The sequence below is a fragment of the Macaca fascicularis genome, chromosome X (assembly GCF_037993035.2).
Source record: "Macaca fascicularis isolate 582-1 chromosome X, T2T-MFA8v1.1".
NCBI classification, from domain to species: Eukaryota; Metazoa; Chordata; class Mammalia; order Primates; family Cercopithecidae; genus Macaca; species Macaca fascicularis.
In genome coordinates, this window is record NC_088395.1 from 137,476,495 (window position 1) to 137,620,673 (window position 144,179).

General features: G+C 39.2%; 2 protein-coding genes across 10 annotated transcripts; one reads left to right on the plus strand and one right to left on the minus strand.

Annotated features, from left to right (window-relative positions):
- The first annotated feature begins 18,598 nt into the window (after window positions 1-18,598).
- On the plus strand, window positions 18,599-72,505 carry LOC123570861 (uncharacterized). Its single transcript, XM_065537916.2, has 4 exons — window positions 18,599-18,859; window positions 25,689-25,802; window positions 26,780-26,860; window positions 70,820-72,505. The coding sequence occupies exons 1-4, from the start codon at window positions 18,599-18,601 to the stop codon at window positions 71,318-71,320; spliced, it is 957 nt and encodes a 318-aa protein (XP_065393988.1). The 3' UTR covers window positions 71,321-72,505.
- Window positions 55,065-71,059, minus strand: IGSF1 (immunoglobulin superfamily member 1). 9 transcript variants are annotated; one of them, XM_045383262.3, is made up of 21 exons: window positions 71,024-71,059; window positions 70,828-70,889; window positions 68,213-68,349; window positions 68,045-68,071; window positions 67,376-67,657; window positions 66,788-67,075; window positions 64,583-64,867; window positions 64,047-64,340; window positions 63,269-63,547; window positions 62,821-62,941; window positions 60,871-60,941; window positions 60,744-60,776; window positions 60,062-60,352; window positions 59,457-59,735; window positions 58,497-58,784; window positions 57,520-57,807; window positions 57,037-57,324; window positions 56,558-56,845; window positions 56,158-56,436; window positions 55,642-55,765; window positions 55,065-55,490 (listed from the first exon to the last, which is right to left on the minus strand). In XM_045383262.3, exons 3-21 carry the CDS (start codon window positions 68,280-68,282, stop codon window positions 55,355-55,357), a joined length of 4,011 nt encoding a protein of 1,336 aa, XP_045239197.2. In that variant the 5' UTR covers window positions 68,283-68,349; window positions 70,828-70,889; window positions 71,024-71,059; the 3' UTR covers window positions 55,065-55,354. The 9 variants fall into 9 exon arrangements, with proteins under 9 accessions (XP_045239197.2, XP_045239196.2, XP_065394701.1 ...); XM_045383261.3 differs by having other exon boundaries at window positions 71,020-71,059; XM_065538629.2 differs by lacking the exon at window positions 71,024-71,059 and having other exon boundaries at window positions 56,558-56,596; window positions 56,693-56,845; window positions 70,828-70,900.
- Window positions 72,506-144,179: the final 71,674 nt, after the last annotated feature.

Sequence of the window (144,179 nt, forward strand, 5' to 3'; positions counted from 1 at the left end):
ACTTCATTAGAAACCCAGAAAAAGAACTTTTATTTGCCAATATCTTACTTTCTTACTGGAACACATTTCTTCTGGAGGGTGCTATGGCAAAATGGCCTGGCCCAAGCATACTTTTTGTCTAAAGGGAGCTGTAATAAACTCCCTGGAGCTTCAGGGCTCATCCTAGACAATACTTCCGCCGCTCCCCGCCTCCACACTCACACACGGCAAAACAGCCACCTCTCTAATTCAAAGTTGGAAGTAACTCAGACACCACCAAACTGCTTGTATTCACGTGTGCACCACCTCAGGGAGGGGAAAAGAAAAGTTTCACAAACACTTGACTAGTATCTATTTTATGTACATACAAACAATGTGCTCATCAAAATTCTTTATCTGTTCACTGAGCCAGGCTGGCAGAACCCAGTGCAACATGCCTTGGTTGGCAGATACTGTAACACCCGATCTGTTTGGCATTGGTCAGGAAGGAGATGTTTGTAAGTGTATGTCCCAAATAATAGTAGTGTCCCTTGTAGTAGCTAATTATTTCAAATAGGTCTCTGTCTTTTCATGCCAAGTGAACCTGACACAATTTGCCTTCTTCAGGTTGATTGCAGGCCATCTTTAAGGGCATTAATCATTGGGTGGGGCTGAGATGTGTAGTGTCTTTAGGAGCTATCGTGAGGTATATCAGACTGTTTAATTATCCAGTAAATGGCCGCAGGCTGTCTGTTTTTGTTTTTGTTTTTGTTTAAGAACGATTCTGTCTTATATCTAAAGTTTTTACTTACTGATAACATTGTTTATGCCTCCAGTAGCCCATTGACATTTTCTCTTCTACCCTAGGCTCAGAAAATAAGCTGAGTTACAAAATTGTGTATAAAGTAGAACTTTGAACCTTAGGGGGTTTTTCTGTAAGTACTCTGGATGAAGTTTGGGGCATAGATTTTGTATCGTTTCTTTTGGCTGTCCTAAGGTCTTTAAAGGTTAATTCTTAGTTTTAGCTCTGTGAGTACGAGATAATTGTGATTTCCAGGAAAGGGACCTTTAGATAAATAATTTATCAGTGTAGTTAGGGTTAGTATAGATAAAGTAAACCTTATTAATTTGGACTTCACTAGTTCATGACATGGGACTGCTTTATTTATAGACTAGGCTTTGAAGTTTACCATTCCACCAGCTACAAAAAGAAAGGATATGCTTGGTAAACTAATACCTTAAACAAAATTACAGGTTAATATAAGTTTCATTTACATGTGAAACATTGATTATATTTATCTATTTATTAATATTGATGCCATTAAGCCATCTACTTGATAATACAAGTCATTGTTTATATTTGGAGGTAACAATAGCAAACAACATCTCAATTAATCAATCCATTAAGTAGGAAGTTCATTTGAATAACATTAGCCTGAGTACACAGAGACATAGAAGACTAATGGAAGCTCTCAGTCCTTGACTAGCAGCAGTGGCAGTTGAATAAATTAGACAGCCTAGCTAGTTTCTTTTGGTGGAGGAAGCTAAAGGTCTGTAGTGTCTTCAGCTCAGCAATAACCAGTGTAGGGTCAAATCCCAAGGAAACAGAAGTACACTTGCAAACTTGAGTGAGACACAACCTCCCCTTGGAGTATGACTGGAACTGAAAATTGTTTCTGACATTACTCTGTGAAGGAAGTTTCTGAATAAGAAGAGTCAATATTAATAGAGGTGTTGCTTTATAACTTTGAAAGATATCCTGACTTTTCAGTAAGTCAGGCTGGTCTTCCCACTGATTAATAATAGATAGGCTGGTACCATGCTAGGTGTGTTTTATATATATTATTTCATTTAATCTCTGTGAACTTTGCAGGTGGATATTATTTCTATCACGCAGGTAAGGATTCGCTTGACTACATTAGTGAATGATCATTAAGTTTCAAGCCCAATTCTAACTTCAGAGCCTGCTTTCTTAACCACTACCATAAACTGTAATTACTCAAGAGATAGGATAACACAGTCTAGGGTGCCATAATAGGTACGTGTCAGCAACTAAGCTGAGACTTGGGGTGAGGGGCTCTCCCAAACCCTACTTACTTGCCTTCGAAGCCCATATGGAAATGACCTCCAACTAGCTCAGGCTGAGATAATGATGATGACAAGATATATGAAAGAGAAAGAACAATATAAGCGTCTTAATTTCTAAAATAATTATCCTTGGGATCACATATACATTGAGTTGTTACTCAATGTTGGAAACTGTGACCGAGGCCAAACTGGCAACACGCTTTAACTTTCAGGAACAAAACTGTCAAACTCAGTTAATCAGTCATGCACTAGCTAGTATTGGTGCTGAAATGCATGCTAGTTTCATATCACTGCAAAAATCAGTGGCCATTGTTTAGAGCAAAATGTCAATATAAAATATTGTGTAAAATGAATTTGCAAGTGAGATACTTCATGTATTAAGAGATGCTTATGAGGGCATGAATAATATCAAGAGCAAACATTGGGACTGCTGTGAAAGGTTTAGGGAAGGTGTCCATGATGATGCATGACTGGATCATCTAGTCATCCACAGGACAGATGGAAATATTGAAAAGGTCAGAGATTTGCTTCATTAAATGTTTTTATGTCTTGCAACTGTGAGAATGATGTCTGAAGAATCCAATTTGGATGAAGAAGCTGACTTGTTCTGGAAGAAACCCTAAACACAAACAAAGTTTCTATAAAGATGTCAATTCATTTTAAGTGATGAATGAAAACAGAAGATTTGACATTTGTTTTGAACTTTCCAGGGAAGCTCAACAGAACAAGATGTTCTTGAGTAAAATAGTGACCAGGGAGGAAAATGGTTTTTCTAATGTGATTAAGAAACGAAAGTGTTAGAATCTTCAGAGGCAAACTTCGGTCTGCCAGAGACACCAAGATAGGTGCAGAATCCAACTAAGATGAGGATAATGGAGTTGTGCTATTTTTCCAACAACCATGGCATTGTCATGTAGAATTCACCTCTCAAAGGTAGTCAATCAGACTAATAAGACATTCTGAAGCACTGGCAGAATTATGTGGTTGACTTCTTCAGCACCACAGTGTTATGAATGACACATCACTTGTGTAATTTTCATTGTGCCTCGGCCATTCAATAATTCTTGTGGGGTCGGCTCTGTCCTAGGTTCTTGGAACAATCGTAGTTTGGCACAGAAGAAATATTAGAAATTCAGGCTTACTCTGACCTTGTCATCTCATGACTTTACTTGGGATCCTACTTAATTTCCTGAAACTCTTCTAGCACCCAAATCTCGCATTTGGTCCCCCAATTAACACTCAAGATCCCCGAGAGTAGGATTCTGGTTTGCCTCTCTGCAAGTCTTTTTAATCCTTACTTTAATACTATATTTCTATCTGCTCTTGGGTTTCCTGTACTCCCTCTGCCTATTTTTTGCCTTAACCTCTATTATTGCCACTGCCATGTTACTCTGACAATTTGTCACCTGCTTGAGCTTGCTCCATAATACTTAGACCCATCTTAGAGTTTATGTCACACTGACTTGTCTGTTTAACCTTCAGATCCTGGCCTTCTCTGATTTGGCCCAAGGGCCTGAACTGCACTTAACAAATTGTAACTAAAATTGATAGTTAAAGAATCTAACTTATTTGAATGGTATGACTCAACCTAGTCTCCAAAGTTATTTATTATAGCAATCTCAGAAAGACTCTTGGCTATTTGTAGCATGCAAATCTATTCTCAAAAGATGAAAGTTAACCTCAGCTAAGGAGGACCAAAAGTCTGTATCTAAGGATCTAAAAAATGTACTCGAAAAAAGTCCCAGTGCTTTTTTTAAAGCATCAGTGGAAAAAGTGTGTAGTTTCCCAGGGAACTTCTGTGAGAGGAAAACTCTCATTTGGATTATAAATTCTGATGGGTTTGTCACACAATTATTCCTGTCACTTTGCTATTACTGTGAAACAGAGTTTGATATCAGCTTTGTTAAACTCCAATCTTGACCATCCAAAGAGTACTGAGACCTTATAGTCCCCACGCTCTATTTGTGTCTTCATTCGTATTTATGCCAGCAATAATCTTGCACTACAGATGAAGTTGGGGATGGAAGGTAAACTTAAGGAGCCTGTAGAGCTTGAGAAGAGGAAGAAACAGATTATGGGTCAAAATTTAGAAATCTTGGAGACCCTGCCAGGATATTCTGAATATAGTTTGCCTCTATTTTTGGTTTGTACTACAGTTGACCTATGCACCCCACTCTGAATCCCAATTCGTTTGGCTGGACTCCTGATACCTGCCTAACTCTTGGAAGTTCCTTCTTCCTCAGGTCCTGGACTCTATCTCTAGGTCCTTTCTCTGGAGTTCTACTTCCAGGCACACTGCTCTGCAATTTAATTCTAGCTTTGCACCTGAAAGTGATTAACCCTACTGCTGGGAGAGCCACTTTGCCTTCCTCCTTCTTAGCCTGGCCCTTTTATATAGCAATGCTAATACAGACAGTTCCCTGATGTTGTTGAGGCAGGTACTGTTGGCAACTTTCTTTTAGACCAGGCCCAAAGCTCACTTTGCCTTTTCTTGTCTCAGACTTGCCCGTTCCAGGTTTCCTCTCCCTCTTTCCTGAACAGCTGCTGAGGTACCAGCAAGCCATCTGGCCGAAACAGCAGGGTTAAAGTACAAATTGAAACTGGAGTTCTTCTAATCTAGTATGACAGTTTGTACTGATCAGGTTAATGGGGATAATTTCTCTTTGGCTTGTACAGAGACATGAAAATTTAATCTGATCTGCTATTAATTACTCTGTTCAATCATTAACGTAGTGTTTCACTAAATAAAGAAAAATCTATTCACACGGCAGAGGCAAGCGTATCAACCAATGCACGATAATAGAAAAGTATTGCCTTTTGTGTCCAGCAGGGAAGCTGTGCTACCACTGTAAGTAGGACATGTACTTTGACATGTTTCTCACCATTAGGGATGGACTGTCCTAAGCCAAACAATGTCTTCCAGTTCCCTCTGGGGAATTACACACATTTGTGAGATGATCGGCAGGGGATACTAAGGTACACTGTGGTTTTGGGAACAGAGTGAAACTAATTGGCTCACAGGAAGATTAAATAACCACATCTCGAGTGAGAGCAACAAAATGCCCTATCAAATAAATGAAATGACTCTAGATGGCTCTTTTCCTTTCTTTTATTAACAAGTATTTATTAAACAATTATTCAGTGTTAAGTGGCTGTGCCGGGTGCTGAGGATGTAATATTCAAACAAAACTGACACACTCCTGCCTTTGTGGAGTTTCTAGTGCAAGTAGAGGAGAATTATATATATATATATATATAAAATATATATTATATGTATATATTATATATACACATATATTATATATATTACATATATAAACACATGTGTAATATATACATGTGTGTATATATGTATATATATAGTCAGAAAATTATTTGATTGCAGTTGTGAGAAATTTATAATGAAAGAGAATCAGAGTGCTCTAAAAGTATATCATAAAGGGACTAGATATACCCCAAAAATTAGCCAGATGAAAAGTAGGGTGAGGAAAAAGAAAAAATAGCATGTGTGAAGGTACTGACGAGGCAAGTGGGTCAGGAACTTAAAGCCAGAGGGGGAGAAGTTTAGAGAGCAAGACAAAGGCAAAAGATGAGACTAGAGATTTAGGCAAGGGTTTACATCTGTGTAGGCCATGAATGGATTATAGATGGACTACATATCTTTAGAGCTTGTGACAGGTAGTGATGGCCACTTCCATGGAGCATTTGGTCTTTATTTTAAGGACAATGGGAAGTCATTGAAGGTTTCTAGGTTAGTTGATCTTGGGCTAGTAGATATTTTTTTAAGTTTCCCAATGGCCAACACACTAAACACACCCCTGGACCTGTTTCAGAAACCTGGACTCAAAACAAAACAAAATACATGTATGGAAGGAGCAGGTAAGGCATTTCCACTCTGCATCTGCACAGAAGTCTAAGCAGAATCCCTGAGAGGCTGAAGAGTAATTACATTTCTACTCTGGATCTGTGTCTTAACCACAAGGAGTGTGTTCTGCAGGCTCTATTTCATAATTGAAGGTAATTACAGAAGTTAAAACTAGATTAGAGACAATTAGACCCTATACAACAGGGAACTCTGTGGGTGGTCAGGAAGGGAGTAGGGAGAACCAGCTGGGAAAGTGTTTCCCCAAGTACTTGGCATCCTTTGACTCGTTGTAAGCAGAGGTTTTTGAGGTGTGTGTCTATGCTCCTGGTGTCTTTTTACAACTGGAGAGTGTTGGCAGGTGAAATGAAGTAAACACATGCACACACACATATACACACACACACACACATCACTGACAACCAGTCAAGATTACCTTTTTCCTCAAGCCAAAGGGCTTCATAGGCCAAGAGCCAATAAATAGAAGCAAAGGGAAAAACAACGTAAGGATTGCATACAATTAACTTATTTGAACAACTATTTTTTGTCCCGTTCTGGATCTAAAGACTATGGGGGAGGCATGGTAAGCATATGATCTTGACTTTAAGGTGCTTCCATGTGTATTTGAGAAGTTTGATATGGCTGGAGAATATATCAAAGTGGGAGAAGGGGAATGGTGAGGTGTGAGCTCAAGAGATGTCCAGAGGCCAGGCTGAGGAGCTCCGACTCCATCCAGGAGCACTGGGGAACCAAGGAGGATGAGAAATAGGGAAAGTATAGGATCGTGTTTGGACTCTAGAAAGATCCATCTGGCCACTGTGGGGTAGGTAGATGGGGAGCGTGGCAAGGAGCAACGTCGGGGGCTTGGTTGAAGCTGCTTATGAAGGGAACTGGGAGTGTCTATGATCATGAGGAGGATGGTGGGGAGGAGAGGCCAGCGCAGAGAGAAAAAGGTTACTTATTTTAGTCTCTTTATTCAGTACACACCCATTGCTTTGATTAGTCATTGATTCATTTAATCACCAAATAATTATTTTGCATCTACTCTGTGTAGAGCACCATGCTAGGGAAAGTTAAAAGAAATTTTATTTCAGTCTGTGATGGGCCTGATTAAGTGTTCAAGTGAGTGGAATAGTCAATAACCACTCTAGGATGTTAGAGACAGTTCTGATCAGTGATGAAAGTGGATGATCTCAGAAACAACAGAAGGTGAAGTGTAGCAGTTGGAATGCACATGAACACTGAGGAGAAGTACAGTGAAGGGTGCTGCTAGACAGAAGCTAAGAGGGTGTAATAGGAAGGACTGGAAGATAAGGGATGGGTAGGGTATAGCAACTATGTGTGTATGTAGGTATGTTTGGAGAGTGTGTGTGTATACACATGGACACAAATATATAATGCAACCAGAAAACCTTAGGATCAACAAATATTTCTGTAACGTGCGTACCCACACACACATGCATGCACGGAGGTGGAAAGAGCGAGAGAGAGAGAGAGAGAATTTTGTGCTATGTAGCTGTTGCTACAAGCTTGAGTCTTTCTAATTTCCCCTTAAAAGGCATCTATACATGGTGGTGTAGCCTGATGGAGTCACGTTTGTTTTGGTAAACTTACTCTTTCCATGCAGGGTTAAACTTTAAGATCCCAAGAGCATTCGGCTGTAGAACCTGAAAGAGGGCCCTGCTCTGGTCATTTACCCTGGAATGAGGGAGCAGCAGTGATTTGAACCCCCAAGTACTCAACCTACTACCTGGCCTCCTTCAGAGAAGCACAGGCTGCTGGGAACAGGGACTCCCTGGGGATGACGAGGCCCCACTGACTCATGAGCCTCTTCGCAACCTTTTAAATGTCCTTGCTTCTCAAGCTGTACACGATGGGATTGATCATGGGGTTGAGCACAATGGAAGCTCAAGGAAGGAGACACTAAACAGAAAGAAGTATATGGGGGTTTGGAGACTTCAGTCAATGAAAATGACTCTAAAGATGAGAATGTTCCCCAGCAAAGTCACTATATAGATTACCAGAAATATCCTCAAAATGAAAAGCTGTAACCCATGGAGACTCCCAAATCCCAGAAGGAGAAATCCTCCTTTAGGTCCTAAAGTGTAATGCTCTTGGGATCTTCAGGTTTATCCCTGTGTGGTAAGATTGTTTTCTTTGATCATGGTCAGATTAGTCATATCTGTGAGATTCAGGCATCAGATGTGAGAAAAGAAAACAAATCTAGCTAATTAGAAAAAGGGTCATGCTACCAAAGGAGAACAATGGCACCAGAAATGCCATCTAGCACATACCTCAAAGGCTCTGTTTTTTCTCCCCTGGAATACATTTTCTGTTTTGTTCTACTAGGTGTATTTACCTAATAGTCACAGAGGAATCCAAAAGTATGCCCTGGGGACTGAACAGAAAGGGCATTTCCTCTGCTCTTTTCTACTATTTCCCTTGACATAACCGGTGATGAATCTACCTTTAGGAGTTTCACAGTGGGAGGCAAGCACTACTTAATGGGGACATAGTGCAGAAGCTTCTCTGAACTTAATATTGCCTGAATTTCTGAAACTCAGCTTTTAAGACTCAATAGAAATGTGAGTACAAATCCCAAAATAATGTCAGAATTCAGACCACCCTATCTCCCACTGAACCCTTGAACCAGGGTGGGTTTCACCAGGAGCATAATTGGAGGGAGGAGGGGGATTCAGAACTATTGATCTTAAAGTATCTGTAAGAAAAACAAGAGTTTCTGCCAGGCTCTGGGGATATGTGGCTGATTGCTTCCAAGGCATCAAATTCCTATGGAAATTGGGGGGAAATGTATGTAAAGTTATTCGCTTGAAATGTTAGAGAAAAATAATGTTCCATCCTTCATAAATGAAAATGACATTCCTGACTCACAAGCAGTAGGATGTGCATTTAGAGTTATTTTTCTTTTCTAGCAGTGATGATGGGTTAGAGTGAGTCATGGATGTAGCCTCCCCTTCCCCACATGCCCCCCCGTGGTGCCCAAAGACCCATACTTGTTAAATGACTGTCTGGTCATAGTGGCTGGGCTGTGATAGGATTTGAGATCAGTCTGCCCCGTGACCTAAATTAGAGGTAAGTGTGAGGCCTGAGTTAGCGGCTTAGGTCAATTGATGTTCTAGGCTGACAGCTCAGTCTGTAGCCAGGGAATACAGCCAAGTCATCTTTGTTGCTTTGTTTTGGGTAATGGCAAAGTGTCCCTAAAAGCTTACAGAGAAATCATATTTTAGTAAATGAAATCCTATTTTAAATCCACTTAGGGAACTGGCTATTCAAAGGAATGTTATTAAGAATGCTTCTGTGATGTGAAATAATTTCTTCATAATTTACCCTCTTCATCAATCTGGATTGTTAATACACTGCACATGTGTAAGGGCAAGTCCACCTATAGTTGGGGGATCTTGGCTGCCTAAGGTAGTACTGATTATGATTACAGTGTATAAAGGAAATCAATCAGCATTCAGGGTTATCCCTGGGGGTAACAGTTGCTTTCTAATTGGGGGATTAAACTGCAGCGTCCTCTTACCATTTTACCTTGTCTTCAGAGACTGCCAGCCAGTATTCAGAACTGACATTAAAATTGTTAGATTTGTATCATTCAATCCCAAGTCTCCTTAATTAGTAATGGAATAAACTTCATTTTCCCTTTTGGCTTATAGACATGCTCCTTGGTACCTCCAAAGTCAAAGGCACATCAACCTCCCTCAATCCCTTCCCATCTTCTCTTTTCTTGAAGTGAGGAGAAGTTAATGTAGACGCAAAAGAAAGGCTTCAGCTCAGGGCTCTATTCATTCTTTCATTCCTTCATTTATTCACTCACCACACCTTTGGACATATACTTTGTATCATCCGTTGGGCTAAGTAGGCACTGGGGGAATAAAACCATGAACAAGGAAAGCATGGCCCCAACGTTCCTAGAGTTTACATTCTAGTGGTAGAGGGAGATATTTAACACATGATTTTACAAATAATGGTGACATTTCTATTGTGACAATGCTATGAGGGAGAAATATAGGGTCCTGATGCAAAGAATAATATGCATGGAGAGGTGACCTAGCTTCTGTGAGTTGGTCTGAAAAGGAAGTCATATTAAAATACAGTAGTCCAGGTAAGAGATGATGGCTTAAATCAATCTGGGATGCAGTAAGATGGATTAATTTTAGGTCTTTTTACATAGTAGCATTGATAAGTCTTTGTGCATTTTTCCGTATGTATATTATACATTAATTAAAAGTTTACTCTAACAAAATAACATAGAATGTTGATGAATTGCATTAGGAGAGCGCATGAGGCACAAGAAGGAATTAAGGATGAATCCCAGGATTTGGTTTAACGAACTGCACAGATGATTATGTCTGTTCCTGAGGTGGGAAGACCAAGTGGGTAATTTAGTTGGCAGTGTGGAAGGGGGAGATTTTTTTTCTTTTCCTTTCCTTCTTTTCTTCCCTTTTATCAGATCTAGTGGGTTATGATCCATATCTGGGATGACAGTTTCGATCCTCATATGGATCAGTAAACTGTTGAGAGACACAGCTGTGGCCCTGAGAGGCAGAGCTCTCACTGTGGCCACAAAACAAGCTCTTAAAAAAGTCTCACAAATTCTTGCCCTTGGTCTCAAAAGGGAAGAGAGTGAATAGGTCAATGTACCCTTTGCTTGCTCAAAGCCCAGGGTTAGTGATTCATGTCAGGGACATCTTTTCGCATGTGAATCATGGGAGATCATATTTCAATGGGGACTGTTAGACCCCCTTTGACATGAGTCTCCAGAAAACCTTCATTAATGGCAGTGCAACTACCCAACAATTTCCATTATCGGAGGCCTAAAAAAATTGTTTTATTTCATTTTGCTTTTGCGTGAGACAGATGACAAAAAAAAAGAGCTCAGTCAAGAAAACAATTTTCAGAAGATGTGCCGGGGTCAGAATACATTCAGTCCTACTCTTTCTCTCTCTTCCATCTTCATTTATAGTTCTGGCCAATCAGAATTAATGGTCAAAATGATGGCTCGAGGCTCTAAAAGATCCTCAATCAGTAAAGAGTGATTCAAGTACATCATTATACTCGATGTACTAAGTAGGGACAGTAGACTCCGATATCTTAATGGAATTTTTAAAAGCAAAGATAATGGAAAACAGCTTTGTTCTTAACCTCCAGTTACCCAGAAAACCTAATCAACCATATCCCCTTTACCTCTTTCTTCTGATATTCCCTTAATCAGAGTTTGCCTCAGTACTAATTCTCTTACCTCGTTATGATCACCAGAAGCTATGCATTAGCATGAAAAGCTGTTTGGTGAACATATAAAGTAACCCTCCTCCAGAATTCATACCCCCACCCCCAAGATGTTAATAATTACAGAAATATCATAAAATGGAAAGTGTAACAGCCTAAGTAGGGAGTGAGAGACTGGCTATAGAAGCCGAAATTGATTACCTTTTCTAAAGTCAATCCAGGAAAACCTCTTGGGAAGAAAAGCAGTGAGGAGGAATCCAAAGAACAGCTGAAAGTTGGATGCTGGAAGGGAGAAAAGTACGGCTAGACAAGGAGAGTGATGATCTGGCTGTACCAGTCAGATACCCAGTGATCTCCCTCCCAAGTTCCACCTCTATCCATTAAAAAAAAAGATAAGTAACAAATACATAACACTCAGGTATGCTCTTGGATCTTTATCTTCCCCAAAGTGCAAATGACTGATATCAGGGGCAATTGTTTAATAATAAAGATCAGGGGTAGCTGGTAAATACAGAAGATCATCTTGATAGCCCAAGCCTCACTATTTAGTTCAACTATTGGTCCAAATATGTATTGCCCTGTTTCTGAAAGTGCTAACTGAGAGAAATTAAGCTGGCGAGCAGGCAAACTACCCAGAGATAGAGACTTGGAAAGGGCAGAGAAGAGAAGACATCTTTGACTGGTACTATAGTAGTGCTCCTAAAAAAGAGGAAGTTGATTTTGTTGGTCAACTCTCTCTAAAAGTAGTGCTTTTCCTGAATAATTCAATTTTGTGCCATGCAGCAGGAAAATTTGGTGGAAAGTTTCTTTTTTTCCTGTGAAAACAACTTGTGGAAGATAATAGACAGCTCACTTTTTAAAGGAATTGTACATTAATGCGAGAAGCCCCCTGGTGTCCAGGGGAATGATTCTGTTATTTGTGTGTTTGCACCTTGAGACCTGGAGACAGGCATTATTGAGACCTGGAGACAGGCATTTCTGAGATGCCTCAGACAAATATTATTGAGACCCAGAAATAGACCGGAAGATAGGCATTATTGAGACTTGGTGACAGATATTTCTAATTCAACTATATTCTTTTGTGCCAAATACTTTTTTTCCTGTTCTGTTCCATTTGTCAACACGACAGACAATGAAACAGGCCAGGAAATGTCTTGGGCCAAATGATTTGTGATGTGTCATTATGTGACATACCTAGCCTAAATGTGAAGAATGACAACAATTATCCAGGTAAGTTGTGCAAAGAATAACGAGCTCATACTTTTGGTCCCAACTTTTGGGTTATTTAACATAAAAATTTTGGGAGTCTAAATAACCTAGATAAACACCTAAAGTTTGTCATTTAACCTACAAATATAGACCAATTATGGCTGTTATGTTATAGCAAAACATCTGAAATCGATGGAATTCAAAGAACGTTCAGTCAATAGAAATTCTAGAAAAAAAACACTTGGCCTTTACAATGCCTCATACTCAGCTTGAATGAGTTTACTTTCTAATCAGTTATATTTTTCTAAGTGGCTTCTTCTGTTCATCTTGCTCTCTGGGGAAGAAATTGCATTTGTGAGATTTTCTATGCCTGCTCCATTCCCTTATAGCTAGGAGAACTGGAACATCCTGAGATTTTCTATGCCTGCTCCATTCTCTTATAGCTAGGAGAACTGGAACATCCTGATCTATCATTCTAATACTTACCTACTCATATCCTCATGGTGCTAGCCCTCTGAATAGTGGGGACATTTATTTGCTTGCATCCTTCACTCTTTGTCCTCGTGTTGGATGATAGAAAAGAATCTCAGTACCCCTCTCACTTGCTGCTCTCTAGTCTCTACCCCATAGAATTCAAAGACTCTATCTATCACCACTCATCATTTCTTTTTGAAGCTCCCTGCTCCTATACTCCTATTCTCTGATGATGACAAATTTTACCGTTGTTAGCAAGCTGCCATAGCCATAGGAACATGATAACTTCAGTCTGTACTAGAGAATTTATCATATCATGGGGAAGTAGTATATTGTAGTAGTTAAGAGCATGGGCTTTCATGCCAGACAGACCTGAGTTCAAGTTCTGACTCTGCCACGTACCATGTGACTCTGGACAAGGAACTAAACCTCTTGGTGTTTCAATTCTCTCAGTTGTAACATACAGAATACTTACAATAACAAAACTACTGCATATCTCATAGTGTTTTATTTAGGATTGAATGAGATAATCTATAAAATGTGTTGGCAAGGTACCAGCACTCCATAAGTGGTCAATTTCATTCTCATTTCACAATGTGTGCGCATATGTATACTATTACTTTTAAGTTGTTTCTTGTGTCGTTGCCCTCAAAAAATTGTAAGTGCCTCAAAAGTAAGTGCAATCTCACAATTTTTCTATTGTTTTCCCCTGATTTTCTCCACATGTCTAACACAAGAGGCGAGTGCCCAGTAGGATCTTAGTAAATGTTTATTGGTATCACTTTTTCCCCATCCCAGCTAAAATCTGCAAGCTCTATTTTGGTCACTGCTGACAGAAATCCAGAGAGATTTTTCTTACCTCTCATTTTCCTTTTCTTCCCTAGAAGGACTGGCCACCATGTTCTCATGATCTGGCTGTTTCGTTCATCCTGACAGAGAGTCAGGACACACCTTCCAGAGCATTCTCAGTCTAGCTGCTTCTCTAACTTCCCAACTTAATATCCTGCCTTAACTTCTTCCCGTTAGGGAGTCAGGTCCTGCCTGTTTGCTCAATATGTTTTTCTCATGAAAATCAATTTCCCTGAAGCCTGTTTCCCAAGGGTAATATTTCCCCCTCCCCTGGGAAAGTTAAACAAAATAGTTGAGTATACAAGAGCATCCAGACTGTCCTGTGCCAACAAATTTCTCACCAAACCCTGAGTTCTGAAGTTTGTGGGTTCAGAGGAGCCAATTACTACTCTGAAAGCCAAACTTCTCTGCCGTGGTAATGAACAGGGCCAACCCTCAGCAACACTGGGATATGGGGAAAGATTTTTCTGCAGCTACATTTCCTCTCTCTTGCTTTAGCACATTGCACCTTAGCTAATACTCATTTCATACTGTCTCTGAACTCTTTTGCCATCTCTCCACCTCTAGGTCAGTACTCCTAGTAGTTCCTTTCAAAATATTATTTCCTCTTTAAAACTACGCATTGCAGTTAAATACACATTGGTTTTTCAGGAACTCACTTAATATAAAACCGAATATAGGCCTGTGGTGGAAATTTTGCACAGAGTAGGCACTGAATAGTTGCTGACTAAACAAAATAAAGATCTAGAAATACAATTAGTTCCTCCTGAGTATGTTCAGTAATGAATCAATAGCAAACAGAAAGTGTTTTCAAACTTATACCTACTCGCCCTCAGCTCAATACTCTTAGGAGGCCCCTTCAAAATATCAGCCTACAATCAGGCTTTGATTTGTAGTTGTTTCTTGAACCCATAATGAATTTGGAATTTTTTGAATGAGGAGGTACAGAGCCTCGTTACTGAACTAGCTATGAGGGAAGAGTTTATTGAACAAATTCATGTTGTAAACAAAAATGCAAGGTGTCATTCTTAACCTCCATAAGAGAACTGAACACACCTAGTATAAACCAATGTTGCTGATTACAAATTGCTTATGTCTATTCCATAAAGCAAATATCTCAGTTCTTTGATAATGTTTTAAAGCTGTTAATTTAAGTTACTGAATATACTCAAGAGGAAAATAATTGCATTTTAGATACCAAACATATTATTCGGTCAGAAAATATTTACTGAATGTCTACTACATGGATAATATCTCACTAAGGATATATCTTGAATTATATAATGAGTGTGCTCCCTAAAAACTATATATCTTTAAACTTTTGTAAAACTGCTTCAATTTCAAATGCATCAGAGGTGATTTCTAATAAAAGACGTCCTGTAGGAAATTGTGAAAGAGTGAGGAATGTTTTATAACCACTTGTCTGATGGCTCTGTTTTACAAATGTAAATTTTTAAGATTTTCTCAAAGTGAGTCATTCCTGTAATTTACATTGGCCTTTATACCAATTACTTTAATCTGGTAATGTGGGACCCTCCGTTTGTCTGGATTTCAGATAGCATCAGGGAAACATACACTTCTACACCTCTAAAATCTCTGTGGTAAGACAAGTTCAGAAAGTACACTTCCATCTTTTCTAGTACAGTGTGACCTTTTCCTCTAAGGAAGGCCTTAGAAGCAAAAGCTGGCTTCATTCTTCTTAGAACGCATCTTTAGGTAGTTCACTAGATGTATTTTTAGGCCTTTCTCATATATTTGTTTATTAGGGTAAAAGCAAGGGATTTCAATCTGGGGGGTGATCACACAGTAGAAAAGACAGGCTGTAAGGTTCCCAGTGATGCTTCCCCCACAGAAGACCCAATTTAGAGGTGGCTGAGCAGGTAGAGAAAGCAATATGACTTCCATTGGTATGGGGGATCACAGAATGAGGATAGCAGTGTAGATATTTGATACCAGAGACTATAGCAGAGGGCTCACATCCACTGTGCAAGTGCTAAGAAAAAGGGACTCCTCTGGATTACAGGTATTGATTTAAACAGGAGTAGTAGTGGAGTGGAGTGGAGTGGAGAGAGCACATGCTTTAAAGTCAGAAGGAATTCATGAAATCATAACTTGGCCTCTTATAGTTGGACGACCTTGGGCAAAATTGCTTAAGTTCAGTGGACTTCAGCTACCACATTTGTAAAATGGGAACAATACCTACCTCATTGGATTGTTGTGTGGTTTAAATGCAAGTGCCTTGTGTGCAAAGTGTCTGCTAAAATAGATGCTCAATAGATATTAGTTCCCTCTCTCCTCTCCTCTTTTGTTTTTTTTTAATGAAAGAAAATGATGATCGCTTCATTCACTGCAGAGAATGGCAGCTGGAATGCCAGCGTGATGTTGTGATTAGGACATAGGAACTGAGAGAATCAAGACTTCTTGTCAAGTGACATGTAAAATTCAAAGTTCATAGAAATCTTATTTACTAGGCTATACATTTCTTGGGGGCAAAGGGCTGAGTCTATCTCATTTCTCTCTGTATTCACACAGTTTGCTGAATGGTAGAAAATCCAGAGGACACCAATCAAGCTTACAGGTGATCTCACATGGGGATAGCTCTGCGCTTAGCAGAACTTATTTAGGAGAAGCCAAGGAAAGAAACTTTGAAAACTGGACCACTAGTTCTCAAAGTTTAGTTGTATGCTAAAAGCAAAGTTCAGGCTAGGCAATCTTCAAGAGCTAAAGAATGTTATTGATAGAGAGTGGTGATTGGTATCTGAGCAGGCTAGTAAGTGCCACTACATAAAGGAGTCTAATTTCCTGCTCTGTATTTTTATCACAGGTTCCAGATGGAGAATTGAATCATAAGTTTAATGAACCCCTCTTATAAGAATTTGTAGTAGATAGGAGGGTGGTTTTCATCAGAGCTTAAGTGGTAACGACAAAGGGACAAGATCTGAGGTTGTCATAGGAACCTCTTTCCCCTCAAGGGCCATCAGCAGGATTAAATAATGACCATGGTTCACACTGGCAAGACTAACAACCAGGCAGTCGGGTGAGGAAGAAGATGGCAAAGAAAATGAGTGGGAGTAGGAGATGGGGGAAGAAAGAAAGGAAAGAAAAAGGTTTTAATGCTATGACTAGCACCTTTAATCACTCCATAGTCATGCTTTATCAATCTCAGAACCCTCTATATTTTCTCTTTTTACCATTTAGGCATGTAACCTCCAGTCAGGCAATGGATATTTACTGAGTGTCTATTCCATACCACGTACTGTGATAGGTGCTGTGAGTGATACAGACATGATCAGAACATGGTTAGAGTGCAAAGGAGCTTTAGGTCTGGCACAGAAGGTGATCACTTTATGCCAGAGTGGGATGAAAAATGCCAAGAGAGGGATTCAAGCAAAGTGCTAGAATTAGAAGTAGAGAAGGCGTCCTTGAGAAGGTAACACTTGAGGTGTTCCTTGAAGGGTGCAAAGGACTTTAGTAGGTATGATTGGAAGAAGATATTCAAGGCAGAAAGAATGACTAAGCAAAGAGATGGAAGAGTAGGATAAAATGATAGTAAACTTCTTTTTCTGTTTTTTTGTGCACCAGGCACAGCGGTAAGCACTCTAGATGCAATACCTCATTTCATCCTTATAATAAACCTATGAGGTTAATAATATTCTATTATTATCCCCATTTTATTTTATTTTATTTTTTATTTTTGAGATGGAGTCTCGCTCTGTCGCCCAGGCTGGAGTGCAGTGGCCAGATCTCAGCTCACTGCAAGCTCCGCCTCTCGGGTTTACGCCATTCTCCTGCCTCAGCCTCCTGAGTAGCTGGGACTACAGGCGCCCGCCACCTCACCTGGCTAGCTTTTTATAATTTTTAGTAGAGACGGGGTTTCACCATGTTAGCCAGGATGGTCTCGATCTGACCTTGTGATCCGCCCTTCTCGGCCTCCCAAAGTGCTGGGATTACAGGCTTGAGCCACCGCGCCCAGCCGTATTATCCCCATTTTATAGATGAGGAAACTGAGGCCAGAGAGGTTATATAAATTTCCAACGTCACACAATTATAAAGTGACAGAGCCAGGTTTTTAACTTGAGCCTATCTGAGCTCAGAGCCTATGCATGCACTTAACCAATACACTATTTGCAAATCAGGTTATGGAAATTAGTGAAAGCATAGTGTGTCTACAGAACAGAGCCCATGGAAAGGAGGAGTGGGAGAAGACATTAGAAAGGTAGCTTCAGTCAAACTGTGGGGCCTCTTTCCTGGCAGCCTAAGGAGTACGGGCTGGATCTTTTAAACAATGGAAAATCATAGGAAGTTTTAAAGTAGTGGAATGACAGTAAGAGTGGTGCTTTAGGAAGATTAATCTGTTAGCAGTGCAGAGGATAGATGGGAGAGGGGAGTGATTGGAGGCAGTTAAGAGACTATTACAATACAATAGTCCAAGTGTAAGGTAGGGTACACCGTTTTCTTGAGCTAAGAAATCCAAAGTGGAGAACGGACAGAGGAGAGACATTGTGAAGGAAAAAGAAAAAGAAGTCCATGACTAACTAGATGGGGAGAGGGGAGTGATGGTGAGGGATTGGGAGAGACAAAAATTAAATAAGGAAACTGAGGTTTGGAGCCTTTGTGACTAGAAGAACAGTGGTGCCAGTCAAAACATTGAGGAATGGCTACCCTGGAGAGAAGTTTCGACTTAAGAATGAAACTGGGATAAATCTCTAAAGGTGATCTTTGCAGTAATAGAAATGAATGAGATCTGCTTGAGAAGAGAAAACAGCCAAGGGCAAAAGCTTGGGGGATGCGTCCACTGAAGTGGTATGGCTAGGAGGGATAGTTAGTAATGGGGATAGGCAAAAGAGGTCATGGGGTAAGGGGAAGAAACAGGAAATCATGAGAAAGAGATTTCTAGAAGGTTGAGTGATGAACATTGTTAATATAGTAAAAGGGTCAGAGAGAAAGAAGGATGCAAAGATACTGTTGAATTTGGTAATTAGAAGATCTTTCCTGAATTGCCAGGAGCAGTTTCAGGATAGAGCCAGATTACAGGGAGTGAAGAAGGAAGAGAGTAGGGGTGACAAGTTGGAGACAGTGACTCTAAAAAATTCTCAGAATTTTTGTGGTGAAATTAAGGAGCAAAACAGACACTTAAAGTGTGCTCAAGTATTGAAAGATCATCTCAGGGTAAGGATGACCTTAGCACATTTGTTAGCTAAAGGAAAATATTTGTTAACTAACATTTGTTAGTGAAGATGTCGAGATTACAGATGTGTGGTGAGGTCAGAGGTGACTGTTGTTGGAATAAGATTCTGATGAAGGCGAGAAGGGATAGGGTCATGTGTCGGGTGGAATGTTTGTTTTGACAAGTATGGTGGTGGTATCTTCCTTGGAAAATAAAAAGAGAGAAAAGAGGCCAACTAAAGATACAGAAATATTTGGAGATGGAGAGAGGGCATTAAACTAGAAGCATTCTGCATTTTCAAAGAAGTTTGTGCCCCGTGCACTGGCTGGTCTTGGTGTTACCAGCAGACTATCTGTAGAAGGGAAGGCAAGTGGACATGGGACTGAGAACTTCAGAAGTGTGTGTCTCCCTCAATTGATACAGTACCTGGCACATAAAAGGTGTTTAATAAGTATTATTTGGAATAAATAAACAAACAAGATCTACAAAAGCCACTATGAGACACAAACTATGACGTCATAGAAAGTGAATTCAAAAATTGCAGAGCAACATTCACTGGAATGCTTAAGATGAGAAAGAAATGATACCATGGTTGGTGAAGATGTGCCACAACTGGAATGTTTGTACACTGCTAGTGGGAGAGTAAATGGATATAGTCACTTTGAAAAACTTTGACAAGCCTTATCTACTAAAGCTAAACATATGCATGCTTCATGATCTAGCAATTCCACTCCTAGATATATATCCAAGATGAATGAGTGTGCTAGTTCACCAAAAGACATGAGCAAGAATGTCCATACCAGGACATAGAAACTAATGCATCATAAAGGTTAAATGGCCTGCTTGAGCCCACTCAGGTTATAAATGGTAAGGCTGATACTTGAACTCTGGGCTTTCTTGCCAGAAAGGTTTTTTTTTGTTGTTTTTCTTTTTCTTTTTCTTTTTTTTTTTTTTTTTTTTTTTTGAGACAGAGTCTTGCTCTGTTGCCCAGTCTGGAGTGCAGTGGCGTGATCTCGGCTCACTGCAAGCTCCGCCTCCCGAGTTCATGCCATTCTCCCGGCTCAGCCTCCCCAGTAGCTGGGACTACAGGCACCTGCCACCGTGCCTGGCTAATTTTTTAGTAGAGATGGGGTTTCACCGTGGTCTTGATCTCCTGACCTCGTGATCTGCCCGCCTCGGCCTCCCAAAGTGCTGGGATTACAGGCGCGAGCCACCGGGCCTGGCCACCACAAAGTTTTTATTCAAATACCTCCAAAGGCTACTGGATACTGTATATAGAGTCAGAACTTTACACACATTGTTGCTAATCTGCACAGTCTTGCAGTACGTATATTATTGCTCTCATTTTACAGATTAATAAACTGAGGGCCAGAGACTGCTTACTCAAAGTCACTTACCCCAAATGCTGAGTATATATATTTTTTGAGAACTGAGATGTGAACTTAGTTTTACCTGGCTCCAAAAGCTATGCATTTTCTCTCCCATCAAGGAGTGGAGGCTTTTCTCAAATTTTGGCAAGTTGGAAGAAGGAAGTATGGTGGGCCGATGTAGTTGAAATCATAAGAAGAGTTCAGTGAAAGAATCCTGTCTTGCCTTGTCTTCACTGCCCATAAAACCAAAGCCACAGCCAGGTAATGTCCTACCCCATTTTTCCTCTGTGACCCACTGACTTTAGTGTAAGGGCCTGGGAGACAAGGATGACTCTAGGCATAGTGATGAAGTAGTAACCACTCATCTTCTTTATCACTCATCTCACTTATTGTAGGCAACCTATTAACACGTATATTTAACAGACACATTCATACACATATTTGCATGCACACATGCACACACCTATAAAGCTATTTCCTTAACAATCTAACTTTTCTAACTCCAGAAGAATTATTAAATACTCAAAGAAGTGTTCATGTTGGAGGTGACTTAAGCTATCCATTGCAGGAATACAGATCAAGAACACTCCCCATTCACTTGGGTTCCTGTTCTAATTCCCTTCTCACAGCGGGTGTTCTGAGGTGTGTGGCAATCATCTCAGGCTCTAGTTTTTCCTCATACTAAGAGTATCAGAACACCCCTAATTCCTCCACATCCTAATGTTTTCTTCCTAAAGAGCCCTCTGCCTGACCTTGAATCATTCATCTTTAATAAAAGCAATTCTGGGGTGAGAGATCCTAGCCAAGGTGGACTGAGCCCTAGAACACAAGTTTTGAGGACACCAAGTTGGGTGTAGAAGCTCTGACCTTTGCCAGGTCTTGCCTTACTCCCAAACCAGAACCTTGCAGTACAAGTCCAATTGCTCTCTCTGTCCCTTCCCTCCCTGAAGTCAGGTGTCGCAGGCCTAGAATATGACAATTAGTTGTTATAGTAACCTGTGACTGTGCCTGATAGCTTCTTCTCTTCTCTCAGCCAGTTCTAGGACCTGGACATCTGTTCTCAGTTCACCTCTTCTAATGTTCCCAAATCTAAGCCCAGGACCATATGCTAAGTTACACGCTTTCTGTATGAGGTGATGAAGAGGCCTTCCCCTGCATCCAAGGCAAGAGAAGCAAGAAAGAGAGAATGGAGTAATAGGAAACAGTGCTTTAAAGAAGCTGTCAGGGAACATGGAGGCCAGGGCTACTAGTTAAAGTTAATATATACACCTACTATGTACTCACAAAAATTTAAAATTAAACAATTTTTTAAAAAGTTAATTAAGCACTTACTATCTGCCAGCCACGGTAATGTCTTGTCCATTGTTTCATTGAATTCTCTCAAATGACCTTATGAAATAAGTATTATTATCCCCACTATACAGATGAAGGAAATGGAAACTTAGAAAGGCAAATGGACTTGCCTAACATTGCACAGCTATGATTTTCACTTGGTCCTCATCCAAGTTTCTTTGGATTATACCAGTTTATGGTTTGTCATTTCTTGGAAGGAAAATAAGAGCTGCAGACAAGTCTTTCCTCAGCCCCTGTGCCTGTGAATCCCTCACAGCCTTTCCCCAGGGATAGATCCCCTGCTTCAAATGCAGCCCCTCCTCAGACACCTTCTCCTCCATAGACTCCTTCCTTCCTCTTCAGTAACCTCTTTCTATTCTCCTGAGGCTCTCTACAATTGCCCTCTGGCCAAATCCTTGCTTTTCCCACTTTCTTAGGTAGATCCCTGACCTTTTCTTTCCTAAGGTATATCTTTAATGGCATGTCAAGGAGAGTAGGGTAGGCTAATTTCCTGACACAGGCAGAACAGAGGACACCTGTATTAGTTTCCTGTTGCTGCTGCAACAAATTACCAAAAATTTAGTAGTTGAAAGCAATACAGATTTGTTCTCTTCCAGTTCTGCAGGCCAGAAGTCTGAAATCAGTTTCACTGGGCTGAAGTCCAAGTGTTGGCATGGCTGTTCTCCCTCCAGAGGCTCTGGAGCCACCTTTTTCAGCTTCTGGAGCTGCATTCCTTATATTCCTTGGCTCACAGCCCTTTCCTTTATCTTCAAAGACAGCAGCATAGCATCTTCAAGTACTTCTTTGCTTCTTTCAAGCCTTTTCCTCTGTTCTCAAATTTCCCTTTGTCTCCCTCTTTAAGGTCTCTTGTGATTACATTTATGGCCCACCCAAATAATCCAGGGTAATCTCCCCATTGCAAAATCGTTAACATAATCACATCTGCAAAGTCTCTTTTGCCATATAAGGTAAGATTAAGAGGTTCCAGGGATTAGAACCCAGAGGTCTTTGGGGACATTGTTCAGCCTACACAGCATCCAAGAAACACAATTTTAGTCTTGCAGTGGGGACCAGTTGTCCTTCATTTCTGGAATGGATGAGCCAGAAGTTCGGGAGTTAGAGTAAACGGAATAAGCATGGATGAAGTTAAGAGAGTTATATAAACTTGAATGTTGCTGAAATGAATTCAGGTAGGTCAGGTGATTTCTGAGAGAGGGCTCTTTACTTACACAGTGCCCCTACAGAGAGAGGTGGAAAGGAAGGTAGGACTGCGAGGTGAAAGATTCTTATCTTCTCCTTTCCAAAACAGTTGCCTTATTTGTCTTTCTCTTTCCTGGGTGGTTTTACTGGGCAGAGAGCAGTTGAGAAAAGGGTGACCCTCTGGTTCCAGAGACAAAATGAAGAAGCAAGAACATCTCTGTAGCTGACCTCTGTTCTCCCTTTCCACCTCCATGTTTAGTCTCCTCTTTCCCCATCCTTCTTGTCAGTCAGATGCTTCCTGCTTGTTGGGAAGTGAGGCTACAATGAAGTGAAGCCTGGAGTAATGAATAGTGAATGAACAAGAGGAGGAAGTTTCCTTAGGAGCAGCCCTCATGACAGCCCACTTCAGGCCAGAGAAAAGCCTTCTCCAGCAGGCAGTCTTAGGGAGGTGTGGAATTTGGAATAGCTGCCAAGTAGAGTGACCAAGAGTTACAGGGTCACCCCTTGATAACCATTCAGTTCTCTTCCTTGGCACTGAACATTGCTCTCTAGTATATGGGGATCTGCAAAAGCCCCTTTCCACAAGTTTCTCTGCATGATGATTACCTTAAGGAACAATTTTAATCACACCTGGCAGATCTGGGCTAAAGCCCGGCAAAATGAGTGGAGAATGGGAATTTGGGGAGCTCAGATTTTGAAAACCATAGAAAGACTGGTTGGGATGGAAGTGTGGGGGCATGCCTGATCCGGGACTAAATTTTCATGGTCTTGGAGTGTCAACAGCAGCATCACAAACTCAGTGAGGTTTTGATTTATGAGCACCAGATGCAGAGTTGTGAACTGACGTTTTTTGTAGAGCTAGCAGCTGGCTCCCCATATTTTGTTTCTGTTCCAGGACATCATCTATTATGTTGCTCAATGCTCCTCCTTATATAAAAATTCATAACAAATTCTTCTCCAAGTTTGGGGCCAGGAAAGAGTTTGTTTCTCCTAGTGAATATGTCTGCTTTCTTCTGCCAGACAATGAAAGTAATAAAAAGGCACCCCCCGCCACACCCCAGCCAGAGGGTTGACATAAACTCTTCAGCTGTATGAATTTTGAGTCTGCCAAGGGAAGGAGTATCACAGGTGATGGGGAAGCCAGAGGGAGCACTCAGAACTCACTCAAAATTGGGTAAGCAGGGTAAGCCACAGTTTCAGAATGGAAGGACTGGTCATCCACATACCAAGACCAAATGTGGAATCCAGAGAATTTCCAGGCAATGATGATGGCACCAACAAATTCCAGGCGGAACCACGTTAGGGAGTTTTCTAGCAGAAAATTAGGAACAAGGCCTGGCTTCTAGGGCTAGGAAAAGCCATGAACATGTGGGAAACAGATCTCAGACAGATCTTCCTCTCAAGGAGGGTGAAGAAACTCTGGGAACTGGTGGTACTCAGGCAGAAAAAAAGCCTAGTTGTCCATGGGATGTCCAGAAAAGCCTCTGGATCTGATAGATCTACAGAAGTACACTGATCCTTCTGCAACAGGGTTCAGGAAGTATTTGGCTTTCTAAATCCCACTAACTTCCTTGACTAGTTCAATTATACATTCCTGTAACCCTTTTTAATTGACCATGAGACCAATCGGTCACATCTTACAGAAATCTGTATGAAGACCAGCATGAATGCTATTATCACAAGACAAATGTAAACATCATGTTTTGATTTTCATCTTTGTTTCTAGGAAACTCACCTCTAAACTGTGTGCTTTATTGAGCAGTCTAGTAGCATCACGGGGTGAGGGTGGGGTCAATATATTTTGTCACCATCTCCTTCCATTTGCACCGCTTTTATTCTTTGTTAACAGAGTTTAGTCTAATTGCACCAAGAATTAACCAGTTGTAAGCCCCCTCAAGTTCTTTTTGAAAGTAGACAGGCAGTAAATAAGCATACAGATATATGATATTTTCTTTGTAGGCTTGCCAAATTTTTCATATGCCCTTTCTTGGGTTTAATGTGAGAGGACTATTGATCTTGACAGGCTATGCTCACCTTTGTTCTTCAGATTTGTTGCTATTGGCCACAAGGGGGTCTGGGCCAATGTATGCCCTACTAGCAGTCGATGGAGTCATTGCTGCAAAGTAAAGAAAGTACCTCATTTTCCTAGATGCTTTTATTACCCTTGGCATCGCAATAACAGTTTCCTCAGGTTTCTTGTCTTGGGAACACCTAATGGCAAGATACTCTTGATACTTCAGTAACTAAAGCTCCTTTAATGGGATCCATGATGGACCTGCCTTGTTTTGTTTTATAGTGAAAAATGTTTTAAGGAAGTTGCAGTATATATTTTGTTGGTAATGATGCCTTAAGCTATTAAGGCCATTTGTTATTTTCTGAAAGCAAGAGAGATAATGCTACCTAATAAAATTCACTGCTCTGCAGGTAGCTCTACATTTGTTTCCTACAAAGTGTTCCATAGCTCTTGTGGGCCTGTTTCTCTCTTTCGTCTTTCTTACATCCTTATAAGATGGGATGGGGGCACAGCTTTTTTAGTGCTGAGCAATTGGACTCTGAATCCCAAATAAGTCATGATTAGGAGCAGGCTTAATGCAAATGACACTCCCTCTTTGTAGTCCTCTCCTCTGGCCCTGGCTCCCCTGTTTGCTTCTACTTGTTTCCAGAGTCCAGTCTCCTTGGGCCACTGATTTTGGCATCTCCTTGAAGACCCTCCCCTTTATTCCTACTCCTTGTCCACGATTCAGGCATTGAAGTTCCTCTTAACCCAATTTCTCCCCGAATTGAAAATGCAAATGTGCCTGCTTTATTGTCTGTATGTGTTAAGCTTCTACAAGAGGTTTTGTGCTAAGCACAATGATCTGTATGGGGAAGTACAAGAAGGTGGGGGTGAAGGGAGCAGAATGGTCTCTGAACTGCCACTGGTCAGCAGCTAGAGTGCTTTGCACCCTTCAGGCCTGCAATTGGAGTGAGGACAGCAGAAGAGGTGGATTGGGGCAGACAGATCCAGGAAGAAGTACTGTGGGTATTTTATCATGGAGCCAGGGTAAGTTGAACTGGAGAACTGACAGACAGCCATCTCAGGGAGAGGAAACAGAAATTTCTATCTCATTCCAAATCTCTGGGCACAAAACTGACTTTACAATTATACTGTTAAAAGGACTTCAGCTCCCAGGAATGGGAGAAAAGCACAAAATGGTGTGGCAAGGGAGAAAGGCTGTGGGTTTCCCATCTCCCTTCCAGATCAAATCCAAGACATCAGAAAAATGTACTTTTCTCTTTTCCCCAAATGTAATGCTATACGATGTTATACACAAAGATCCGAGGACCGTTCTACATGAGCAGAATTCACAGAAACTCTGTGTGCTAATAGTTCTCCTATAATACTAATTGAAGATGTTTATTTTTCTAGCTTCTATTTTTAAAAGCCACTGAAAGTTTAATAATATAAAGGTTTCAACTTTGACATCTAATGGATTAAACCCACGTTAGAGGGCTGAAATTTTATAATCACCATCTGATGGGACTCAAGCATATTAAAAACAGAGGTTTATATGGGGGCAGGCAGGGATGGTGGCGGTATGCAGTCCATGGATCAACAACTGGCTTCTTTTAACAAAAACATAAAAGCTATTTCCAGCTGAAATTCTCAGAAACACTATAGGAAATTAATATAACTGATTGATGTGATCTCATCTAACAGAACTGGGAGTTGAAGCTTTATCCCTCTAGAACAGGTGATTAGAGGCAAATGAGGGGCAGGTTCCCATGGCAACCATTTGGCTATCTCAGACCCGAAGGAGGCCTCTGAAACGGAAGCTTTGAGAAGGAATATGGATTTTCAAAGGGAAAAAATATTAGACTTTTGCCTTTTAGGGCTATGCTGGAGTGCATAGGGGATTAAGGTGGTGTGAGGGCATATCTAGAATTGTTCTGTGAGTACTGGGGACAGATTTTAAATACTGTTTCAGTCCCTTGAAGCTGAAGAATCACTGCTTTGTTTGGTTACTTCTCTCTCTACAGCCTTCTGTGAAGGGAGACAGTACAGAAAAGGATCAGAGTGTCCATGGACGTTCTTGTGAGCCTGCTTTGGCCATGTTGGGTGTGAGTATCAGGTGAATCCAGCATGCCCTACCCTTCTCAAATATCCTCTCTCCTCCTTGAACTATTTCAATCAAACATTCTAGCCTGTGACGGGACTAAATGAATCTTTAGGGTGGCAGTGCTGTGCTAAGGGAGGAGTAACAGAATATCAGGCCTCTTTGCATGAAGGGGTGTGGCTGAAGCTTTCTGTTCACTCTGTGTTAGGAGATTAAGGTTCTGTTTTATGGCAGCCACCAGTGGTTAGGGGTACAAGTCAAAACCAAGGGTCGTTGATTGCTCTTTTTTTTCTGAGGACTTTTCCAGCTTCCTCTAATTACTGCTAAGCCACAACCACTACCTTACCAGCCTCACTCTTCTTTCCTCTCCTTCTCCCTAGAAGTATATTACAAGGTCTCCTGTTATTTTCTTTCCCCAGCTATTTGCACTTTTCTGTGTTTCCACCTCCTGCTTCTATCTGCGCCCCACCTCCTCCTCCCACACACGCTCCCTAGGCCTTTGCTGACATCTGAGATGTCAGATTTGATGAAATATCTGTTTGCCTGCCCCTGGAATCTCAGAGGCCCTACAGGATTCCTAATCTAGGCCAACAGTGCCACTGAAGGATAAGGATCAGGTATAGATACAACATTTTCTAAATTCCTACTATGTGTTTTCACATATGCTGACCCACCAAATCTACAAAATAGCCCAGCAGAGTAAACATTTTGTTATTCCTATTCTACAGATGATGAAACTGATACAAGATTCACATGACTTGCCTAAGGGATTAGAACTTGTAGGTGGCAGAGTCAGGATTTGAACCCTGGTCTTCTGGCAACCAATTCTGGTTTTTCTTCCACTCCGTGAGGAGAATGTTAGGGGTTGACATGTTCCCAGGGACAGATGTTACTGTAGTGTCCTAAAGGCTGATGGAGAATGGGAGGGGGATCTTGGAAGACTCATTCTGTTTAACTGTTGTAACCCCAGGGGTTTTACCTTGGTTCTCACTCAACCAGAGAATAATTGCAAGTAATTCATTCTCAGTCTCTCACTGGAGAATACCCAGTTCTCACCATAGGCTCTTGAATTACCTGAATCAAGAGTTCTCTCCACCCTGGCATTTTGATTTCCATTCAGGCATTCATGTCTTCATTCACCCATTCATACATTCACTCATTCATTCACGTGATCAACTTAATTGAGTATCTCTTAGGTGCCAGACGCTATGCAAAGGGTTGAAGATCCATTGATGATGAAGCCATAGTCCCTACTTTTCTGAAGGATTCAGAGACATCGATAGGTAATGATAATAAAACATAGTAAGAGTAGTGATAAATTTATGAACTGATTTGCAGCATGGACACTTTGACCAAAGTTGGGGGTGAGCCAGTTGTGAGGGTTTATCTTTGTAGGAATCAATCTCTCCTGGCTCCCAGGTATACCCCCAATCCCCCACATTCCTTCTCCAGGTTCCTATGACTAGTAATACTCAAAGTCACTATTTTTTAAAAAATTGGGTTGTTGTACAGGAACAGAAAACCAAACACCACATGTTCTCACTCATAAGTGAGAGTTGAGCAATGAGAACACGTGATCACAGGGAGGAGAACAACACACACCGGGGCCTGTTGGGGGGTTGGGAAAGGGAAGGGAGAGCATTAGGACAAATACCTAATTCATGCAGGGCTTAAAACCTAGATTGCGAGTTGATAGGTGCAGCAAACCACCATGGCACATATATACCTGTGTAACAAACCTACATATTCAGCATGTGTATCCCAGAACTTAGAGTAAAAAAAAAAAAAAAAAATTAATTGGGTTGTTGTTTTTGGTGGAAGATGGGGAGATATGTTCATCATATGAATCATCAATTGGAGTGGAGTTTTTCAAGAAAAATATAATGCACAAATACTCTTTACTGAATTTCTGGGAAATATTCTAGGAAATTAGCCCACAACCAACTAATGCAATTCCCTCTAACAGGAATATGTCCATTGAGTCTAGAGAGCCTAGATTGCCTTGGTACATAAAGAAGTAAGTAGAATGCATTTTTTTATTAATCTGCTTTGTAAATAAACGTCCTGGTATGAGAACATGATCTCTGAGTGCTGTCTTCTACACAACCGTCTTCCTGTGTCCTTCTCTCTAGGGGTGGGTGCCCATGTGCACTGCGGTGACCTTTTCTTCTCTCTAGTCGTCTTCTTTGAAAGCTTGTTTTCTCTGGTTGTTTTTCTTGGAACAGACTTGATATACAAATTCACACTGTGGTGTGAATGGATAAAAACAACTTAATGCTATACCCCTTATGAGGTATTTGCATTTTAACGAAGACCAGCCACTCAATTTGGAGACATACATTCTTCTTTTTAAATTTCCATTCCAATAATCAATCTATTTTTCAGAAACTTATGCACAAAGCCCCAGACTACAGGTCTTCTAGACTTAAATTCTAATGGGAAAATTTTAGGCATTGTAAATTTGACCCTTCAGGAAATATTTTAGATAGTGGTAGCTCTTTCTCTTCCTTAATGAATTCCAACTCTGGCACAGCTGCTCAAGGTGAGGTTTGTAATTTCTCCTAACTTCCCAGAAGTACTTTGGATCAGCTTATCTATTACGCCTTTGCAGTCAGCCATTGAATGCCTCTAGTCCATGCAGAGTGGAATTGAGAACTGAAGTTGGACTTCCATCATCCTTGGGGTATGAAGATAGGATGGGAATTGACCTGATTCTGGTTGGTTGTTGAGACAAGAATAACGTGGCCTCTCCTCATGCCTGAGTTCTGTGGGCGGACAAGCTCACATGTGCATGTGACCGCATGTGGTCTCACACATATTTGAGGCTAAGGAGATTGTAGGGGGATTGCTGAAAGATGGGTAATAATAAAGACTCAGTATGTTTCAGACACTGTGCTAAAGGAGCTATGCATCCTCAAAACCTTTGTATGAGATGGGTATTATTATTACCATTTTAAAGATGAAGAAACAGAATCTCAGATATGTTAAATAAATTGCTTAAAATCAGAAAGAAAATTTAAGAGACTGGGATTTGAACCCCAGTCTTGATCCACAGTCTATGCTTTAAAAAATAATCACTACAATATACTACTTTGCATAAGAGTAGGTGGATAGATGAGGTACAGTATTCCAAGCTGGAGAGAGATACAAGCTTGAACAATGTCCTAGAAATAAGAATGGACAAAATGTGCTTTAGGGACACTAAGTAACCCAGTCCAGTGTAACCAGAGGCAAGAGTTCTTATAGGGCAGTAGAGGAAAGAATTCCTGCAATGGTTGTCTGGGGTCATGTTGATCCAAAGAATGGATTCTCTCTCCTTTATCTAGTATTTCAATTATTAAAGACCAAGTTTAAGGAGCTAAAAAGGTTTTCAGAAAGTATAAATGAAAATATTTTCAGAATTATACAGAGGACTTGGAGATAAGTGAAAGACTAAAGTCCTAACAGAAACATATTTAATAAAAGTAATCATTCAGCACCATAAAGCATTAGATGAGGTCTATTGTGAATTGTTTTCCCTATGCACACACAGAGAAAACATCCAGTATTGTGATTACCAAGGTAATTTGTCTTAAGGTTAATAGGTGGTTGGAGAAAATGATGTTTTGTTGTGTTCCATTCTACAGGGGCCAAAAAGTTCTGTTTGGCCTGTATAGCATTTACAAAGAAGATACTGGTCTAATAATCCCAAAATGACAATCCCGGTAACATCACAAATGACTTCTATTGTTGGATGGAACAAGTGGGAATCTAGGTAATAATGGAAATGGCTTCCTAGGTGGCACTCCCTGGCGTGGGAGACCACAGGCCTGGACTCCAATTCCAGTTCTGCCACTGATTAACCATGTGACCTTGAAACAGTCACTCAGTTGCTCTTGAGCTCAGTTTTCTCACTTACAAAATGTGGGAGTTGCAGGAGAGTACCTGCCTGCCCTGCTTGTCACTTTTTCTTTTGTGTTTTTAAAATGTATTTTTAAAAATTTCACAAGTAATACGTGGATCTTTTCTCATTGTAAAAATGTTAAAGAATACCAAAATCCCCATTCAGCTCCCACTTCATCTCTCTTCTGAGACACAAATTATATTTGTAGTGTCATTTTCCAGACAATTGTTATGTATCTATAGTCATATAGATACGTGTAGTTTCTGGGGTTATTTTAAAAATATATGATATCATACTGTGTGTATTGTTCCACAAGTCAGTTTTTTTTTTTCTATTGAACAGCATGTTCATGGGGATATTTTCATGTCAGTACATACAAATCTATTTCATTCTTTTTAACTGCTACATAGTATGCATATACAGTACTATCATTTGTTTAGCTATTTTTCACTGGTAAGTATTTGTTTACAAATAATTATAGCTACAGTTCTGCAGTGGACAGCCTTGGGCATCTCTTTGTATGCATGTGCAAGTGTTTCTTTAGGGTATATTCTTTGATGTGGAATTGCTAGGCTTTAACATTTCAGGTTTTTTTATTTATTTTTTATTTTTTATTATTATACTTTAAGTTCTAGGGTACATGTGCATAACGTGCAGGTTTGTTACATATGTATACTTGTGCCATGTTGCTGTGCTGCACCCATCAACTCGTCAGCACCCATCAACTCGTCATTTACATCAGGTATAACTCCCAATGCAATCCCTCCCCCCTCCCCCTCCCCATGATAGGCCCCGGTGTGTGATGTTCCCCTTCCTGAGTCCAAGTGATCTCATTGTTCAGTTCCCACCTATGAGTGAGAACATGCGGTGTTTGGTTTTCTGTTCTTCTGATAGTTTGCTAAGAATGATGGTTTCCAGCTGCATCCATGTCCCTACAAAGGACACAAACTCATCCTTTTTTATGGCTGCATAGTATTCCATGGTGTATATGTAAAGACTTGGAATCAACCCAAATGTCCATCAGTGACAGACTGGATTAAGAAAATGTGGCACATATACAACATTTCAGTTTTATTCCACACTGTCAAACTGCTCTCTAAACTACTAGTGCCAATTTACACACCTGCTGGCAGTTTCATTACAACTTGATCAACACTTGATATGGTCAGACATTTTCATTTCCCAGTCTTATGGATGAAGAAAGTTATCTCTGGTTACTTGGAAGGTTAAACGTTTTTTCCTATGTTTCTTATCCATTTGCATTTCCTGTTTGCTGGTCATTTGCTCATTCATATCCCTTGTCCATTCATTAGAATGGATTGTTTATGTTTTTGGTATTGATATGAAGGATTATACTTTTTATATTCATGTAAATGCATATGTCGATAACTATAAAATCATATATAAATTATAATAATGTTACAGAATACAATTTCATTTAACTTTGCTTGTGGTGAATACCAAGCAGAACTTAAAAATTCTCAATTCTGTCAAATTTATCTATTTTTTATGATTTCTGCATTTTGAGTCTTGCTTAAAAAGTCTTTTTCCTCTCTGAAATTATTTCTGCTATATTTTTTTCTGATAACTTATAGTTTTGCTTTTTTATAGAACTCCTTAATCCATTGAGAATTTATTTTTGTTTATGTTGTGAGGTAGGGATCTCTATCTCCATCTGACTCTATGTGTCTTTACGTGTGTGTATATACATATATATGTTTATATATACATGTATATTTACATATAATACATATTTATTCACACATATTCTTACCAATCATGAAATGTCCTAACATTTACTGAAGAGTTCATCGTCTCCCCACTAATTAGAGACACTTCTTTATTAATCATATAATGAATTTCCTTTTATTTACATGGATCTGGTTTAGGATTCTATGTTCTGTTTCACTGACCTCTTTGACTATTCCTGTGTCAATACTATATTGTCTGAATAAACTGTAAGTTTCTAACATATTTTGATATCTGATAGAATAAATCATTTTTTGGTTTCCTTTTCCAAAATTGTCTTGACTATTTTCATACAATTTCTTTTCTTGGTGAGTTTTAGAATCAGCTTCAAATTCTGTAAACATTCCTACCTAGGTTTTGATTGTAATTGAATTTAATATAAAGAATAATTTGGATAGAAATGACATTTCTATAACAGTGATTCATCCCATCCAGGAACATTATAAGTCTCTTGATTTATTAAGTTCTTCTTTTAAGACCTTCAGTAAAGTTTAGGATTTCCTTAGATAGGTCTTGAATATGCCTTCTTAGGTTTATTCAGGCTTCAATGTATTTTATTACATTTCTTCCTAAGTATTTCATTACATTTTTCCTATTGCAATTTTTTTCCTGTTACGTTTTCAGATCTGTTGCTTCATTTATTTTATTTTTTCAAGAAATATTACTTGGGTGCCCACAATATGCCAGACATTGTGTTTGGTCCTGGGGATTAAAATGCAACAAAACAGACTTTTAAAAATTTCTAGTGAGTTTTTTTTGTTTTTTTGTTTTTTTGGCCTTTTCAAGGTAAACAGTTATATTGTCTCTTCCTTCCCAATATTTGTGTTTCTTACTTTTTGTCTCACTGAATTGGCTTGAACCTCCAGTATAATGCTGAATAAAAACAAAGATTAGTGGGAATCCTTTTTCATTTCTGTAGTTTAGGGGAATTTTTCTGTTCCATCATTAAATATGATTTTTTTGCTGTAGGTTTATGGTAGATGCCATTCACGAATTAAGAATATGTTATTCTTTTCCAACTTTACCTAACATTAAGAAGATGCTGTTAATTAGGTCTATGTAAAACACTCATGTATATTCCTGAAGATTCAGCTGAATCTAAAGTTTCATGGAATCACTCTAGCCAATGAATTTCCAATCATTCAGCGATTGTGATTATATTAACACTTACGCAAACTGTTTTTAAGAAGTGATTTTTTTAGCATGATTCTACTCATTCATGATTATTTGCATTTGTTAATCAGAGATTCAAAAGTTCTAAGAATGAAAACATGCTTGAATTGTATATATGAACTCTGAGGGACCACAGAATAAGTGTTAATAAAACTTTAGTGGCGAGATCAAATAAACTAAAATATAGAAACTAAACTTCAAATCAGTAAATAAGCAAAACATTGGAGAAATAACAGAGTGAAAATCCTTAAGATTAATTAATGGGAAGTATCAGATTCAAATTTGTCAGTGAGGTGTAATCAACAACGAAGAGCATAACTTGGGAAAAATGTGTTACAACTGTAAGCTCAGTCTGCTGACTGAAAACAGCAATGTTTTTTCAATACTAAAATAAGATCTGCTAGAATGGCATATGTTATGTTGAGAATAGCTAGTTTCATGAAATAATTTGAGGCATCTATTTAGGTGATTATATAATTTCTATATTTTAGTATGTTAATGTAGTGAATTACATTAATAAATCCTCTCATATTAGGTCATATTTATTTCATGGAAAAAGCCTCATTGGTCATGGCTCATGATGTATTTTTTAATACACTGCTGGGTTCGAATTGCTAATATTCTATTTAGCATTCTGAGTCTATCTTCCTAAGTGAGATTGGTCCCATAGTTTTCTTTTTTCTGCTGTTTACCCAAATTTTTGGCATCACAATTGTGCTAGACTTGCAAAATGAGTTGAAAATATTTCATTGTTTTTCTGTGCTTCAGAATACTTCTGAGAGCATAAGAGTGATTTGTTCCTTGAGGATTTGATAGAATTTGTCTATTTCAATTTTTGGGCCCTTGTTTTAAGGGTAAATCTATGACTACTTTTCTGATTATTGGTCAGTTCAGATGTTCTACCCCTTCTTGGGTAAATTTTAGCAATTTGTGTTCTCCTATAAAGTAATTCATTAAGTATTGATTTAAAAAATTTTATTGTTATAAAATTATACATAATTACATTTAATGGAATATTAAATATCTTCCACATATGTAGTTATTTTAACTACTGTTTTAAACATTGTTGGCTTATATCTTCTATCTGTTCTCCTTGATCAGACATCCCCAAAAGTTTAGTTATTTTAGTAGTCTTTTCAAATCAATTGTTTCAGGTTTTATCCATCAGCACTACCCATTTTTGTTTGTTTTGTTTTGTACTTGTCAAAATTTGTTTAATTCATGCTTTTATATTTGTGTTCACTTTTACTTTCTCTGAGTTAACCTTGTTGTTTTTCTAACATCTTGAGCTTTCTCATAAATTTATTTAGGCTATGTTTTCTTTGAGTGCCATTTTGGCCATGCTCCATAGGTTTTGCTATACAGTGCTATCACTCTTGCTCATTTCTAAATAGTTTGCTATGTTAACCTTAATGTTTTTCTTTGACCTGGAACCATTGAGAAGGAATTGTTTAATAATTATGTAGAAATTCTTTATAATTTTTTTGGTTAACCATTATTGCTAATTTCTAGTTGTGTTAATACGTGTTCAATGTATGCAGCCTTAATGTTTTATGCTTCTCTGAATTTGTTGAGATTTCCTTTGTAATTTTATACCTACTTATGTATAGTCAAATTCTGTGCGTGTCCCATATATGTTTATAGGCTAACTATTCTCTGCTTGTTGGATGCATTCACTTACATAGCTATTCTATGAAACTCATGAATTTTGTTCTCCAAATTCTCTTCATCTTTATTCTTGTTTCTACTTGACCTGTTGTCAGTTTTCTGAGAGAGAGGTGTGGAAAATTTTTCATTAATGTTGTGGGTTGCCATTTCTTCTTGTTTTTTAAATTCATATTTATTTTCTTTATTTCAAAACTGTGTTCTTATGAATAGTCTAATGACTGGTATATCTTCTTAATGGAGTGTACCAATTTGAAATATCCCTCTTGTGCCTTTAAATTTTTGTCTTTGCTTTATTTTGCCCCACATTAATATCGCTACATCTATTTTATTTTTGTTGGCATTGTCATCTGTTTTTTCTCAGTTCATTTATTTTCAAGTTTCACGTGTCATTTTGTTTAAAATGTGTCTCTTTTAAACAGGATGTTGTTATTTGTTCAATCTGAGATTATCTTTTAGTAAGGGGATTCAACCCATTCTGGTTTAATATGATTGTTGATACTTGTGATTATCCCTGCCATCTTATTTTACCTTTTCTATTATTATGATTCTTGTTGGTTTTCTCTTTTCAGTAATTCACGAGATTGGTGGTGTTTCTGTATTTTATTTTTTGTTCTCTGGTAATATTTTGGAAGGTTTACGTTATATTTCATATTCCAGTGGCAATGCTTAATTTCTTCAAATTTACTCACAGATGAATTCTCCATACATTTCTAGAATTTATGATTATTTATATACTTATCTGAAAAACATAACAACCACAGCAATATTTTACCTTCCTTTTTTCTTTTCTCTTAAACCTCACAAGTTTTCATGTTGAGATCATCTAGGATTTGGTCCATATTGTTACTATTTTTTACAATAATAATTATTTAGATTTAGTTATGGTTTTTTACTGGTTTCCTTGTTCACCATTGCTTCTTTTACTCCACACAATCCCCTCGGATTCAGTTTTTATTTTGCTACAGTATATTCTCTAATAATTCACTCAAAGATGAATAATGGTTGGTGAAATATTTGTTCTTGCATGTCTGAAAAATATTTTCCTTTTGCAACAACCTTCAGCCCTCCAACTTAAATTTTAGTCTTTCTTAGTATGATATTCTTGCTTCCAAATTATTTTTTCTCATAAATTTGAAGCTAATCCATTACTATTTCCTAATATGAGTATTGCTAATGAGCAATCTGATACTAGCCTGGTTCTCTTTCCTGTGCAGGTAGCCTGCTCATTGCTTTGGAAACTTTCACAAATTTTGTTTTCTTTATCCTTAGAGTTCTCAAATTTCGCCATGATGTGTCTTAGGTACAGATATCTTTGTATTAAAATATCTTTTTCAGTGACTGGTATGTGATTTTTATTTGAAGAGTTTGTCTTTCTTCAACTTTGAGAAATGGTTTACTATTATCAGTGTTTTAGATCAATTTCCCTTTCAATTTTTCTTTGTTCTTCTTTAATTCCTAGTTACTCTGCTTCCTTGGGTATTAGTCCTGATTCGTGAGTTTGGTGACTCCATTTTATGGTGCTGGTTTTCCCCAAATGTTTGTGAATTTTATGTTAGTGCTTACCATGGGTTTTGAGAACCTCTCTTTGCTTCTAGATGACATTTCTGTTTCTCACAGCCTGAACACTCATCAAGATTTTGAGAAAGGACAGGCCATACTGCTGAGTGGAGTGTATAAGTAGTTCATCTTCTGGGTATGAAGGCTTCCTGTTTCTCCTAGGTGTGGCCAACCACTTGGTCTTGCTTCTGCAACCTGCCTTGCTTTTCCAGCCCAAGCATCCAAAATATTTTTTCTAGTCTGAGAAACCATCTATGCTGCCCAGTACCTGACACAGTTAGGCAGAGGAGAATGAATAAAACCACTCAGCTGCTCAAAATGGGGTACCTTAACAAATAATGATTTTCCTGTGACTTCCATATACCACCTTTTTCTCCTGTCTCTGGGCTGGGAGATCATATGGAGTCATAGCCACCTTATTCAGTCATCCTCTACTGCGAATGTTTTAGGCTGTGTTCCTCCATTAATTTTATTCCCTTTACCTTTTGACTCAAAAGGATTCCTCAAAATGTATGACAGGCAAATATATTTCTTATTTTTAATTTCTGTTGTGAATATATTAATTTTGAATATATATTTTCTGTCATTTATAGAGATTAGGGGCTGGAGAGGAAAGCAGCCATGTGAGCCTAGTCTACCTTTAGTCACTTTCTACAGGGATAGGTCTGCTATAGTCATGCTTGCTTTCTCCTTAATTAGGGAAAAACCTGCAATACACGCCAGACATGGTAGCTCACGCCTGTAATCCCAGCACTTTAGGAGGCCAAGGTGGGTTGATCACGAGGTCAGGAGTTCGAGACCAGCCTGACCAACATGGTGAAACCCCGTCTATACTAAAAATACAAAAAAAAAAAAATTTAGCTGGGTGTGGTGGCGCATGCTTGTAATCCCAGCTACTCAGGAGGCTGAGGCAGAAGAATCGCTTGAACCCAGGAGGCAGAGGTTGCAGTGAGCCGAGATCACGCCACTGCACTCCAGCCTGGGTGACGGAGCTAGATTCTGTCTCAAAACAAGCAAACAAACACACACACACACACACAAACGAAAAAACCCACCTCCAATACAGAAACAACTTTATGGGAAGTACTTCATACAAACTATGAAACTGTGAGCAAAGTCTAACATCCCATAAGATGATGGTTTGTGAGGAATGCCCTGGGCTCAAAGGGAGTGATTCTAATAGGCCACAAAAAAAAATGAACTACAATTACTTTTAAAGTTTACTAATGTTAAACCATGAATCCACATAGAGTGAAGAATGTACTAAATTCTTCAACAACATTGTAGGCTGATTGTTTTCATAGAACATTGACTTAAGGTACCTAAGTTTCAAGCTGGGCATGGTGGCACATGCCTGTAGTCCCAGCTACTCGGGTGCCTGAAGAGGGAAGATCACTTGAGAACAGGAGTTTGAGGTTACAGGGCATTGTGATCATGCCTGTGAATAGTCACTGAACTCCAGCTTGGGCAATATACCGAGACCCCATCTCCATTAAAAATAAATAAATATACACACAAATAAATAAATAAATAAATAGGCCTACGTTTAAAGCTTCTGCTTGAAAGAATAAAGAAAAGGTAGTTTTAAAATGGAAAGTCATAAAGATCCAAATCTTAAAAATTCATGAATTTAGATCATATTGGAAGTAGTACTGGTCAGATAGTTTGGTGGAGATGGAGAAAGAGAGTGTTTCGCAATGTCAGAGTGGCTTCATTAAACACAAAGGGAGAAGTGATTTGCAGCTGAAAATTTCAGATTCACTATAAAATTAACATACGTGCCCGATGGGTTCTCATCTAATAAAACTGAGAGAGAGTGCTTTGTATCCTAAAGGCAAAACAACTTAATAAAATTAATCTATCGTGCTCCTAGTGCTTAGGTACTGCAAGGCTTCAATGATGCATTTTTCATTAAGTGACTGGGTAAATATAATTCTCTGTGTTAGAAAGTCTGAATCCTTATTCTAATTTATTGAAATTAGAAATAAAGAACTTACTTAGTGACTCATCAGTGTTGGGAAGACAAAGGAGAGGGCACCGTTTTATGGTGGCCCCTGTGACTAGAAGAGGGGCAGTATGAATTTTTATTGGGCTTGAACCAACAGGACTCTTCCAGGACTCATTTATTCTTCCCAGACACCTTTGTCTCAATTTTAGGGGCTAGACAAACTCCATACTACCCTCCTTTAAATATTCTAATGTGCATTGAACTCTCTGCCTTTATGTAAGGGGCAGACTGAGTCAGGAAAAAGGAGCTCGAGTCTGACCTTTGTATTTCTGTCATGTTTTACAGAGTAATCCCAGCAAGGGAAAGAACTGACTCGGGGCAGGGTCAGCCTAGCTAGTGTTATCTTTGTGTGTGTTGGAAGGACGAGAGAGGGTTAATGAGAAGGCATCTGCTTGGGTTGATGTGAAAAGAACCCTGGGACAAAGATCTCGCATCCCAAAAGTTGTACCTCACCTGCCTGCCCCTTCCACCACAGGTTTCCAACATTAGTTAGTCATTCAGTCCCTTGGAAAAATAGAAGTATCCTTTTAACATGCAAGTGCTCTCAGGAGGTATAAATTGTTCGTGTCTCACAAGTCCTCTCAAGCACTGGAGTCAAATAAGACTTATGCCCCCAATTGTCACTTATCTTAGGTAAATTCTTAACCTGTCTTAGCCTCAGCTAAGCCATCTGCCAAATGGAGATGATAATCTCTACCTCAAAGGTTGTTTTGTTAAATGAAAAGCAAATGTGAAAGTACCCAAGAAAGTGCCTGACATGCATCAGATGTGTCCTTACCTTCTGTCACTTGATCTGTATCAGTCAACTGAGGAGGTAGGTGGCAAAATGGAGTGTAGAAGTGGCTCCCAAAGAATCTAGAGGAGTAGGCCCAGGCAGGAGAAGCAAAATACAGAAAGGCCAACTCTGACTCAGAATTATTTCCAGGGTTGGGATTTCTGTGGGTCAAAGTGCTGAAATAACATGCAGTAACAGTTCAAGCCTGCTGTTAAGTAGCACTAGCACAATGGCTCAAAAGAGGACTTTGTGACTCAGCCTTGGTTCTCAACATAGTGGAGAAGAACTCTGGTTATCAATTATATGACACTGGGCAAGTTACTAATTTGGCTGAGCCTCAATTACCTCCTCTGTAAAATTAAGAGTATAATAGTGCTTTCCTTAGAGTTATTGTTAGGCTTAAATGTGTTACTATGCATACAGTGGCTGGCACAAAGTAAGTGCTCAGTAAATGTAACTTGTCACTAGTATCACCAGTAACTCCACTATTATTATTATTTTATCTTCCATAGTTAATAAATTATTTGTAAGTTCCAGAGCTCTTAGTCCTCGGACCAGATTTCAGATGAATTTGGGAGAAAACTAAAGATTTTTTTCTAGTGTTACCCTACTTCTTATTTCAGAGTCTTTTTAGGACTGGTGGCAGCCCCTCACCCTCAAGGGTTCAGTGTCTTATTTCCCTTTCTATTATTTGTCTTTTCATAAACTCTGCCCTCAGAGTTTCTGGAGGGAAGACTCCAACACGAATTCTTGCTAATATATGAATGGGTGTTAACTCAAATCCTGCACCTTCCATTGAATTTACACTTTTAATAAAGGCAGTCTCTTAATTTCAGAGACCGTTAGTTATTTTATTCCCTTCAACTCCAGGGATAGATTAGCAATAAACAAATGGCTTATGTACAGACTTTTATAGTCAATTTTTCATACAAACTAGTAAATGAAAAACAGCTTGTGATGGGAGAAGCTCAGACGAACTTGACCAGGGCATGTGAGGAATGACTTGGGCCCAGAGAGAGAGATTCTAATAAGCCAGGAAAATGACTTTCTTAACCCCCATTGTTCATTGACGTCAAGTCCAAAACGCACAAGCCTGGGCGCTGAGCAGGCTTGCAAGTTTACTTGTCAAACCAATTTAAGACCCTTGACATTTGGGTTTCTTTTTAGCCAGGCAAAATAGGGGAGAGGGAATTTTACAATATATATTTTAAAACGTCAAATCAGAAGGATGCTGAGATTCATCTTGGCATTTTTATTTTACCATTTGCTTCCCCAAAGTACTTTTAATCAGGTAAATGTTAAGTGTGGGGTCAGTAGAGGACGAGAAGGCATGTTGGGCACCAGAATCAACTATTAGATTTTTTTTTTTTAAAGGAAAACATAATATCCAAATGCTCTTTCAAGCTACAATTCTCGGAGATACTCCAAAGAAATTAGCCCTTAATTGGCTCATGTGATCTTCTCTAAGTAGTTATCTACAAATATATCCAATAGGTCCAGAAAGTTTAGACTGCTGAGGCTGAGAAGAGGTGAGTGGGATGATGTATTTTGTGATTAAGCAGCTTGGTATATTAAAGTGTCATCATTAGAGGATGAGTTGTAAGTGCTCTTCTCCATGTGCCCCTCTCACTCCTTGTTCCTCAGTGATCCCTCTTGTGCCCCTGGATGGTCTTTACTTCTTTCTGGCCTTCCTCTCAAAACTTGTTTTTATAGACGTGTTTGTGTGTGTGTGTGTGTGTTTGTGTGTGTGTGTCTGTGTGTGTGTGTACGCACTTGCATTTGCATTGAATCAGACAACAAAAATTCCCACTGTGATGTGAACGAATAAAAAACCCCAGTTCAACAAGATATTTGCATTTTAATAAAGAATATGAAATCTTAAAGATAGAATTTCAGGCAGTAGTAATTACGGAGTAGGGGGCTTCTTGGCCAGATGGAGCTTTATTATGTTTCTTTTTACCATGTGCCTGCAATATTTAATTAGGCTCTATTCACATCTATCTAGCCTTTTTAATCATCTGGCTAGCATAAGAGGTTATAGGTAGCAGGCAGTAGCTGATGTGAAGAGGTCCCACTGGGTTAGCAGTAGACTTAGCAAAATGTGGCACATACAGGCTATTAATTTTTTTTTAAGTAGGCTTTGTTCACCAACAGAGGAAGTTGAAACAGTACCTGGCATTCATTCCACATTCTGGCATTCTATAATAGCAAGTGCTATCATGTATCAGGCACAGTGTTAAATGTTGAGCTCCAATCATTAATAAGATAATGGTTATTTTCTTGGAAGAACTCAGAGTCCAGTGGGAAAGACAAGTAAACATTAAAAAACACAAAGTGATTGGACAACTGGCTAGCTACCTGAATAAAATATCTGGATCCCAAGTTACTATTCACCGAAATAAATTCTGGATTGATCAACAGTTTCAATATTAAAAGACAGAAAAACTACAAGGTACTAAATGAAAACATGATGATTGCTTTTATAATCTTGCAATAAAAGAAACATTTCTAAGTAAGCATGTTAAAAAAACTGAATATATATATATATATGAAAAATTTGATACAGTTGACTACATAAATACTATCATTTCTGTATGGCAGTAATAAATAATTAAGCAAGTCAAAAGGCAAATGACAAACTAAGAAAAAAATATGTATTACAAAAATGACAGCCGACTACTTTTAAAAATATACCTGAAGCATTTACAGTTCATGAAGGGAAAAGACTCTAGAGATTGGATAAGGAATCTTAACAGAAAAAGAAATATAAATACCCAATGGATATAAAAATTCTGCTCAAACTTGCTTATAATTGTTTAAAGACAAATCAAAACAATGGGTTATAATTTTCCCCTATCACATTTAAAATATGATGAAGTTTTATAGAACAATGTTTCTGAGGCTGTAGGGATGCAGTAACTCTCATGCACAGTCGAAGTAAAACTTGGAGCTATATATTTGGAGGGCAATTTGACATATTTATCAAAGTTGTAAAAGGCCATAATCTTTAACCCAACAATTCTAGTTTTAAGAATTTATCCCTAGGGCACATTTACATAAACAAGCAAATATACATTTGTAAAAAGGATGTTCATTATAACATTGTTTCTAATAGCAAACCAAAGCAAAACAAAACAAGCACAGCAGTATCAAACCAAAACAACAATAGAAAAAAAAAGACAGTCTCCTCAATAGGTAAGTGAATCACGGTACATCCATCCTTTGAATAGTATGTAACAGATTAAATATATATATATATGTGTGTGTGTGTGTGTGTGTGTGTGTATTCTCTGATATGGGAAGTGCTCCTAGATACATTAAATGAAAAACCAAGGTGCAGAATAGTATGATCTGATCTGTGTGACAACAAAGCATATGCAGATATTCTTGCATATGCATTAAACAATTCTGGAAAAATACACAAGAAACTGTTAACAGAGAGCTTACCTCTGGAGATTAAGACTGTGGTGGGAGGCTTTGATACGGACATATTCTACTTTTCATTTCATAATCTAGTGTACTGTTTGCATATTTTAACCATGTGCATTTATTACTATTACCGTTCTTCGTTATCACTAAATATTATTTTATATGTAAGTGAAATATAATGCACACCAACTCCAATTATAACATATGTATAAATATATAGACAGAAAGCTAGACTACTACACAGGCTACTCCAACAGCATAGGAGATGGTCACCTAAGCCGAATTATGTCACCATCATGGTTGCGGGCAGGGGGAGGCTTACTGGAAGAAGGTGATATCTGCACTGCATTGTGATTGATGACTAAGAATTAGGTGAAGAAGAGAGTTGTAGGGGTTACTCCAAGAAAATATACGTTATTCTATATTCTATATGTTATTGTAGAGAACAGTAACATAAAGAAATTACTGGTTGGGAGTTGCAGTATGGTAGGGAATGTTAGGTTGGAGAGTGGGAGCAGTTGAAGTTGGAGATAGAAACAGAGACTAGAGATTTTGAAGGGCTTTGCCTGCCATGCTAACTACATTAGACTAAAGTCTCAGGGACTAGTTTTCTTGAAAATGATGGACTAAAAGATTCACACTGTGGTGTAAATAAATAAAAACAGGTAGGTATTTGCATTTTAATAAAGCACAGAATGTTCCACAGGTCCAATTTCAAGCATTGGTAATTAGGGAAGAAGTATCTCCCTCATGTCTCTCAGTTCACACATTTATGAGAGGATGACACACCTGGTTGTCTGGGTACCAGACTGTTCTACTCAGTAGGGAACTTGCCACCCTTCTGGAGGTCGGGGAGGATTCTATTTTCCAGAAGCCCCCTAGTCCATCACTGGTAATAAGAAGCTAGGGATAGAGGGTGGCTCCCATGGCAACCAGTGCCCACAGCCTTGTAAACACTTATAGCTGAGAGGGACTGGGAGGCAAACAGGTGTTCTAACCAGCTACGTCTGCTGGTTTCTTTCTATTGCTACCACATGGTCCAGGGGAAGGTGCATAGATTCTGGAGTAAGGCAAATCTGGGTTTCATACTGGCTTTGTTACTCACTAGCTCTGTAACTCTGGGCAAGTTACTTAATCTTTCAGAATTGCAAGTCTCTTGTAGAGTTGTGTGAAATAATGTATTTTAAGCACTTAGCACAGTGCCTGATGTGTAGGGAGAAATTGATGAGTGTTAGCTTTTGTAATCATGACTATTCCCACTTCCGCATGAACCTACTAAGGATTGTTACAGTCTTTGTCATATTTATTAAATTATCATTATCCATTCTTGCCCATGAGTCTTCCAAGAACTTTTGTCCTCTTTCTCCAGCAGTCCACCAAATATTACTATTATTATTATTATTCCTTCTTCCCTATAACCCTGTTGACGATTATTGTTCCTGTTGTCATTATTATTATGAAGGTCGCTGATGTTATTATTTACCCTTCCCTGCGAGCCTCCTGACTCCACCTTATGACTCCTGACTCCACCTTGTGACTTCTCCAGGCCCCACCACTGGAGGGAGCAGCAGAGCTAAAGCGCTGTCCTGCCTTCCAGAGCCGCCTGGCTGGCTTTTTAGCATGTGGAGAAGAGGGCCAACAAGGCAGAAATGAATGGATTTCCAAGCTCTGCTTCCCCTCCTACCTTTCCTTCTGTGCTCGCCAAGGTCCCAGTGTCTCCTACAGTTTTGGGTTTGTGTTCTCTCATCTTTTCTTCCTTGTTGGAGTGATTGAAATAAATAAGCTCAACCGATAGGTGGTAGCAAGTCAGCTTGAGTTTCACCAGAAAGTGTAGGAGGACCTAGATATTAAGAGAAGGTGAAAGAATTCTTCAGATGTGGATGGAGTCTATGAGCTGCAGACCCAGAATTTCTGAGAAGATATGAATGCGAGATAATGAAAGTTACTTCTTTTTCCTGAGCTCTTACACTGTGCTAAGCACATAACATCCCTATTGCACTCATAAGAGTTTGACACTCATTATTCTCCTCCTGCAGATGAGGATGCCGAGGCAGGAGAAATTAAGAGATTTGTCTAAGGTCACAGGCTTGTCTGCCTCCTGGGCTAGGGACTTTAATCTCTACCTTAAGCTGCAGTTTAAAGAGAAAGAAAAAGAAAACAAACTTGAAGTTGAGCAAGCCTGGGGCAGAGACAGCTCAAGGTTATTTCTCTTCATGTTTCAGTGATAACCTCAGATTGTGATTTTTAGAATTTTTCTCTTGTATTTTCCTTTTAACTGTGTTATGGCTTTGTAGCCTTTAACTTTTGCTTGCACTTAGTATCCTTTGAACTTCATTATCTGTTTTCTCTATGATTTCTAAGAGAAAAATCTGTAGAAAAAAATAATTATAGCTACCATTTATGGATTACCTTTTGCATGCTAGGCAATTTACAGACATCATAGTGAATCCTCTAACAACTCTCAGGATTGGGTCTATTATTATTCACTTCAACTTTACAAAAAGAGAGGCTGAGACTCAGCAAGTTTTCATGGCTTGTCCAAGGACATGCAGTTGATAAGTGGCTAAGTGGAAGATTCAAACCCTGGGCTCTTTCACTCCAAAGCTCATGTTCTTCCCAACACTATAAAACTGACTGCTTGTGTACCATGCTACCTCAAAAGGGTTTATGGCTTGCTTTTGGTCAGACAAGGAAGAAAGAAAAGAATCACTGTGTGTTAGCCTTGGGAAGAGGATGAGTGGGAGCTGTTTAACAGAGAGCACAGAACAATGCCCAGGGCCTATGGAAGAAAGAGGAAAATGGTGAGCTGTTGGCAGAGTAAGAAGCATCCCCAGAAATTTGTGTCAACAAACCCCTCACCCTGAAGCTGTTGCCTTCAGTAGTGTGACCCTTGAACCACTGGATGGCATCTGGAACTAAGATGTGATACCAGATGGGTTATTTCCCCTCTCTCTCTGACACAACTAGGCAGACAGAAGGTTTAGAATAAAATGTTGGAACAATTTTGCAAGGTTTGAAGGACGTAAGGAGTAGGGACAAGCTCATTTCTGAAGAAGGGGAAGGTAAATGAAATCTCATGTTTTCTTTGTCTTCAGGAGGTCTCCAGGAGGGGATGAGTCACTGGAAAATCTTTTGACAGGGCCTTTAATGAAAAGCACTCAGGAACTTCTAATGCTCCCTACCAGGTCTTCCCTTATTAAGTCTCCTAATGTGTGACCAGCGTGTAAAGCAAAGGGATTTGCCCCAAGTTGACTCTCTGATGTTGTAAAATGGTCAGTAGTGTAATAATGGTGACCCTATTAGCAGACCTCAAAGTGGCCCTTTTCCATGTTGTCCCAAAGGATTGTCAGGCCTGGCGCCAGCAAGAATTGCTGCTGGGGGAGGAATCTCGCCTAGAACTTTTTTGAGACCTGCCACCATCCAGTCTGCTCTTTGTTCCTCTTTGAGCCTGGCCTCATTTGGCTGTTCTCCCTCTGGTAAGCCCCTAGCTAGAGTGCCAGCCAAGCTGTTGCCCTTCACACACCCCACCCGCAGACCGATATGCTTGCTCCCTTTGCTTGGCTGCCAGGGAGAGGATTTATATCAAGATTGCTCAACTAGGAAATGCCGAGTTCCGTACAATTCCAATGCTTGCTTTCTGTTACATTTTTGTTATTTCATAGTCTTGACCTTTAACCTTTATGTCCGGAAATTCTCATGGATGAGTCTACCTTTGAATGATTTGTCTTTCGGTCTCAGGTTTAATATTCTGTGTCTCGAATTATTTTAGATGCCTGGGCTAGCCTGCCTCTGCTCTCATTGACCCGCTATCAATAAACACAGGGTTTGCTTAACAGTAAGGCATATTCTGTTTTATGTGTGTACTCACTCTGATCAAAATAGAGATGTTTATAAATGGAGTTCTCTGTGGAGGTCTAAGCCAAACCACAACCTGGGCATTTCTACAGTACTTTGTAAATTGTTGTGCAAGTGGTAGTGTTAGATAAAATAACACACTGGGGGAAAAGTGAGTTTTTATTGCTATAAAACTACTTTAACCTAACTTTCCTCCCACACATGTCACCCTTCTGGCCCCTCAATTATGGTAGTAGGCAGCAGTAGGAGAGCAAAAGTAACCCTAATATCACCAACATTGAAATACAGTCTCTTAAGGCGATACTCTGAGTCAACAACATTTTAACAAAAAAGATTGTCTTTACGTATAGGCCTGTAGTAGGCAGGTGGGAACCTACACTTAAGCAGTTGTATGAGACAGGATATAATTTCTGAGGTCTAGCTTTAAAAGAGTGTGCTCAATCTTGGTTGTGCATGGGAATAACCTGAGGACTTTAGGAATACTAATTCCTGGGTCCCAACCCCAGAGACTTTGATTTAGGTAATCCGGTGGGGTGGGACACAATCTGGTCATAGGGATTTTAAAGAGCTCTTTTGGTGATTATAGTATGTAGCCAAGGTCTAGAACCATTAATCTAGAGCCTTGTTGCACAAAGTATGATATGTGTGCCAATAGAATGAACATTACCTAGGAGCTTGTGAGAAATGCAGATGATCAGGCCCTGCCCCAGACCTACTGAATCAGAATGTACATTTTAACAGAGTGCCCTGGTGATTCATATGCACATTAAAGTTTGAGAGGCACTGCTCTAGAAGTGTCAGCTCTTGAAAAGCACACCCTGGAAAGAACACTAGCGTAGTCAACCAACATGCCCGCTGGCATTCTGGGTTTTCTAAAATACGACAAATAAACCCTAAGACATCAATTGCAGAGGGAGTATCTACATCAGTCTAAGAAAGATGAACTCTCCCACCACAGAAAAATGAGAGGAAAAGGTAGACAACTTAGCATGTAGCACTGTTTCTTTCTGGTCTATCTTGTAAGCTTGGATTCTTCTGCTGGTAGTCTTCACAGACTCATGGATAAGGAGAGAGGTGCCAAAAGAATAAATAAAACAATGATTTCCCCCACAAAGCAAGGAGAATCTACAAATGGTAGCCTAGTGAGTTTGACGTCGGTCCCCAGCAAACTTCTAGAATAGATTATTAAGAAGATGATTTCTGAGCCCTTAGAAAGAGACTTACTAATCACTAGAAACCAGCGTGGGTTCATTAAGAACAAGTCATGTCAGACTAAGCTCATTTCCTTTTGGATAGGCTTACAAGAGGAAGCTGCAAAAATTGTTTACCTGGGCTTCAGCAAGGATCTTAACAAACATTTCTGTGATGTCCTTTCAGACAAGGTAGAGAAATGAGGACTAGCTGAGAGTATGGATAGTTGAATGTTTAACTCGTTAAATGATCATATACTAAATGTATGGATTTAATGAATTATTGTTAACCCAGAAAGACACTTGGATCAGGTTAAGATGTTGACCAAATTTAGGACTAAGACCAAGCTTGGGGGGATATTTGTATACATTGTATAACAGAAAATAACAATGTTCATTGTTGTATCATCAGGCCTTACATTGGCATAATACTTTTCTAATTATAGAGCACTTTCACATATATTGTTTCATTTGATCTTCCCCACAACCCTGCAAAATTAGAATAGTGATTATGTCCATTTTACAGATAGGAAAACCGAAGTTGAAAGATTCAGTAATTTGTCAAGTGGACAAATACCTATAAAGATACCACATGTTCTCACTCATATGTTGGTGCTAAAAAAAAAAATTGAAGTCATGCGGAGATAGACAGTAGAATGGTGGTTACCAGAGGCTGGGAGGGTAGTTGGGGATGGGGGGAATAAAGTGGAGGTAGCTAATGAATACAGAAATACAGTTAGATAGAAGGAGTAAGATCTAGTGGTTGGTAGCACAATAGGGTGACTATAATTAACAATAATTTACTGTATATTTTAAAATAACTAAAAAGGTGAAATTGGAATGCTCCTAACACAAAGAAAAGTAAGTGCTTAAGGTGATGGATATCCCAATTACTTGGATTTGATGAGTACACATGGTACGCCTGTATCAAAACATCACATGTACCCCATAAATATACACAACTGTTATGTACCCATAATTAAAAATAAAAATGCAAAAAGTTTTTTAAAATGAACATTTAAAAAACTGTATATTTGAGGCAAATATAAAGTTTTATGTGTCAGCTTCAAAGCTAGCTGCATGAAATCAGAGTGAAGGCAAGGTTTAGCAGTAATTCTATATAGGGCATGGCAGTTTTAGTTAACTTCAAACTTAGTACTAGCCCACAGTGTTAAGTGGTTGCTCAATATGCTATTGAGTTCTCAGGGGTATATTAATGAAAGTACAGTGTCCATCACATTGGAGGTGATAGTTTCTTTGCTTCCAAAGTTAATCAGAACATCTCTAAGGTACTGTTTTACTCTGATTGTTGCATTTCCAAAAAAAAAAAAAAAAAAAGATGTTTTATCTGGAAAAATGAAGATTTAAGGAAGAATTTTGTGAAGGCAGCTCTCGGGACACTAAAAAGTTTCCTGACCACTATAGTTACCTGATAATTGAAGGACAACCATTCTTTACAGTTAGTAATGCCCCTACCCCACCCCCTCCCTCTAGAAGAGTTCAAGCAGAGGCTGATCAGCCTCTTGTTTGGTATCTTGTAGAAAGTTTGTGCATTGTATCATCTCTGATGGCTCTTCCAATTCTAACATTTTCCAAGTCTAGAATTCCTTCACTGTGTCTGGATAAATATGGTCAACTCCAACTTTGGGGCATCAGTTGATGAATTCCCCAAGACTGGGGTCAAAAAGGAGCAATGGCTTGAGTAATAATTCTGCAAATTAAGGAATCATTTGCTAGTTTTGACAGGTTTCTTGCCAAGTGCCACTTTTTACAGGATTTGTCTCAAGCTCAGAATTAATTTTTGCCTCTGGTGTACATTCTGCTAGCCTGTGATTCCATGTAGATCATTCTTGGACCTTTTGCATATGGTACCAAAGATGGCCTTCTGAAATAACCAGGGATTTCACCACAAAAACCATCCTTCATAGGCCAATAACTCATGATTGGCTCGAATTTCTCCACAAATTCTTACCACACCCAGTTGAAAACATGACTCTAGCCAGGATCCTGTAGAGTTAATTTACCACATAATATGATCGTTTTGGCTTAGGTTCCATTGTTTGGGGTGGGGAGGGGCTTGAGGGAATATCTTTCTTCTCCAGACCTGTTGCCACTAGTCATGTGGTTTCCTTTTCAGGGATTTCCCCAGAATGGGAGCGTCTCATCACACTGGCTCCCTCCTCAGCTTTGGAATCACTTCATCTCTCTCAGGGAGGGAAGTTGAAAGAATTTGGTCTACAGTAGACCAGAGTGGTGTGGACTTCTGGGAGCGAAGGGGAGAGATCGAGACTAAATTTGGGAATGTATGAGTCTTCCTTCTCAATGATCCTACAGGCCAGCTTCCATGCATAAGTGGGGCCTGGACTAGATTTCCACAGGAGGGCTACAGGTTTTGTTGGACAATGATGATGAGTTAGGCCAAGGCACCTCCTTTCCTTGAGAGTTGCAAGGTCAGGATCTCAGAGAAACCTGAGACAGCATAATTTAGTGGTTATAAACACAATCTTTGAAGCCAGACTGTCTTGGTCCAAATCTTGTCCCTAACACTTCCTAGCTGTGTGACCTAGGCAGTTTACTTAACTTCTATGTGCCTCCATTTCCTCTTTTGTAAGGAATGTGAATGGTGATAGCACCTATCTCATAGATTTGTTGTGAGTATTAAGATAATAAATGTAAAGCACTAGAACAAGGTCTAACAAACATAAGTGTATGTGAGAGTTTGTTCAATAAAATACATAAAAGAGTAGGCTGAGAAGGTGGTCAATTTAGTAAAAATATTTATTGAATATCTACTGAGCCTCTGTTTTTTCATGTGTAATATGGGGATAATAACAGCAAGGAATCTTACACAGGGCTGCTGTTAAGAGAAAATGAGATAGTGCCTATAGATCTGACACATAGAGAGGAGCTCACTAGATGGTAACACATGACTTCTGTAAGCTGGGATCCATAAGATTAAACCCAACAAAAATAAATGTCAAGTCTACATTTTAGTTAAAAACCCAATTTCAAAATAACACATCACTTGCACAAGTAAAGGACAAGAAAGGATTGAATTGGCAAGAGCTTGTGTGAAAAAGAGCTGTGGATTTTAGTTGACCACAAGTTTCCTGTGAGCCAACAGTGTGATCTGGCTGTTCAAGGGCTGATGTAATTTTATATGACATTAATAGAAATGGTGAGTTGAGATTCCGGCCAGTGATGGTTCCCTGTTCTCTTTACTCTGTGCTGGTCAGATTGCGGCGGATGTACAGGACTTTATCCTACTTACAATATTCTTGGATGGACAATGACAAGTTCATTGACAAACTGTCCAGAAGTAGTGACCTGGGTTGGGGGGAATTGGCAAACTCTTTCCTGAGGATGAGATGAAAATAATCTGGGGAGGGAAACACTAAGGCAATATTTGAAACAGTTCTTTCTTCTAGTGAAAATGTTTACAGAACGCACCCCACATCCAATCTGTCAGCAAATTCTGTTGGTTCTTTCCTCAAATTGTAACAATATTCTGACCATTTCTCATTGCCTCTTCTGCTACCATCCTGACCTAAGCCAGCCTGTCTTGCCAGAATTACTACAATAGTCTCCCAGCAGATCTCTCTGCTGTCACTCTGGCCCCCTCTGTCTGCTCTCCAAACAGAAGGCTGGAGGGCCCTATTTAAATATATCTCCAGTGGCTTCCTATTTCATTCAGAGCATAAATCAAAGTCCTCATAAAAGCCTACAAGGGCTTTCTGGGCCTGGTTCCTATTACCTCTGTGACTTCAACTCTTACTCTCTTCCTTGCTTACTATGCTCCAGTCACACTCCTTTACTCACATTCCTCAAACCAGCCAGGCATTCTCCTGTCTCAGGGCTTCTGCATCTGCTGTTCCCTCTGATCAAAACCCACTTTGCCTAGATATTTGCACATCTTGCTCCTTCACGTCCTTCAAATTGTAATTCAAGCATTACCTTCTCAATGAGGTCTTCTCGACCACCCTTTATAAATTGTCACAATCTCCCCCACAAAACACATCTCTGTATCTCCTTTCTCTGCTTCATTTTTCATTACAGCACTTATCATCATCTAATATTCCATGTACTTTATACTTTATTACTGACTATATTAATGGTTTGTTTTCCACACTAGAAGGGCAGGGATTGTTGTTTGTCTTTGTCACTATTGTATCCAATGCCCACAGCAGTGTTTGGCATACAGACAGCAGCCAACAAATATTTGTAGAATAAACAGATATATAAAATATATCAAAGAGGTGCTCTGTTTAAATCTGATAGGGGTGGTAGGCATGAACTCTGCCCTCTCTGGAACCTGAATAATTGAGAGTTAACTACATGAACACATTTGCACACGAATGCTGGCCAAACTCTAGAAGCACCACTGAGTGAGCACTACAGGACATGGCGGAGACAACTCCCATTTTCCAGACTTTGGAGGATTATTATGTATAAGAAGTAGATTTCATTGGGGTTGCAACTTGAATCAGAACTAGAGCCAGTGAGTATGAAGGGAATACATACAGGTAGATACGGGATCAATAGAATGATTTGAGATTCTCAGGTTGTCTGATGAAGTGGTGAACTCTCTAGCTTTGGAAGTGTGCAAGAAGAAGCTATATATCTCTCTGTTAGTCTTGCTATAAAAAAAGATTCTGAACTGGCTCGAGGATTGATTGGTTCATACCACCTTGACAATCTTTGTAGCTCTGAGATGCTGCAGCCAAAAGTCAAAAGTATGTGAGCCCAAGGATGAGGGGTAATATATGTTTGTTTTTTTACAATTTGAGAGAGGTCTTTGGCCTTTCTTCCTGGAATCCCAGAGACGAATTTTCCTTGCAAAAGTTCATTCCATCCTAATTGCAATTCCATTTCCCAGAAATTACCTGATGCTGGGCTGATGATTAGTGGCCAGCCAGGGGTAAAGGGACTGATTCCCATGGCAACCAGGTTGAAAAAACATACCATGTGGAGAATTGTCAGCAACGAGCTACGTTTGCATTATAAATAGATATTTAATTCATTGAGATAGTTTGTGATGACTTCTGCATTATAAATAGGTACTTAATTCATATAGATAGCTCTGACAGCAAGTAGGAAAGTTAAACCCCAAGGCCACTCTTTGTCTTTAAGTATTTCAGAGTTAATTGACAACTATTTTTTTCCTTCTAGAAAACGTAGAACTTGGCTGTGCGAAAGAACAGTATATGTGAGTGTTTTTAGAAAGCCAACTAACAGTCCAGGGTCACAATATTTCTCCCTATTCGTTTCTCACTGAAAAATTTTTCACAATTTTCCCTGAGTGCAAGAGTTTCTCTCTTTGAATCCCTTTGACACAGGAGACCCCAGGTTCAATGTCTCGATTTCACAAGAGTCATTTCCTGTCGTGTTTGTCTCACCGTCACACTGCTTTTCTAACTCAGAGGCATCTCAAAATTTCAGTCCTTGGCCCTCTGCTCTTATCTTCCCTTTTCTCTTTCCCTTGGTGAAAGCTAAAGCAATCAAGTTATCACTTGCTACCTTACACAGCTGTACTAGCCTTGACAATGTACACTTTGGAACACCCAAATGTTGGAAAACAGAATCAGATCTGATCAAAGGACTTTTATCCTAAAACTGAGGACCAACTCTTTCCAGTGTTCAAAATGTACTGCTTGATTGAGGGTTAGAGATGGAGAGTATGAGGGCAAAAAGTGGTGTTCAGCAGCAAGCAACAATTAAGTTTGGCTAAACTAAAATGTAAAAGTGCTTTTGAAATGCAATTTTTACAAATACTATAATAAATTAGTATAAACGACTAACAGAATCTCATCAAATGGAAATCAGAGTGCGACTTTGTACTTCTACATTCCAAAGAGCTTAACACAAATTAGTCTATAATACTCAGAGTGCTTCATTCTGTAAGGATTAAAGGAAATGGGATGCTTTTTTTTTTCATTAACTTGCTGGGTAAATATGCTTCCTAATGCAAGCATATAGAGGAGTTGCTTTCTAAACTTTATTATAACCAGGGTTAAATAACTCACCAGGTGCTGTACCCTTGTACATTGCTCTATTGAACAGTGTTAGCTTAGAATTAAACAGTGCTGGGAGGCAAGTTTAACTTCTTTAGGGTCAGATTTGAAGGGGTCATGACCCCCTCTCAGACCTGTGGGTCAATTTTTCTGAGGTCTTTAACAAGGTTTGAGGAACTAGGTAAGCCACTCACCCCAATCCAAATGGCCTAATGGCCTACTGTGTACTGAATTCCCACTCATGGGGCAAGTGGCCTTTTAATCCAGGGGGAAAGGTCAGGGGCTGAGAATGGGAGCTAGCCCCCACCCCTACCATTTCCCCATTTGGAATCCTGGGAGGCGGCACTAGCAGGTCCCTGTTCCAAATAATCCACCTCATCTGCTTACTGGCTTCTTGAGATCCCACCATTAGATGCACATTCCTTTGGGAAAATGGGACTCTCTTTAGAGAGAGGCAAAGTATCAGATTTGATTAATTGTTCATACTTAAGAGTGAATTCATTTACACCCTGTGATTGCTAGGTAAGGGCCACAAAGCACGCTTTTCCAGTTTCAAAGTTCTGCTGAGGGCCAATCCTGCTGTTTGAAAGTGGATGTACTATGGACCCAAACGTAACATGGTGAAATGCATGTAATGTCTGTGTTTTCCCTTCTCAGGCTCAACCAGGAGAGAGTGTTGCCATTCATTCATTCATCCAATGGAAGAGCAAAATAATACTCTGGTCAGTGAATACGTGTCAAACCAAACTGGGAAGTAGCTATTTTGGAGCCCCCTCCCCACACCCATCCTTGAACAACTTTCTCTTTTCTTGTAGCCCTGCACTCTCTTATTCTGCCATCGAGGTCAGCTCCAATACATCACTTCTAAATTGTTAGTGGAAAACAGACCAATAGAAGACCACAGCTGTAGTTTTTGCAGTTAAATAGTGAATGCTCTTTTTATTCAGAAGAATGCATTTTTAATAGAATTTCATGCGCCAGTAAATCAGTACAGTGAGGAGTTACAGGGGTGGGGAACCTCTCTTCAGGAAACATCTCACCCTGGCAGAGCTGTCAACTCCCAGAATACCCTTTACCCAGCTCAGGTGATTAGAGACCAAGGAACAGCAGATGGGGCTGACTTGCAGGGTAACTAGTTGGATTTACAGGTCTCTGAAAGCAAGATAGAGGAGAGGAAAGCTCTTGTAAAGGAGGAGATTATTATATTGGGACTGGCAGTTCCACAGAGATTCTCCGAGAGGTTGATGAAGGAGAATTGGCGGGGGTGCCTGGTTCTCCTTCTTGGTTACACTCTTCAAGGGCAATGGTCTGGTCTCTTCCGTCTGTCTCTGAGCCTCTATGTAAAGAAAAAGACATGAGTAAGGGAGGATCCAGAACCTGAAAACAGATTGCATGTTGGGGCTCAGATACTAGGGAAGCATTTGTATGATTGCTTTTCTAGCACCACCTGGTTCACAGAAGGGGGCCATAATGAGGCATTTATTTACCTGGTTCGCAGTCGAGGCCACTTCTTCCACTCTATGGCTAGTACTACCCCCAAGGCTACAACAACCACCACGATTAGGCTACTTCGGACAATGTTCCCTACTGTGCACTCCTGAGCCACAGGCCCTGTGGTGATGAAAGAGGAGAAACCAAGGCCATGGAGATTAGTGTGTGTATGTTCCCCTTAATCTGGTATTGCCCCACACTCTGGTCTTCTTTAGGGTTCATGTGGGAGCCATGTGTTAAGACTACAGTGCAGGTGGGCAGTGGCAGAGTTTATGCTGAGGCAGAAGCAGCCCTCCTTTCCTTGGGGCCAAGAGGCCTGGAAAGAAACCCACTCACTATCTTAAAAAACATTTAAGGTCCCACCTCCTCACCATCCTTAGGAGAAAGAGGACACACTATAGGTCCCTGGTTCCAAAGCCCCTCCATTCTCCTCATTTGAGATGTCTCCATGGGGACTGTCCCTGGGATCCCAGGTGTGTCACACCAGGATCATGGAGAGATTATTCTCTTACCTGCTGCCCCCACCAGCTCCAGGGAATCACTAGGTTCTGACCAGATATCAGGGTAGGCCTGGAGGCGGTAGCTGCAGCTGTAGTTTCCAATGCCTTTTCCTTCTACATTGTTGATGACAAAGTCTCCATCCTCTGAAAACTGCTGAGGTGCTTCTTCTCCATCATGTTCTAGGACAAATTCAACACCTGGCAGGGGTCCTCGGCACTGAAGGATGATGTCCTTCCCCAGCTTGAACATGGTGCCGGGCCAGGCTGACAGAGAAGGTTTAGGGGGCTTGTCTGCAACCAACAAGGACACAGAGTTAGGATAAGTGATCCTGAACTTAGCCCTTTACCCGCTTATTGCTGACTGCTAAAAACTACAAAATCATGACTCGTACTGAAGTCTCCAGGACCTTACCAGTCACCCAGATCTCCAGGGAGTCACTGTGATTTGAAGCTGCAAAGGGAGCAGAGTCCAAATAATAAACACAGCTATAGATCCCAGAATCTTCACCTCTCACTGCTGGCATCCAGAAGTCAGCCCTGTACCCACTTGGCCTCTGTTGCTCTAAGGGATCCTGAGTCCCCTCCTTCAACAGGACAAATGTTGAGTCTGGCAGTTCCCCTTGACACTGAAGAGTCATATTTTCGCCAGGGGACACCATGGGACCAGGCTGGGCTAATAGGCTGGGTTTGGGGAGTAAGCCTGGAAGAAATGAACTCCTGGTCAAAGAGAAGAGGTCACTTTCCAGTGCATCACCCCTGGGGTCTCTGCTCAATAAAGAGGAAAGACAATTGGTTGCCTCTCCTCGAGCTCTCCAAAAACTATCTCCCATGAACCAGTCTATTCCCTCTTTTCTCCACTTCCATGCCCACTTGACAGCCTCTTCCCCTTACCTGTGACTATGAGTTCCAGGGTGTTGCTAGGTTGTATCTTGATAGAACTGGTCCAGTCAGGGTGGTAGCAGCAGCTGTAACGCCCCATGCTAGCACCAGATATATTGGTGATGGGGAATGCCCCGTCATTACTGGTGGATCCCCAGAGCTGCATTGAAGTGGCTTCTTCTTCTTTGTGCAGAATGTATCCTACACCATGGACTGGCCCTCGGCACCACAGAGTAACATTCTGCCCCATGGGAACCACAGAACTGGGCTCAGCAAACAACCATGGCTTAGGGAATGTGTCTAGAAAGAGACCAAGGTTGTAAAGTGGTGACTATAGAAACTTATCAGTTCCTGCTTAAATTAACCCTCTATCTTTCTCCTCTTGGACACAATAGTTCCCCTCCGTGGCCTAGCCTAGACTTCTAGGAGGAATTACCCTCCCTAACCCCTACTCCAATGATCTCCATCCCAGTCCCATGTCCGCTCTGTCCTTACCAGTCACCCAGATCATAAGGGGTATACTGAGATATGACCCCCTGTTTGACATGGTTGTCTCATAGTAGATACAGCTATAGTTCCCAGAGTCCTCTGCTCCAACAGTGTGGAGAAGGAAGTCAGCTGAGTTCCCTGAGACACTCTGAAACTGTAAGGGAACCTGGGCTCCCTCTTGCAAGAGGGCGAACCTCATGCCCTGGAAAGTCCCTTGGCAGCGCAGGGTCACACTCTTCCCAGGAAACACCACGGGACCTGGCTGTGCCAGGAGAGTGGGTTTGGGGTAGAATTCTGAAATTAAAGAGACAACAGCGTGAGATAAACCCAGCCCTCACATCCTGCAAATAGCCTTTTAAAGTGTTATTGTAAGACAAAATATATGTTTGTTGTCAAAAATTAGAAAATATAGAACAAAAACTAATGAAGGAAACACAATTCTACCACTCAAAGATAAGTGTTTTTAATATTTCTTTGCCATTTATTCTTTATATACATTTCCATGTCCATGTAGCTATAACTGTTTACATAATTGGGACTCCACTTATGCACAGTTGTATAGTTGTATAGTATGCAGCTGACATTTCAAGGTCTTTTCCCTTTCTCTGAGAGCCGTCCAGCCCACCGATCTCTGACAGCCCAGCTAGAGAAAAAGTGGACATTGAGCCTAAAGCTCAAGGCCAAGCCATAAAAATGTGCAGAAATAGGGCAACTTGAACTGAGCTCTTGGAATTGGACTCCCCCATCTGCCTCATTTATTCCCCCAGAAATGAACTGCTTGCCTCCCCACCGCCTTTGTTTCTTGTTCCTGTAATAATAACATGAACAGCTGTGCATCATGGACTGGTCACTATGGACCAGCCACTGTCCTAAGCACTTTCTCAGTGTTTTTTAGAAGAAACATTTCTTCCTCTCCCACTGACAGCCTTCCACCCACCATCCCAGGGTTGGCACCACCTCTACCTGGAGTCCCCCCTCCTAACCTGTCACCACGAGCTCCACAGGGTCGCTGGGCTCAGACCAGATAGAAAAGTCATAATATCGGCAGCTGTAATTCCCTCCATCACCAATGCCCACCGAAATGATTAGAAAGTGAGCTGCACTGGCCCCTGGACTTGCCCAGGACCTGTCACTGGATGCTATTTCACTTCCATCTTTGTAAAGAATAAAGCTCATATGCTGGTGGGGGGTGGAGCAATTGAAAGTCACTCGGGCACCAGGAGTGACCACGGGGCTGGCCCATGTCTTGAAGAAGGGCTTAGGGTACATTTCTAGAAGGCAAGAAAACAAAACAAAAAACAACAACAACAAAAAACAAAACAAAACAAAACAAAAATAACAAAATACAACACAAAACCAAATTAAGAACAAGAAAGAGAGAAAGCAAATATAGCAAATATTGGTTCTAGGAGGCTTCTCTGCTTTCTATAGTATTTCATTCAGAAGTAAGTGCATTTAAAAAGTAAGGTAAATCCACTCTGCAGATAGACTTCTCATACAGGGACCCTTCAACCCCACCCCTCACTACCTCCACATGAATCCTCAGTGTGAGGCAATGGAGGCTAGTAAAAAGGTAGAATTTTTCTTGGGGCTCTGCTGATTCTCTGAGTCTCACTTTGCCCATTTGGACCAGGGGAAAATGGTACCTGCTTCACTCACCTTGAAGAGTTGCTCTATGGTGAAGTGAGATAATTGATGTGAAAATAATTAGAAAAATTAAATCACACTCCATGAACCAAAGCTATTAATAACGATTATGGCTATTAATATCGTGCAGCCAGAGGCCCTGGCACTCCCAGCGCCACGCCTGCCTGGCTCTAAGATTGGACACAGGCTCCCAGGACCAGCAGCAAAGTTTGCTGCAGGGAGAGGAGTGTCTGACCCAGGGCTTTGCCTTTCCCTCCACCCCGCCCCTCTTCCTCACACATCCTTTTCAGCTCTACCTTTTATGACAAGCTCCAGGGGCTCACTGGGCTCAGACCACTTGAAGGGGCGTTGTTCAGTGTGAGTGCGGCAGCTGTAATTGCCTTCGTCTTTATCCTCCATTCTTTGGATTGTAAAGACGGCTTCCCTTCCAACTGCACCAAGTTGCTGGACAGGTTCTTGCTGTCCCTCCTTATACAGAGCAAACCCCATGCCTGCCAGCCATCCTTTGCACCGGAGTTGTAGTTCCTGGCCCCGGATTGGGAGGGAAGCAGAAATGACAGGTTTGGGGAGGATGTCTGGAAAACAGAATGGGGTGGAAAAGGAGTTAGAAGTTTGCAGTTGCCCAGATGGGATACTCGGGGTCACTTTGTCAGCAAATAAAGACATTCATTCTGGGCTGGCCCTAGGCTCTTCCAGTCAGTCTCCTCACACTCTCTTTCCCATCCCGCCCCTCCCCCTGCCCCGTAACTCCCTACCATTTCAGCACCCCTCCTCTCCTACATGCAGCACAAGCCCCTTGGGTTCCAGGGTCCCTGGGAGTTCGTTCCCTCACTCCCAGGAGCAGTGTTGGAGTCCCAGGGGCACTGGGAATAACTCCGGGAGACCTTCTACCTTTTCTTACCTGTCCCCAGCAGCTCAAGTGCCTCACTGGGCTCCGATACAGCCATCTCCTCCCATGAATGGCAGTGGTAGCTCCCGGTGTGGCTCTGGGTCAGGGCGCCAAGGGGAAAGGCAGCCCGGACCTGCTCTGAGGCCGGGCGAGTTGCAATCCACCCGGTCCCGTCCTTCAGCAGCACAAACTCCTTAGTTGAGCCAGAAGGGCTTCTGCACCAGAGGGTTAAGTTCTTCCACGGGGCCAGAGGAAAGTTGGTCTCTGCCCACAGCTCAGGCTTAGGGGTTGGCATGACTATTTCTAGAAACAGCAGAATTAATGAAGCCATCCTCCCGCCTCCCTTCCCCTCCCTCTTCCTTGCCCTTGAACCCCCTACCCGGATCACACTGCCCACCTCCCCTTGCAACCCAAATCCAAATCCTTTCCTTCTTTCCTTCCTTCCTCAGGTCCTGGGGAAAGGGGAAGCTGGTGTCTTATAGCTGAGCCTCAGAAAAGTGCAGAAGCTTGGAGGAAATTTTGCAGGCAGAAAGGCAAAGTTGGAGGCTGAATTTTGCCAGCAGCTTTAGCAAGTGCCCCTTCCTGGCTGTCCTTCCCTCCCAACCAGTCACTCCCTGGCCAATGACACTGACGCTCTGTAGTTATTTCGGATCTCCAGGGAGGAATGTCCCAGTCTGGAGCAGGAAAAACTCACCAGTCTCTTCTATCAATACCCCATTGCACAGTCCTGCAAAAGAAATTGCTGCCAGGACTCAGCCCCCTCCCCCACTGGGATTTCACCCCGGCCTTCTGCCCGGGCCCCTTCCCCCACTTGTGCTCACCACAGGAGAGAAGGGCCGTGACTATGAAGAGCATGGTGACCCCTTGAGCTGTTCCCAGCAACCAGGCTTCTCTAGTGAGACCAGAAAAGAGATGAGAGGAGTTGCTGGGATTAGGGGGAGGGTGGAGGAAAGGGGGCGGCAATTTATGTCATTGGCTTACTCGCTACCCAATGGGGACTGGATATGGCCAAGATAATGGGATATAATCTTTTCTGACATCAATGACTTTTCTTTTTGAGGGCCTTACCACCTACAAACCTCTTGCTCTTTCGTGACCCACATGTCCCCTCTGCCCCCTCCCCCTCCCCAGCCTATATCATATGTCAGCTCCCCATGGCCCCTGATTAGGCTGTTGCTGGAATTGAGATGTCAGATGTGAAAATGCTTTTATATTATCTGGAGCTCTCAGAATCCCCGGAGCTCAGTGTGATCGGCAGCTCTGGGTGGTGTGTGTAGGGGTGGAGGGAGAAACCATGAGTATTTCTCAGTCATCAAGTTTAAGTTTGGAAGCAGTTGTTATGGCAGTATTGGTCCTCAGACCCACCTGCCTCACCTGCCTTTGTTATGGAAGGGTTGCCTAGGCAGCTGTGGTGAATTACTAGAAGACTGTCAGTGCTGAGCTAAGCTTTTCAGAGACTAGAAACTCTCCCCTCAACCAGATTATAACTAGAAATGTGCAGCAGCTTTGGGTCATGGGTCTTGTAGAATTAGATGATATTAACCCAAAATCCATTGGAAAATTTTTACTTAGAAAACACTGACCATCCTTCCTGGTGAGGAAAACGTGATTTTCAAGCTGCTTTCTCTGAAATCTGGTATCTCATCTTATTCTTTGATGCTGTGTTGCTGGGCTGGGGTGGGGCACATAAAGCTACATTTTTTTTTCTAACCACTGGCTTGGAGATTACTCTAATGAATATGGGATCCAGGTCAGGTTCCAGAAAGAAGTAGAACTTCACCCCTGCTAAAACTTTTTGAAAACTCAAAGGGTGGTGGTTTTTGCAGAAGGCTTAGGTGGCTCGCTTCTGGTTGCCCAAGTATTTTGGCCCTCAGATTCCAGCGGAAAGCACAGACACATATAATCATAATCATAATCATAATCCATTGTGCACTGAATACTCCCAGACACACTGACCACATTTGCAGGGCGGGGGGTGCAACCAGAAGCAGGGAGTAGGGGGAAGTAGACAAGGTATTCAGGAGCTAACATCCCTACTAGGTCAGAAGTGGTCATTACTCTCCTTGTTCCCGGTAGAGTAGCCTGAGCACGAGCCATGGGGATGAGAGAGGCAGATGGCCCAGAGCACACCATAGAATCAAAGGAAATGGCAGGAGAATCTGTTTGGCCTGCGAGTTTGTGAGTCAGAGGAAACAGTCTGATTCTGTTGCCCTGTCCAATGTCACATCAGATGGCCATCCAGATCAAGTCTATATTCCCAGAATGCTCTGCACAGGTGGTTGGAGGCCACAGTGTCAGAGACTGGTTACTAAGGCAACTAGGATGCATCACAAGGTTTAATAGCTCCTGAGAGCTAGGGATAAGGGTGAAAAGTTGGGATAGGAGTTGAATAACAGCCTGGAAGACAGGACAGCATGGCTTCTTACAAGAGGAAAAATCCAGAACAAGTTAATAAGGGAGACATCAATCATCTCTGAGGGCAGGATGGTCTGTGGGAGAGATTTGGGCACCCTCCGGGAGGATGTCAATGAATGAAGTTCTGATTACTCCTCCTGCCTCTGAGAACTATGTATTTCTCCAACCTCTGGCTTGAGTGCTGACCCCTCTGTGAGGCGAAAGAGACAGCTGGGGTGAGAAAGTCTTGTTCCCAAAGCCCAGAAGATGGGGGTTCTATAGGGTGTGCCTCTGTGGCTTGTCTCAACTAGGGTATGACTCATTCTTCAGACTCTATTAGGTTGGGGGGGAACAGGGGGCTGGGACAAGACAGTTACCTGATTCTGAGTCTCCGACACTTCCACCTTATCCACAGCACTACCAACAGCAAGGCAACAAGCTGCACGATTAGAGACAACCTGACAGCTTCATTCAGAACGTAATTCCAGGTGAGATAGCCTGTGGCCAGAGAAGACCAGAATCAGAGGCCTTGATGGGGACAGGGGCAGGTGAATACATTCATGGGGTGAGGACAATCTGGTTACTGAGAGTGCTTATATTGGGAAGGTGAGGCAGAAGTGGCTTTCTTTTTCATGGAGAATGGGAGCCTTGAAATTATCCTGCTAACTGCCTTTGAGGAATTGTGAGACCACCCCAGGGGAAGGGTGCTAAAACCCAAGGGCTCTGATTTTCAGGCCGCTGACTCCCTTTCCCATATCTTTCTGGGCACTGATCTGGGATCCCTGGGGTATGGAGGGGCATTCCTCTGAAGAGTTATCCTCTCACCTGCTGGCCCCATCAGCTTCAGGGGCTCACTGCGATGTGACCAGATGTTAGGATGTGTCTCTACGCGATAGCTGCAACTGTAAGTCCCTGTGCCTTTCCCATCAACATTACTGATGATGAAGTCTCCGTCTACTGAGAATTTTTGGAATGCTTCTCTTTCTTCCCATTCCAGAGAAAATTCCAGTACTGGATGAGATACTCGGCACCGAAGGGTGATGGCCTTTCCTAGCTTGAACACAGTGCTTGGCCAAGCTGACAGGGAGGGTTTGGGGGGCTTATCTGAAACCAATCCAGAGACCAGAGTGAGAAGTGACCTCAAACCCAGTACCTCTCCCCCAGAAAATGTTTCTGAGCTCCCCATTTGATCTTCCCTTCCTTTCCACTTCCACTTGGTCAGTGACTTCAAGATTTGACTGTGCATTAGAATTATTTTGCCCACTCCTTGGTGATCTAAAGATTCCTGGTTCTCTACCAGTCAGGAAGACCTCATACCTGTAAGCTTCCCCTGGCCTAAAGAAAAATAATTTTCCCAGGGGTTACAATGGGGCTGTGCCATACCGAGAGGTGGAGCTTGAGGAACAATCCTGGGAGACAAAGTCCCTAAAGTTTTGGAAGAAAGTTCTACACCACCTTCCGTGTGCATGCGTGCGTGCGTGTGTGTTTGCATGCGTTTTGCCCATAGCTCTCAGAGGATACAAGGCTACTAGCTCCTTCTTACACCACCACAATGATGATAAAAACAAACGGGTTGATAATAAAAACAGTTGTTTACACTTGCCTACAACCATAAGCTCCACAGTGTTGTGTGATGGCATCCTAATGGAGGTCTTCCAGGTGAGAAGATACTGGCAGCTATAGATGCCAGTATCACTGTAGGTTACATTGTTGAGGAAGAATGATGTGTTGTCATCGATGCTGGTGGCATCTAAAAACTGAACTGGTTTGTCTTCTCCTTTCTTATAGAGTGCAAGACCCACTCCATCCACTGGTCCTCGACACCATAGGCTCACATTCTGACCCATTTGGACCACAGGACTGGGCCAAGCAAGTAGCCAGGTCTTGGGGAAAGTGTCTAGGACAAGACCCAGAATAAAAAGCACTAATGATTTCACTTCGTGCTCCCACTCCTTAGGATTCTTTTCCTTCGCTTCCTCCAAACCACCCTTGGAAAAACCTGCCTACACCCAGTTTTACAAATTCTGTTCCCTTCTCTACTGTTAGCCCTGGCCACATGATTAGGTTCTCCAGGGAGCACAGAGGGAGATTTGTATTCTTAGCCCTTAACCTAAGTTTCATGGCATACCCGTCTCTTACCAGTTACCCAGATTTTCAGGACATCACTAAGGAGTGAACCTCTATATGAAATGTCATAGTAAAAGCAGAGGTAATGTCCAGTATCTTGGATCTTCAAAGACCGGAAGAAGAAATATGCCTCGTTTTTTATTGTCTTCTTGTGGTAAAAGGACTTCTCCAAGTCTTCAACCCTCATTAGGGCAAAGGTCATTCCATAGATTGGCCCTTGACACCTGAGATTCAGGCTTTCTCCAGGTGCCATGATGGGCCCAGGATGGGCTGTCAAAGTTGGTTTGGGGTAGAGTCCTACAAAGGGAAGAGACCCTAAAGTTAGAGGCAAGATGATTCTTTCCTGTTGTCTTCTGTTTTCTCTTTCTTAATTTCTTTGAACAAGAAGTGGTAGCTGAAATTTACCTTCTCTTCCCTATCCCTTCCTTGGATCTCTGCCTCTATAACATAATCATGGGTAGATTCACTTATACCCCTGTTCTCTCTCAATAATCTGTCAGCTTCACTGAGCTCTAACCATGTGTAGGGGTGTATCTCAGTGGAAGATCTACATCCACAATTCCCTGTATCTTTAGGTCCCTGAAATGCCAAATGTAGTTCTTTCAACCACCAGAAAAACCAAACCTCTGAAAATAACAATGATTTCATCTTTGCAGAGCATGAATACCACTAAAGTATTAAGGAGAGCTTTTGAATACATTAAGCTCATTTAAGATCCTACTTCCACAACAAGACTGAAAGAAGCCAATAAAGAGGGCTTGGCCAGTAAGTCTGCAACCCAAAGAAATCTCTGTTACAGAGCTACACATTCATGTCCATGGATTGTTTCGCCAAGGAGATTGTACACGAAAGTGAGGGCAAACCTCACCTCCTACCACTCCTTCCTACCCCCACCCCAATGCCAGGCACACTTATCTATTCATTATGGAAGGATCAGCTCTGTCATATGCTCACTGAGCATTTAGTATGCATCAAGCATCATGTAGGTCTAGGTGTATATGAGAAAAGAAGACAAAGTCTCTGCTAGCAAAAAGCCCATGAACTGGTTGGTGGGGGATATTGTTGAACAGGTAACTATGGAAGTGTGTGTTAGTGGAATCTATGCTGAAAGGGCATGAGTACAACAAACATTCATACACTCAGTTCAAACAAGCAGGTTTTTTTTTTGTTCTTTGATCCTCAATAAAAAGCTATACTAACAAAATTAATATCTACCATTTATTGAGAACTTATATGCCAGGCACTGTACATATATATTTAGGCAAATCCTCACAACAACCCTGTGAGGTAGGCATTATTATTAAACCAATTTTGCAGATCAGGAAACTGAGGCATAGAGATAAGCATTACACAGTAGATCAGATAGATACTGTTATCCCATTTTTAGAGTAGAGGAAGCCAAAGCACAGAAAAGTGAAGTGACTTGCTCAAGATCATGCAGGGAGGCAGTGTCAGAGATGGAACTAGAAACCAGTATTACCACTTCTAAGTCTCGGGTACTTTCTGTAGCACCACAGCTTTCCCCAAGCCTATTTAGCTGGATGGAGAGACTAAAGCAAATGTGGCCAATTCCATCTAGAAACCTCCAGGCCATGGGGTGGGGGAGTTGGGACTGGGACATGTCTGGCATTTTACATTTTGGGGAAACTTCTTCTATACTTAGAGATTGGTGCTGCCTTACTAGCTCTACTGATAGGGAACCAAGGCAGTTTATAAAGCCATTTCTAAAATATGAGCTATCACATTCTTTGTCATTTGTTTTCTTTGTTTGTACTCACCAACACTAGCAATTCATTCTGTTTTCCACACATAAAAATAACAATTACAAATAAAATACATTTGCAAATTTAAGACTCAATTTATAAGATTGCAGTGGCAGTGCCTGGCACATATTAGGTGCTCAATAAATACTGGTTGAATTGATGAATGAATGCATGATATTCAACAAGTAGAGAACAACAAAGCTGTGATGAGCTGAAGCTGCTGGCCAGTTGGCTGGGCTCCTTTACTAGTCAAATGATTGGCTCCCACACATCTGCCTTGCAGCACATGCGATTCTAATTTATATCTCAGTAAAACTTCAAACGACTCTAGCTCATTGGGCCTTGCAGGGCCTTAGAAACTGGCTGAGGAAAGTAAAATCAGAAACCCTAGCTCAACCAGCCATGATCCCTGGGACAACAATTGCCAGATGCCAGCAGCCATAGCCACACCCACCTGCTACAACCAGCTTCAGGGGGTTGCTGGGCTCTGACCACAGGGTGGGGAGCATCTGGATATGAGTGCGGCAGATGTAAACCCCTTCATCCTCAGGTGTCAGGTTGTCAATGGAGAATATAGCCATTGTCCCAGTTGGGACTTGGTAATCCACAGGCTCTGCATATCCCTCTTTAAACAGCATGAATACCAAATCCTGCAGCCAGCCATGGCAGAGGATGTTAACATTACATCCAGGAAGAGGGGGGGTCTCAGCCTGAATCCAGAAGATGGGCTTGGGCAGCTGGCCTGGAAGGATAGAATGAACTGTAATTAGGTAAAGCAAGAATAGTACTGTCTAGGGAGCAGCAGAGGAGAGCTCTACTTTAATTGAGGTTTCCCTGTATGATCCTTGTTTGTCACCCCTCCTTCTCCCATCTCTGCTCCAGAGTCTGCATGCCCCCTCTGCATTGCCCAATACAAAGTAGGCCCTTATTTACTATCTGTGGGATGCGTGCTTGCATGCATTTGAGAAACAAACCCTCCCCTGGAAGGCAAGTTTGAATCTCAGGAGCTGGAGTCGATTCTTGAGTATCGCTGTCTTCTTACCTGGTGCCTCCAACTCTAGAACTTTACTGGGCTTTGACCAGCCTGGCTCCTTCCAGTAGCAGCACCGGTAAAGACCTGCATTGGACTCAGTAAGGGCACCTATAAGGAATGAAACTTGGAAGGTCTTGTGGGAAGGGCGGATCCAGGTCATCTGTGTCTTATCCTTCAGCAACAGGAACTTGCTTGATATCCGAGAGGGGCTTCGGCACCAAAGCGTGATGTTCTCCCAAGGGGCCTGGGGGTAGTTGGACTCTATCCACAGCTCCGGTTGAGGGTCCATCACTGTTATTCCCACAGATCAAAAAGATGTGAGCAGTCCAGCCCTCTCCCTCCCATAACATGTCCCACAATGTCCCTTAAAATTAGCCCGGACCCAGATCTCTCATTTTGTCTTCCCTTGGGGACAGGAATGTGCTCCTGTGGGGCATCGTATAAGAACCCCAAGATATTTGGTCAAGGGGTCCAAATGAGTTGGAGAATAAAGTCTGATGGTTTCTTTTCCATCTGAGATAAAGCTTTTCACCATGCCATAGGAAACCAAGTCCTCTGATTCCCAATCAGCCCAATCTATCTCTGGAATGTCAAGGCATTATGTCCAGGGTCATGGAGACACGCCAGCATCTTGGATCCTTTAGGAAGGAGGTGACTGAGAGGGCAGGACTCACTTACCTATCGATGTCATACCCAGACTCATCCCTGAAAAGAGAGATTATGGTAAAGGAGAGCTCCCTTGTTGTCTCCACCCTGTGCTCAAACCTCAATACTTCCCTCTCCCACCCCTAACAAGTGGGTACCTATGACAGGGTCACTTGCCCCTCACCCCTTCCTTGTACTCACGAATGCAAAAGAGCAAAACAGTGAATGTCTTCAGCATGGTGGCTCCCTCCCCTCGTCTGTCCAGGGTCATGGGGCCTCTGGTGCTGGCTGTGTGCTCTGAGTCTTGAAGAATTTTTCTCCTCAGCAGGTGGTGGTATCTAAAAGCAGAATTGTTTTTACTTAGAGGACTTGTCCTGCTCCTTAAAGTTTAGTTTAGATGGCTAAATTGCACTTGACAACCCTACATTGTACTTCCTCACAGGCATGCAGGGTATTACAAGGTCACCTGCTGCTTCCTCTCCTTGCTCCTTTCCCTCACTTCCCTATCCTCCTGCTCAAGGTCTTTGTTGGTATCAAAGATGCCAGATTTGTTGAAATATGAATTTGTCTCTGGGATCTCAGAGGCCCAGAATAGCCTGCAGAAGCTCCACAGGATGGGGGAGATGGGAGGTACAGAGTCACCTTTTCAGTCATACACACACACACACACACACACACACACACACACACACATATGACTCTCTCATATATATATGAGAGAGCGTCATATATATATATATAGAGAGAGTCATATATGTGTGTGTGTGTATATATAGAGAGAGAGAGAGAGAAAGAGATAGAGAGAGAGAGACTTCCAACAACTTAAGAGAGGGGGCATTATTATCATTCCATTTTACTGATGAACAAACTGAGGCTTAGAGAAGATATATAATTTGCCCAAAGTCAAAAGATATTACATATTAGAGCCCAAATTAAAATTCATGTTTAACTCCAAGGCCTATGGATCTAAAACAATGATTTAAACTCCCAGAGGCACCCTTCACTCCCTCTTCACCCTCCCTCACCCCTCTCACTTGATCCCTTGGATATCCTTCCCTTCCATAGAATGCTTTAGATCCAATATTACTCTCATTCTTGTCTCCTACCCCTAAAAGCTCAATACCCCAGTGTCAAGCATGTGTTAGAAAATCAAGCTGCTTGAGTTAATTTACATAAGGTCTAAATGATTCTTTCATTGCCCTTAACTTCTAAACAGTTTTGTTGATTGCCTCTAAGGGAAATGGAATTGTTTGAATCTCAGGAAACACGGCAAAGATATTTGTGTTCAGGGAGGCTTTCCATTCTCCCCGACCAAAGTCATTATTTACCATAGGCCTTGCATATACACAAGGTAGACTCTTGAGCTTTCATGCCTCTCTCCACCTCCCCCAACAGTAACCTTTCACCAAGGGGAGGTATGTCCCAGCCACACAAACTCAAGCTAATTCTCTTCCACTAACTTTCTACTGGGAGTCTGAAGTCCTGGCTGACTCCAGCTGTTATTAAATCTTAGCTCAGAAGAGTGGGGAAGAGGCAGCTCTCAGAATAGAGAAAGGAACTGATTTTGCTTTTCCAGACTGACCTTGGACCTCAGCCTCTAACTTGCCCCAGTGCTAACACTGGGTAGGATGGAGGAACAGGAAGAGGAGGATATTTCGTGTTCAAAGGATCTGGACTGTAGGGAACAAGTGGACAGTGAGAAATTCAAGGAAGCGTAGGTCCATTGTTCATTTTTCACTTTGTATCGAAGGATTTTCAGATTACCCACTCTGAATTTTCCTTATCTGTAAAGTGGGGGAGTAATATCGACCTAACATTATTGTTGTGTTGGGTTACAGATAATACATGTACAGTGCCAGGCACATAGTGAACATTACATTTTAAAAAGGTGCTCATTTTTTCTTCTTTTCAAAAGGGGCATCAAACTGGTGTAGAACCCTGAAGATGCCCTTTCCATCTCAGTTCCTACAGCCGCTTGCTCCCACTCCTCTCAGGGCCAGGCCAAAGCTTGGATGCCACCCTGTTGCTTTGTTACCCTGGGGCTTTGGGCCAGGAGTTTTTGGGGGAAGCCAGGTTCCACTGCCAAGGGAGAGGTTCAACCTGGGATTACACCCAGGAAATGCCATCTGAGGTTTCAGCCTTGCCACTTGAACCCCTAAACCAGGATCTTTGCCTACTGCGGGATTGAGGGGAGTCAGGGAAGCTGGGCTTTTTGGCATGGCTGACCCCTCCTCAATCACTAAGGAAATTGTACCATTTATATTCAGCCCAAATGATGAATCTTATACCGGGGGAATGTGAGAACAGCCCCAAGCCTCAGGTTAGTTGGCCACGCCCATTTTGGCCTTTCACCCCACCTCCACCCCCAACTTTGGCTGCCTAGCCATTTTACCCTTCCCTTCTACTCCACCCCAAGCACTTTCCCCACCCTTAGGCAGCGCCGCAGTGCTTTTGAGGGTGACATATCTGAAATGTCTAATGGCTCGCCCCCTGCATAGCTTTGAGGGCTCCAGGAATCAAAGGGGTTGGGCTCGGCGGGGTGCCGGGTACATGCTCCGCTGAGGGTTTGGAGGGAAGACTGAGAAGGAAAAGGGGAGATATCTACAGTGCCCAGAGATTCTCACCGAGGAGGGTGTGGGATCCGGGGAGGAAAGGAGAAAGGCAGGAATGAAGGGGGTGGGGGGACAGACTGGGGAGCAGTTTGATTTACGGCAATTAATTACAGCAAGGAGACTCTTTCGGGATTTTGTTTAGGATCTGGTGGCCAGTATTTAATCTTCAGCCACTGAACTATGCGCTCATTTGCAGGTACTTACGGTACTTGAAGGCCCGCTCCGATGTTGGAGATTCTCCAGTGAGCTCCTCCAGATGCAGCAAACTGCCCGGCATGAGAAGAGCTGTCTAAGGACAGCCTCTTCGGCTCTGAGCCCCGCCTTCCTCTCTCCCCCGCCCGCCTGCTGGCCCGCCCCAACCTCCTCCGCTCCCTGCGCCGGGCTCTGGGAGCCCACCTACACCAACTCTGCCTGGCACCTGCAGTCCTCTGACGACGGAGATTTCTACGCCCCTCCCAGCTCCCCGCCTCTCTCCGGACTCCCTGCAGAGGTTGCCGGAGCCAAATTCAGGCCCCTGCCCCCTCGCCGGTCGCTCAGAGTTTCACTGGGTCACTGTATTCTGGGGGGGGGGAGAAGGCCAGCTCTCAAGATTTGTAGATCCTTTTCTCCAGCTCCTCAATACCTCTATCGGGATCTCAGATCTTCCCCTGCCCATTCAACGCCCCATTCATGCATAAACATCGCCACCACAGTTTAAGTGCCTACTATGTGCCCCTGGGCTCTGGGATCCTATATTTCTCATCTTCAGAGCAACTCTACAAAATAAGTGTTACTCCCCTCAATTTCACAAATGAGGAAACTGAAACTCAGAGAGGGTTAAGTAACTTGGACAGCCTTCAAAGTCCATCTTGGGGTTTTAAAAGCCCAGGTTTTAGAGACATACAAATGTAGATTTTAGTCCACATTTTACATTCAATAGTTGTGTGACCTCAAGTGAGTAAACTCTCTGCGTCCCAGGTTCCCCATCTGTAAAGTAAAAAACAAACAAACAGCAGAACCTATTTCACAAGGCCTCAATGGGATGATGTAAGTAAAACTCACAGCACAATAGGCCTAGCATATAGTAGGTGCTCAATAAATGGTAGTGGTTGCTGCTGCTACCACTACTACTACTAGTATTAATCTGTAAGCCCTTCCCCAAATGTCTTAGAACAACATGATTTTGATAATATAGACCAACCTTTCACAAATGTTAACCATGAAAGACTTTTTATAATGATAACGTATGAATAAGACACCAATCAAAGCTCCTGATATATAACATATGATGAGATTAAAATATAGCATCCAATGGGCTCACAGACTAATTGATAAGAAATATCAACATGATAGACTAATTGGCTAAAAAATAGCCAAATTTTTCTTTATATACATTTCTTTTTTTTTTTTTTTTTTTTTTTTTTTTTTTAAGAGAGAGTTGCACTCTGTTACCCAGGCTGGAGTGCAGTGGTGTGATCTTGACTCACTGCATCCTCAAACAATCCTCCTGCTTCAGCCTCCTGAGTAGCTAGGATTACAGGCGCGCACCACCACACCCAGCTAATTTTTGTATTTTTTGGTAGAGACGGCGTCCCACCATGTTGGCCAAGCTGGTCTGGAAGCCTTGGCCTCCCAAACTGCTGGGATTATAGACGTGAGCCACCGTGCCCAGCCCTTTATGTACATTTTCTACATGCATAAAAGATTTCAAATTATCTAATGAAAAACACTTTAATTCAAGAACAAACTATGTAAAAATAAAGTAACAGCTCCTTTACTGGCCAAATTATCATATCTTCATGCATCAGGTGATATCAATTGTGGCTTCCATTATAAGCTATAGATTATTGTGTAATGAATAGAATAAGCATATGAATAAAAAGATGTGTTTCTGGGTAAGTTATTTCGCCTCCAAGCCTCAGTTTTCTTATCTGTAAAATGGTGATAATAATTGCACTTACTACAATGAAGGATTTGGGGTAGGACTGAATGGAAACTTTCCTGTAAGCCACCACATAGCGCCTAGGACACAGCAAGCAGTCATTGAATCAACACAAATGTTAAGTACTTCCTTTGTGGCAGGGATTGTTCTGGATGCTGACAGTTCAGAAAGGATGACAGTTTCTCTTCTTAAGGAGTTTGTAGTCTAAGGATAAATCATACTAGAGAAGAAGTAGGAGGCAGCCAGAGAAGGAGGAGCCTTGAGAATCAAAGAGGATTGCAATAGAAAAGATCATCAAGTAAGTCATGGTAGTATGTGTTTGGATAATTGCAAGCACTTTGCTGTTACTGTGTGCCTAAACTAGGGCAGCGGTAGCAGAGAAGGGGGGGAGGGCAAGAGTTCCCGAAATATTGAGAAGGCAACATTAGACAAACTTGATGGTTGTTTGGAAGACAATAGTAACAGTTATTATCTGTCAGAGTGAAAACATCCATGCCAATTTTCAAAACATTTATAGTATAGAAGAGTTTCAAGAAAGTGGAGCTCGAAGGACAGAGGTGAAACACCAAGGTTCACAGGATGTTGTGGGAAGCCTTTCTCCATAAGCAAGTCTAGTGTAAGATGATGATATTTAATTAAACCTAAATCTGTTTTATATATCCCAAACAGGAGAAGCCCAAGGCAAACTTGACCCCTTCCCAGTGTTATACTGATGTTGGCAAGCTCTGTATGGTTCAGGAGAACCCAGTGTTCACATCTTATCTCATCCCAGCATTCAATGACATAATGGTAGTAGCTTGAAAGTGGCCATGGTCAGAGAATTTTCACCACAGTCAGAGAATTTTCACAACCGAAGAAGCAAGTACTACAAATCAGTTTCTCCCAGCAACCTTCACATCTCTGGAGCTGTTTTTAAACATTTACTAGCAAACCACTTTTTTTTTTCCAGTTTTATGTTTTAGGACAGTGATTTTTACTGGGAAACAGGAAGGTTTCCAAACTACTCAAGGATCCTGTTAAGTTTCATACACTCTCAAGAAAGTTATGAGCATTTTGTTCCATTCTCCTGTCCCCAGCCTCACCACTCTGGTAAGCTGTCTGAGGACTGTGTCAGATCTCTGGAGAGGTCTGTACATTCAAAGTTTGATCGTGTGTTTTAGCATCCCACCCCACTCCTCAGCCAGTCCCAGGCCCCATCCCTTTCTGTAAAGGAGAAGCAGTGTGGAGTAGACCAGTGAGGAACTCAGCTGGGACTAAGCAAGTGTAGTTCTGGGGTGGGGAGGAGGCCCAACCAGACAGATTAGATTCCAATAGCAAGACCTGATGAGGAGGGAGGTTAGGCTTTGGAGGTGGGGAGGACAAAGCTGGAAAGGAAAGCTCGGGCCAACTCACAGAGCTTGAATTTCAACTTATCTTTTGTCAAGCACTTTAATTATTAAGGGCACAGTTTGGGGCACTAAGTCATTTCCAGAAGCTATAACTGAGGGCATTTTCAGGAGTGTGCAAGAAGCTTCCTAGAATAAATCAAATGCAAGTGATGAATTAGAACAAAAACTTATTTAATTAAAACACTCATAGTGGAGTATAAGACATTAGATAGAGGCCTGGATGATCAGTCTTCTGGGTGCTTGTCACAAAGCAAACCAACAATGTGAATACCTAGGTGAATTTAACAAGTTTAATGGGTGGAGGGAGAAAATGAGGATTTTTGTGTGTGTGTGTTTCAATGTTAGCAGAATCACAAAGTTCCTTTTGGTTTATGTACCATCTACCAAAAAAGGTGATCTACTAGTCCACCGTCCCCAAATGGCAATTCTCTTAGCATCATAATATGCCTTTCGTTTATAAGAGGAACAGTGTGCATCTGAGTACGTGGTGGGGGAGGGTGTTCAGAGACAGATACCCAAAATGCAGGAGAGCTCCGAAAGTGGGCTTCAAAGTGTTTCAGTATTCCCTTTTCCTGTGTTGGATGAAGTTGGTGGCTCCAGAATGAAAGGAGATAGGCTCAGCCTCACTGCCTAGAGCAGGCAGGCACAGATTCTATGAGCAGTTTAGGCCTGATCCAGGAAGGATGCTTCCAGATACCAGTGCCAGGAAAGCCTTATTCCGTCTCAGAGTCTGACTTGCCCCCAGTATGTCCAAATTGTAGGTATTTGCATGGTGGGGCAGGGGTGGGAGTGGGTGTGTTAGGGGGGCGGGGGAAATGCCACTTGGGAATGCACAACTGGTCTCTCTCTAATATTTATTTACTCATAATCGCTTGTCCAAAGGAAACTATAGAATTCAATAATTTGGTTCTTTTATTCCCATGTATTGTACAATTAAACAATTATATAATTAAAATTAAGTAAAGTTGGCTAAACTACAAGAGCAACACAAATTAGCAATTTAAAAACTCATCATTGCAATATTACCCACTGTTTATAATCTGTTCCTAAAAACATCAGTTTACAGGCAATTATTTAAATATACATGCGTCTCTTCCAATTCTACTTGTTTTGTGATCTACGATCTGGTCAAACTTTCTAAAAGATTCATGTATCCTTGACAAAAGAAGAGAAAATACTTTCTCCATAAAATTCTGCTAATTTCATATAATTGATTACTTTCAGGTCGACAATACAAATTATTTTTTTCTTAATCTATTATATTTCAATGTCTCCCTATCCAACTCACATTTAATTATTAGTTTGCTGTTTTCATTTTGTCCCTACTGTTTATCCCTTCCTCATTCTTTCCCATTTTCCTTTTTGTACTTTCCTTATCCTCCTTTCCCATGCATTCTGTGTGTGTGTGTGTGTGTGTGTGTGTGTGTGTGTGTGTGTGTATGTATACATACAGATAAACAACTTGGTACAACTGTAAATTTTTACTTCCTTTTCTGATAATCACCCTGGCAAAAATGCAATTAATTATAAAAATAAGATCTACACTCTCTTAAGAAATGTGGCTTTGAAAGTGAATTTAGTCACTTATCACCGCAAATATCTTCTCCCAGGGCTGCAGCTGTTTTCAACAAAACCAATAGTTTGGGAGTTTTACTGACAAATGCCTTGAAGTCATCTTGACTGCCAAAGATTTTTCTCTCATCTTGAAATAAGAAAGATAGCTTAGCTGAATGGTTCACGTGGGGCTTCAAGTCCAGGAACTTCAACTAGTAGATTTTACTCCAAATTGGTCTCTCCTCCACTGTTACTAAAGTATACTCAGGTGTCAGCCCTATATTTATCTTGTTGAAAATCACTTCTTTTTTGCGCAGCTTCTGAGATAATTTCTTTATCTTTCAAGTTTAAGAATTGTACAATAATATGTTTTGGACTTTTATTATGAGAGATACATTTGAGTGGGAACTTATAAATTTTTTCTGTATATAAGTCGAGATCTATGTTTAGCTCTGGGAAATTTTTATCAACAGTTTCCTTAATAATGGTTTTAAGGCTAATCTCTTCATTTTCTGCACCTTCAAGGATGCCAGATACATAAATACTGTACCACCTTGATGTGTTTTTGAGATCTATCACGTTTTCTTGCACCATGAAGAACTGTTTTCTTAGATGTTTTATCTTTTAAGACTGAAGCTCGATTTTGTCCTCATTTGTACTGATTCTCTCTTCCATGATATTTATTCAGCAATATTTCTTTCTTGGGGTTTCTTTCAATTCTTTGACCTCACTAGTTGTGCCCCACAGTCTTTGCTGAGCTTTTCCTGTGTGCTTTTAAAAATGTCCACATGGTCTTGCATCAAAGGGCCCTCACTTCGGCCCTTTCTCTGGGTTCTGCCTGCTGCTCCTCCAGGACAGCCATATCTCTTGAACTCTCTGGCTTCCTGGTTCCTCCTTAGCATCACAGTACTTATTGGTTGCTACTAAGCTTGTTTTCATCATTTTTCTCTTTCTAGATCAAGTAGGCTTCGTTTTCTTTTTGTGCTATTCTCATAGCTGAGGCTTCCATTGGCTTTGTTGGTGTTCCCGAAGTCCAGCAATTTGGTTCGGAGCACAGCTGCTCCTTCTGTCCTCTCCCCGAGAAGCTCAGGAGCTGAGGTCTTTTTATTGAAATGTATGACCTATTTTAAGCTGAAATCCTTAGAAATGCTACAGGAAATTAAGATATAATCAACTGATGTTCTCATCTTAACAGGATTAGAAGTAAGAGCTTCATAACCTTACAGATAAGATAAAGAAGTGCATAAGTGTGTAAATACACAAATATAAATATGTAAGTGCACTACCTGAATACATAAATATGCAAACACACAAAAGTAATATAACTGAACACACAAGTGCATACACATAGAAATAAATACGTATGTAAAATGAGTCTCATATGTTCATAATATTTAGCTTCTGCCTGACTGAGAGTTCACGGAATATGTTTGTGATTAAGCAACTAGGTACATCAGAATTATAAAGTAGGGAATGAGAAGAGTTTACCTACATGTTTCAGTGTTTGTGGAAAGGGATTTTGACTTAGTGTCAGGGGGGTTGAATTTCAGTCCTGGCAGAACCACTTACTAGCTGGGTAATAGTGTGACATTTGGCAAGCTACTGAAAGTTATTTGAGTCTCCATCTCCTCATCAGTCAAATGAGTATTCAATAACTGTGAGCTAAATCTGAATATAGGACTTTCTGTTTGCCTCATCCTAATCATTACTTTTTAAATGTATCTTTTTACAGTGGATATCTGGGATTTTGATTGGTTGGAGTGGAAATAAGACTTGATAGGGAGGGGGAACTTGAATAGGTCTCCAATGGATACCATCTCAGTTCCCAGATTCTTTTTGAACAATTAAAGAGTAAATATTCCATTTGACTATACCCAAAGTATTATAGAAAGATGGAAAAATACATTCTGTCTTCAAGATTATGAATTCATTGGAGATATATTCATATTCACAGCTAAGGATGATATAATGCAGAACACAGTAAACTTTGAAAGATGGAGCGTGAAACAAAGCATTGTCATAACATAGAGAGGAAAGCATTTAATTCCAATTTGCAGAGCTTAGAAGTTCTTCATTCAAGTTCCCCAGACTCAAGCATCTCTATCATTGAGTATGGTGAGGTCACCTTTATGGCCTCCTGCTAAAAACCATCTGCTTCACCCACCTGATGTCTCCCTGGCATCCCACCATATGATTCACATCTTTGGGAATACAGAGCAAAGAATCACAAAGTATTGTGGTACATGGTGTGTGGAGATAGTGGCAGAAAATGAGGTTGGAGACCTGGACAGTAGCCAGATCATTACAAACCATGTGTGCCCTAATAGCACTTTTTAGTACAATTTCATATTTGTGCCAAATGAAAGACCAGGTCATGATCTAGGTCCAAACAGAGGGCTTTTAACCAAGCAGAAAATGACCTTGTTTAGCTCCTAATGCTCTCCCTGATGTTAGTTATGCTATCCTGGGCACAGATCCTCAGGGACAGAACTGAGAGGCCACTTTCTGAGCTGACAGTCCACCTGTTCCTCTAATTCAGTCTCCTAGTAGTTCAGGTTTCTGTTTCAAAAGAAAACAAAAACTGGAGATGGGACAGTTTACAATTAGAGTCACATGTATTAGACACCCATGTTTGAAGATGTTGACCCTTTTCAAAGCTCTGATAATTTTTAAATCAGGTTCTGTCTTAAACTTCAATGTATCCAAGCAGATAACGTTTAATGGGGTTTGTAGGAGAACAGTTTAGAGGAGGAGATGGTGTGTAGGGAAAAGAAAATCGAAATTAGGTCTGGTAAATTCAAACACAAAAGGTGATTTGATCTGATTCTCATCTGAGTTCTCAGAAATACTCAGAATTCATATGGAAAATTAGTATAAGCACCTAATAGGATTAACCTACTAAAAATTAGAACAGGTGCTTGGTATTTCTACATTCAAAACAACCGAAAAATACTCTTTAGTGCTCGCAGTGCTTAGGAACTGTGAGATCTTGGGAAAATGGGATTTATGTATTCCTGCATTGATTCAAAAATATTAATTGCACACCTACTTTGTTTTCTAGTTCTGGATATATATCAGCAAAGAAAACAGAAAAAAGCCATATATTCATCAGTAAATATTTGTACTAGGTATCTGAGTAAATACATTTTCTAATGCTTGAATATAAGGGGCTATTTTTATAACTCTACTGTTACTAAAGATACAGAACTGACTTTTGCTCCAAACTATAACAACAGAATTCTTGGATGTCATTTAGCAATGTCTGGGATTGGTTTGGGTGCAGATGACTCTAAAAAGATTTTTGAATGGCCCTATCCGATTTTCTTTCCCTTAAGCCCTTTATTCAGAATCAAATGAGAAAGTAAGGCAGGAATGGTAGGAGTGTAGAAGAAAGTCCTTAGCATGTTTAAAAGGGGGTAGAGGAAAAGGCCATTTGGCATTAAATATCCTTTTGATTAACTATGTGACCTTTACCTACAGAAAATTTCTTCTTAGTGTTTTTAGCAAGATCTTCAGAAACTTAGGATGGCATAATCCAGTTGAGAAATTACAGTGCCAAGGAAATCTACACTACAATTGTTGTTAGGCACCACGATGTTAAAAATACATATTAACTAATGGAAATAGTGCTGGACACTAATTAAAGTATCCAAATGACTTTTCATTATTAATAACCCTGGATTTCAACAAGGAGCACTTGCTGTGGAAGTTCTGTGACTATCCTGGGCACAGCATGACAATATTTTAAAAATATGTACACCATGAAAGAATCCCACTTGAAATAGCTGTAAGATGGCACCAAAAAATTACCAAGTGGAACTTAGCATAGACTTAAAATGAGGTGGAAATTTATTCTTATGACTTCTATCTAAACTAAAAAGTAGTTTAAATTTTATACATTTTGAAAAATATATGGCAGACTTAATACCATACCCTTTCTTGAATTTCAAATGGTTAACTCCAATGCTCATTTATTTAGCCAACTTTTATTAAATGCCCATTATAAACAAGGAACACTTAAATATTTGGTGGAATAAGATGGGCAAAGAATGGATGGAAGAATGGATAAAAGAATGCGAAACCCTCTATGCATACATTAGCAGCTAAAAGATTAACAAAATATTTTCACTGCCCTTCTAGTAACTAAAAGACTAGAAGTGGAGCAAAGACATGTAAGCAGATAAAAATTAAAATGTGCTGAAGTTTGATAAGAAAAGTGGAGAGAAAGTGACATGGAAGTTTAGCAAAGAGCAATATTCTCATCTGAGGGGATCAGCGAAAGCCTTGTGGGTGATGTCACATATGAACATATGATTGGATTCATCTGGCAGCTGTAAATACTACATGGTTAGTTCTCTGACAGTAGAGACTTATTCATCTGTGTATCTCCTGTGCCTAATACAGAAATAATGCTAATAATAGTTAGTACTTATTAAGTGCTCACTGTTTGCCAAGCATCATGTTGAGCATCTTACAAACATTGTCACATTTTCTTTCACAACACTCCAGAGCAGTGCTTATAACAATAGCAATAGCAGCGGCAGGGGCAGCAGCAGCAACAAGAGCAAACAACATTTGTTGAATGCTAACTATGAGCCAGGCACCAGTTTAAGAACTTCCTGTAGCTATTAGCATCCATTTCTTACAGATGAGATAACTGAGGCTCAAAGAGGTTAAGCAACTTGCCCAAGATAATACAGAGGTAGACCAGGGCAGTGGCTCACGACTGTAATCCCAGCAGTTTGGGAGGCCAAGGCAGGAGAATTGCTTGAGTCCAGGAGTTCAAGACCAGCTTGGGCAACATAGGGAAACCCCATCTCTACAAAAAATACAAAAATGAGCCGGGCGTGGTGGTGTGCGCCTATAGTCCCAGCTATTCATGAGGCTGAGGTGGGAGGATGGCTTGAGTAGTGAGCCGTGTTCACATCACTGCACTCCAGCGTGAGAGACAGAGCAAGACCCTGTCTCAGAAAAAGGAAAAAGTTAGTCAGAGGTAGAGCTGTAATTTGAGCCCAGGTCATCTAATTCTAAAACCCATGTTATTGTGGCTCAATACCTGTTACTTAGAATAAGTAAATGAAAATGAAAAGAAGAAGAAATAGAGATAGTGTGAAGATAGAAACTACTGAATCTGCAAACTGTTGGGGGAGAAAGAGTAAGACTAAGAGCAAGACTGAAAGAGAGAGAGAGTGAGAAACTGTCACTGTATTTTCAGTCTAAGCTAAGAAATGTAAAGATTTTTCTCCTGTAAAAGATAAGCTCTCATATACTGGATTTTAAAAATTATTTTATAAAGTATTTGAGAAATGTTAAGATTTTAAAAAATATCTAGAGTAATATCCCATAAAGGTTACCTAGAAAAAACTTCAAAGAAGACACACAAAATGTACATGTTGGTTATTTTCTATGTAGTGAAGAATTATTGGTGATGTTCTTTTTTCTTCATCCCTGTATTTTATATTGTGACAACAAATAACTTATGATTAAAAAGCAAACTTTGAGAAGTTGGGTAACAATTTAGGGCAGAATTTTTAAATAATCAAAATTATTTGTTGTTAAGAAATACACAATAGGCCAGCACAGTGGCTCATGCCTGTAATCCCAGCACTTTGGGAGGCTGAGGCAGGCAGATCTCTTAGGTCCAGGAGTTCAAGACCAGCCTGGCCAACATGGCGAAATTCCATCTGTACTAAAAATACAAAAATTAGCCTGGCATGGTGGCATGCACCTGTAGTCCCAGCTACTCGGAAGGCTAAGGCAGGAGGATCACTTGAACCCAGGAGGCTGAAGCTGCAGTGAGTGGAGATGGCACCAGTACACTCCAGTCTGGGTGACAGAGACAGGCTCTGTCTCAAAAAAAGAAAAACAAAACAAAAAACAAACAACAAACAAACAAAAAAGAAATACACATTTAAATATTTAGAAATTTATGTTAAAATGGGAAAAAAATGCACTGGTTTGAATAGGTAAAGCAAAGCAGCAGAAAGAAAATGTATACCTATACAATGTGTGTAAGTGAAGAGTTTATAGTTCATATGATGAGTTAAATTTCATATATACATAATTTTAGAAATAATTTTTAAAAGTCACCAGAATAATAAAGTCTTTACTCTTCCTGTAGCACTTATTTCTGTTGATTTTCCTTCTTTTAGCACCAATGCTGCCTACCTGTCTTTCCTAAAGTTGCCATTTGCACCAAAAGAAACCTATTCCTAGTTTACATAACTGACCACGTTACTGATAATATCATTTGAAGAGTTCGCTTCTGCCCAACTTCTTAAATATCACCTTGAAATGATCACGTCTTAATGTAATTACACTATTTTTACTGAGCTGACTAGCTGTTTAGTTGAATTGACTTGGATATTTGGTTAAATGGAAAGTTGGTAGGGGACTTTTGAAGAGTCAGGTAAAGAGAATTGGACAAATGGGAGGCTAATTGCCAAAAACGGCTCAATTGTGGGCCTCATATGAAAATACAGATTGCCATGGGAACCAAGGAAAAAGACGAGGAAGAAGATAGTTATGAGGCATTTTTGAAATTGCTTTTAGTTCTGCTGTCCAATTTTCATTAGGTCAGATCTGATGGCTGTTATTATTTTTATTATAATTCTTTGTCTATTTGTCTATTTGCACAATATTATTTTTATTATAATTCTTTGTCTATTTGCACCATTGTTTCTTTTCCCGCAAAGTGCTCATAGATCCATTTTGCTCATTTACTTTCACAACAATGCTATTATATAGAGTCTGGGTACATGGGGCCAATACTTATTTTCTTAGCTAGCTTAGTGTACAGCACCTAATTGCAGAAAAACAATCTGTTCAGAGGTAATAGTGCTTTTGGACTGAATGTTGATACGTCATATATAATATAGCCATTATAATTGGTAATGGACATAACAGCCTTATGATACTTTTGAAAGCTGTTGTGAATAGTATTCTTAGCAGCTATAAAAGACTAGGCATACATTGAGGAGAAATGGAAATATACTACTTATGTATCCAGATTGAGAAAGTTTTCTTTAAATTTGTGTTCCCTCAGAGTTTAGGGAGAGTAATAAAAGCAAACAATAATCTAAATTTTCTTTTAAAATGAGAAGACCATTCTGTGATTTTATAAATCTGTCACCTTATAACTTGAGGCCATCTGCTAGAAATCATTCATATGGAAAACATCAACAGAGAGGTTTTTCTAAGACTCATGTTTATCACAAGGTAATAAGTCTAGATTGAATTTTTAATGTAATTTTAATTTCAGCTCTAAATAATTTGTTTCTTTTTCAACATTAAAAACACAAAAAGTACACATAAACACCAAGTAAGGTCTAAAAATTTCCTGAAATACATTAACCACCCCATTTATATAACGAATATCTTGTTTGTTTGTGATCGTCTCAACATTAAGCTAGATAAGTAGATGCAAAAATGAAGAGAGTTTGATTTGTGACGCTGTCCATTGCCCAGCAACGAGGGATTATGATTGTTTTTGCAGCATTGCACCATTTTAGGAGGCTGGGGACAGTCTAGGCGTATGCCACTTTTTTTCCACCTTGGCTGAAACAAACAGCAAAATGAAAAAATTTAATGTATTATTTATCAACAGGTTAAATTGGAGAGCATTTACATTTTAAAGATGAATTATGAAAATCTAAATGTCCTTGAATGCTTAATTATCTGTGCCTTCATTCTGGAAAATTAATTATCGAAATGAAAACAGAACAAAATGGTACATTTACATGACTACAAAATTGATGAGAGTTATTTTCAAAAATCTCTGAAATAAGCTTAATAATGCATCAAAAATAATGTTTAAATGTTCACAAATATGGAATATAAATGTAAAACCCTGCATTTTGGTCCCCAAATCACCAGATGCACAAGCAGAGGATGAGATGTGACTAAGTAACAATAGGTGTAAAAAAGATTTAGGGGTTTTTAGGGACTGTAAGCCCAATATTATTCAGTTGTGTGTTGTGGTTGCATAGAAAACTAAATCCATCTTCATCTGCATTAGTAGAAAGATAGAGTCGGAAACAAGGGAGTGATAGTGCATCCCAGCTCTGTGCTTGGCAGACCTGTACTTGAAGTATTCAATGAAAACAGCAGGATGGGGGGAACATATGGGTAGCAGCCAGAAGCTACAAGGCATCTAGAAGGGAGAGAGCAGGTTGCCTAAGAGTCTGGAAACCATGCTGGTGAGGGGCTGCTGAGAGATTTGGGCTTATTTACCCTGGAAACGTCTCCACTCCCTAACCTTTTCTTTTCTCTCTCGCCCCTATTTCCCATCTTCTCCATTTCTTTCTCCTATCCCTCCTCCCTAAATAGTTCCCTCTCTAAAGCTATTTACCAAATTTGGCTTTTTGAAACTGGTATTATTTCCATGCATACCCTAAACACCACACTTCCTGCAGCCCTTTTTTCTTTCTCCCTGGTTCTTCTGCCTCGTCAATCACAGCCATCAGGACTGAACCACAGCAAGTCCCTTCCCCCTTTTAGAAAGGGCTTCATATCCCTGGGAAAGGAAATAGAATATGAATTAACTAACACAGACCCTTAAGCTGAGGCCTTGTAAAAAATGGCCTAGGTACAAAAGAAGCAATTCTAATAAAGCAATAAAATGAACTTCTTTAGTCCTGCTAATACTCGCTGGCATTAGACATGGGAATTTGAGCACAGCTCCTCATGGGTGGGCTGAAAGTGCACCTGTAACACTAATCTAGGATGCTTAAATATCAGGTTCCCATTTACCAAGAAAAAAAAGAGGGGAGAGTTTGTTAATACAAAAGCTTGAACATATAACATCACCGCCTGAATGATTAAACCTGTTTCAGAGGACTGAAATCCTAATGACACCAATTTGTCAAAACATAAGAGTTTTAATGGGGGGCAGGAAGGGTAGGCAGTGGTATGCAACGTAGGAATCAACAACTGCGTGCTTTAAAACAAAACATAAAAGCTCTATCTGGTTGAAATTCTCAGAATCACTATGGGAAATTAGGTGTAATTGACTGATGTGATATCATGTAATAGAAATAGGACTGAGTGCTCAGTATCTTCACAGTTAAAACAAATAAATAAAATGAGTTGGCAGTGCATAAAATGCGTATGGTGTGTAACAGTTCATGTAAATTGGCTACATCCTTGATTTAAACATTTTTGTAAATATAAATTTCTATGCTAGAAAGTTACAGATGGAAGGGAAGATGAAACAATAAGATAGAAAGAGCAGTTAAAAAGGGAAGGGAAGGACAGATGGAAAAGAGAGGGAGGGGAGAAGGGGACAAAAGAAAAAGAAAAGGGGAAAGGAGGTACAAAAATAGAGTAAGAATAAATTTAAATGGGAAAATAAGGAAACAGGAGAGAGGGAGGTAAGACGCAAATATTTGAGTGACTACAACATCTCCATTTTCATAAAAATCATCAAAGTGAGAAACTACAGGGTTGTTTTTCGAATTTTGATCACAACAAATCCTTGTAATAGTGCTGATGGATTAAACTGGGTGAAAAGGGAGAGAAGTGTGAGTCCTGGTGAGTTCTTGGTTCAGTCATCTCTTCCAGGACCCATTCATCTTTTGCCAGGTACACTTGCTCTGAAATGCTCACAGCAACTTTATTACAATAGCCTTAAACTGGAAACATCTCAAATGCCCATCAACTGAGGAAAGAATAAATTGTATTACATTCAAACTACAGAATACTACTCAGCAAGAGAGAGAGAGAGAGAGAGAGAGAGAGAGAGAGAGAGAGAGGAAAAGAGAGAGAGAGAGAGAGAACAAACTACTGATACATACAAGGACTTCAATGACCCTGAAAGAAATACTATGTTAAGTGAAGGGAGCCAGATCCAAAAGCTTATATATTGTATAATTCCATGTATATGGCATTCTAAAAACGGGGAACTATAGGTAGGAGAACACACTGATGATTGCCACTGGTCAGGGTTAGAAGTACACAATTTCTGCAAAGGGAAATGAGGAAACTTTTGGAGGAGAAGGAAATATTCTTTTTCTTGATTGTGGTGATGGTTATATGTCTACGTATGTTTGTCACAACTCAGAACTGTATGCTTACAATTAGTGAATTCTAAATTATACATTGATAATGTTAAAAGAAACAAATAAACAAGCAAAAACAAATGTCCTAGGTCAATATACTCCTAGTGGTGTTGCCCTTACTTCTTTCCCCTCTCCAGGGTGTGTGTAGAAAGAAGATATCTAGGGGCCCAAAGCAGAGATTAGAGATTTAAGGATGCTTGTTCACAGAATTCTTCATTGCCTTATCAATCAAGTTGAGATTTCTTACTCTACCATTCGAGGTTCTCCATAATCTACCCCACTCTGCCTCTCCAACCTTGACTGCCAACATTCTTACATATATCTTCTTGACTATTGTCAGGCAGTTCTGCTCATTTCATACAGCATGCCCTTTCTGCCTACTTTCCTAGAATACACATACTATGTTTATTTCAATCCATTTGCCTTGGTCGATGCTGTTTACCCTCCATATTCTGGCATGTCTTAAGCCTTATTCATTCAACAATTTATTGAATGCCTACTATGTGCTAAGTAAAGTGTTAGTAACTGAATATACATTAAAAAATCTGTCTAAACAAATCTGCTAAAGTCTCTGCCTTCACACAACTCACAGGCAATTAAGCAGGTTATTACACTGTAGTTTGGAAAGGGCCATATGATAGCAGAAAATACAGTATATTAATACTATGGAGGAAAAGAAGCCATGCAGACTTGGAAAGATAATCAGGACTTGATTCTCAAAGGAAATAGCATCTAAGAAGAGACTTGAAAGATACTTTGGGATGCTCTGGGCACAATCGGGAGAGTACTCCATGCAGAAAGAGCTACAAGGCAGAAAGTTCTGGAGGTAATTGAGAGTATGGGAAGAAATTTCAACATTTAAGATAATTTAAGTACATCAGGAACATGGAAGATAAAACAAGCAAGAGAATGATGGTGGACAGAGAGACTTGAGCCAGGTTACAAATGGCTTTTAACATCATATCAAGGAGTGTGAAATGGAAGAGTGGTATCCTCATGTTGGAGTTGAGAAAGATTATTCAATCTACAGTGTGGAGAATGGATAGAACAAGGAGAGGCAGGGAGACAAGTCAGTAGATTGGGCATTTTTCTAAGCAACATTGACTGCAGTGGTGGCAGTTGTAATAGAAAATATATATTTAAGATATGGGAGTAAAATTGGCATTATCTATCCACAGATTTGATAGTTTCAGTAGAAGAAATAAGGTGGTATCAAGGATGACTCTCACGCTTCTGTTTGGAAACTTGATGCATAGTGGTGCCATTCACTAAGATGGGGACACGAGAAAGAGAAGCAGATGACAAATACAAATTCACTCTTGGACATATCAGCTCATGTTTTGTACCCTTGACCACTGTTGTTCACATCAACCTCCTCTATGGGAAATCCTAGAGCCCGGTCCATTCCCTTGAGCCTTTGTGTTTGTGTAGACTCCTGAAGGAAAATGGAAATCCTTGGGGACAGGGTTTCTGTCTGAGACTTCTATCACTTCACAGGCCCTATCCAGTGCTAAGCATAGAATGAGTTGTCAAAAACACTTACTAATCAATTGAGCTCTGTCACGGGGCAATAAAATGTGATGGGCTTGTGTCATGCCCACTATTGAAGATGGTTAGTGATAAACAATAGTTTCAGTACAAAAACCAAAGAAACATAGCAGGGAAGGTTTAAGAACTGCCTCAGTTTACCCAATTAGAACACTGAATTTCATATTAAATCCAACAGAATTACTTAATATTTAAATAAGAACTGTTGATAGATTATTTTGTAAAAGAGACAATCCTCTAGTGATCTTAAGAATCAGACCCTTTGAGAATCTTCAAATTGGAAGAATTCTGCAAGGTTTTCTAGTCCAACCCCCAGTTGTTACTAGAATTCCTTCTATAACATACTTGCCTGTGGTCATCTAGCTGGTACTTATATACCATTAATGAAAGAGAACCCATTATGTTCAAACTCAGCCCATTCCATCTTCAGATAGCTCTGAGTGTTCTTGTTTATAATTAACCTAATTATGTCTCCAAAATGAAAATGTTTGATTTATGTATTATTCACATGTTTCAATGCAGAGCTTATAGCCCTTTTAGTTTTCCATTCTTTAGATCAACTCTTACCAGTTTCTTCAACCATTCCTTATATGGTATAGTTTTGCATTCCTTACACCCTGGTCACACATCTGGGTATGTGGCAGTTTATTTATAACTTTCATATGTTCTGGCCCCAGAAATGAGCAAAGTACTGTATTCCAGGCATCATCTTGCAAGGACAGAGAGCAGCAGGGTTATTGCCTCCCTCATTTTGGAAACGTTTCTCCTGTAAATATAATCTAAACAGAGAGCAGCTTTTTTATCTATTGTTTTATCTATTATTGTGGGTACCTATTGAATGAGTGTTAACTTCAAACTGTCTTTTACATATAGTGCTACCAAGCTATGATCTGTGGGAACCAAGTAAAAATCTCAAAGTGCAGTTTAAGTGCCCTCTCTTTCCTTTTAATTTGTCAAATTTTAAAGTGAAAATTAATAGATTACATCTCTCCTCACTGAGGTTCATTTGCCTTTTTCTGTTGGGTACATGAAGATTTTATATAACAGTGATTCTTATATCATATTTATCTTGGAGTTTGCTATGGAGTGAAAACTTTTGTCCCACTAAAATTCATAGGCTGAAGCCCCCAATGTGACTGTATTTTGAGATAGGGCCATTATGGGAGGTAATTAAGATTAAATGAGGTCATAAGGGTGGGGTCCTGATCCAATAAGAATTGCATTCTTTTTTTTATTTTTTTTATTTTTTATTTTTTATTATTATTATACTTTAAGTTCTAGGGTACATGTGCATAACGTGCAGGTTTGTTACATATGTATACTTGTGCCATGTTGCTGTGCTGCACCCCTCAACTCGTCAGCACCCATCAACTCGTCATTTACATCAGGTATAACTCCCAATGCAATCCCTCCCCCCTCCCGCCTCCCCATGATAGGCCCCGGTGTGTGATGTTCCCCTTTCCGAGTCCAAGTGATCTCATTGTTCAGTTCTCACCTATGAGTGAGAACATGCGGTGTTTGGTTTTCTGTTCTTGTAATAGTTTGCTAGGAATGATGGTTTCCAGCTGCATCCATGTCCCTATAAAGGACACAAACTCATCCCTTTTTATGGCTGCATAGTATTCCAAGGCGTATATGTGCCACATTTTCTTAATCCAGTCTGTCACTGATGGACATTTGGGTTGATTCCAAGTCTTTGCTATTGTGAATAGTGCCGCAATAAACATACGTGTGCATGTGTCTTTATAGCAGCATGATTTATAATCCTCTGGGTATATACCCAGTAATGGGATGGCTGGGTCATATGGTACATCTAGTTCTAGATCCTTGAGGAATCACCATACTGTTTTCCATAATGGTTGAACTAGTTTACAATCCCACCAACAGTGTAAAAGTGTCCCTATTTCTCCACATCCTCTCCAGCACCTGTTGTTTCCTGACTTTTTAATGATCGCCATTCTAACTGGTGTGAGATGGTATCTCATTGTGGTTTTGATTTGCATTTCTCTGATGGCCAGTGATGATGAGCATTTTTTCATGTGTCTGTTGGCTGTATGCATGTCTTCTTTTGAGAAATGTCTGTTCATATCCTTTGCCCACTTTTTGATGGGGTTGTTTGTTTTTTTCTTGTAAATTTGTTTGAGTTCTTTGTAGGTAATAGGAACAGCTCCAGTCTCCAACTCCCAGCGCGAGCGACACAGAAGACCGGTGATTTCTGCATTTTCAACTGAGGTACTGGGTTAATCTCACTAGGGAGTGCCAGACAATCGGTGCTGGTCAGCTGCTGCAGCCCGACCAGCAAGAGCTAAAGCAGGGCGAGGCATCGCCTCACCTGGGAAGCGCAAGGGGAAAGGGAATCCCTTTTCCTAGCCAGGGGAACTGAGACACACAACACCTGGAAAATTGGGTAACTCCCACCCCAATACTGTGCTTTAAGCAAACAGGCACACCAGGAGATTATATCCCACACCTGGCCGGGAGGGTCCCATGCCCACGGAGCCTCCCTCATTGCTAGCACAGCAGTCTGCGATCTCGCGGCAAGGCAGCAGTGAAGAATTGCATTCTTATAAGAAGAGACACACTCTCTCACCCTGCAACGGTAAAGACATCGTGAAAAGGCAGCTGTCTGCAAGCCAGGAAGAGAGCCCTTGCCAGAAACTGACCATGACAGCACCTTGATCTTAGACTTCTAGTCTCCAGAATTGTGAGAAAACAAATTCCTGTTGTTTAAGCCATCTAGTCTCTGGTATTTTGTTATGGCAGCCTGAGCAGATGAATACAGAGCACCAGCCTAGCACAGGGCATGACATGTTATCAGAGTTTAATGGAAGTCTGGCTATTTAAGTGAAAGATGGACATTGTCTACAAACAGTAAAAAGTGAAAATTACTTTACTCATACTTACTGTGCCTTGACTTTGGCATCTGCAGTAATATGGGGCCCTGTTATTGGTCATATGAAAGCCAGTTTGGGATCCTGAAATCATACTCAAAAGATTTCACTGACTACCTTGCTTCACCTTTGAAGTACAATTTCACTGGATATAGAATTATATATTGGTAGAAATGTCCTTAAACAGTCCAAAGATTTCACTTCACTCTCTTCTCACTTGTATGGATTCTGACAAGTCTACTATAAGCCTTACATTTTCTTTCTCTATAGATAGAGTGATTTGCCTCTCCCCGCTTTATCTTCACTCAAGACTTTCTCTTTGCATTTGATTTTTGCAGTCTGAATCAAAATGCCCAGGGGTGTGTGTGTGTGTGTGTGTGTGTGCCCGTGTGTTCAATATTTATCTTTCTTGGTGTTCTCTGAACTTACTGGATTTGTAGTTTGGTATCTGTCACTAATTTGTGATGTTATTGGCCATTTAATGCTTCAAAAATGTCTTATGCTATCTTTTCTCTTTCTTCTCTTTCTGGGATTCTAACCACCTATTTGTTACCTCCTTTGATATTATCTTATAGTTATTGTATATTTTGTTCTTTTTCTCCCTTCCTCCTGTCAGAGCCACTGAAAGGATTTTCCTAATTCTTATTATGAGAATATTGTGCAGTTCCTGGAGGAAAAGCCCACAAAAGTGTGGAGAGCCCCTCTATAATTTTCCCCCTCATAAACTTCTCACTCTCACACTAGCTCACATTTAAACTCCAGTAATTTTTCATAATTACTAGAGAGTTAATTAAGTAGTCATACTGCTTATGGCTTCCAGCAGGTCTTCATTAGATAGGCAGATATGAATGTGCCTGTCTCTCCAGCTTTTGAGATGTTGGGTTGTTCTGCCATCTCAATTCTCTGAGGCTAAGGAAAGCAATCAGTTTTCTACTTACCGTCCAGCGTTTTTTTATTGTAAGGATGAGAATGGCAACTTTCAAGCTCCTTACATGTTAGGGGTGAAAGTAGAAGTCCCCTTTATTTTTTTAATTAAGAGAAAAAAGTTTTTAATATTTGCTAAGATCTGTACCCTTTTCAGTCATCTTAATTTATTCCAAAATATCTGAGTTTCTAACTGGTATTTCTATTCTGCCCAAAGAAATTCCCTCACTAGTTATTATAGTGTAGGTCTGCTGGTGACTAATGTTATTATGGTACTGATGTATGGAAATATTTTCTATTTTGCTTTCATTCTTGAGAACTGTTTTTGCTCAATGTAGAATTCTTGGATGAGTGTTTGCTTCTGTGTTTTAGTTCTTTAAGATGTCATTCATTCAACTGTCTTCTGCTCTCCATAGCTTTTATTAGAAGTCCATGAACATTTGAATTGTTGCTCAACTGTATGTAAACTGTCATTTTTCTCTGGTGACTTTCAAAATATTTCTTCATAAAAAGCACCCAAATTTGAAAGGAAAAAGTAAAGCTATCTCTAGTTACAGAAAATGTAATCTCATATACAGAAAATATAAAAAGGAAATATTAAAAATCTGCCAAAAGCTATTAGAGCTAATAAACAAATTAAGATTAACACATGCAAGCTCAACACATAAAATTTGCTGTATTTCTATATGCTTTCATCGAACACTCTGAAAAATAAATTAAGGAAACTTTCTATTTACAATATAACAAAAAGAATAAAGTACTTTGAAGTAAATTTAACTGGGTAATTTATAAAAGATGTAATAAACTGGGTAATTTATAAGGTCTTGTGCTAAGGAAGTACAAGATTTATATAGTGAGAACTACAAAACTGTTTAAAAATTAAAGAAAAATTTTGAATACATGGAAAGACATCCTGTGTTCATGGATTGGAAAACAATATTTAAAGATGACTGCTATGGTTTGTGTGTGTCCCCTAGAATTCATGTGTTGGAAATTTGGTCCCCAGTGTGATGATGTTGGAAGGTTGAGCCTTTAAGGGGTGATTAGTTTGTAAAGAGGGAATAACGTTGCTCTCGTGGGTCTGGTTTAATTCTCACAGGAATCGGTGAATTCCTGCTGTCACAGGATTGGATTAGTTACAGCAAGAGCAGGTTGTTATAAAGTGAGGCTGTCTCTTGTGTTTTGTTTCTTTTACAGGCACCCATTTCCCCTTTCAGTGCTCTGTCATGTTATGATGCAGTAGGATGCCCTCACCAAAAGCCAACCAGATATGGTCACTTGACGTCAGACTTCCTACCCTTCAGAACCATGAGAACCAGGAGCCAAAATAAAATTCTTTTAAAAAAATAATTGCCTCATCTCAGGTATTCTGTCATAGTAACAAAAAATGGATTAAAACAATGAAAATACTATTCAAAGTGATCAACAGACACAACATAATCCCTATCACAATCACAGTGACCTTTTTTTCCTTACAGAAAATGAAAAATGCATCCTAAAATTGATAAAAAATCTCAAGGAATACTGAACAGCCTAAACAATTTTAAAATAGAAGAAAAAAAGTTAGCTAACACTTTTTGGTTTTAAAACCCTCCTCAAAGCTATAGTAATCAAAACAACATAAATCTAAGGACATACATAGATAATGGAATAGAATTGAGGCTCCAAAACTATATGCATACACTTATGGCCAATTGATTTTCAGCAGATGTGCCAAGACTATTGAATGAGGGAAAGAGTAGTTTCATCAACAAATGGTGCTGGGACAACTGGATATACGTATGCAATAGAACGAAGTTGGACCCTTTCCTTACGCTATATACAAAAAAAAAAAAAATGGATTGGAAGAGTCAATATTATCAAGATAGCAATTCTACCTCAACTGATATATAGGTTTAATGCAACTCTTACCAAGATCCCAAGAGACCGTTTTGTAGATATTGTCTAATTGATGGTAAAATTTATATGGAAATGAAAGGACCTAGAAAATTCAAAGCTATTTCAAAAAAAGAACAAAGTCAGGGTCTTACATAACCCAATATCGAAACTTACTACTAAGCCATAGTAATCAAGAGAGTGTGTTGTTGGCACAAGGACAGGCATTTAGACCAATGGAAGCAAATTAAATTTTCAGATACAAATTCTCACATTTACCTCTTCAACAAAGATCCCAAGACAATTTGTCAAGGAAAAGGGTAGCCTTTTCAATAACGCATCTTGTGACAATTATATACCCTAATACAAACAAAATGGAAAAAAAAAAACACAAAACCTTACATACTTACCTCATATCATACAAAAAAATTAACTCAAAGGCATACCAGACCTAAATTTAAGAGCTAAAACTACAACATTTTTAGAATGAAGCATAAGAGAAAATCTTTCTATTTTGGGGTAAGGCAATGATTTCTTTGATACAACACCAAAGACATGGAAAAAATAATTGTGAATTTGCATTTTGTCAAAATTGGCATTTCAACACCAAAAAACACTATTAAGAAAATGAAAAAACAAACCAGAACTGGAGGAAAATATTTGCAAATCATATATCCACTAAATCATTTTATCCAGAATTTATGAAAACTGTAATATCTCAATAATAAGAATACAAACAACACAACTGACCACTTAAAGATTTAAATAGAAAATTCACTGAAGAAAATAACCAAATGGCTAGTAAGCACATAAAAAGATACTAAATATCATTAATCGTTATGGAAATGCAAATTAAAACCATGATAAAATACCAATATACACCCTCTGGAATGTCTACCATCAAAAAAAAACCCAGAGTATACCACTTGTTGGTATAGATCTGGAAGACAGTATGGAAGTTTCTGTAAAGTTTACTGTAGAGGTATCATGTGACTGAACAATTCCACTCATAAGAATCTACCAAAGAGAAATAAAAACATACGTTCAGACAAAGATATATACAGCAATGTTCATAACAACATTGTTCATAATAGCTCCAAATTGGCAATATGGCAAGTGCCTATCAACTGGTGAATGGACAAAAGCAATGTACTTTATCCATACACAAAAAAGCTTTTTGGCAACTTAAAAACAAGCCGCTGATATGTACTGCAATGGGGATAAACCTCAATAACATTATGCGAAATGACAGAACCAAGACACAAAAGCTGCAGATGTATTATTCCATTCAACTAAAATATTTAATAAAAAGGTGAAATTTTTACAAACAGAAGGCAGCTGATCAGTAGCTATCTAGAGCTTTGGGTAAGCGCTAAGATTAACATTAAACAAACGCAAGAATACGTCTTAGAGAGATGAAAATACTTTAAAACTGAACAGTAGTGATGGCAGGATAACTCTGTAAATCTAATAAAATAATTGAATTGTTACACTTACAATGGGTGAATTTTATAGTGTGTAAATTAAATCTCAATAAAATTGTAAAAAGAAAAACAAGAGGATATTATGAATAAATTTATACCAACAAATTCAGCAGATTCCCTCAAAATAGAACTTACCAAAAACTAACTGAAAATGAAATGATATAAGAAAAACTAAATATCTCTAAAAGTGTTTTAAAAATTGAACTATCGAAAACTTGTCTATGGAGAAAATCCAGGCCCAGAGGGTTTTTACTGTGAATCCTATCAAAACATTAAAGAATGATATTTATACACTTTCACATAATAGAGGAAGAACACATACATCCAAACATTTTATGAAGGAAACATAACTTGAATACCAAGCTGCAAAGACATTACAAGTAAATGAAAATAACAGATACATATCTGTTATAAATATACATACAAAACTCTTTAACAAAATCTTATCAAATCAAAGCCAGCAAAATATACAGGATAATATATCATGACAGGTATGGTTTATCCTGAAAATGTTAGGTTCATTTAACATTTGAAAATCAACCATTTATTCACTACACTGAGAACAAAGAAGAAAACTATATAATCTCAATGAATGAAGACAGACACTTGACAACAGTTAACACCAATTCATTATAAATAGAAATAGAAGGAAACTTCCTCAATTTTATAAATTGGGTATCTATAATGAACCTACAGCTAACATCCTACTCATTGGTGAAATATAGAATACTTTGCCATTAATATTGGGAACAAGGCAAAGATACTTGCGCTCATGACTACAGTTCAACACTGCCTTGCAAGTTCTATTTCAATAAAGCAAGATAAAATATACAGGTCATAAACATTGAGAAGGAAGATACAAAATTGTCTTTATTTGCAGATGATATGATTATTTACCTAGAAAATCCTAAGCCAATATACAAAGTATCAATAGAACTAGTAGACGAATTTCACAATATTACAAGGTCACTACACACACACACACACATACACACAAAATTGATTTTTAAATTAAACTGTTTATCTTGAGATAATAGCAGATGTGAATGAAAGTTTAGGAAATAAAATGGGAAAATTCAATGTATACCTTACCAACTTTTCCAAATGGTAACATCTTTCAAATCTATAGAACAATGTCAAAATCAGAAGACTGACGTTGACGCAAAACAGTTCCATCTCCACAAGAATCAATCATTTTGCCCTTTTATAGTCATGCTCACTTTCATCCTAAATTTCCCATTCTTCATCCCTAGCAACCACTCATTGTTCTCCATTACTATAATTCTGCCATTTCAAGAGTGTTATATAAATGGAATCATACAATATGAGGCTTTTCATGATTGGCTTATTTCACTCAGCATAATTCCCTGGATATTCATCCAAATAGTTACACGTATCAATAATGTGTTCTTTTTATTGCTGAGTAGTATTCCATGGTATAAAGGTACCATGAATTGTTTATCCATTCATTCATTAAAGAACATGCGGGTTGTTTCCATTTTTGGGATGTTATAAATAAAGCTTCCACATGTTGGGCATCACTAATGTGAAAATCGGAAATCTGAATTTCTCCAAAATCTGAAACTTTCCGAACACCGACATGATGTCACAAGTGGAAAACTCCGCATTTGACAACTTTGCTTCCTGACTGTTCAATGTACACAGACTGTTTCATGTACAAAATTATTTAAAATATTACATAAAATTATGTTTAGCGTATGTGTATAAGGTGCATATGAAACAGAAATTTTCATAAAGATATCTCATTATGTATATACAAATATTTCAAAATCTGAAAAAAATGAAATCTGAAAAACTTCTGGTCTCAAGCATTTTGGATAATAAATACTCAACCTGTACATTCATGTTTAAGTTTTTGTGTGAGGATAACTTTTTGTTTATCTGTGATAAATGCCCCAAAATGCAATTGGGGGTTGTATGATAGTTGCATGTTTCGTTTTAGAAGAAATTGCTTGTTTGCCATAGTTGCTAGGCCCTTTGACATCCCCCTTACCAATGTAAGAGTCATGGGGTTGCTCTGCATTCTCATCACCACTTTGAGTTGTCACTATTTTTTATTCGGGCCATTCTGATAGGTGTGAAATGGTTTGCATTTGTGTCTCTCTAATGATTAACATAGGATTAACATAGGTTAACATCTTTAAAAGTGTTTATTTGCCATCTCCATATTCTCTTTGGTGAAATATGTGTTAATGTCTTTTGCACATTTTATAATTAGATGGATTTTTTACTATCATATTTCGGGTTTTTGTTTTTACTTCTAGGTGCTAGTTCTTCCTTAGATGTATATGTGGTTTGCAAATGGTTTCTCTCAGACTGTACCTTGTTTTCTTCATCCCCTTAACAATGATTTTTGCAGAGGGAATTTCAAAATGTTGATGATGTCCGATTTATCCATTTTTCTTCTATGGATCATGTTTTTGGTGTCAATTTTGAGAACAATTTTTCTAACTCTAGATCCTGAAGATTTTCCCCTATGTTTTTTTCTAGAAGTTTTTTATCTTTATATTTAATGTTTATATCAATGATCTATTTTTAGTTAATTTTTGTACGAGATGTGAGGTTTAGATGCAGGCTTTTTTTTTTTTCTTTAGCTATGGATGTCCAGTTGTGCCAATACCACTTATTGGAAAGGGTATTCTTCCTTCTTTTGAATTACCTTCATACCTTTGTCAAAAATCAGTTGGCATATTTACATAGGTCTATTTCTGGGTTCTCCATTTTGTTCCATTGACCTATTTGCGTATCCCCCTTGCAAGGATACAATATTACCACATTTAAAAAAAGCTATATTTTTATCTTGTACCCCCAAAATCTTTGGAAAATGAAATTAAAAAGCAATTCTATTTACAATAGCCTCAAAGTAATTTAATAAAGATATGCAAGTCCTCTACACCAAAAAGGACAAATATTCTTAAGAAAAATCAAAGAAGTGCGAAATAAATGGGGTAGATACATCATATTCATCGTTTAGGGAATTCTGTTGAGAAATCCTTTCTCCCAGACTTATCTGTATGTTCAACACAATCACAATCAAAATATCAGCAGCTTTATTAATAAAAAATTTAAAAGTTGATTATAACATTAATATGAAAATTCAAAATACTTAGAAAAACCAAAGCAATGTTGAGAAAGAACATAGTTGAAAGACATACATCACTTGATGTAAACAATTAATATTAAGGTAATTAATCAAGACAGTGTGATACTCATCTAAGGAATGACAACTATATTATTAGAATAGGACACTCCAGAAAAAGTAGACCAAAACCTGTATAGTCATGTGATTTGTGACAAAGGTGTGAAAGCAATCCAGTGGGGAAAGGAATGTTTTTATTTTGTTTTGCCTTGATTTGCTTTTTTAACAGATGATTCTGGCATAACTACATATTTATATGGAAAACAATGAATCCCAAACCTTTTGTAACAGCATGGATAAAAATTCCATGTGTAAAAACAACCAATCTCAAACCTTTTGTCATAACATACACCATAATTAATTCTAGATGAATCATAGGCCTAAATGTAAATTGCAAAATCATGAAGCTTTAAGAGAAAACATAAAAGAATATTTTTTATTATGTACGTAGGCAGGAGTTTCTTATACAAATCACAAAAAACAATAATAATATAAAATTGATAAGACAGAGTCCATCAAAGTTAAAAGCTGCTGATCAAAAATATCATTCGGAATGGAAAGGTCACATACTGGGAGAAAATATTTGTAAAATTTATAGCTGACAAAAGACCCCTACTATTCAGGATACAAAAAGAACTTCTACAATTCAACAAAGAAAGGGGAAAAAAATTAAAACGTACAAAAGTTGTATAGCCAGTTTGGAAAACAACTTGGCAGTTTCTTAGAAAGCTAAACATAGAGTTACCATACAATCCAGCAATCCCACTTCTTGGCGTTTCCCAGGAGAATTGAAAATATGTGCACACACAAAAAAACTGTACATTACAGGTTAAAGTGGCCTTATTCATTATTTCCCCAATCTAGAAACAGACTAAATGTCTTTCAACGGTGAATGGATAAATGAACTGAATATTGCTCAGCAATCAAAAGGAACAAATAATTGATTCATGCAGCAATATGAATGAATCTTAAACGCATATTGCCAAGTGAAAGCAGCAATACTACAAAGACTACATATTGTACGAATCTATTTATATGATATTCTGTAAAAGGCAAAACTATAGGGACAGAAAACAGATCTGTGATTTACAGGAGTTGGGGGTGGGACAGGAATTGATTACTAAGAAACCACACAGGAACTTTCAGTGTGATGGAAACGCTCTGTGTGGTACTGTGGTTGTGGATACATGACTATGCATTTGTCAAAGCCCATGGTACTGTGCACCATGGAGAATGACCTGTTGTATGCAGATTTTAAAAAGCCATCCAAGATGGGCCAGGCATGGTGTCTCACGCCTGTAATCCCAGCACTCTGGGAGACTGAGGCGGGTGGATCACCTGAGGTCAGGAGTTCGAGACCAGCCTGGCCAACATGGTGAAACCCTGTCTCTACTAAAGATACAAAAATTAGCCAGGAGTGGTGGTGGGTGCCTGTAATCCCAGCTACTGGGGAGGCTGGGGCAGGAGAATCGCTTGAATCCAGGAGGTGGAGGTTGCAGTGAGCTGAGATTGCACCATTGCCCTCCAGCTCAGGCCAACGAACAGCGAGACTCCATTTAGAAAAAAAAAAAAAGTCATTCAAGATGACTGGAGAACCCAGAATGGAATAAAGACTATGGCAAATGTATATAACTCTATTATAAATATGATATATCTTAATTGGAGAAGGTGGAGAGGGAAGAAGCTGACAATAACTTTGGGAAACTGGTTTGTCTTGATACTATTTTAAAGATAAAAACAAAAGTACCTAAACACTGTAATCTAGTTAATAAACATATTTTTTATTGGTATGATTTAGCAATTCTGAAACTACACTATATGTATGCTAGGGTCGAAAAAACTAAGCAAGTGTATTATAAATGGTAAGAGTCAAGTTCCTCTATCAGAGAAAGAAGTAACAAATAAGCAATGAAAGTGTATTAGCCTTTTATTGCTGCTACAACAAATTACATTAACTTAGTGGCTTCAAATAATGCATTTTGTTTATAGTTCTATAGGGCTAAAATTCCAACATGGTTCTAAATGGGCTAAAATTAAAGTGTCAGCACATTGCATTCCATTCTGGCGGCTTTAAGGGATAATCTGTTTCCATGCCTTTCCCTGATTTTAGAGGTCACTCATATCCATTGACTTATGGCACCCTTTCTTTCTCTTCAAAGTCAGCAAAGTTTTATCTCTCTGTGTCTTTCTTGCATAGTAGCTGACTCCCTCTTTGGCCCTCGTCATCTACCATTAAGGACGCCCTTGTGATACATTGGGTCCATCCAGACAACCCAGAATAATCTCCATATTTTATGGTCAGCTGATTAGAAACAATTCCACCTGCAATCTTAATTTCTTTTTACAAGGTAAGGTAACACATTCACAGGTTTCAGGGATTAGGATGTGAACATCTTTTGAGGACCATTATTCTGCCTACTACTGGAGGAATAATAGAATAAACCCTGTATTATTGGATTAAAGTCAGAGATAGTAGTGTAAAATCATGTTTGTTTTAATATATACACAAGTAGATACAAAATAAAGTATATATATGTGTATATATACATAGATTTCCTAGCTCTTGGCACATGGAAGTAGTAACACCTCAGCAGTAGCAAGCAAACTTAGGCCCAGATCTTGGTTTCTAAATACTGCCCTCTAATAAAAGCACTTAGGGTTTCTCGGAGAAATGATTTTAGGACTGAGCCAGGGAATATACAAAAGAGGCATGGATTAACTTACAGTGGCTGAAAGTGCTCAAAATGACAACTACAACCAAAGGGATAAGACGATGTCAAAAGGTTACAGTGCCCAAGCTGAAAGAGTCCTCAATGGTCAAACCTGAACAAATTGGAACAACAAACTAAATAATGATAGTATTGTATTTTAAACCAAAGGATAAATGAGTCCATACTGATATACATAAAAAATTGAATAAATAAATGGTGGAAGAAAAGATGATTCTCACTTATAGAAGAATTCCAGTTAATAATGGTAGGAGAAATGAAAGAAATAGAAAATCATCATTAGAATAGCAACATAATAATCTGTAGGCAAGCTCTATTAATAAATGCTAAAATTAGTGGGTGAAATTTTAAGGAGAAATAAGATATTTCCATTTCCCTCCCAAATAGTATGTATTTCTGTGGTTTTAAAAGGTGTGTTAATAAACTCTTTTGTACTTCTTCTAGGAGGTGGAGTTAAATTCTTCTCTGTATAAGCGTAGGCTAGACTTAGTGACTTGCTTCTAATGGCAAGAGTATGAACTGTTACTGAGTATGTATTATTTATGTACTGAACATATATATGTGTGTGTATATATGTATGTATGTGTGTGTATGTGTGTATATATATATATCACTGTGAAGAGTAGTTTCAAGTAAAAACACCTGTAAAACACTACCTTGACCAAGTGGCCAAGGTTAACATCACGAGTGAAAAATCTTATTTCCTGGTACTATATGCTGAGAAGGGCACTTCTACTTCTGTGATATTCTTCTTCTTAACATACAACCCTGGTCTAATCTTGAGAAAACATAAAAGTTAAATTGAGGGACATTCCATAAAATTATTGACCAATACTCTTCAAAAGAGTCAAATTTGTGAAAGCAAAGGAAAGACTGACGACAGTCACAGATTGGAGGAGACTAAGGAGCAATGATAAAAACAATGTGGCATCTTGGATTTGATACTGGGACAAAAAAAGTCAATTCATGGAAAAACTGGTAGAATCCTAATAAAGTCTGTAGTTAAGAGTCATGTGCCAAGGTTAATTTTTAGTAAAAGTAAGCATCGTGGTTATGTAACATGTTAACATTAGGGGAAACTGGGCGAAATTAGACTGAAACTCTCTGTAGTATTCTTACAATTCTTCTGTAAGTCTAAACTTACCTCAAATATTTTTAAGGGGGAAAAATGTGAACATACATTTTCACAAAGGCAAATACACGAATGGCCAGTACACACACAAAAAGTACTCGATATCATTTATTATCAGAGAAAAGCAAATTAAAACCACAACAAGATATCAATACACACCCACCTGAACACTGAAAATAAAGAAAACTGTCAACACTAAGTGTGGGCAAGGATGTGGAGCAATCAAAATTTTCCTACACTGTGGGAGTATAAAATGGCACAACAACTTTGAAAAATGTTCTGGCATTTCTTATAATACCAAATTATGACGAAGTAATTGCATGCCTTTATATTTAGTAAATTAAAAAATGTCAAAATAAAAAGTTGCACAGAAACATTCACAGAGGATTTCATCATAATGGCAAAAACTGGAAAGCAGTCTAAATGTCTATCAATATGAGAATAGATAAACAAATTTTGGTCTATTCATAAAATAATTGAATACTACGCACAATACTAAGGAACAAACTAAGACTACTTAGAATATTATGGATGAATCTCAAAAACATTATTTTCTGTGAAAGAAACCTTATTTATAAACATACTTACTCTCTTATTATCATATGAGGTTTCAGAACAGATAAGACTGATGTACTGTGGGAAAAAAATCAGAACATGTTTGCCTCTGGGGATATGGGGCAAGAATTGACTGGGTTGGGAAACGAGAGGACTCTGGGATGATAGTAACAATCTATATTTTGAAAGGTATTTAGGACACACATATATGCATTTGTCTAAACTCTGCAAATGTGGATTTAATGCTTTTGCATTTTATTGTAAGTAAATTTTACATCAAAAGAAAATCTATAAGCAACGATTTAATTCTAGTTAATTATACAAATTATCAAAGATTTAGTGAGAAGTATATTGATGTTTGCAATTCACTCTGAAATGCACCAAAAAATAAAATGGATTCATGGATGGAGAGAAGGATGGTTGGAATGATAAATAATTGATAAAACAACTGCAGTAAAACGTTAATGGTAGAATTGAGGTTGTATACTTATAGTTGTTTATTTTAAGTTATTTTCAACTTTTTTCCTGAAAGTTATTAAGATCTTTGTTTAAAAATTGGAAATAACATATTTACAAATTAACCATTTTAATTGAATCATATCCATGGAGTATGAAAGAACGATTTTTTTAAAAAACAGAGTATGTTTTGGAAAAATTTGTATTAAAACAGATTAAAATTTTTTTATGTGGCACTTAAAAGCTGATCAAGATTGAATCAAGAAAACAGATAAGCCATGATGTATTTACTAGCTGGGTGCCAAAGCCTTGGTGGTGGAGTGACTGATGGGGAGAGGGCTTAAAGGTGGTAGAAACTTAAATAGTAGCTGTAGGCATTATGGCTATTAGACAACATTCAATTGTCACCAAACTACTGCTATGTACAGGCCATTTGACCTATCTTGAGGAAGAAATGCCTTCTTGGGCTAAAAACTGAATGGGTAGGATCAGTGAGAGTGCTGAACTAGAAACAGATATTCAAGAGGCAGGAGTAGGACTAGAGTAGCAAACAAGACAGAAATGGCTGTAGTTGGTTGCTATCACCATCAGCATCTCTACACTGTGTCTCAGAGTCCTAAGAAGGCCATCAGAAGCATTGGGGTATATTTTGGTTGTCACAACGCTTGGGAGATGCTATTGACACTAAGTGGATGGAGACCAGTGATGCTAGCTGTCCTGAATGTCTGGGATAATCGCATGTAATGAAGAGCTGTTCTCCTACACAGCTTTCAAATATTCCAGTGAGCTTTAATAATGTGAGAAAATGGTTTATAGTTATCTGAATTTTGTCTTAACAGTAGCTTTTATCCTACTGTTTCCTGTATCTCTCTCTGCCTTGCATGTTTTCTCATCTTTTATGTGATGCCTCCCAATCCTTCTACTTTTCTTAAATATGAACTTACTCAGTATAAGTTGGTGCAATCATGTATTTCATTATGTTGTCTGATAGAGTCGTGCCCTTGCATTTATATACTGAAATACATATCATTTTATTGTAAATTACTTTCCTTTCGTTCCTCATTTATATTTCAGTTAGGTTACTGTACTGATTTTTTTGAAATTATGTATGTAGATAGGTTATATTATCTATGTACTTCATTTGAGGATAGTGAAGAGGGAGTCACAAAATATTTGTTATTAAGAGGGAGTATTAGGTCTCACAGGAATGAGAACCAGTGATCTAGAGCTAAGAATGAAAGATAAATATGGATAATAAGTGAGGCTTGAGGTTGTTGAAATCCTGACTCATTATTACCATAGTAGGAGGAACAAATCTTCAGTACGAGTGAGCCACTGGAGCAGAAAGTTTCTGCCTGAGAAAAATCATTACCAGTGTGTGTCAGGCCCTTTTCATCAGTGTGTCATTTTATCTTCACAACAATCCTGTAATATATGTTCTATTATTATCCCCATTTTTCAGATGATAATTGGACCTCAGAAAGATGAAGTCAGTTTCCCAAGTTCTCTTAGTCTCTGAGTGGCAGAGCCTAGAGTGGAACTCAAGTCTGTCTGATACCGAAGCCCTATGCTTTCTATTATCCTACTCAGCCTCTACAAAAGCAAGCTAGGGAAGAAAGTGCCAGATGTTCCCTTCCCTCTACAGAAGCAGCAGTCTGTGAGGATCCATGAGTGCTAATCTTTCAGCATGTATGGAGTGCTTCAAGCTGTGCTAGGAATCAGAAAAAAAATAACACAGAAGTCCCTTGCCCTCAATGAATTTCTTGTCTAACTGGATATATAAGATGTATAGGTATAGTGTTAACTTAGAGGATGAAGAGAAAATGGTGATAGCTGAAGAAACAGCAAGGAAAGTGTGTGTGTGTGTGAGTGTGTGTGTGTGTGTGTGTGTCCGATTGTGTCTCATGTATGTCTAAAGGAAACCTCCACAAATATTTACTGAGTGCCTACCATGCGCATGGCAAAAAGCAGAGAAAGAAATTGAACGCATGGTGAAATGCTGGGACATCAAACCAGTCTTTGGGATGGTGGGAGGGGAAGAGACCAGGGCACAGAGGAAAGAACATATCTGCTTGTCAAAGGCCAGGGCCCACAGGAGAAGGGGCCTACAACATGAAAGAAATTTGAAAGGCCAGCTAGGGAGGCATTAGCCAGACCTGCTGTGCAAAATCCAGGATGAGGTTATTCTTTTCCATTGAGTAAGAGTCGAGAGCGGAGGAGGTAAGTTGAGAGGCCATGGAGACCAGAAAAGGTTTGGGACATGCTGTGGGCATGAATACAACCAAAGAATCAACAATAAATGAATAAAAGATTGTGGAGCTGCCTGCAGGGCTCCGGGGAAGTTAAGCTGCTGGGATTTATGCATTGGTTGATTATCCACTTTGTGCGCCACCCATAGTAAATATTCAACCCCAGGCAGCCGCCTCTGCACCTTCCCCACTCTTGGCCTGCTAGCCAATGTTCTGTCTCATTTATTTCTAACTTGTGAGCAATCTAAGCAACAGATTATAAAGACAGAGCATACACGCATAGGGTTTGCTGTTATAATCAAAATTTACAACAAAATTAATCTGACACATATTTAATGATATGCATAATTGTTATTGTGCTGGGTGGCAATTAGGCATAAATTGTAAACAGTTCACATAAATGCCTGTAATTAGAATTACTTCCAAACAGTTAAACCAAATTCTTAGTTTCTTTCCTGAGTTTGTCAGCCCTTGTATATCCCTCATCTGCATCCACGTCAGCAGTGCACATACTGAGTTGGTGTGAATCATCGCCTTCTTCAAGCACTTGTTACAATTAGAGAACAAAATCTGGGGTCTTTTTGCTCAACAGTTACCTCTGGCTGCTACCCACAGAGCCCTCTCACCTTAAGTGGCCATGAACAGCCAGCCCTCTCTTGTGGTATCTTCTGCCTACTCAGGGGGTGCTGCCTGTCCTCTCCAGAGGGATTTCAGGTGGGGACAGTGAGGAAAACCCTGGGTAGTGATGGCAACACAAGGGAGAAAATGAGCTCTGAATTTCTGGGGGCAGGTGGATCACAGGGTAAGAAAATGACCGAATTCAGCATATAACCCTCTTCCCCCTGTTCCTGATCCTATGAAATGACTAATACAGTCATCTTCACGAATGTCTTTCAAGGGATACATTCTCACTTAAAAGAAAACTCCATTTCATCCTAACCCTCAAAACATCCCTCCCTCCATTCCAATGAGGCTGTTTCCTGAAACGCCTTTAAACTCCAGATAGGTGCTGCTTTTACTTTGCCATTAAAAATAAATAATTTTTAAAATCCCGAGGGAGCCAGCATATCAATAGGAATACATACCTAAACTTTAGAGTCAGATAGATCTAGACGCCACAACTTGCTAGCAGTACAATTTTGGTATTTACCCTTTCTAAACCTCAATTTCCTCATCTGTAAAATGGTGATTATAATAGTGTCTATTTCATACAGCCATTGTGAAGATTTTATAAGATCACGTATATAAAACATTAGTACACAGCCTGGAGCATAGTAAAATTTCATTAACTGTTGGATGCATTTATTACTATTGTAGCAATTGTTGCTTTTACCTTTCGCCTTAGGTTCCTCATTATTTTGATGGTCCCTGCATTTGTTTTCTTCTGTAGGAAGCAGAACTGCAGGAAATGTATGAAACGCTAGTGCTGAAATCTGGATGGTGAAGCCACCAATGACCTTAAATCAAATGGAACAACACAGATGGCTCAGACTCTCATCTATATTCGTATTTGTTAGAGGAAGGTTGATGCTGACCTGGAACATGGCAAGACCTGGCATTAAGAGGAAACGGAAGCCAGGTCAGATGAAAATGATCATTAGAAACATTCATTTCATCACCAAAAATGTATTAACAGAACCTCAGTGCCTTACCGATATAAGTTATTTAGGCAAGATATTTTAGAAGGGAAGAGAGAACACGTGAGTTAACGTGTGCAACAGCATGACAAGGGCACTAATGGAGGAGTATCCTCAATACAGTGGTAACACCCAGGATGGAGGAAGTACTCCATTCTGCTTGGGTGGTTCAGGGAAGCTTCTCTTTAGAGAAGCAAGTTTCGAAGTGAGTGTAGAAATACACTAAATTGTATAACATTCTTTTAAGCCAGTGTTTGTCAAGAGGCATTTTCTCATACAGCTGAATTTTCTGAACTTACCTTGTGCCTCCTCAAATGACATGGTTTTTGTGGCCACTATCCCGCTTACCATTCCTCCATAAGAAGCCCCAAAATTCGTGGAATAAAACAATTGAATTATGCTCATGGATTTTATGGCTCAGGAATTTGGTCAGGTCATAGTGAGAATGGCTTATCTCTATCTCACAATGTCGGGGACCACAATTTGGAAAATTTTATGACTGGAGGGGACTTGACAGCCAGGAAGTGGGATCATCTAGAGGCGTCTGTGCTTGCATATTGAGCAGTTGATGCTGGTTCTTGCTGTTGCCCTCTGTTAGTGTCCTGGTCATGCTCTATTGGTCAAAGCACCACAATCCTTCTATATTAAAAAAAGTGCACATATATTCCACTTCTCAAGGGAAGAATATCAAAGAATTTGAAAATATGATATAGACCCTGCATGCCTTAGATGGGTATCACTTCTGTCTCCTTAGAGACTGTCAACTGGAACACCTCTACACAATTTCTCCATGTGACTTGGTCTTCAAAACATGGTGACTTCAGGGCAATTTGACTTCTTACATGGTACCTCGGTGCTCCAAAAGCAAGTTTACAGCAGACAAGGCAAAAGCTTCCTCATTTGGTATGACCCAGTCTTGGAAGTCACTCCCACCATTCTGAGTCCTACCGTTATGCCTAGGAGATCCTTTGTTGGTACTCTTGTCATGCTCTATTGGTTTAAGCAGTCAGTAGAGCATCTCTCTTTGATATTCAAAAGGAAAGAATATTGATCCCACCTATTGATGGGAGGAATATTTTAAAATTTGTGGATATGCTTTAAATTCTCCTTAGTCACCCATTTACCAGACCACAACCATTGAATATCCACCCATTGACTAACCAGGAGGTAAGAATGCCAAAGGCATTTGTTCATTCATTTATTCATTAAGTATGCATTGAGTACTTACATGGGACAGGCACAGATGTTCTGTGAGACAGACATGTAAAACATAAACATACAAATAATTACATAATCACTACTTTGCTAGGTGCTAAGAAGAATAATGAAATATTGAAATAGAGCCTAACTAGGTGGGGATGATGGTGTTGGCAGGGAAGTAAATTCAGAGGAGGTGGCCAGGAAATCTCTATCAGGTGTCAAATTTAAGGAGAGGGCAGAAGCATAAGAAGGCGCCAACTACATCAAGTTTTGAGGAAGAATATGCTAAGCAGAGGGAATAGTATATGCAAACATTCTAAGGCACAAAAGAATTTACAAATTCAAGAAACTGAAAGAGTGTCTCAAAGTAGCCCAAACACAGAGAGAGAATAATTGTACATGATGAAGTTGGAGTGGTATACAGGCGTCAAATTCTTAGCAGTTTAATAGGTCCATTCCCCCTTAGCCTGCCTTTTATTACTATTAAGCACCCCTTCATTTACCTTCACATGACTTATTGTTACAAGAATTTCAGTAAGAAAAGCATAAGAATTAAATAAAGAGAAGGAAATGTGGCTCTTGCAGAAAGAGCAAGATGCATCTGGTCTGGTCATATTGTTTGGGCTGCCATTAAAAGCCAGATATTAGACCAAAGTGTTCAACGTTTCCACAGAGCTGCTCAGTAAACTAACATATGAAAGACTTTAGTGCCCAACTTGTGTCTTGCTTGCCAAAAATGAAGGTAAACTGATACCCTGGCAAAACCAAGAAATTTCAGAAGCCTGGCCTCTGTTTTTCTAACCTCTACTTTCAGCCCACTTCACAGTTATTCAGATACCTCCCTGGTCCATACTTCTTTACTGTATCAAAACAGGAAAGGACCCAATGACATCCAATGATGATAATGATGATAACCACTAAAATAATAATTAATGTGTATCAAGTATCTCCTAAGTGCTAAGAATTTTACATGCATTATCTCTTTTAATCTTCATTTAACATCTTTGTGAGGTAATACAGTACTAGTATTTCCATTTTACACATAAGAAATTTGAAACACAGGGAGGCTAAGTTATTTGCCTAAAGTCACAGAGCGAAGACTCACAAACCACTCTGTCTGAGTGGTGAACCCACATTTTTAAGTACTATTGAATATTGTAACTCTTCCAGATAGTGAAATATACAGTCAGGTACCTAGAAATTTGGCATATGCAGTGCCCCTACAGGTGAATATTTTCCTGAATTTTTCACCTGTATCCTGATGCTTGGCTTCATCTAGGCCAAACTGAACTGTAGCTTGTACAAAACTATCTACCCATTCTCAAGGCATTGCTTTTATACTCTAATTTAGGTTTTTCTCAAATGAGTTTTTATTTGCATTCTAGTTTAAGAATCAAGTCCTTAAACTTACACAAACCACCACTTTGATCTACAATATCCTTGGAGAGCATGGCATGTAATCAGCCTCATTAAGTACTTTGAATTAAGTGATATGCAGAGAACAGCTTGCCTTTAATAGATCTCCTTACCTGATCTCAATGGGGCCCTGTCTCAGGTATTAAACAGGAGAAACCCAATTAGTTCTAGTTGTTGCTCTCCATGGATGTGTTGCCTTCTCATTGGCAGATGGCAGCTGGTGTTGTGAAGGAAGCAATGACTCTTAAATTTTCCAGGTGGAGATAGCCCTCCCTCTTCTTCTTCATGACACTTCTTTTTTTCCCCCAATACTTCATACAATCCACATATTTCCAAGACCTATAACTCCAGAGTTTGAAATATGAGTATTAGAAATTGATGATCTCCTCAACAGAGGCCAGTTGTTTTCCCAGACCACTTGATAATACCTTTGTTTGGCTTAGTTGAACAAACATTTATTGGGTGCAGGCTCTGTATCTGAGACCATGTTGGTGTTCCAGTGGTTAGACAGGAGAGTTTTGAAGTTAAATTCACATGATTCTTATTCTTTTTGTGCCCAGAAGAGTACTAACCAGTAAGTGTTTTTGCTTAAATTGATATTTAACATACTTATATGTTACATTTATATTTAACAAATATTTCAAGTGAATGAATGGATGAATGATTTAGGTCCCCTTTCCAAGGGTTCAAGATAATGCTGCTTCCTGACACTAAGAGGAAATTCTCAAGATTCTCCACCCATCACCAGAAATTCTGCTTTAAAATTTGCTCCAAGACAAATATCAAACTTCTAGAACTGGAACTATCCTTAAGACATTACGTAGTTCAGCCTCTGCTTCAGGCAGGTGAACAATTACTCTACATGTAGGATAAACGTCAGCATGAATTCATTATTAGGTGAAGAGGCAGACATAAATTCAAAAATTTACTGTACAGTGTAATTGGCATAAAATATAAATATGTACAAAGTGCTTTAATAGCATAGGAAAAAATAGGGCCTAATTTTAGAGGGATGTTGAAGGATCAGGGAGTGCTTCACTGAGTGTGTGACACTTTGATATTTGACATTTGATATTTGAAGGGTGAAAAGGAGTTAACACGAGAAAATGAGGCAGAGGTAAAAGTAGAAACAGCATGTGTAAAGTCACGGAGTCACAAAGAACATGAGACCCTTATTCTGTTCCTAATTGTGGGTCATTGTGGCAGAGGTTGATTAAACGCCAGAGGGATGCAGTCATGTTTTCCTGATAGGAAGCTCACTATGGTGATAATGTAAGGAAGAGCCCAGAAAGCCATTCTTAGTTCATGCTAGCCCCTTGCTAGCCTTTATGATTGCTATGGACGGAAAAGCATCAGAGACACAGTTCGCACTTTTCCCCCTTGGGTTTTTCATTCTAGAAATGGAAACACACCAAGTTGTTGGAAATTGTTATGCTCAGTGGATGTTGAGCTATGCTGTGTTGGATGATAGCGGAAGTGTTAAGTCAAACATCTATGCTATACACTTTTTTTTGGCATTTAGGGCACTATGAGGGAAGTAATAGAAGCAGTAAGTGACAAGATCTTTGCCCTCAGAGCTGATAACTTGCCTGTGAAAGAAAAGAAGCTTCCCAAGTGTCTAGAAGTGCTTCCACACTGGTATATAAATATGGGTTGTTGAACATTTCTGCTTTTTGTACAATTTGCAATAATTTGTTAAACTTTGATTACTTTTCAATAGGTAGTTTATTTACATAATTCCCACCTCAAAAGGTACACCTCCCCTCTATTTAGTTTCTCTACCAAAAGGCACCCAATATCACCAAATTCATATATATCTTTCTAGAACAGTTTATGAATTGTAATTAAGTTTTAAACATTTTTCTTTTGCTGTTTTTGCACAACTGGAGCCACACTGTGCACATTGCACTAACCTTGTTTTTTGCACTTACAATAGATTATGGAGATCTTTCCATATCAGCACATGAAGAGCTGATTTGTTCTTTTTTGTTTGTTTATGGATGTATAATATTCCATTGTGTGAATGTGCTTTAATTTATTGAACTAGTTAGGTTGCTTTTAATCTTTTGTTCTTAAAAATAATCTTAAAAAACTAATTTAATCTCAGGACATTTTTTTTTTTTTTTTTTTTTTTTTTTTTTTGAGGCCGAGTCTCGTTCTGTCGCCCAGGCTGGAGTGCAGTGGCGCGATCTCGGCTCACTGCAAGCTCCGCCTCCCGGGTTCCCGCCATTCTCCTGCCTCAGCCTCCTGAGTAGCTGGGACTACAGGCGCCGCCACCACGCCCGGCTAATTTTTTTGTATTTTTAGTAGAGACGGGGTTTCATTGTGTTAGCCAGGATGGTCTCGATCTCCTGACCTCGTGATCCACCCGTCTCGGCCTCCCAAAGTGCTGGGATTACAGGCTTGAGCCACCGCGCCCGGCCTGACATTTTTTATCTCAAGAAATTTTCATCAAGACTTTAGGTGAAGAAAGGAGAGAGACTAGGATTTAAATTACATTCTTTTATTGCATTACTTTTTTTCCCTTCTTCTCACCTCACATCAACCCATGTTCCCCTATTGAAAGTTATTTGCAGTAATGTCTTCCATGAACCAAGAAAGCCATTTGGGCACTCCAAGATTGTGGGTTCCCCTGATTTAGTGGAAAGATCATGGGTTTGATGTTAGGCAAACCTTGGGATCAAATTCAAATTCTGGTTTCACTACTTTCTAGCTGGATGGTCTTTAGCAAGTGAGTTAATCTTTGCATATCAGTTATAACATCTGTAAAATGGGGATAACAGTAGGTACCTCACAGTGTTGCTGTGAGGATTTAACATGACAATCCATGCAAAGGACTTAGCATAGTGTCTGGCACCTATGAAATGTTCGACGAATGAACATTTAACACACTTCTTATTCACTAATGTGGAGAAAGTTGATGGAACAAATGAAAACTCATCAATTTCACAGTAACGATTCTTGACACTATAGAAAGATTTCCACTTTTTTTTTTGAGGTTTTTCAGAAGGTGCCAAAAGCCACTAAAAATTTCAAACTTTTTTTGGACCAGTTATATATTCCTCATTGCACCAATTTTCTCAGAACTACCTTCTCATCCTTGTTCCTTAAGGTGTAAATGATACGGTTGAGGGCAGGGGTAAGCACTGCATACAGAAGAGAAAGTAACTTCAATAAGTCTTCACACTGAGGTCCTGATGGGAAGCCATAAACAATGCCCAGTGTCCTATAGAGACTAACCACAGTCAGATGGGAGGAACAGGTGGAGAAAGCCCTCTGCTTTCATGTAGAAGAAGAAATCCTCAGAACGGCAGTGATGATGTGAACATAAGAAGCCTGGGTCAGCAGGAAGGGGCCAAGGGCAAATAAAGAGGTGCATATAAAAGTGGTCATCTCAGCGACTTTAGTGTCATTGCAAGCCAGTTTCATGATGGGCTTCAAAACACAGAAGTGATGGATCACATTGGTGGAACAGAATGTTAAGCGAAAAATGAGGACCGTGAGGAAAGTGAATGCCAGAAATCCAGCCGCCTGTGAGGCACCAGCTAGCTGTAAGCAACTCCAGTGGTCCATGATGCTGAAGTATTGCATTGGGTTACAGATGGCTATATAGCGATCTTAAGACATTACAGCCAGGAAGAAGCATTCTGTAGCCACCAATGCAGCAAAAAGTAAAATTGGGAAGCACAGGCTGGAAAGAAAAAAGGCATATGAGCTGATGGCAATGTCCTCAGCCTCATGGGCTCAATGGTACTGGTGCAGCCAATCTCTAGGAGGAAGTGACCAAGAAAGAAAAACATGGGCATATGAAGGAAATGATTAGCTGACACCACAGTTAGGATAGCAATGTCGCCCATTAAAGTCACCACATACATGGCCAGAAATATCCCAAAAAGAAGAAACTGAAGGCCATGGAGATCCCCAAAACCCAAAAGGATAATTTCTGAAATTTGAATCATATTTTCTTCTTCAGTTCCAGCCATGATTTGAATCTAAAAAAATAAATATTTGAAGAATAACCATTGATTTGATACTTTTTTTAGGAAAAAAATCAAACTGCTTAGAAGTGTCATACATACCAAGCATAATTGGCTTCTTTCTGGAAGTTTAGGATTCTTGCACTTAATTAATAAATTTGACCCCAGTCCTCCAGGAGCCATTTGGAAAGTTAATCCATGACTTCAATTATCCCATCGTATTTAGAATGTATAGACTCTTAAAACTGTAACTATGACACATAAATATGTACATTTTTTCCAACACTTATTTTGGAAAATGCTCGATCCTTTCAGATCTTAACTGGTTGTTCCTATTGCTGTGCTGGTGTTATCATCAACAATGAATATTCCTAATTAGCTGTATGTAAATTTCATAAGAGCAATGATTAAATCTGTTTCTTGTTTTAGAAATTCTATGCCAATTGAATTATATTTTTATTTGTGGTAAAATTATAGTGTTTTATTTCATCATAACAAAGGATGTCTAATCCTTAAACTTGTTTGATAGTAAGTTCATTAAACATTAGCAGAGGAGGCACAATAGAGCAAGGGGTGAACTACTGATGGTGAGCAGATGGAAAAAGACATGCTTAAATTCAAATCCCAGCTTTGCCACTTACTGGCTGTGTGTCCTGGAGAAAGTAACATCAATTCTCTGAAAGTTGGTATCCTCATCTATAGAATAGTATATTAATTCGATGTAACACGTTTTGCACAATTACTGGTACATATTAGGTACTTAATACATTCATTCCTACATTCAACAAATATTTACTAAATGCTTACTGTGTGCCAACTCTTAGATAGATGCTTAGAATAAAATAGTTAAAAAGTCAGTACCTTTTTTTTTTAACACATCAGGAATATCCTCTACATTTCATGGAGTTAGCATTTCAGTGGGAGAGAAAGAAGAAAGACTAAAAACAAGGAAAGAGACCCATAAAAAATTGTTAATTGTTTACTATGAATGTAAACAGACAAGGACCCAAAATAGAAAATATGCTCTGTGTGTGCATGTGTGTGTGCGTGAGTGTGTGTGTGTGTGTGTGTGTGTGTGTGTGTGTGTGTGTGTGTGTTTGGGAGAGGGGTATTTTGGTCAGAGTGGCCAAGAAAAGCCTAAAAATTTGAGACCTAAAAAATGGGAAGGAGATAATAATGCAAGAGTTAGAAATGGGGGTGAGGGAGAACATTCTAGGCAGAGGGTATAAGCCATGAGCATGGAAACATTGAGTGTTAGAAAAACTAACATAAACTAAAAACGACCAGGATGTTGTGGAGAGACAGAGGAGAGAGAGAGAGAGAGAGAGAGAGAGAGAGAGAGAGAGAGACAGAGAGAGAGAGAGAGAGAGAGAGAGATTGAGAGAAGATAGAAAAAATAGGAAGGGCCAGATCATTCAGGTTCTTGGAGATCATGCTAAAGAATTTAGATTTTTTTAAAGACTGTAGGAATCCCCTGGAGGGTGTTAAGTGGTAGTGATGAAATTTACAACAGAAAATCATGTTTCCTGCTGTCTGATAAATGAATTACAGGGAGAACTTCATGGACAGACTAAGACAATTGAAAGACTACTTCAGTGGACCAGATAAGGGGTAATAGTAAACCTGAATAATGTTGTTGCAGAAGAGATAGAAAAAAGAGAGGTTCAAGATATATTTGGGAAGTAGAAATGTCAGGAATTACTGACATATCAGATATGAAGAGTAATGAAAACTGACTATCAGAGATGACTCATGGGTTTCTGGTTTGAGTAAGTGGTGCCACTTATTTGGATGGGGAGATTATATAAAAAGAAAATTTAAGGGAAACACAAATTCAATTTGTATTAAGTTTCAGGTGTCCATGAAAATTCTGGGTAAAGGTAAGAAACAGACAACTATAGATTATAGCCCGGAAGACAGGGCTGGACTGGGGTATAAATTTCGGAGGTATCTGAATATAGATAACATTGAAATCCATGGGAATGGAGATATTATAGATAAAGCAGAATGTGCTGCACTAAGCTTTAAGAGTCTCTCTCCCTTAGGTCTAACAGAATAGGAGAAGGCAGGAAAGGAGATTAAAAAGGAGGAGTCAGTGAGATAGGATGAAAACCAGGAGGAAATAAAATAACAGAATCCATACTTCAAGAGAATTGTTGACTGTGTTAATAAAAGCTGTTGTGAAATTAAGATGAAGACAAAAAATAGTCTTTTACATTTAGTTACAAGAATAATGGATTTAGTAGAGTGATGAGTGATGGAGACTAAAGGGGAGCAGAGAAATTGGGTGATAACTCTAGAGAGATGAGCATTAACCCTACCTTTTGTATGCTGATGAAAATGATCCAGCGTAGAGGGGATATTGATGATGCAAATGAAAATAAGAAATAAATTTTTAGAGCAAAATCTTTTAGACAGTGAGAGAGGATGGGATACAGAACTCAAGTCAAGGCATTCACCTTTGGTAAAAGCAGAAACACTTCATCGTTCTAACAGGAGGAAAGCCAGAGAAATCAGATACCGTTGTAGTTAAGTTGCCGCATTTAATCTTAGGAAGATGACTGAGTTTGCTTCTATGGCTTCTGTTTTCTCAATGAAGTATGAAAAGAGGTCATGATATAAGAGTGAGTGGTGGGGAGGGCATGTTGGGGGTTTGAAGGTAGAGGGAAAACTAAAGTATTCATATCTGGAAGTAAGAAGGCTTTACTACTTAGAACAAATACTATGATTTCCAGGTAATACTGAGAGGCAATTTGATCACGGAAATCATGAATTTAAGAAGGTGAAACCAGATTGCTTTCTTGAGTGATCTTCTTTGGCAGTGTTTAGCTAACAGGGTAGAGTAAGCAGATATAGTTGATTTAAAATCAAGTTTGGGATTTGCCAAGTTAAAACAGTGGAAGAAAAGGAGGACAAGAAAATTGAGAGATATTTGCACAAAAAAAGTAGTAATGAAAGACTACATGATAAATGTGAGGTCTTTCCCACTTCCACTGATTATGAAGTCATAGGATATTAAAGACGGAAAGGACTTTTAAAGTTTCATTTGATAAACGCTTAAGTTTTATAACTGAAAAAGAAGACTCAGAGAGGTAAAGTGTCTTTCTTAGAATCTCACATCCAGCCAGTAACAGCAAGAACTGACACCCAAGTCTCATTTTCCAGTTTTTACTCCTTCCGTTATAACATGCTCTTATATTTTTATTCACTTTTCATCTCCTTTCAGTGCCCTGAACAAGGATCTTAATGTATACTACATAAGTCTGTGAAGGAAGACTTACCTCCCTTTTAGTAATTACATGTCTGGAGCATAGTACTTTTCAAATAACTTTCAGATCCATTATTATTTCTAATTTTCCAAACTATCTTGTAAGGTATTTGAGAGTAGGTCTTTGATTTGTCTTGCTGAATTTACAGATGAGAAATCTGATAATGATGATTACTACAGCAGCACATTGTACTTGTATTTCAATTATAATTTTTTTCTTCTGGAGATAAAAAGTTAATCTTATGCATGTTGATATAAATTTGAATTTACAAGATGCTAATTATATTATGAGCCAGGAGTTTTTGTCAGGTAACTGGATAATAGGAGCCATATGGAGATTGCCATCATCTGAATTGAACAACAAATGAAAGAAATTGAGGTAGATTTCCATGATGGAGATGTAACAAAAAACAAACTTGCTTTAGGAAAAAGGGATTTGGAGGGCAGAATGAAATAAACTGTTTCAGAGCCATGGTGGGTATTTAGCAAAAGTAGAACCTTCTTAGGAGAAGAAGAGAGAGAATATTCCATGCAGAGGGAATAATGTTCAAAAAGGTCTGGTAACTTGAGGACCACGTCAGTCATTGATTTTGGAGTGTTTGGACAAAATGAGTAGGGGACTAAGGACAGGAAAGGGAGGGAAACTCATATTTTTTTTGGAGGAAAAAAAGCCAGAAAAATTTTCCAAAATTGTGTCATAGAAGTGGGAGAAACAGAGAGTGATGTCACAGAGTCCAAGGGAGAAGTGGAGTCATCGGAATTGTTAATAAAAAAGGTGCCATGAATATTGGAGAGCTGGGGCAGGAATCTCAACTGAAGTGAGGTTGGTGTTGGGGGGATAAAGGGAAAAACAACAAATGTGGGGTATAATTTCCAGAAGATGATTGATGAAGTAAAGGAGGCAGAGAGAGCACCAAAAAGCTAAGGGTAGAAGAGAGGACAGAGGGTATTTTTATTCTTGCGTTTTGGCTCTTAATGAAGAAGAAACTTGACCAAGGTTCTACGCAAAGAGTCTAGGTCCAGAGAGAAGGAAATATGAAATACATGCAAGAGGATGAATGATGAAGCAAAGGGGATCTCTGAGGAGGTTGGAGGAGACGGGATGGGGAAATACACAAGTGGAGGCGTTATCTTCAGGCAGAAAAGAAAGGTCATCATTTAGGACAAAGGAAAGACAGTAAACATGGGTGTGGAGATTGATTACGAAGATAATTACCTCATCATTTTCCTTCCACTTGAGTTTGGAGACTTAATGAGCCCATGGTAGAGATGTTCACTTTGCTTCCTTAGAGCCTGACTTCTTATTCCAGTGATATGTGTGAAGCCCAAAATACTTAGCCTCCCCAAACTATTGCTTGAAGCTTTCAGCAGCCTCTGGAGGCCCTGGCCTAGATGGATCGTGGCTCTGACCCATGTGACATGTCAGATACTCCAATGTCCAATTTCATGCCATTAGTCAGCAGTCACTGAATGGACATTCAGGATGTCATGAGAACCCAACATCGATCTCTCACTTAAAAAGCAAAGCTCCCCTGGGAGCCAAACTTAAAGATAATTGGTTTTCTAGTGGAGTCCAAAGTGAGTTGCTAAGACAAGTAGCTGGTTTGCTGTACCACTACTGTGTTGTTTGACCTGAAGTATATCCAGCAACAGCATGTCAGATTATCTTATTATATATCGTTTACAAAGATCACTCATGACCTTAAGAATCATAGCTTCCCAATCTTTCTTTTCATACCTGCACAATTATTATTTTCTCTCTGACTTCCCTGGAACTCAAAAGGCTTCTACAAGAAAGAACTAAGAGTATGTGACCCGAAGGCACGTTTAGTTTTCACATGGTAGTGGCCGAAGCAATTTTAGCCCCCACAGCGCCTCCTTTGGGTTTAGAAGGAGCATAATGCTTGCCACCTTATTTATCTTTTAAACACTCCAACAACCTTCTGTAAAGCAGGGACTGGCACATACAGTTCAAACAAGAAATCCAATTATCTTTAAGTTTGTCTCCCAGGGGAGCTTTGCTTTTTAATTGAGAGATCGATGTCAGGTTCTCATGACATCCTGAACGTCCATTCAGTGACTGCTGACTAACGGTGTGAAATTAGATATTGGAGTATCTGACATGTCACATGGGTCAGAGCCAGGATCTCTCTAGGCCCGGGCCCCCAGAGGCTGCCGAAAGTTCTGAGCTATAGTTTGGGAAGGGTACAATGTGAGAAGTACTGAAACTAGTGACAAAAGAATCTAGGTTCTAGACCTACATCTCCCACTGCCTGTGCAATTTGGTGTCACATATCTTCACTTAGTCCCAGTTTTTCTTGCTGTGAATGGGGGCAATAACCCCTGCCTTGCTGACCTCACAAGGTTATTATAGGACTCAAATGAGATGCTGTATGGGAAACCACTTTATTAACTACAAAGCTTCGTGTTCCATGCTAGGAACATACTTGATGAACATGAGAATGATGTTGCTGACATCCACAGAAGTTGAGGATAGCTTTGTCTTAGGGTTCAAAGAGGCCTGGACTCCTAGAACTGGAAGTAGAGCTCTTACTTTTTTACATCATTAAATGTACCCTAAAACATCCAAATCCCCTTCTGTCAAAGCCTTCAGTTAACCTTAAGTGAATTCCATATCTAATTAAAAGCACAACTGTTATAGTTTGATTTTTATAATCAAATTAAAAGTCTTCTTACACAAGCTGTCAGAGGCAGTTTTCCAAATAGTTACCTTGTCATTTTTCCATCCTTGGTAGACAGATTGCATCTGGTCTCATGGGTAAGTTTCCTCAGTGCTGGTTTTATATTCTTTCACTGCTTTCCAGGCTGTACAGAAAGAGTTGGTTGGGGAGTGGAATCTTTCCTTAGAGCTCTTAGCGAGGCTTCTCTTTCTTTGATGGCTGTGTGAGCATCCTATAAAACAGTACTTGCACAGATATGACTATTATCTCTGTTATCTCAGAACATCACCATTGTCACCATTCAGTTATAGCATTCACACATAATATCAGGTCACTCCACTAGGTCAGGCTCAATGTCTACTGGAAGTGACAGACATCTAAATGAGTAATCAAATTGCAACATCATAAGTGCAACAATGGGACTCTTTATAATGTGTAGATGTAGCACAGAGAAAGGAATTTCCAGATCAGTTTGCAGGGAGGTAGTGCCAGTGAAGACCTATTGGAGAGGACCTGCCATTGGCATTGTTTTTGTTTACTTTCCCAAACAATTTCCCATTTATTATTTTATTAATCTTTATGACGCCTTGGGTTTTGAAGGATGAATAGAAGTATGTTAAAACAACTAGGAAACAGAAAGAGTTTCAATCAGAAAGAATAGCATGTGCTAGTAAGAGGCAGGAGGGAAAACTAGAGAAATAGGCAGGCACCAGATGATTAGGAGCTGTGTACACCATCCTAAGAGCGTGGACTTTATCGTGAGGTCAGTGAAGAGACATTAAAGGGTTTTAAATAGGGAAGTGGAATAGTCATGTTTGTGTTTTATTTTTTATTTTAATTTTTAATTTAAAAATTTTTGTGGGTACACAGTAAGTGTATACATTTATAAGGTGCATGAGATGTTTTGATACAGACATGCAATGTAAAATAATCACATCATGGGGAATGGGGTATCCATCACCTCAAACATTTATCCTTTGTGTTACAAATTATCCAATTACACTCTTTTGGTTATTTTTAAATGTACAATTAGGTTATTATTGACTATAGTCACCCTGTTATGCTATCAAGTAATAGGTCTTATTCTTCCTACTTTTTAAACCCATTAACCGTCCCCACCTCTTCCCAGCCCCCCACTACCCTTCTCAGCCTCTGCTAACCATCCTTCTACTTCTATGTCCATGAGTTCCATTGTTTGATTTTTAGATCCTACAAAAAAGTGAGAATATGTGATGTTTGTCTTTCTGTGCCTGGCTTATTTCACTTAACATAACGATCTCGAGTTCCATCTGTGTTGTTGCAAATGACAGGATCTCATTCTTTTTTCTGGCTGAATACTACTCCATTGTGTATATGCACCACATTTTCTTTATCCGTTCATCTGTTGATGGACACAGGTTACTTCAGAATCTTGGCTATTATAAACAGTGCTGCAACAAACATAGGCATGCAGATATTTCTTTGACAGCCTGATTTCCTTTCTTTTGGAAATTCCTCAAAAAGCTAAAAATAGAGCTACTATATCATCCAGCAAGCCCATTGCTAGGTATATTTTGTTTTAGAAAGCTATATACGTTTGGTGGCTATGCAAATAACTTATATGTAAAGGAAAAGATTTGAGGCAGGCAGTTCAGTAAGAAGGTTGTGGCTTCAATCTAAGAAAGAATGGTGGCTATTGGAAAGGGAAAGGAGGTAATAGCTTCAGATGGTAGTTATATCATTGTCATTGTCACTAAGACCATCTTCTCCTTTCATTACAATCAACTTTATCAAATGTAATTTCTGGAAGAAAATAGTTTTACTGAGTATCCCCTAATGTACAGATGGATCATAACCCCGAAATTCATGTGTAATTTGGTTATTCTATGTCAACTCACATTTCCCATAGAAACAACAGCAATCCCAAATCCCTGGCCATCCCAGAGAAACCCATAGAAAGCACAAGGTGCTTGAAAAGGGTTGTGTTTGCAGTAAAATATAGTTGTTCTGTAGTAACATTTGTTATCTGAATGCATAGATGAACAAATTAAGGAATAAACACATGGGAATAGTTTACTAGCACAGGGAAAGCTCTGTACTAGATACAGTGGGAAACACAAAGATGTCTCAGATATAACTCTTAACCTTGAAGGAAATGAGAAAATATTTCAGCTCATCAGTCCCTCAAAGTGACACCTCCTGCCTAATTGTCAGCTTGCTGGTCATTAAACCTCAAAATGAACTTTGATTAAAAGAAAATCCAATAAATGTCATGTAATCTTCCATATGCAAATAATACTAACCTAAAGATCACACAAGATGTTGTCTTTGATTTTAAGCTCATGACTTTTTAAAAAACTAAGTTTAATGCACAATGCGTAATTTGCACATGGTGAATAATTAATACAGTATAACTAAGCCTCCCTCCAATCCCAGACCTCCAGTCTCTCTCTCTAAAGGCAAGTACTAAAAACAGTTTGTTGTGGATGCTTTAAGAAATTTTGTATGCTTTTACCAACATTTATATACATTTATATTTTTCCATATTTACACAAAAGTGATCGTACTTTTTCACTTAATATATTTTATGGAGCTTTTTCATCTAATATATCTTGGCAATCTTTCTGTATCTGCACATAAAGATCAGCCTCATACATTTTAGCAATTGCATAGTCTTCTAGCATATGGATGAGCCATTATTTATTTATTTTTAGTTCAGAGCTTGTTTTCTGAGAAATAAAACATTATAGATATAGTAAAATTTCCTTTCGCCCCCAATCCCATATCTTCTGAGCTCTGGGAGCAACCACTACCTTAAAAGATGGTATGAGTCCTCTATGTTCATGTGTTTTATCCTTCTATTACATATGACAGTATCCATAAACAATAGGTGGCAATATTACATCTGTTTTAAATTTTGCACAAATGAAATCATAGTTTTTCGCAACTTGCTTTGTTTTTCTATTTCACATTTTGTTTTTAGACCTAGCCCTGTTGATACATACAGTTCTCATTCATTCATTGTTGATTTACCTTGCTCCTCATTATACTGAATACTGGTGGTTTGTTTGTTTTTCCTTATAGCTTACTTGCTAAAAATAAGAGTCTTACAAGTGTAATTATTTTTCTCAGATCCTTGCTTTGAGGTTGCACTGGATAGATTAATAGAAGTGTGGGAGATCCTTATAAATTGAAAGAGAAAATAAATTGAAAACATAAAAAAATTTTGGGGGTAGAAAATTATAGACTTTTTTATGTTAACATATTTTAGCCAGTACAAGTGTTGTAAGGAATGTCCTTGAACCTGTTCCCAGCATTTCTTTAAGGTACCTAGGAGTTAAATTGCTGGCTCAGAGTATATACATATTTTCAGTTTCACTAAGCACTGCCAAATTCTCTAAAGTGGATGTATAAACTCACATTCCCACAAGCAGTATATAACTATTTCTGTTCCCTCACATTCTTGTTGGCATGTGGTATTAGCAGATTTTTTTATTTGGAGCAATCTGATGGCTATGGAATAGTATCACTATGCTAATTTAATTTGCATTTCTTTGATTATTTGTGAAGATAAGCATGTTTTTATCTAGTACTAGCCATTCAGATTTTCTCTTCTGTGCATTGTTCATTGATATATTGCCCACTGTTAATTTAGATTGGTTGTTTTTTACCAAACGGAGTACTTTATGTCGTCCGTGTTGATTTGTTATATATTTGTTATAAGTGTCTTCTCTAAGTCTGGCATGTGTCTATTATCTTCATCTTATAATACAGAAAGACAGAGGCTTTATTTCCCTATCAATATGCTGAAATTAATCAGTAATTTACAATTTGTGCTTTTTGTGTCTTATTCAAGAAAGTCTTTCCTACACCGAGATCATATTATTCTAAGTATCTTTTAAATTTTAAAAGTTGTTTTTAACATTCAGTTTTTAAATCCATCTGAAATTGATTTCTATATGTGATGTAGCATAGAAATCTAACTGTATTTTTTTCTGATTTGAATAAGCAATCATTCCTATCCCACTTATTGAATAAGCCATCGTTTTCTCTCATGATTTGCAATGCCAGTTCTGTCATATACCAAGGCTTCTTATATTCTCTGATTTGTGTCTAGGTCTTTCTTTTCTCCCACTGATCTGTTTGTCTCTCTCTGCATAAGTACTATACAGTTTCAATTACTATAGTTTTCTAAGTCTTGATAGCTGTAGGACAAGTCGTTCCTACTTGTTCTTCTTCATAATTGTCATGAATATTCTTGGTCCTTCAATTACTCATATGAATTTTAGGATCAGCTTGTTAAACCTCATTTGAAATTATGTCTGGAATTGCATTAAATTTATAGATTAGTTTTTGGGACGTTGGACATCTTTGAATATCCTTATATTTGAAAATGGTAGGCTGGGCACGGTGGCTCACGCCTATAATTCCAGCACTTTCGGAGGCCGAGGCAGGCAGATCACCTGAGGTCAGGAGTCTGAGACCAGCCTGACCAACATGGAGAAACCTTGTCTCTACTAAAAATACAAAAGTAGTCGGGCCTGGTGGCACAAGCCTGTAATCCCAGTTACTTGGGAGGCTGAGGCAGGAGAATCGCTTGAACCTGGGAGGCGGAGGTTGCGGTGAGCTCATATCGCGTCATTGCACTCCAGCCTGGGCAACAAGAGCGAAACTCCATCAAAAAAAAGAAAGAAAGAAAGGAAAGAGAAGGAAGGAAGGAGGGAAGGAAGGAAGGAAGGAAGGAAGGAAGGAAGGAAGGAAGGAAGGAAGGAAGGAAGGAAGGAAGGAAAGGGAAAGGGAAAGAAAGGAAAGGAAGGAAAGGAAGAAGGAAGGGAAGGAAGGGAAGGAAGGAAGGAAAGAAGGAAGGAAGAGAAAAGAAAAGAAAATAGTATATATCTCCCTTAATTAAGGTCTTCTTTAATGTCCTTCAGTAATGCATACAATATTTTCCATAAATACTATGGGCATCGTTTGTTAGACTTATGTACTTAATAGTGCTGTTTGTTATTGTGAATGGGAACTTTATTTTAACTAGCTTTATTGAGGTATACTTTACGAACAATTGATTTTATGAGTTTTGGCAAAGGTATACAACTGTGTGGTAGTCATTACGATCAAGATGCAGAACATTTCCACCACTCCAGAAAGTTCCCCTATTCTCCTTGAAGTTAGTCTCATTTCCCATTGAGTCCTTGGCAGTCACTTTTATGTTTCCTGTCAAAATAGTTTGCCCTTTTCTAGAATTTCATATAAATTAAGCTATATGGCATATAATCCTTTGTGCCTGTTGTCTTTGGTGCAGCACAATGTTTTTGAGATCTGTTTGTATCAGCAGTTTCTTTTTGTATTGCTGCGTAGTATTCTATTGTATGGATGTACCCAAGCTTGTTGATCCGTTGCTAGTTCATGATTGTTTGCAGATTTTGGCTATAATGAATAAAGTTACTATAAACATTCACATACCAAGTCTGTGAGTGGACATGCTTTCATATCTCTTGGGTAAATTCCTGAGAGTGGGATTGTTGGGTTATATAGTAAGTGTATGTTTAACTTTATGCGAAATTGTCAATCACTTTTACAAAATGACTGCACCACTTTGCATTCCCACAGCAGAGTATGCAAATTCTTGCAGTTTTCCCTTATCCTGAACAACATTTGATATTATAGGCTATTTATTTTATTTTTAGCTAGTGAATAGTAACTTTCTAAAAAGTTATGTTTTCTAATTGCTTTTCTACTGTTTAAGAATATTATTGATTTTTAAAATGTATCTTCCATGCATCAATATTGATGAACTTTCTTAACAGTTAAAATAGTTTTTCTGAAAACTCTTTTTAACTTTCTTTATAGTCAACCAAATTATTCATAAATAATGACACTCTCTTCCTTTCCAGTGCTTAAATCTATTTCTGTTTCTTGTCTTAATGAATTGACAATGATCTCACGGATACAATGTTACATACTAGTTTTGAGAGTAGATATCTCATCTTATGACTCTAATGAGAATGCTTTTTAAGTTTCTACATTAATTATAATGTTTATTGCAAGTATTTCATATATATCCTTTGTCAGATTAAATGCTTCCCTCTATTTTTGATTTGTTTACACTTTTTTACAACACAGAAGTGTTGAATTTTATTTATTCATTTTTTCTGTGTCTATTGAGGTTAGTATGCATTGCTTTCTCTTTAATTAGCTTAAGTAGCGACTTGTAATAAATTTTCTAATGTTAGACTATCCTTTAATTCCTGGAATCAAGCTCATTTGATCATACTGCATTTTTTTTGTAGGTTTGCTGAGTTCAAGTCACTAATATTTTAATTAGGACTTTTTAAGACTTTTTACGAAGAATGATATTGGTGTATAATTTTTCATGTTTCTAACAAGTTTATCTGGTTTTGGTATCAAGATTTCGCTAGCCTCATAAAAAAGACTGGGCACCTTTTCCTTTTTTTCTGTTCTCACACCAGTCGGTATGATTATTATTAAAAAGTCAAAAATTACAGATTTTGGTGAGGTTGCAGAGAAAAGGGAATACTTACAGGAATGTAAATTAGTTTGGCCCCTGTAGAAAACAGTCTGGAGATTTCTCAAAGAACCAAAAATAGAATTACCATTCAACACAGTAATTCAACTACTGGGTATATTCCCAAAGGAAAATAAATTATTCTACCCAAAATACACCTGCATTCACATTTATCACAGTAGTATTCACAAAAGTAAAGACATGGAATCAACCTAGGTGCCCATCACTGATGGATGGAATAAAGAAAATGTGGTACCTATACACCATGCAATACTATGTGGTCATTAAAAAAGAATGAAATCATGTCCCTTGCAGCAACATGGATGCAGCTAGAGGCTATTATCCTAAGATAATTAACACAAAAAGGGAAAATTAAATTCTGCATGTTCTCACTTATAAGTGGGAGCTAAACATTGGGTAGACACAAACATAAAGATGGGAACAAGAGACACTGGGGATTCCAAAAGTCAGGAGGGAGGAAGGAGGGGAAGGGTTGAAAAACTACATGTTGGGTACTATGTTCACTACTTGGGTGATGGGATCAATAGAAGTTCAAACCTCAGCATCACATTTAATATACCCATGTAACAAACCTGCACATGTACCCTCTGAACGTAAACTTTTTTTAAAAAAAATTAAATTTAAGAAAAAGAAAAAAAATTATGCTTCCACCTGATAAAGCATTTTTATTTTTGTTATTGTTTCCTATTTTATTAACTTCTGTGTTGGTATTCATTTCCTTTCTTTAACTTTCTTCTGGTTGGCTTCCTGGTTATTATTCTAACTTCTTGAGTTGAATGTTTAGCATATAAATATTCAGCTATGTTGTTTCATATTTCATGGATCATATTTTCTTATAAATATGACATTAGTTGCACCCTACAATGCAGTATATGTCATTAAGTAATATTTGCTTATAATTTCCATTACCTTTTCTTTATTTAGAAGAGTTTTTGTCCAAATTTATGGAGGTTTTTAGATTAAAAATTATTTTTGATATTTTCATTAATTTATATCTTATTAAAGTCTGATTAAAATGTTATTAATATGATAGTGAAGTAGCTTCAAGTACATATTCACAGTACTTGCAAAGTCATTATTCTTATTATGAACAGCATATATTGAATGCCAACTTGTTTCCAGGCAACTAAGGTGGTTACACAGGTCTGAGACACGTTGATCCTTCACTCAAGGCATAAAGTCTAGTAAAGGAGGCAAAATAAGATTTAAGAAAAATAAAATAGAATAAAGCATGATAGGAGTATAGAATGATTGCATGGTCCTAAAGTTCCAAGAAAAGAGTGTTTACAATGTTCATAAGGCAGCAGTGTGGAGGATAAATAAATAAGGGACAAGTCTGGAGGCAGTGAGACTAGTTAGGAGGCTACTGCATAGTCCAGGCAAGTGATAAAATAGAGAAAAGCCTCCTCTTGGACAGGGGAATTCCTAACAAGGAAGACAGCAGCAGGAAGCAAGATCCTCCAGTAGTGGGGCTAAATGTACCCTACCCACCTAAGTCTGGCTGCCTTTACACTTGAAGCTACTTCACTTAGACACACTTGCTTAGATTCTGCCCAAACGTACCCTGGGATGAGTTTTGAGTCAGGAAGTAATTTCCTGATGGCCCCTGTGACCAAAGGCTCAAATTTGCTGGTCATCTGGTCAATCTGAAAAGTCTGGACTATAGACAGAGAACAGGGTAAAGTTATGGGTCTTGGTCTGCAAAACATGTTACTCTAAGCAGTCATACAGTCAAAGCCATCTTGGGTCAAATTAGGGAAACTAGGGACCAATTAAGATCTTTTTCACAAATGGTTGTAAATAGTGAGGTCTATAAAGAAAGTTACTGTAGATATCAGCCCTAGGCAACCATCTCTTCATTTTCTCAGTATCTTTTACTTCTAAATATGCCTTCCGCCCTGCTCTAGACAAACCAGGCCTCTATGCATCTAAATCCTTCTATCTCAGCCTATGATCTCTATTTCCCCTTTTTCCCAGCCTCACAGTTTAAATCCAGGAGGTGCTTGTTGGTTGGCACTTCAGTAATCCAGGAGGGGATACACCAGAGTGGAAAGAACATGAGCTCTTTAGACAAACAGATCTGGATTCAAATCCTGTATTCACCATTCACTAGCTGTGTGACCTTGAATGAGCTACTTAACCCTTCCTAACTATAGCATTCTCATTGGCAAAGATGGAAGCAATAATAGCAACTACCTCGCAGAGTTCCTGGGAGGATTAAATGAGATAACTGATTTAGCATTTAGCACATAAAAAGCATTAAACCCTCGTTAAATTAAATAAAAGGTCATAGTTCAGCTTTCTTATGGGTGGGATCTTCACTCTTCCCTAAATGGGTTGGAAGTTGACAAAAGGTGGTGACCACAACTTCCTTCTTCCTGATCCCTCTTCAACTTCGCATCTGGTGTAGGGTTTTGTATACAATAAGTGTTCAATTTATTTTGTGGCCTGATAGGGCATGATCTAAAGCCACATGTAGGAACCAACTATGGGAAAGGGAGTGGGTCTTAGAAGGCTGAATTTATTATAATTTGAGAGTCTGGACTGTTAATTCTCATGATTAAAAAGAGACCAGGATGATTGTCGGGGATACAGATACACGAAACATACTATAGGCAAATTTCTCAGAGGGAAAAATGTGGAAATCATGGACTCTAAGAGTATAGAGAGTGGGTGGCATCTTGCCTTATACTGAAACAGGGATATGTAATATAAAGGGAGTTACAGAGTCAAATAGTCCTGAACTGAAATCCAAATTCTACTGCAGAGAAGTTGTGCGACCTTGGGCAAATCACCAAATCTTTCAAGTCTCAGTTTCCCCATCTCTAATGTGAAGATAATAACTCCTGACTTCTAGAGTTGTGAAGAAAATTCGATGCATGACCTGTTTTAAATTCCTAGAATAATGTCTGAGACACATTTGGCTACCAAAATACATCACCTCCATCTCTTTCCCTTCCCTTCCCCTCCTTCACTGTTTTGGACAGCGTGGGGACCTGGGCATGGGGAAGGAGAGGAATTGTAAACCTTCATGAGGAAGTCCCAAATGCTTTCTTCACATCCTTGTTCCTCAGACTTTGGACCATGGGGTTGAGCATGGGAATAGCCACTGTGTAAAACGGAGATCATCATATCTCTGTCTGGTGAGACTTAGAGGATAGGTGTAGGTGAAGGAACACTGTGGTTCCATAGCACAGGCTGACTGCTGTCAGGTGGGAAGCACAGGTGTTTGCCTCAAACCGAGGGGATTCTCATAATTAAATGGAGACAAGGATGATTGTCAGGGACACTGATACATTAAAGCTACTAGAGGCAAAGGTAAGAAGTTGAAGGCCTTGCATGTCAGAGCAGGAGAGTTTTTAAAGCCTCGGTGGGGGAAGAAATCAGAGAAGTAAAGAATTACGGCACAGACTTACAGAAGATCAGATGAAAGATTGTGCTACTGAGGAGCACCATGTTTATAGCCGGTGCCCACCAGCTGCAAGCAGAGCTTTGGGGACATGGTGATATGGTAGAGCAGAGGATTGCAGATGGCCTCTTAGTGGTAATAGACCATGGAGGCCAGGAGGAAGAACTCAGTGTCAGCAAAGATTTTAAAAGCAGCTTAACTGGGCCATGCAAGCAGAGAAGAAGATGACTTGGCAATCAGAAAAGAACCCCATTGATATTTTTGGGACTGTTACTGAAGAATAACAGAAGTCAACAGAGGACTGGTTGCTGAGGAAGAAATATATGGGGGTGAGGAACTGGGGACTGACCGCAATGAAGGCAAGAAGGCCCAGGTTTCCCATCACCACGACTATACAGATGGGGAGGAAGAGGGCAGAGAAGGTGGGATGAAGCTAAGGATCATCCGTCAAGTCCATGAGGAAGAATTCACAATGTATCACAATGGTGAGACACATAGAGTTCAAATCTTTAAAAAGAGACCTATGGGGATTGGGCCTTGCTTTCCAGGCCATGACACGTCTTATGTGTTTACTATGGCAAATGCTGTCTCTGGCTCACTCTTCTCTTGCCACCCTCCAGCCTATCAGCTACGAGGTTTAAAAGCATGAGGATGAACTTTGGAGTCAGAAGAATGGGTCAGAATCTCACCTTTGCCACTTACTATCTGCAACCTAAGGCTGCTACCTTAACCTCTCTGAGTCTTCTCTGTAAACAGGGATAAAACACCTATTTTGTAAGACCGGTTGTGAGGATTGAAGGTGGTGGTGGGTATATGTAAAATGTCTAGCATGGCATGAGAAGAAGAGCAGGTTACTCAATGAGTCCTAATTATCTTTTTCTTTCCACACTCTCCTTCTTCCCAACATTGAACCTGTCCTCAGCTAATGCCCCACCTGAACATAAAGTCAAGGACACAGATATTACACATAGGAAAGACCCTAGAAACTTCTTAGTCTTTTCATCATCTTATTTCATATTGGTTGGCAGGGAGCAGGGGGTAGGTTGAGGGGCAATATCAAACACTATAGTACAGAAGTAAAAGGACAAGCTCTAAGGTCAGCCATATGTGGGTTAGAACCCATTTCTAACTTACTAGCTGTGTGACCTTGAGCAAATGACAACTGTGTGAGTTTCAGTTTCCTCATCTGTAAGATGAGAGTACCAAGTATTTCCTATTTCATTAATTTACTGTGAAGATGAAATGAGATAATTTGTGTAAAGCACTTAGCAAAGTAGCTGGAAAAAAAATTGCCCACAGTTGCCCAGGTGGATTTGTGGAGTGCCAGAATTTCAACTCAGGTGCCCTGTCTACAGTATTCTTCCCACTAGGGATCACAGCCTCCGACTTCTCTTCTTTTAGAAATATGGAACCTTTGTCTTCACCAGAACACAGGGGGCTGTTTCACCCATGGTTTCCTAAGAAACAGCAATCATGAATTCTGCTTAAGGTCATGTCTACTCTTTCTCTTAATCAAGGAGAACGCCAATGTCTGACTGTACTTTATTTTAATGTTGTTTTTTTCTGTTAGAAGGTGGGATAGTGAAGGACACACTATAGCATTGCGAAAAGGTTTTATATCATTGAATTTAGAGTCAGAACACCTAAGTTTGAGTTCTGATATATACTATTTGAGCTGAATAGTGCTTAGTAAATTCTATCTGAGTCATAGGACCTTCATCTGTAAAATAAGAATAACACTTGCCCTCTAATCTCACAGGTTTGCTGCAAAGATCCAATGAAAGTCTCCAGAAAAATGCTTTGTAAACTATAAATATAGTCAGAGCAGATACTCAGAGGGTATTACTGAGAACTAAATCACCTTTAGAAAACTTTCAATGACAATTGTTAAATTACTGCTCTTGAGCCCTCTCCTTCCTGGCTGCTTCCCTGGTACCTGCCAGCCCACTTTGAATTTCATAACACTGGCCTCCATCTTCTGGTCTCCTGGTCAGACTGTGGAAGATAAAATTAGATTTGCCTCTGGAAAGTCTACCCAGAATTTCCAGAATTGGGTGCCCCTGCCCCTCTGAGTCTGTGATTGCCTGTTTTTGGTTGGCATTCTATTACAGTGACCTTTATGGCTGCCTTTGGAAAGTGAAATTTCCACAGAGTATAATAATACTGGTTGTTAAAAACTTACATTTTATCCTGAACGTAGAAATTGCTACCATTAATAAAGTACCTAATAGGTGCCACACATTATATTGGGCAATTGCCATAAATCATTTTATTTAATCATCTTAACAGCCTTAAGAAGTAATTACTATTATCACTACCATCTTTCAAACCAGGCAACTGAGACTTAGAAAATTCTAGTGCCTTACTCAAGGGCTCATAGCTGGGTGCATGGCAGAACTGACATTCAAGCAGACATCTGCAATATTCCAATACTATTGTTTTACAATGTTGGTTTTTCTAAACATAGTGTCACACACTTAAGGATTATGAAGGTTTTTTCAAAGGATTTACAAATTTATCCTTTCTTTTTATCATGCTAATCTTGGACATAACCAAGTGGTTTCTATTAATTTTACAGATGATCAATCTAAGCTACAGAAAGTTAAATACGTTGTCCGTGGGCATACATACATTCACTCATTCAACAGATATTCATTGGGTCTCTGGTGTGTGTCAGGCAGTGCAATAAGCACTAGGAGTAAAGGAGTAAACAAGACTGATGAAGTCTTTATTCATTTGGACTTTACAATCTAAAGGAAGAGATAGACAACAAACAAATAAATAAATGCTTTTACATCTCAATAAAATTGCAAAGAAAGTAAAACAAGCTAATGGACTAGAGAGAGCTCAGGGTTTCGAGGAGTAGCATTAGGTAGAGTGGCAGGGAAAGACTCTCTGAGGAGGTGACATTAAAAGTTGAAATCTGAATGGTGAGGAACTAGCCATAAAAAGATCCAGAGTACACACAAATGCTTAGTGACAAAGTCAGGGATAGAGCTCAGGTCTCCTAAATTCTACACGGGGCCATTCTTCCCAATTGGAAGTGTGGCCAAAGTAAAAGTTGACTAGGGATGATTGAATATGTGTGACATTCAAACTCTTGTCTGCAAGCATTCCTTTCCTTTATCACCCACCTTCCTTCTTTGATTGTCTCTAGAAGTTATGAGTATTCACTAGCCACTTCCTTGTTTCTGTACTCATCCAAAATGCTTCAGGCCAGCTTCAGTAGTTGGGCTTTTCCCAGATGTTCCCTTGGCAGGCACAGAAAAGTCCATGTGCCACAACAGTAAAGCTTCTGGAACTAAGCTCCAACGTATAATCCTTCCCCATTTCCCCCTCCAGGCTTGGCCATTTCCCTGTAACTGGCAGAATCATTAATGTAGCAAAGTTTCTGCCTTCTTGACTAGTCTACTGGGATGCCCAGAAAAGTAAGCCCAGGGGCTGAGCAGCTGTGACGTCCAACATGGCTGGAGCATTAAGCAGAGCCATCCCCAATGGAGTGTTTTCACTGACTCATACTGAGAGTGTGGGGATCTGTAGTCACCACTGAGATGTTTTAGGAACAGCTGGAAGAATAAAACTGAGTATGAGATATATTGTGATATAAACTTTTTATCTAAAATGCCTTCTTAGTCATACTAAAAAGTCTCAGCCATAATTAAAATACCAGTTCTCTTCCCAAACATTGGAATTCGAGGATTTATGTGCAAAATGGCCAGTAAAGAAGATCTCCTAAGAATATATTTCATTTCATGACCTCTCATATCACCTTGTTCATGCAACTCTTTATAAACTATAAATTACTTTTAAGCATCAAAGAATTATTTAATTAGTTTTTATGAGGTCAGTAAAGTTCTTCAGTGCCACTCAGTGTTTTAATAAATATTCTTGTACTTCGGGTGTATGTGGCTGCCAGTTGCCTTGTACCATTTTTGTTTTCTCTCAAATCAGATTTGAGTTGTGCCAAGACTTATTTCTATGCATTTGTTTTATTTTGTCCATTCAATAAATGTTTATTAAGCATCTCTCATGAACTTGTTATTATTCTAGGAGCCAGGGATACAAAATCAAAAGTAAATTAATTTGTATCTCCTATATACACTTCATTTCCACTCCCCAGTAGACGCCTGCATGCAAACACACGTGCATGAGTACACACACACACACACACACAACACATACACACAAAATCTTTCGTTTGAAAGGCAAAAGTAGCTTCACTCTCCTTTAGTGCTAGGTCATTAGCAGCTTTTGTAGAAAATATCAAGTTATTATGCATTTTAAGGGTTCGAGCTATTGATTTTAAGGCAAGAAAATTGCTTAAAAAGTGGACTTTATAAACATCTCTCTTGTGGACCAATTCATTTAATTCTATTGCTTGGCTATGCAGAATTTTGTAGCCATTTTAAGTAGAGAAATTATTCTTTTTCTCAAGTTAAATGTAGTACATTAGGTGATATTTGAACCAGTTTATGGGCTTCTGCTGTGGCATGATGGGCTGACTTTATGTATTGAAGAACTCTGTCCCCAAATTTAATTATCTTGAGACATCACCAACACGTAGGATAAAATGAGCCATTTTGTTCATTGCATCTGCAGCCTTTGCTGAAATGGAGGTTATGGGATAACAACTTAAAGGCTAACTCATTAATGCTCAGGGATGAATGAAGTAATGTGTCAGCAGACCAAATTGGTGCCCAAATGTTTTCATCTAGAGGCCCGTATCTCTTTCCCACATTGTGATATATTAATGGGGATGTCTTTATCTGTTGTCGCTGCCTGTAGACATTTGAATAACGTAGAATTAATACCTTCTGGGCACTCAGGCCTGTGCACTATCAATTTTTCAAACTCCAAAGGTCTCTCAGTGACTAGAAGCAAAATTCTGATAGTGCCATAAAGTGCCTAATTTATAAAGATTCAAACCATGGCATCAGTGCAGTCCCTGCTTTTTTCTCATAGGTGTTTTCTACTGAGCACTGCACCATTCCTAACTATTTGGTGGGGGTAGTGGAGTAAATTCGTCCTCCAAATTGTGAAGCCTGTGGATTTATGCATAGTTGAAACCATTTCCGTTCTAGCAATGTCTAAGTGGGTGACCTTTCTGACGTTAATTTGTTTCTCCATCTGTGCCATGCATTTTGAGAGGACGTGAGGAATAGGCTTGATGATACCCAAATGCATTTCCCCCTATTTTGTATTGCTGTGCTGATGGCTTGAAGGAGGAGTTATCTATACTGGGGACAGATCCTAGGGATGTCCTTTCACCAGTGTGCACTGAATGAGGCCAGAAAATTCATCTTCATGGAGCCTGGAACATGGAAGGTTTTACTGTCCTCCTTGAAATGAATGTCCTCTCTTAGTTATGATGTCATCTGGCCATTTGCCGTCCCAAATTAAATTTTCTCCTATTCTTCCCTAGCTCCTGAATGTGTTTTGTGTAGCTTGGAGGTTACAATTTCATGTTACATATTTTTAAAAGATTTATTGAACCAGTCAGTAGAAGGAATTGTACTAAATTTAATCACAAAATTTCATGTTATTCTTACAACAACCCTATGAAATAGATACAATTTTATTTCTATTTTACAGATGAAGAAAGTGAACCAGATAAAGTAAATAACTTTCCCAGGATCAAATGGGTGGTATGTAACTAAGCCAGGAATGATTATCAAAGTCCTTCTGACTGTACAACATATGCTATTTCTGCCATAGCACACTGAAATTATCTTTTAAGAAAATGTATTTGCCAACCTACTCAGCACTTTTCTTTAAAATGGATAATTCTCAACACCGGGTGCACATTAAACTCACCTAAGAGCTTAAGAACATACTGTACTCAGGTTCTATTTTCAGATTCTGCTGTCTGGTGTGGGGCATGGGCATCCATATTTGTAAAAAGTTTCCCAGGTGACTCTAATAAATTACCAAATTGAAAACTGAATTTAGAGTTTGGGGTAATGAGTTCCTTTTCCTGTTTCCTGTTCAGAAGGAGCATATTTAGCCCTAGTTGCCTAATTCCTCACAGGATCTGAGCAAGAATTTGTAGCTTTTACTCAATAAAACAGTCAGGGAGTGGTCTTTTCACAATGGTTAGCGACTGTTGTCTTTGCATTCTCACAAGTGCCTCCTTATCTATAGAATCTTGGCCATCACTGAAATGGATTGAAATGGTGACCTGCAACATAGGACAAACTCATGGAATCTTATGAGGTAAAAGGTATTTCAGGTGTGACTGTAGGCACCATCTTCATCCCTTCCCCACAAAGAGATTAGGAGAGATACATGCTCTATCATAATTTTCAAAGATATGTGGTACCTTCATTGAGCGGTACTTTCTGTTTCTTTTATATAACAAACTTTCATCAAATGTATATGTACCAGGCACTGTTAGTTGTTCTTGGCTGAGGTGATATTTCCCTTATAAAGGATGTTTGGAATTGTGTGGAAATTTTTTTTGATTGCCAAACTGATCAGAAAAACTATTATTAAACCACAGCTGTCCAGGGATGCTAAATGTTCCATAGTGCTCAGGACTGTCTTGAGCAATTCTTATAATAAGAATCATCTCACTCCACATGCCAATAGCACCTTTATTGAGAAACAATAATAGATAATCTGGATCTGGAGTTCAACATGTTGTTCCTTCAAGGACAGTGGCTACCATCACCATTATCCTGCTCCTGCTGAGGCTTTTGGAAAGACTTTTCAGTCAGTTTTTCAGTCAGCAACTATCATGTCCTTACTGTACATTGAAGACTTAACAGGCACTATGGAAAAGGAAAAAAAAAAAAAGACAGCTTCCTTTAACTTCAGAGAGCTTACAATCTAAGTGGCAAGACAAAATATACACTTACGAATAAGATGAAGAACATTTCCCAAACAACACGCCAACTAGTATATATACCAAGCCAAAAGTGGGTGGCATAATGAAAAGAACATAATATTCAGAGTTCAACAGAACTTAGATCAAATATTGGTCTCAAAGTTTTATTTTTGTCCTATCTTAGGCATGGTACTCAACACCTCTGAGTGGCAGTTTTCTAATCTGTAAAACGAGATATTTACCTTGTAGCATTTAAATAAGTATTACAAATAATGCATGTAATTATCTGGTACAGCACTGGTAACATAGAAAGTACTCAGTAAACAACATTTTCTGTTAAGATCATAATATAATAAAGTGTATTTGACTGAACAACATCATCAGCTAAGTGGAACTAATTGATATTTGTAGAGCACGCCATCCAACAATAGAGGTATAAATTTACCAAAATAGGCTATATCTGAGATCATACACCAAACCATAACACACTTGAAAATAATTGAAATTACATATAGTGTCTGACCATAACTGACTTAAACTAAAAAGCAATAAGAAAAAGATAGCAAAAAAAATATTTAATCACTTGGAAATTAAACAACATCCTCTTAAACAATCCATGAATCAAAGAAGAAATCTCAAAGGGAATTAGAAAATATTTGGAATGGGTAAAAAAGAAAATATACCATATCAAGAAACATAAGATAACAAGCGTTGGCAAAGATGTGGTGAAACTGAAACCCTTGTACAATGCTGCTGTGGATGCAAAATGGTGCAGCCACTATAAAAAACAGTATGGAGGTTTTTCAAAGAATTAAAAATATAACTACTATATGATCTAGCAATCCCACAACTGGGTGCAAATCCAAAAGGAAATGAAATCAATATGTCCAAGAGATCTGCCCTGTCATGTTCATTGCAGCACTATTCACAATAGCCAAGTTATAGACAAAACCCTAGTGTCCATTGACAGATGAGTAGATAATGAAATATAGTAGCATATCTCTGCAATGGGATATCACTCGGCCTTAAAAAGGAAGGAAATCCTGCCATTTGTGACAATATGGATGAACCTGGAGTATTTTGACGTAATGAAATACACCAATAAGTTAAGTGGCATATTTAGTGAGATAAGCCAGTCACAAAAGGACAAATATGTATGATTTCACTTACATGAGGTATCAAAAATAGTCAAACTGATAGAAGCAGAGAATACAATAGTAGTTGCCAGGGGCTGGGAGGAGAGAAAAATGGGGAATTGTTTAATGGGTATAAAATTTTATTTATATAAAATGAGAAAGTTCTAGAGATTTGCTGTACAACATAGTGCCTATGGTTAACAATACAATATTGTGCACTTCAAAATTTGTTAGGAGGGTAGATCTCATGTTGAGTGTTCTTACCATAACAACAAAAGCAAAAACAAAGGGACACAAAGAAACTTTGGGAAGTGCTGGATATGTCTAATATCTTGATTGTGGTTATGGTAACATTGGTGTTTGCATATGTCTACATTCATCAAATTATGACATTAAATATGTGCTGTTCTTTGTATATCAGTTATACCTCAATAAAGCTGTTAAGTGATAAAATTTCTTAAAATAAAGTTAAATTAATAGAACAGAATAAAAGAAAAAAGAGGGAAGGGAAGAAAGGAAGGAAGGAAGAGAGAAGGAAGGACATATTGATAGAAAAGGAAGAAACTGTCTCTATTTGCAAACAACATGGTTATCTATGTAGAAAATTTCAGGGAATGTAAAAAGAAGACTTCCTAAAACTAATAAATGAGTTTGCAGTCTTGTAGAATGCAAGGTCAACACAAAATTTAATTGTATTTCTAAATACAAGCAATGAACAATTGAAAATCAAAAGTATAAAAATATATATGCATTACCTTTTAAAATGGCTCTAACAACGACATAGTTAAGTATTAATGTAACATAATTTGTGCAAGATCTGTACGCTGAAAACTATATAATACTGATGACCTAAATAAATGGTAAGACATACCATGAGTATGGATTGGAGGATTCAATGTAATAAAGGTATCAATTATCCCTAAAGCGATCTATAGATTTCATGCAATAGTAATAAAAGTCCCAGCAGGTTTTTTGTTGCTATCGTTGCTGTAGACAACAGGAATTTCTAAAACTCTAAATTATAAAATTTATATGAAAGGAAAAGAAAAATAAAATAGCTAAAACAATTTTGGAAAAAAAAACAAAGTTGAAGGACTCGTACTACTCATTTTTAAGACTTACTATAAAGGTACAGTAATGAATACAATGTGCACTGACAGAAATAAACACATCAATGGAAAAGAATGGAGAGTTCAGAAATAGACCCACACAAATATGGGCATTTAATCTTTGAAAAAGGTGTGAAAGCAATTCATTGGGGAAAGAGTAGCCTTTTCCACAAATAGAACAAGTAGTCATTCATAAGCAAAAAATCATAAAGGAACCTTGACTTTAACCTCACACTTACACAAAGATTAATTAAAAATGGCGCATATATATAAATATCAAAGCTAAATCTTTAAAACTTTTGGACAACGTAGGTGAAAACCCATTAAACCTGCATTTAGATGAAAAATTCTTAGAAAGAAAATCAAAAGCACATAACTTAAAACCAAAAAAGTAGATAAATAATTCTTTATTAAAATTAAAACCTTTTTCTTTCTCAAGGGCATTGTCATGAAAATAAAAAGGCAAGCTAAAGACTGGGAAAAAATATTTGCCATTCATATATCCAACAAAGGATTTTTATTTAGAGTATGTAGATAACTATGAAAACTCAACAGTAAAAACATCAAATTACAGAATGGGCAAAAGGCACGAACAGACATTTCACTGAAGAGGCTACACAGATGGCAAATACATGCAGGAAAAGATGTTCAACATCATTAGCCATTAGCTGAATGCAAATTAAAACCAAGATAAGGTAACATTATGCAACTATTAGAATGTCTTAAAAATACTGGAGTACAAGTGCTGGTGAGGATGTGGAGCAACTGGAATTCTTGTACATCGCTGCTGGGAATACAAAATGGTACAGCCACTCTGGAAAATAGATTGGTAGTTCCTTGTTATGTTAAACATGCAATTAACCATATGACCAAGTCATTGAATTCTCAGTCATTTTTCCTAGAGCAATAAAAACATATGTTGAGAATAACCTGGACATAATTGTTAATAGCAGCTTTGTTCATAACAGTGAAAAACTGGAAACAATCTAAATATCCTTCAAAGAGTGAGCAGTTAAACAGACTGTGGTACAACCATACATTGGAAAATACTCAGCAAAAAAACGTTTATGCCTTGGAGGCGCTTAAAGCCTCAGACAAATGCACATAAATGTAAAAAGTATACAGATAACAAAATAAGGTATTTGACTAATTCAAGGAAAGTCAAGGTGATTCTACTGCCATGTTGTGGATGAGGACTTCTAGTGGTGGAATGGAAGGGCTTGGGAAATAGAGAAACATGATTCAGGGAGGCGGTCATTGGACATTTACTGAGTGCCTTCTGAGCTATGAAGTGCACTAACACAGCAATGGAGACCAGTACGCTTAAGATTTATTATACAACAAGGAAATTATACAACAAGGAATTTATATGGTAAGTAATTGCAATAGGAAATCAGGTCCCAGTCATGCAGGGCTTATAGATAAAGTGCATTCATAACAAGTTGGGTGTAAAGAAAATAGCCTGTCATATATAAAATCGTATTTTCTCACTGACTGCCATTACAACTGGAGAGAGGTAGGATTTTTATTTCACTCCAGCTAGCATAAGCATTACATTCCAGGCTGCAAATTCCATGCTGACTTTGTTGCTACATGTAAGGTTTAAGTCTCTCATAATCTCTGTCAGAAGCAAGTTAAATGGTCAATCAAGCCACTTTAAATTTCAAGTTCTTTTAAAGCACCATAGGATGATATACCACCAAGCTAATTCTCATTTAATAGGAATCTCCCTGATCTCAGGTCACAAATATATAGTGGAAAAGGCACATGCTCTGGAAATATACATAGGATCCCAGCGGTAGCTCCACCATCATACCATTTGTGTGACCTTGAGATTTAACCTCTGTGAGCCTCAGTTTCCTGTACGATGGACTTTGTTTCATGGTATCATGATATATAAAAAATCAGTTATGTCACTGAAGAAAATGGTGCAAGTTTGTACCTACGCAAGTCATGCAGAGATTTCTGAGATTCAGCAAAAACAATAAAGTAAGCCCAATTTGCATATTGACATTTTAATAACCAAGATTTGAACATACCTCTTATTATCAAGTAAGTCTTCCATTGCTAGTAGTGTATTAAATTTAATGCTTATAAAATGCATAAAGAATCTGCGTTAAGGGAATATGTGCACAACGTTTACTTTTGATGAACTAGTCAGTGATATCTCAGATGGTTTCATGAACATTTTCATCTGAACAGAAAATAAAAAGCAATGAGTGGAATTCTGAAAAAAAATCTTATCAATACTTTGTTTTTCAGACCTTTTGATTAGTTATGGGACGACAATGATCTTAAGATGATGGAGTGGCAGCAGATGGTTGCACAGCACAGGCTTACCAAATTCACATTGGAGTTAGAGAAATCAGGGAGTATAAAGTTGGGAGTCGTGTTTCAGAAAAGGACAAGTTGACCCGGAAAGTAATGTCACCGAAGTGAGCACAAGTGGGAATTGAAGAAGGAGAGGTGGAACAGAAGAGCTGGGGGGAATGCTGAGGTGAAGGCTCTAAGATACAGTTTTTCTCAAACAATTGCCAATCGAGTCTCTTAAACTGGTGAAAGGGTGGAATAAAGGGTCATAAGTGGCAACATCATCGTCATAGGCCATTATGGCCAAGGGAAAGAACTCTGTGATACACAAGATGCTGAAGAAGTTAATCTGTGCTTCAAGACTCCAGAAAGAGAAGGGTAGCACTGTACTTTAAAAGCATTTTACTGGGACTCTGAGCATGGAAAAAGTGAATAGCAGAAATCTAGGCAAGACGGACAGAAAATTGAGACTGATCCCAATGAGAATGACCATGCCCAAATTTCCCATCATAGTGTTAGTATATGGGAGGATTAACAGCCTGAAGAGAGGCGGTTAAGCTAAAGATAATGCTGAGGGGAATCAGTCATCCCTTGAAGGCACTTTTCTGCTACACTTGGATTTCTCTCCCATGATTTCCAAAAGGCATCTGGGAGAGAACTCCCAAGTCACAGACTTAGAGATCCAGGCAGAAATCTAATTTGAGAGATATTCAGGAGCAGTACCTTGTCTTTAGATTGGTGAGGGTCTCAATTTATGATTGTCAATCATAATTCTAATGTTTCTGTTCAACTTCAGTGATCTCTTACGGCATAAGAATGTTTTGAACTCCACATTTATTTACATTATGGTTTATTTTTAATTCCTTCTGGGAAGGGCTGGCCATAAAATTATGGGAGAGGACAGTGAAATTGAGTGAAACTAGGAGAAGACTGTAGAGCCCAGGAGGCTGTAAAGAGACCAGATATACTGCATCCTCACTCTTGCCTTTCTTCTTTGCTGTAACTTCTGTCTTGACATAGATAGCAGGAAAGGGGTCAGATCTGGAGCCCAATCTTGCCGTGGCTTTCATGTAATAATCCAAACCCAAAATTTAAGGACCCTCAAAACCAAAGTTTCCCAGTTCTAAATCACAGATCTCACTGTGCCATTTCCTTATCAACAGAATTCAACGTCTCCCCACTCTTACAGGATCAAGTATCAATTTCACAGCGTGACATTCAAGGCTCTCCTTCCACAACCCTTTCCAAATTATTTCTAGCCTTGATACTTACTGCCCACATTTAGAAACCTAGAGTGGGGATTTCAAGCAGTAAGAATTGTATTTGCTCTGGCTGAGGGAGTGCAATGATTAAGGTCTGAGGGGTAAGAAACTCCACCATCCTGACTCTGTGTACCTATCCCTGGGGTGAATGTTGGGGAGCAGAGCCTGGTGTGAGAAGAGAAGACCAGGATTCTAACCCATATTACAACCTTCTGTTGATCAGACTGGGACATTGGGCCAATGATGGTGCCACAATGGGTCTGCCCAGTTGTATGTGAAGTTTTCCTAATCCAAGTACTAAGGAAGTTCCAACATCTTACTCTGAGTCCATTCCAGCCTCTGTTCTTTTATGCACACCAATTCACTCATCTGTGTTTTCCTTTTCTTTCCTCTCAGCAGTTCAAGCTTCTCCTCCTTTAAGTTACAGTCAGAATGCTGTCCTTCAGAGGGAGCTTCTCTGATCGATGCTGTCTCAGTATCCATTCTCTCCTTTCTTTGTTGTTTTTGGAGTTTATTAATGATTATGTTAATTGTATCATGTTAATCATGTATGCTGCTATCATGAATGACTGAATTCAGGCCCTTAACTAGATCCCAAGCCTCTTAAGGCAATTGTTCATTGCCTTTTTATTCTTCTCTTCATCCAGTTCTAGTCTCAAAATTTTATTCTCCTTTGGCATGCACAACTCCATTTCCTGTAGGAGGTTCTACTTCTTTCATTACCCTTTCTCAGTCTTTTTCTGGCTCCTCTTCTACTCAATCTTCAATTGTTGGGGTTCTTTTATTGACTCGTTTGTACATTAATTTAATTTATAATTGTATTTGTTGTATACCTACTACGTGTCATAATGCAGTCTGTGCATGTTGTCCATGACTGCCTTCCCTTCCCTTCCCTGCTTTTCCCTTCCAATCCCCTTTTCTCCCCTTTGTTTTTCTCCAGTCTTCTCTTCTCCCCTCATCTCTTCTCTCTTCTCCATGCTTCCTAAAACAGACTTAGTATTCTCTTTTAGTTTCAACCAAGAGCTGATCATTTCAAAACTCTTACTTTTACGAAATGTTCCTTTTCAACTTCAGTACCATTTCTAGCTGTACTGGACATTCTCTCTTGGATATTATAGAATCATCTCAAGATCAGTGTATTCCAAGCCAAATAGCATCTACCTCCTTCATCCTGGTCTTCCTTCTGGATCTCCACTTTCATTAACTGTCAAATATTTTACCAATCTGACATCATAATTGACTTCCTTATGTTTAACCCATATGTCTAATCAGTTACAAAGTCTTACTTACTCAGCCTTCCAAAAAGTTCTCACGTTTGTTTATCCCCATGCTTGCATATCTCTACTGTTATTGCCTTACTTCTGTCCTTCATTTTCTCTCATATGAGCTACTACAATCCCCACTTTAATGATCTTTCTTCCCAGCTCCCCTCAGTTTATCCTCCACCTGCTTCTAGAGTTATCTTGTTAAGAAGATTTGACCATGCCATTCCTCTGCTTTAGAAATGTTTATAATTCTCCACTGTATACAGTGCAAAGTCCACCCAATTTGGCATAGCACTGTCAGGCCAACAAACTCTGGTCCCAAATCAATTTTCCAGATGTGCTTCCCATCATTCTCTCCATGTGTCCTATACTTCAGCTCCAGTTAAAATACAGTTCTTTACCACATAAGCATGTAACATAATGTGAAGACTCCTATTTTAACCCTAACTGCATTGTTTCAAGGTATTTATAAGCATCTTGAGGGCAAGGACTGTGTATTATTCATCTTTGTAGCTCTGGTGCTTGCCATAAGTAGATCTCAATAAATATTACATAAACTCATAAAGGAATGATGACCTGGATTCATGGTTTTATCTTCTTACATATTTTTATTGACACATAATAGATTTACATATAGAGTTTCAATTTCATTTCTGCTATTCTTTAGCAATGTGACTTTTGTCCAGTTCTAAGCCTTAGTTTCTTCATCTGTAAACTGGGCCTAGCAATAATTGCAACCTAGCCCTATAGATTTTGAAGGGAATTTTCATGTTCCTTTTCTGTCTTGCCTTCTCAAGCTTCTCAGGGCCCTACCCTGACTTTGGCAGACAGTGGCAAAAGCAGTGAGAAGAGGGCTGTGGGGCCAAGCTCTGAGCAGCAGCTGCAGTGGGCCTGCCTCACAGCTGCTGACCAGGCTTTTGGGAATTTTGCACTGTTAACCCTTTGGGTCTAGTTCTTGAGAACCCTATGAATTATTCAGCCTTTAACTCAGCTTCTTGTTTTCTGGGTAATAGACACAGATTATTTACCTATGCACCTGCTTCCCCCTTTCTGAGCAATCCTTCTCATGCAGACAAGTAATTAGACACAACATTCTCTACCATGTCTAAAATTGGATGACTTCTTAAACTTTCCCCATCTTGTTGACTCACTTGTCAGTAAGTTCTCCTCTTTCAGTGAATGCGATGTTCCAGGTATGGCTTGATCTGTGTAACAAACTGTTAGACTCAACTCTCTATTGTTTTGGACATTCAAAGTCTATTGCTGATAGCTCAACTTGTATAGCTTTATTTAGTAACTGTGTCACGCCCTTGCCTTACACCAGGCTCAGCGTAAGTGAAAAACCCCAGGGCATTTTCACACCGATTGCTGGCATGACAAACCAACCTTTATATGTGCAGTTGATGTTCTAAGCCTTTAAGCAAGACTAAGAAATTGTTCATTTCCGCTCATCATACCAGTATGCTGATATTCTTTAGAATGATGATTCTATTATCCACCTTTTCCATTCCCATCCATGTGTCCCTCTCTTTTCATACCCAGCTTTGGGTCATCGGCCCATTTGCTCATTTGTCCTTGTCCTCATCCAAATAATCTGTATTTCCAAACTT

Bases quoted from the DNA above. Each gene is read 5' to 3' on its own strand.
- LOC123570861 (XM_065537916.2), top strand. From the start codon at position 18,599: ATGAACATTGTTAATATAGTAAAAGGGTCAGAGAGAAAGAAGGATGCA. The intron at 18,860-25,688 runs GTAAGGATGACC...ACTGGTCAGCAG, and splicing joins TATTGAAAGATCATCTCAGG to CTAGAGTGCTTTGCACCCTT. The intron at 25,803-26,779 runs GTAAGTTGAACT...CTCTCTCTACAG, and splicing joins TATTTTATCATGGAGCCAGG to CCTTCTGTGAAGGGAGACAG.
- IGSF1 (XM_045383262.3), bottom strand. From the start codon at position 68,282: ATGACCCTGGACAGACGAGGGGAGGGAGCCACCATGCTGAAGACATTC. The intron at 60,777-60,870 runs GTGAGCACAAGT...TTTCTTTTGCAG, and splicing joins CACGGCCCTTCTCTCCTGTG to GACTGTGCAATGGGGTATTG. The intron at 57,808-58,496 runs GTTAGGAGGGGG...CTTTAATTTCAG, and splicing joins TGTGGAGCTCGTGGTGACAG to AATTCTACCCCAAACCCACT.